Source organism: Semicossyphus pulcher, unplaced genomic scaffold (genome assembly GCF_022749685.1).
Source record: "Semicossyphus pulcher isolate SPU_LCO1_2020_fin unplaced genomic scaffold, fSemPul1.0.p SCAF_19, whole genome shotgun sequence".
Lineage (NCBI taxonomy): Eukaryota > Metazoa > Chordata > Actinopteri > Labriformes > Labridae > Semicossyphus > Semicossyphus pulcher.
The window spans coordinates 11,381,299-11,512,101 of record NW_027211692.1 but is presented as its reverse complement, the minus strand read 5'-3'; the positions used below and the strand labels follow the sequence as shown (position 1 = coordinate 11,512,101).

Here is a 130,803-nt window from a genome sequence, read left to right as displayed (position 1 = left end):
GTGACAGAGCTGACTGAGTCGTTTCAGGCAGAGGCTGTATGAGGGCCTGCACAGAGTTTTTTTTAACTGTAAATTATACTAAGCTACTCCGCAGGTATCACAGAGTGAAATATGAAGCTTGAAATTAGCACAATATAATGAAATGGAGATTTTAACAGTTAACCTGCAAGTGTTGCCGAGTTGTCTCTCTCATTTTTATTTCATAGTTACTTTGGCACCATGTGGATTGTACAATGGTGAGAGCAGACATGAGCAGAGAGCACAAGTTACAAATAAGCCAACTACAATTTGCAATTCAAAAATACATTTTAATTAAGATATACAGTAGATGTAGTTTACATTTTCACTAGAGCACCGCTGACTCGTTCTGCAGCAGCAATTAGCTCAGGTAGAAGGCTTTCCCCCTGTGTCAATAAGAAATCAATGCAGTGATCACGTTGTTATCATCAGCAGTTTGGGCTAATTATCTGCTGTGTGTTCTTTCATGACACAGCAGTTTTTCTGTTATTATTTCTGCGCCAGTTTTCATTATCTTTTTAGGATCACTGCACATCACACAGTTGACTGATAAAAAAAGGTCAAACAATGTTTCTGGTTGACTTAACTTCCTCTCTTTTTTTCTCACAGCTCTCCCAACCATAAAGACCCCTGCTGATATTATTGATTACATACTGCACGACTTTCCACTCTTAATTTAATCTTTGCTCAGTGTTCTTTTATCAATAATGAGCGGAGCAACATGCATGGATTTCCTAAGGCAGTATGGGTAGTGTAGTCCCCCAGAGTGTCTGTCTCAGTGTAGGTCTGAGCTCCCTGTTGGGGTTCTAAGGGGATTGGATATGCTCTGCTAATGCTATTAGTGCTGCAGCTGGGGATTACTGTCTCTAAAGGAAAGGGGGAAAGGCTGTGAAAAGTGAAAAATCAGTGCGTTGGGGGTGTGTGTGACAGAGATTTGCATGTTTGTACACGCATTTGTGAGGAAAAAGAAGAGATTAAAAAAGGGGATTTTCATGCAGACGATTGCACACCAACACAAAATACTAAGTCACTGGATCAAAGTGTTGTGTGAGCTGTTTTTTAATTTCATTTGGCTGTTACAGAACTCGGGGGATTTGAGGTAATTAGTCTATTAAGCTGGCCAGCACCTCTTAGAAACAGACTTATTTTCAGCCAAAGGAGCGATAGATACCATGATTGTAATTTTTTTTTTAAAGGGCCAAAGTTGAAATCTGATACAGAAGCCGAGGGTCAATCCTGTTGGGCCTGCATTGTGTCAGAAAAGCCTTTTAAAGTATTGTGTGACACGTCGACAAAGCAGAATGTGAGGTGAGAAGTTACAGTGTCATTTTAATGAACCAGCACATATGGCATGCTTCGTTGTTTCCTCCTGTGTGACACCAACAGCAGAATAAGCACATTTTTGGTGGAAAAGCCCCGATCGCTGACATTTAGCTCTCCATTAGCACTGCTATCTTGTTTGTTGTTGTTGCATGATAATTTACCGAAACCATTTTATCGGGGGGTGCTTACAAATCACGGTACTAGATCAGTGAACTGAATTGTACACTTGCCCGTACCACATGTTAGACAGCATCGGCGGCTGTACACATAGCATTGCAAAGTTGCGATTCACGCAAATACAATCTCCTCAACTTTTCCACAAATTTGACCGATTAACCTGTTCCCCCCACGGACGTCGAAGTGTGCATCACCGAATATTGATCTTCATAGTTCTGCAATGTTGTATAAACATCGCAGAGTATCGTTTACTGTGCCTATAAAATCTCCAGAACTCTGCATACTAGAAACATACTTTTTCAGCTGACCGCCGGGGTCAGCCCTGCACATGGGTTTGTATGTGACTGTCTGACTGACTCAGTGTGTGACAGCACTTTCTTAGTCAAATAAAGTAAAAAAAAAATAACAACAATGGCCCAGGAAACACTTCAAAATAAAAGCATCGTGTACAAACTAGGGGAGTCAGAATTCCAGATCAGGCTTTTACTTTGAAAAAGCATACCGGAAGTGTTGATGTACTTTACTCTCCATGCCTGTTTTACTACAGGAAGAGACGTTAATATTGCTGTCAGAGCCCGTGTCACGCCGGCATTGTAAAGACTCATCTGTTTTCATGCATTTCAAATTAAAATGAACATGTCCAACAGCTGTCACGCACACACCACTCTTCCAGTGTTGCCCACAAAAGCGCACATTGACCTGATGCGGTCAGCCACATACTAGGTTTTCATCTATACTTGTTTTTTGCTGTGAAGCCCACAGCTGCGCCGTTCAAACAAGGCTCTAATGTAATCGTCTCTCTTTAATGAGCTGCCCGATCCAGCATCGAATTACAGTGTCTTTATGGAGACTCTAAATCCAACACTCGATGTCTTTTTATGATTGTTTATCCATCTTGAAAACTGTTAGGTGCTGCATGGTGGTGCAGTGGTTAGCCCTGTCGCCTCACAGATAGAAGGTTCCTGGTTGGAATCCCAGTTTGGACATAGTGGAACTTTTCCGTGTGAAGTTTGCATGTTCTCCCTGTGCATGCGTGGGTTCTCTCCGGGTACTCCGGCTTCCTCCCACCGTCCTAAGACATGCTCGTAAGGTTCATTTGTGATTCTAAAATTACCTGTATATGTGAATATGAGAGTGAAAGGTCTCTATGTGTCTATGTGGGATAGGCTCCAGCCCCCTGCGACCCTGAACAGGATAAGCGGTACAGATAATGGAGAGGAAAGCCGTTCACTTAGCCACTTCCTGGTGCCTTTAACTTTCCACCAACCAGAGTCTCTGTTACAAATCAGGGTTGATCTCTCCCTAATTTTTCTGATAGTTGATGATGTCAGGAAAATCTCTGATAAGGACACTGTCACGAGCTAACTCAAATGATGGGAATTTTGTGTATTCTTCTTACTGGCCTCGCCAAGCGGAGATGTCTGTTTGCCGCTTATCCCACATTGTTAAAAAACTCACTTTGTGTCTGCTGTGACTTTACCTTTAGTCGTCCTCCAGTTCGTATTACTGAGCTCAGAGAAAATCTTTCTGGGTGGCAGGCATACAGCACACCGTGTACATTTCTTGGGATCAATACAGAATAAGAATCATCCTCTCCCAAAGAAGCTGCACAATACAACATTCAGAGTAACCAACCCTGACAGCGGGACAGCGTTTCAGAAGGTCAGCATCTTGTTTTCTCACAGGGAAGAAAAAGCAGAGACTCTCTCAGAGGGCCGAGCTGACGGCAGCTTCATATCTCAGCCCCGTGAAAGAACACATGGAGAACAAGCAGAGGATTACAGCATACGTGGCGCGCAGACTGGACATGATCTGCTCTGCCCGCCCAGTGTTTCCCCACAGCTTGCCCTCTGGGTTGATCTGCTCTGTGGATTGTGCTGCTGCTGGAGATGAGTGTTTGCCTTCAGGGAAAGATGCTCTGACTTTGAAATATGAAATAAGAAATGTTCTAAATCATTAAATACCACGCACCTCCATTTTGCAATAAAAGAAGAAAAAACCTTATGAATATGTAGCGTGTGTTGAGGACTCGCATTTACCACACGTAGTATTATTTCACGAGGCATTTGTTTGTCCAATCAGACAGAAAATCTCGATCTGATATTGCCTGGGGGCTGCCGCAGGTGATTTTTATGAGGTTTTCTCGCTGCAATGAAAGTAGCAGTTTGATATTCCCAGTCAAATATCTGAAGAATACAAAGTGAAGACGTCGGCCATGTACACTGTGAATCTGTATCCAAATCTTTGCTGTAAATGCAGCCCTGTTAGCTCCGAAGATTAGGGGTCGAACAAAATGTGGAGACGGTTATTTTATACATCGTTGACCTGACTGGTGCAAGGAAAATGGAAATGAATTAGCAGAAGAAGTTAATCAGATATTGTGATGTATCGTTATGATTGTCTTGCAATATATCGATTATTGTAGAATCACTGTGTCATGATAGCGTTATCGTGGGCAACGTATCGCGTACTGTATCGTGAGTTACCCTGCGATTCCCACCCCTATCGCGGAATGATGATCAGTTTGCCGATTTTCATCCTCAGTCCTATCATGCTATTATGGGATTATGAGCTAATGACATTATGGTAGAACAAAAAGGCAGTTTCCCTCTGTGCCTTTGGAGGGCGCTATCCGCTTCTCCAATGGGCCCTGGAAAACCTCCGCCAGATAACGCGTTAAACATAGTCTGGAGGAGGTTTTAGTCCGACCAGGGAGCTTGCTAAACTACACTTCCTCAATCTAGGACGCCCGCCTCCGATGTCATGTCTCGTTGAAAATCGTCAGGTTTGAAATGTAGACTGCAGACCTGAAGATTTTTTAGACGATCCACCGATATATTCTCGTATTTCGCATTCTGTACCGCTCTGAGCCGCTGCCTGCAGTGAAACGGTCGAATTTCACTCCAGCATCTCTCACTGGGCTGTTCCTGTCAGAGGGAGCGGCGCAATGCACACTGGGTGTTGTAGGAATGTAAAATGGGCGAAACCACGAGCTGTTTGTACAACTTTCTCCACAGCTATGGCGCCAATTTCAAATATTATTGCTTCTACCGATTACAGAGAACACCAGCTTTGACTGACAGTGGCTTTTTCCAGGGGCGAACTGCTCCTTTAATCTCCACAGAAAAAGTGCAGTTTTGTTTATGCATTAGTAAGCTTAGCATTAGTGAGAATGAGTTTCTAAACTACAAGCTATAGTAAAACCAATTCTTCTTTCTCCTATTATCCTTCGCACTTCTGTCTCCGTCTCAGCGTCTGTTCTGTTTCTCCAGCACTCTCTCCAATAATCATTACCTCCCTGCATCTTTCCCCTCCGTCTCACTCATTTACACATCTCACTGCTGGTTGCGATGGGTAGTGATCGTTCTTATGAATATTTACCAACACTAAGTTACCCTGGGCAATGTGCCGAGTTCATATGTATGCATGCATACATGTCTCTGGGCTTCGGGTTGCATATGCGTGTTAATTTTCTGTATTCTGACTCTCCTCCAGGCAGGGTCAGGTACTTGATTCAAACCCCATGGTGACCTTCGTTAACAGCTATGTCAACATCTCTCCCACGTACAGAGCAGGACCTGCTGTAGATTTGTATGCAAAGTGCTTCTGCTTATTATCAATAGTTTTTGAAAGGGAAATCAAGCTGCATTCTTGTTAGGTAACCGACTGTATCTCTGAAACATGCTGCTTTAGCTGTAAGCGTACAGTAGATTCTGCACCCCAGAAAGACACTGCTCCAAACACACAAGGTTGCAGCTACATTGCACCATTCTGTCTGAGTGGCGTTAAAGGAATTTCCTTCTAGCCAACACTTTCAACAGTTCGCATTATTGTCCCAACACTAGAGTGGCATTCATCTGTGGAACGCAGTCAGGGGCAGCCGGGCTGAACTGAAGCCGAGCTGACAGCCAGAGGACGGTGAGCATGTTTGATTCAACGGCTTTAATTTGGGGGTTATGATGTCTATTGAATACTTAGCTTTCTGATTGTATACTTGACCTAATATTGTTTTTGTCCAACAGTGATGTCCATATGTATACTCATGGGTCATGGATCTTTCCTGGCCCCAGAGCAGTAAAAGGATCTCCCCAGTGCAGCCATGGCGACCAGTCACTGTCCATCATCAGACGCAGGTTTGAAAACCACCTTTTCAGACGACACCTTAAAACACACGGTAAGTTCGGAGAGGGCCACAAGGGGAGAACAGCAAAAAAGACATTCCAGGCAATTCTGTCACAAAAACATGAAATATTTTCACAATAAAACCATTTTTTATTTGAAAACCAAAATAAGGCAGAGACTGTAGCTGCTCAGAATGAATATTGATTGCAAATAAGTCACAGAAGTCAATAAGGGGAATTCAGATAGTGGTTTATTACAACCACAGCTCAAAAGGCTTTGAGACACAATCTTAAACCGTTATTGTACCCTGAAGTGTCTCGAAATATTGTCAAAGCAAAGCTCATGAAAACTGAGCTGAGGCGACTTGGGAGCGATTGACAACGCTAAGGAGTTCCCAGGATTGCTAACTCACCTTGGATGCAACAAAGCAATCGTCACAACAACAAAAAATGGTGCAATCTACATTCTAGTACCGTTGCTTTTATATGCATAAAGTGTTCAAGCCTCACCGTAGGCGCCGACAATATGGCACTCTGCTTCGCTGAAAGAAAGGGAACTATTCCAAAAAAGAAAGCAGTTGGCTCGACAATTTGGACAAATAAACTCAAACTAAACAAACCATGAGGCTGAAGAAAACAAAGGGGAACAAAACAGCAGCAGGTGAACTTACAAAGTGAAACAGGAAATGATAGGGCTCCCCATTCTGCAAAAGGAAATGATCCTGTTTGCAGTCAACAAAGTATGCAGTGTAGAGGGCGGACTTTAAAGTGACGACTTTAACTACATGTTTACCTGAAACACCAAACACTACACAGACAGGGGGTACCTTATATAATCAGGCCTTGATTAGGCGAGTGGTTGGAAGAGGAGTCAGGCCTCTTTCTGCGTTAGCTAAGAAGACTGTACTTACCTGCAATACAATGTTAAATGTTACAAGTTCACTTAGCAGACGCTTTTTTCCAAGCGACGTACACCTGAGAGTTTAATAGAAGAGAATTCCTCACAAAACTAAAACCATCTTTGCATTTCACATCACGTCTTTAAAAGAGGATGTACTAGGGGTGGGCGGTACACCAGTTTCACGTTCTGCCACGACATGGATCTTGCAATACCGTCATTACTGGGATAAACACACACGTTTTGGTTTTCGTGAACACACGAGGGAGACTAAGGGCGCATTCACACCTAAAGTCCGTTTGTTTGGTCCGAATCAAATACCAAATTGTTACAAAGTTACATTTTGCCTCAAGTTTGGTTTGTCTTCACACGGCAGCTTTTACCAGCGGACCAAAAGTTTTCATGCGCGGGGAAACTGCTCTCTGTTTGGTCAGAATTTCCACGTGGGAAAACTCCCTGAAGTAAACAAAGCAAGAGAGCACACTGATCAATCACACTCTGTCACACACACAGTCTGTCCTCTGCTCATCTCGCTGCGTGTCTCTGCAAATGTCAGCACCCGTAAACATACTGCAATGCACAGTTTTATGGTTTGTTTTTTATTATTTGTTCCTACTTTAAGTCCATTTACGTTCTCACAAGAATCAAACCGGATGGGTTCGTTTGGAAATGGTCGGAGACCTGTCTTTTTTAGCGGACCATGGTCTGGTTGTTTGGGTCTGCACCAGAGTTTCATTCCCGGCGTTCACACACCACCTAAATGAACCGCACCGAGGGGACAACCGCTCCAGGTTTCGGTTTAATCGGACTAAACAAGGCTGGTATGAACACGCCCTTATTTCCCCCAGTGTTTTCCACACTCAGACTATGCCTGGGCAGGCCGGCCCGGTGTATTAATGGCTGCCTAAGTAAATTTGGCTACTACCGCAATGTAATATTGTTAAATACTGATGAAAATACTGTGATATAAATTTTAGGCCATATCACCCACCCGTAGTGCAGCACTCTTTGTCCCAACATTACTTCTTGAACTTTGGTCCTCTTGCTCAAACATCCGTCCCCGTCTGTATTGCAACATTTGATTATTGTTGATACGAATGGTCGCCTTGGAGATACAAAATGCCTTAACCAAGAATAGCGGAACGAGCATGCTGGCTTGCATGTTGCAAAATTAAACCAGAAGATAAGATACATTAGTGTTACATACAGCTGCAATCACCGTATGTACCAATACATAACTAACCTAACTGTATGATAGTGCATCAAGGGGAGTACAGCCTCTCTTTCAAACTTACATGATTAGTTACGGAAGGATGCACTCCAATTTAACAGGAGTTTTATCGTACGCACATGGAATCCACTTTGGACAAACCCCACATCGCCGTCGTCTCGTAAATGTTCTTGCTGTTTGTGTCTTTGTTGATCTTTATATTCTGACATTTGCCACACTCTGGAGAGTTGGCTGCTGTTTGCTTCAGTGACTACCAGAAGCTTGCACTTGGCATTTCACTGGTGTCCCGCTGTGGAAGTTTCACAGCCTCAAACATCAACTTTTAATTCAAGGGCGACGGCAACACTCTGGCATCCTGTTTCCTTTCAACCCTAAGCAGCAAACATTTTAGCGGATACTAAACTGTTTTATGACTTGTTAAAGTTTTCCGTCGTGTCGCATGAGCAACGAGGTGATGTAACCTTGTTCGGGGAGAAGCCTGATTCTTTAATACTGCTGTACAGCTGCCTATATTGTTCGGATGATACTGAGGGAACTGTTGATATTCCGCATGTGAGGGAATATTCGAAGGATTTCAACACTTGCCCATTCTGTTTGGTGTGAGTCTCTCGATGCAGGAACACACTGATTATAACAGAGACAGACAAGGAAGCCCCCTCCCCCACCCCTACTCCCTTCTCGGAGGGAGCAATAATAAGGGAATATCTGTTAAATGAATAAACATGAATAAATAAGTAAGTAACATTTTGCTTTGCTTGTTCAACCCAAGCTTTTAACACATCACTCCTGTTGTTTACAGATTACAGGCGGTCTTTAAATCGGGGTTTGAACTGCTTTGCTACAATAGACGCTCAATGACAGATATTTGCGATGTGGTACTCCCTTTAACAATCCTCAGATGATATTGGATAATAGGCAATCCTTCAATTTAAGCCTATCTGCAAATGTGGGATTATCAACACGAAAATAATGATATCCACTGCAGCAGAATTTATTTGTACCGTTACATACTGTACTCCTTCAACAACCCCCACAAAGTGATGCAACACTGACAGCCAGCAAATCATCCTTCACAAATGTTCTAATTGTATCTGGTCCAGCAAAGGACATCTAAATATTTCAACTCCTACTTGCCACTCTTCCTCGTCCTGATAGATGAGGATGGTAACACAATAAATATTCTTTTTTGTAAGACCCTCCATAATTTAATTTTCTTTTCTAGGGGTTTCTCAGGCAGTTAATTCGGACACGTAGCCCAAAGTTCACGTGTTGATCTTTGACCCCAAGCTGCTCTGACCTTTGCGAGTGCAGCCGATTGCTTAAGGCTACTGGTTGTGCTGTGAATAAAGATGGAGGATAAAAAGAAGAAGGAATGTTTCTGAAAGTATCTTTAAAATCATCATCATACTGAGACCAAAAGAAAAACCAAAAAAGGATATATTGGTGGTGGGACAAAATATTGATATGTATAGTTCATCGTCGATATCGATGTTTAAATTGACAAATATATGGCGCTCTAAACAGATTTGCTTTTGCGATTTTTGCGGTGGCGCTTATGACATGAATGAGGGTAACGAGAGCGGAAATGAATTGGCAAAAGAAGCAGTTAATCAGATATTGCGATGTATCATTAAATGATTGTCTTTCAATGTATCAATTATTGCAGAATCGCTGTATGGCGATTTTATCATTATCGTGGGCCACGTATCGTGTATCATAGCGTGATTTACCTTGTTTTCCCACCCCTATATATATATATATATATGTATATATATATACATATATATATATATATATAAAGGGGCGGAATGCAATCCACCATAACGTTGTCCCAGCTCCCATCGGCGGTCATCTGACAGTGATTTAGCTTTTATTAATTCATCTGTATAAACAGATATCTGCGTCTAAGTGCAGCTAACAACATGCTCTTAGACGTCATAACGCAACTCCAACTCCATTCTCGCTTCTCAAGTTGCTAGTCGAACTGTGAACAATGCAACACATGGAAAAGGAAGTCTAGGCCGGAAGCCGCGAAAAGTTGGCAATGTAGCTTGTAATGTAGCACACACACAGCAAAGTAGACTTTTAATACATTACATTAATACAATACATTTAATATAAGTATCAGTAAGAGGCACAATGCCATAAGTGAAGGTGTGATGTAAGAAACCTGAACTCAGGTGAACAAAAGTCTGAGGCCAGTAATAATTACACCAGCCTTCCACCACCATCATTATGCACAAGTCTAATCAATGGTCATTGCGCTTAAGGGGAGCTGCAATGTTGTTAATGAATAGTTTCATTGAGCAGTGAACTGTGTGTGTGTGTGTGTGTGTGTGTGTGTGTACGTGCACGAGTGGTTAGTGTTAATGTCTCTAATGAATAGACGTGGCACACGTAGCCTGTGGACACCTGCTGTTGCCATTATAGTCCCAGAGAGCAGACTAATCACCCTGGCTTTCAAATCTGAGCAGGTTATTCAACGTTCCTCAAACTCAAGGACCCTTCATTACGCCGAGCACTTCGGTGAATATGTCAGCTTATTCAGACGTATATGCTTCCTCCAAAGGCAAAAATGCTCCACACATTAACTAACTAGACTTAAATAGAGGTGTATGAAAATATTGATAGATTTGAGTATCACAATATTATGTTTGGAGATCATGTATTGATTCTTAAGAACACTGTTTTAATTCTTTAATGAAATCTATCATGCAAAGATTCTTGGCAGTGGTTTAAATATATAGTGTCTTTTTACCTCCACCTATCATGAAACAGTGCTTTTATCTATCTTCATTTATTTGACTTTTACACTCCAACATAATCTCCATTTACAGATTATACACAGAAATGTAGAAAGTAGAAAATTGACCAATCACGTGTCAGCAGGCTGCGGCGTATGCAGGAAAAACAGGAGAGCAAAAGCAGGCAGAATGCAATCCGCTGTAATGACATCCCGGCTCCCATCAGCGTGATCTGACGACGATTTAGCTTCTTATTAATCTCTATAAACAGACTTCTGCATGTAAGTTCAGCTAACAATCCGTTCTAGATCCAAAGTTTAACTTGAGACATATTCCCTTGACGCTGTGTCACGAAAGACGTTCAGCGTTCAAATTTCCCGACTTCCTCAAATGCATCAGATCGATCCAACCTCCGTGCAGCAAACGAGCATTTTAAAAGTTTTCTTCTCCTCCCGAGGACAGACCTGACAAAGCTTGAATTTTTACTTCTTACTAATCTGCATCATGATGTTGAAATTTTGGCAAAGGTAAGACCCGTTAAGTTAAGTAAATCACAAGAAAACGGTTTCTCTTTCTGTAACAATGCAGCAAGTAGAAAGGGAAGTCTTGACGGGAAGTCGATTACCGCTTACCCAGAGGCTATATCGTCTCAGACTATAGCCAATGGGATCCAAGACTGACTCCAACAGCTATGGTAACGTTGCTTGTTGTGAGGGTGGCGGCTGCAACGGCGATCATGACGGTGCATGTCCATGACGAAGCGTTAGCGAGACAAACACAAAACAGCCCCACGGCACATTGGAAATAGGAGACGTAGCGGCTCGGACCTGAGAAACAGTTAATACAGAGGTGTGACGTCACCACTAAACAACCGACAACTGTAGCAAGATTATAGCTATCGTCTGTGTAAAATACCCTAAGACAATAACATACCTCTCTCTGCATGTTATACTGGTATATTGGTCGCACTGGTGTATAGGACGCAGCCCAATTTTTAGATGAGAAAGAAAATGTATTAAAAGTGCCTCTTATACCCTGGACTTTACAGTACGTGTAGAACATGATTGCCCACCCCTCACTAAATGTAAACGAACGATTGTATATTAAAGTAGTGTTCAATAAAGTTTGAAAAAAACACTGATGGGGAAAAAATGCAAACAAGTTTATCTATAAATGAAAACAATGGTCAATCGTTGTTGTGATTCTTTACTGAACAGTTGTGTAATATTTTTAATCAAATATCTGAACAGTATTTACATTGATCGCTATTCTGACTTATATTTCACTATAAAATAAAAACACTGCAATGTACTAAACACAAATACATCCTGGAGGTGTGGCTGTTTTTCTCCGGTAACGTGATGTCATGATAGTGTGTGCCATTCCTCATTTTTATACCATCGTGAACCCTCCTGGACTCACACACTCACGCACTGTAAGTCCTTCAGGGTTTGGTGCTCAGGCTTTAGGGTGGAGACTGGGATTGGGCCAATCTAAACTAAGACAGGAAGTAGAGAGCACATATCCACATCTGAAACACAAAGAACACAGGCCAGTGAAACAGAGTAATAAAGGGCACATTATATCACCTCGAATAAGTACCGCAATATATTGAAGTGCACCCCTGTATCATGATACGTATCGTATTGCCAGATGCTTGCCAGTACACAGCCGTAGACCTATAGAATAAAGTATAAATTACATGGTCGAACTAGTGCATGTATCCTCACACTCTATCTGTTGCCTCCCACCTTCTCTATACCTTCCTCTGCTCCCTCGCTGTCCCTTTGCCAAGCTCACTGATTAAATCATGCTCGCAAGACATTCAACAATCAATGCTCAGTGAATCCCAGTTCCTGCCTGTTCCTATGGCTACTAGAAAGACAAGAGAACAGAATTGTGGGACATGTAGTTTTGGTTCTTCCTAGCTCCATTAGTTTGATCCAAATATAAACCAGACTCGGAGGATTCTTATTGGCTCAGAATGTGGAAGGTGTGATTGATAGACAGGGGAAGGGGACGAGAGAGGGATGACAGCTGTGTGAGAGAGAGAGAGAAAAACAGGAAGGCAGGATGTTGAAAGATTGAGCGTCAGGGGTTACCAGTGTGATGGTTGCACTGCAGGACTCAGCTGTGAGCCGCTGATTTACAGGAGCTGAAGGACAGCCACGGCCTTCCGCCCACTCTGTCGCCATGATAGACGGTGGATCGGTCTCCTTTTCTTCCTCAGCCTCGTCAAATTACCTCTCCTTCCATCTCTCCATCCCTCCCTCTGTCTCTCCTTTCTTTCTCTGTCCGTCAGCCAGCCTCTTTTTTTTTTGATAACCCATCGCGCTCCTATTATCATTCTGAATCATCCCACTAAATAACAGTTCAGACCTACCTCCAGGAGGGTGAATCATGAGGAAAATTGGAATAATTACAGCAGTGGGCGCAGTCGGTCTGTCTGTCTGCGTGTCCGTCTGCCTGCCTGCATGCGCGTGTGCGCACGAGTCGTTTATTTCGCTGGTCAGTCCAGCTGTACTTCCCCTTGTTGTGAATGTGTGTTATCAAAGGGCTGCAGGCCTCAGTGCACTGGCTGAAGCAGTGCTGAAAAGGGAAGAAACCACAAACAGGAAGTAAAGCCCGCTTTCAGGAACCAACAAATCAACCCACACACACATGCACACACACAAACACTCTTTTCCCTCTTTCTCCACACCACCCTGTCTTTATCTCGGTAGGCAGAAGCAACAGTTAGTGATCACATGACCACAGGATTCACGTCTGTGTTAGCTTGTTAGCTTAGCCTCAAAGTAAACGTTACATAGAGGAAGTACAGTCAAACAGAATTTATTTTTTTCACTCAGTTTTCAAATGTATTCACTGAGCGAGGGCTAAAGTAGCGAGAATAAGAGAGGAGGGTGGGGTGGAGGGATGCTGTTTCCACGGCAACCAGAGCCGCGGCGGTTGTCATCATGAGGCTTCTTCTGCATTGTGTGCATGCGTGTGTGTGTGTGTGGACGGAGCGCTTGTGAGCTCACCCTCCTCTCTCCAGACAGGAGGCGAGGACATCCCCCTCTAACACCGTGCCAACAGAGAGAGAGAGAGAGAGAGAGAGAGAGAGAGAGCGAAACCCCATAATGCACTGCACGCTGCAGGGCTGAAGTCGTGCAGATTCATCAGTTCCTGTTCGGAGGGATTGTGTGTGAGCGCACACACACACGCACACACACTCCAGACCGAGTGCGGGAGGAACACACAGACAAGCAGGCAGGTAAGACAGCTCTTCCTCTGACCGTGCGGACGGCTCTTGGCTTTACAGGATGATCTGTTTATCTGTGTGTTTGTGCCGCCTGAGAGGACGAGAAGAGGGGAGAGTTGCTCCACAGAGACGACAGGCTGTTATTAATATTTGACATGTTATGATTCCGACAACTTCCCTGCCTGTTGCTGTTGTGTTTTTTTTTCTTACTCAGAAATATCTGAGGTCGGGGGTTTGTTAGAAAGCGGGTGGATGTCTTAGAGAGATTTGAAAGAGCTGCATGTGGAGAGTGTGTTTGGAGTTTATGTCTGGGTTTGTTTTTTCCTTGCAGCTTGCAGATACTATCTGTAGCTCATTTGAATATGCTGGGAAGGTTTTGCATGCACTTATATTATGGTAGTGCTGGTGAATGCTGTGTAACTTTTAGGGAAATGATAACTTGTGTTGTCGGATTGCCCAGTATTCACTCCGTCTTTGTCCAGATGGTTGACCTTTTTGTGTACATCAGGTGATCCCCAGCCCCTTTATGTTGTGGAACATTTGAACGTAACACAACTCTTTAGTCAATAAAATAATTTAAAATTCAAAAGCACTGAAGGTTTGGTCTTAAAGGTTTAATTGCAAACAATCCAGTTAATTCTGCATTATTTAGACTCATATGCATAAAACAAATCATGTTATAAAAGATGAACGCCCAGTGTGCCCCGTCTGAAACAACCTACCCTAATGCTGCATTAGAAGTTACACTATCATGAAGAAAATCACCAATGGTGCAAGTTTCTAAAGCTCTTTCTAATCTAAATTAAATATATATGAGTAGGTCACACAATGACATAAATACTTCAATGTGCAGAGCCAGTATTTGAGGTATGTAAATGACAGTAGTGCGAGCTGATTGGAGGGTAAAAACGTGGCTTCTCCATTACTGGTCATTTTGTGGTTTAACGGCCACTGAGGCTTGTGACCGTATCTGTTGCGCCACACACACACAGACAGGCTGTGGAGCACGATTGCAGCAGCAGCAGGGCAGGGACTCTTCAACTTTATTACCCAAAGACTCGAATGGGAAATTTCAACCTTCCACTACTGGGACTCCTTCATGAAATCATGTTTCAACACTCGCATGTGGAGACACAACTGGCTGAGGGTGAGCAATAGGTCATGTATATACCGTAACATTCGGTGTATAAGACACACTTTTAATACGTTTTTCTTCATCTAAAAAGTGGGCTGCGTCCTGTATACCAGGGTGACCAATATACCAGTATAAAATGCAGAGAGGTATGTTACTGTCTTACGGTATTTTACCCAGATGATGGCGCTATAATCTAGCTAAAGTTGTTAAGTGGTGACGTCACACCTCTGCATTAAACTGTTTCCGTGTCCAAGCCGCTACAACGTCGTCTTTACAACATGCCGCAGTGCTGTTTTTTGTTTTCCTCGCTGTTTTAAGCTAACGCTTCGTCACGGACATGCACCGTCACCGTTGTAGCCGCCACCCTCACAACAATCGATGTTAGCGTAGGCTGCCAGCTACTGCTAGCTGCAGCACCGGTAGCTAGCAGGGTTGCAAACTCGGCATGATGAAAACAGATGGTCGGCTGTAATTTGTGCGTGTTGTGAATGTGTTTCAAATGAAAACAGTGTTGAAACTATACATTGTTTTTAATAAATAGCTATAGAAAACCTTTTTCCGTCTGCGATACCCCCAAAACACACTGCGTCTTATATTCCAGTGCGACTTATATTCCGTATTTTACTGTAGATCCCTGACAAAAATAAGGGAGCTTTTAAATAACACAGCTCCCTCTAGATTTATCTTTATTACCCTACATTACATGGAAATCTCATAAGAGACCGTTTTCCTTGTGTGTCTTTTAACGGCATGTATTATACGTGGACGTGGGAAGCTTTTTAAGCAAACAGACTATACAAAGAGCTTCTGCAGTTTAGGAAAATGAAAGCAAAAAAAAGCCGTAATGCAAATCAGACAAAGAAATCTTTTTGAATATTCAGCGTCCACGTGTCCATTCAGCTCTGCCTCTATCTTCTCTCTCCCCGCTGAAACCGGCCTGTCATAGCTCAAAATGGAGAGGCTCCTCTTTTTCATTATGCTACCTTTCATTAAGAGCCTCCCTTCAGTATCCGTGCTGACGCCTGATTGAATTATCCACCAGACACCTATGTGACAGTAGCATCTATATCTCTGCCTCCACTCTAATAATGCAGCGTCGGTGTTCAGGAGACACAAAGCAGCCTGATGAAAGTGTGTACATGTATGTGTGTGTGTGCTGAAAGTGTGTGTTTTAGTGAGTCCAACCTGAAGCCAAGATATACTGTAAGTAGGCAAAAGAAAAGCAGAAGGATGTTTGTCTGTCTTTAGTTATAAGTTGAAGAATAACAGTGGTCATAGCATAACATACCACAGCTATTTCAGTGGTGAGTTTCAGAGTTTCGGAGCGTTTTGAACAATGCTCATTCATATATTCCGACACAGAGCTCTGTGTTGACAGATTCCCACATTTTCCGCTGAGGTCACATCTCGAGGCCCCGGAATATGTCGGTACCAGATCTCGGAGCTGCTCAGACTAAGAAGAAAAACGCGGAGGCTCTGCAAGGTCACCGAGTTTTCAAAGCCTAAAATAGCTACTGTTGTTTGAGGTTATCTGTTTGATGATTTGATCTGAGATACTGAACAATAGATCAGAGGCCTGTTATGAATGTTGAAAAGCTCTCAGACTCACACCGGGTCGCCCTGCTGGATTTTCCATTCGGTAAGATCCTTGAGGTTCTCCAGCAGATATTCTTTTGCTCTCGGTCCAGCTCTGGCTTTGCTTAGCAGCATGGATCAAAAATGATATATGGATCCAAATCTCCTTGTCCAGCTTTAACTCGTCCTGCCTTTGTTCTTTTTCTTAGTTTTTTTCCTTCTTCATTCCTGCCTTTAATGATCCGAAACACAAGGGACACATGTTCATGGATCTGTGGCCACGTTTTGATGATCACAATGAGGGATGTGAGAGGACACAGTGCCTTAAAAGTCATTTCTGTTCTCTCCTCGGTACACAGACATCAGCAGAGCGCTGAGCAGGAACCTTAGTGTGCATTAAATTATCTGCAATTGCAGCAATTATCTGCAAGTCCAAAACCACTTTCACTGTGCCTTGTCTCTTCATCACTGCGTCTCTCCCTGCAGACTAAAAGCCTGCTGGTGGAAAGTATATGCTCAAGTACTGAACTCAGGTATAATTCTGAAGTACTTGTTATTTTATACTCCTTTGCACTTCTCCTTCACAGTGTCTCAGGGGGATCTGCTTTGCAGATTCATATTTTAAAACCTCACAACTAACATTTAAATGAAGCGTACTGTCAAATAGTGAATAAAACAACGACGCAACCATATAAACATGTTTAAATAAGCTCCAATATGACCTGTACCAATTTAAAAATCATGCTTACATGCCTTTTACTTACAAATACATTCAATGTTCTGCAGGCTTTAACTTAAAGGTACACTTATTGATGTTTCTATATTAAGCACACTTTATGTAATCTGCTGCTAGTGGTTCCTCAATCAAAACAATAACAAAAAATGTAGTTTGGTGATGTGGTGAAATAGCGTAGGATCATGGGAGTCGTTGTCTTATGTAATCCAAGCACCGTTTTTGTCACGTGACAAAAATCATGTTTGCAAATTAAATAATGTGTTAAAATTTGATTTTATATTTGATCATGTTTAGCCATGTTGTGTCATTTCATTCTGGGGAACTAGCCGCATGCTATGTTAGCTAACATAAACACTATGATGACCTTTGTCTTCGCTCTCTGAAGTATCTGGTGTTTCCCAAGTTTCCCTGGAAAACAGGGGACGTAATGAAACACACTGTTACTGTGACGGTTTTGACATAATGTTGGAACAAGACTAAGGAAACAAAATTATAAACCATAGCGCTAGTTGCTGGGAAATGCTACATGTAATAGCTTTAATATTGGGTCAAAGACTATGTGTAATGTGAAACCTGTTGCTCCAAGTGACACTCTCAGAAATGACTCAGTTCCTCTCAGCTTCCTCTCAAGTGTTTAAGCGACTTGCTCATATTTCTGTTGTTTTTTTTTAGCAAGAAACTTTAATGTTGAAGTTGACTCTCATCACTGTCACTCTTCACTTTAGCAGCCAAAAAGAACGATATTTTACTGAGGAGCTGGTGGAGACCAAAAAAGAGGTAAAAGAGAATAAAGGGAGTGAATATCAGACTTACATTTGTCGGGTCATCAAAGCTCGACTCAACCCGCAAGAGTTGTATACTATGGTTGCAATAATTAGTCAACAAAAAACGATATCTGTCGATAATAGTTACGCCATCACGCGTGTTTTTCATGCTGTGCGCGGACTTAACATCGTTTTCCGGAGCTGAGTTTGCTGAGGAGTGAGCCCTCTCGCATCCGTACTATCTCTGCTGAGAGTTGCTCCCGCAAAACAGAACATGTAAACATAAAACATTGCAAAATGGCGCCGGACGCTGCGACACTTCCGCGTCCTGAAGCTTCTAAAGTCTGCGAGCTTATTTCAGCCTCAACGCTGCGAAGAAAAGGATCGCCTGCAAGATCTGTAAAGCGGACCTTGCTTATCACGGGAGCGGAGTGTTTGAGGTGAAGGCACGCTCATGTAGACTCGCCCAGAAAAGGATGATTAGCTTCTCAGCTAGCTAACGTTAGCTATCTATAGACAGAGTTTTATTGGCTTGTAACATTAATATAACACTGTAGTGCAATATCAAGCAATCTTTTTTGTTAGATATTCTTGCAATTCATTATCCGATTAGCTGATTAATCGATTAATCATTTAATGGTTTCAATAATCGATGACTGGTCGACTGTCAACATAGTCCCAACCCCTCTGCAAACCCTTCCCATGCAGTTTAACCTTTTTTGGGCATCAGTCAGTGACTCACACGTCTAAAATCATAACTCTATATTAGCGGCGTCTGTGTCGCGTTGCTTTGTCTTTGTGAATGAATTGGTAAATATTTATAGTTTCTGACGCTAAACATGAACACTTAAAAGCACCTATGATGGATCTGTGCTGCTCTGAGGGCCGGCTGCAGGCTGCTGTTCAATCAACACCTTTCCATAACACTTTTACACACACACGTACACACACGCACACGAACGCACACGCACACATAAGCCAATACAGTGATAAATTCCAAACACCCTGATATATTGCAGCCACAAGTCAGTGATGTGGCTCTGAGTCACTTGGTAACACCCACCCGACACATACACACACACACACCTCCGCAAACACACACACACACACACACACACACACAACATGGACACACACGCACCTGACGTAGTGTTTGATGGAGTTAGACACCATGGCAACAGAGCTGTGACTCTTGCTGTCCTGCGAGTGGACTGAAGCTGTGGAGGAGGAGGGGAAAAGCTACCAGCTAGCACCGCTACTCAAGTGCGGCTATTATTATTCCCAATCTCTCCGTCTCTCTATTCTCTGCCTTCTCCAACAACTGCTTTCCACATGCTGCATTTTTTTTTTTTCTCTTTTCAAGTGCAATATTAAAGCTGTCAGATGAAACTCCAAAGAGGGGGGAGCAGAGGAGGAAGAGGAGAGGTCAGCAGGCATGTATTTTTAAAGCCATCGATTGTGCAGAACCTGACACATCATCAGAGGGAATCGCGCCCGTTCTCCCAGCAGCGGCCTCGGCGCTGTGGCGTTTTATTTGTTGACATATTATTTCTATCTCTCGCTGCATCACCCTCTTTCCATCACAAAACAAAACGATTTAACTCCTCTCCTCTTTCTGCCTCTCTTTAACCTTTTTTTATTACTTTCTTTTTTGTCTTGCAGTGTTTTTTCCCCCCCTCTTTCTGTTCCTGTCAGTCATGTTTTACAAAGGTAGAAGCACGGATAAGGAGAGCAGAGGGAGGAAGAGGAGGAGGAGGAAGGGGGGTGCAGGTGGACAGGCCTCACAAACAGCATCTGTATGAGATTTACTGCCTGCAGATACAGATGGTGAAGGAGGAAAAGAGGGAGGTGTTGGAGGAGTGCAGGTGAACTGCGTTTTCGGTCTCCGCTTGCATTTTCACGGTCTGATTGTCAGCATTTGTTAACATACACACATTTATGCAGACGCACGCACACACACAGGCGCACGTAGTGTGAAATTGTGGGAACGTGGCTGTTGACAGTAGAAGTTTGTCTGAGTTAACTCCCCCCCTCTCTGTCGCCCTCCCTCTTTTGCATACGATCCAAGCGCGAGCTGTGAAAGGTGAACTTGCAGCCTGCTGTGGGTAAATTATGTGTGACATGTTTAGCTGTGCTGCCTTTTATGGAGACGGGTGTATCTGAATACAGTAGGGCTCTGCCAAGAAGGGAAGGAGGCAAGGGAGAAGAAGCGAGGGAGGGAAGGAGGAAGAGGAGGAGGAAGGAAAAGAGGCAGGGAGAAAGCGAAGGAAAAAGGAGGGAGGGAGGGAGGAGGGGGCTGTGACGGAGGGAGTGAAAGAGAGGAGTGCCGCGAAGCAAGCATGAGGTTTTCACTTTCCATTCTCCCCTCAGCAGCAGTCAGATGAGTCCTTGCAGAGATACAGTAAGTCTTTGCTGTTTACTCTGTGTGTGTGTGTGTGTGTGTTAATGTGTGTCTCTTTAGACTGTGTTGCTTCTTTTTCTTCCATTTCGCCTTGACATTTTTTGTTTTTATCCCCCATCTGGATGTTGTGTTGACGTGTCTTTGACTGAGTTATGTGTCCCTGTCTGAGTCCGTGTGCGTCCATATGCAGACGATCACCGTGCTTCTCTGCTAATGTGCGGCAGTACGAAGCGGGACACTTTTAATGTGGAAAAGAGCTGAGCAGACAAAAAGAAACGGGTAACGTTGGTGTTTAATGTTCCGCAGAGTAGTTAGCACACACGCCCACTTGCTCATGCACAAGCACGCACACACACACACACACACACATGCACGCGCGCGCTGACACACATTTCTGGCAGACTACACTCCGCTTCCTTGGACTACACTGAAATCCCTGTTGTGTGACTCCGACTGTTCACACTAAAGCTAAATATGCTCTTAAGGATGAATGAATGAAAACACACACACACACACACACACACACACACACACACACACACACACACACACATATGAAGCGCCCCACACTCCTTCTGTATAATGACTGGGCTACTGGTGTTTACACTACAGCTGCCCTCAGGAAATGATTAAACTCCCGCGTTGCACAGGCCGTCTGCACCAGTGTGACGCACAGACACTTTGACATGAGCATGCACGAGATCATCAAAACTCATTACTCAAATATGCATGTTGAAGAAAGGCAACATAAGGGAACATAATGTGGATAGAATATTGTTATCTTTTTTAGTAAAGTTTGCATCAAGGAGCTGGTTATTTTAAATGCTGTTGTATGTCTGCCTGTCAAGAGGCTTGTATTTCTCGCTCCGTCCACCAGTCAGTTTAGAACTGAAGAGGTGAAACACCTCCAAGAACTTCAACCAAGTCCAGTTGCCTTTTGGATTAAACTTTGCATTTCTGTCAATGTTTCCCCAAAAATTTTCGAGCAATATTGTGCAATATTTTTAAAAACACGTGCACCATTTTTGCAGAGAAAGTGATCGAATAAACCGAGCAAAAACAGACTTTTGGTCACTTTTGTTTTGTTTTGCATTAAAATAGTGATACCTGAAGTTAAGGTTTGTTTAATTTGTCTTGGACATATTAACATTGAAACTGCAACATATGATCATGCACAAGCATCTTATAAATCCATCAGTGTTTTAGCAAAATGCTCATTTACAAAGCCTGTCCACAGGAAGAGGAAATGGTCTAATATCCATTCATTCAACCGTTATTTAAAGCTCCTGTGAGGAGTTTTTTGTTGGTTATGAAACAGACAGAGAAATTAATTCAGATTACTCTATATGAGCTACAAAAGCAAACCAGACCACCAGTGACGAGACTGAATATTTCTATGTAGTTATTTTAAATCCGGAAACTGCTGGCGGGGGGTAGGTGTCAGGCGAAGTGATTAACTGCACGCTGCCTTTGTTTACATTTTCCAGGGCAAACATTTAAATTGAGTGATACATATAACGATGAGATGTTTTATTAAAATCCACCACTTAAGCATGAACAGGACCAAATCAGCAAAGAGATAAGGGGTACGGCTTTGTCCACAGGGGGCGCCAAAATCAACACAAACTGAAAGTTCCTCACAGCAGCTTTAAATCTGGAGAAATCATTGAGGGCGTGCCCTCCTTTCCAGTGATGTCGAGAGTTCAACAAAACAGAATAAATATGCACAAACAGAAAAAAACACAAAGAATGGCAACAACAGAAGTGTAGAGCAGTTTGTAATCATAGTTTTAATTTGACCCGCAGGTACAAAGTGTGAATGCAGCACAGAAGCATAAAGTGTTCGTGTCCGTGGGACTTTGAGCACCAGCCAGTCGCTAGAACGTATTGAGTCTTGACGATGACACCGGTTCAATAAGGAGGTGATATGTGGTGACATTCACACTTTTCTATTAATCTGCACAACTTCCACAACATGTAACGCTTTTCCATCCACTCTATTCACCCCACCTACACTGCACTGCACTGTGAGCTGCCATACTCAGGGCTTACGATGCCAACTTTCCACCCTGCATGCAGGAAGTTATGGTGAGAGGTGTCACTTACTCTGAAGACATGTCGGAGGGCCCGGTGCCTGCAGTTCATCTTCCAAGATGAATGTGGCTCGTGACTTTTTCTTCTCTGTCATTTGCAGTTTGTTAAACTGATTCTCAAGTTCATACAGGGTGCTTTTTGTGCAGCTGCGTAGTTTATAATAAAAGCCTTGCAGTGATTTAGTGGTTAAGGATTTTTTTTGCATTAATATTACATTAAGTTGCAAACTTTGTTGGCAAACCAGAACAGACCAGAAAAGTAGTGAAATCAAAGCTCATTTTGGAATAGGAGAGGACAGCTTGCCTGAATGTTGAGGGAGATCTGTTGGGCTCCTTCGTACTAATATTTATGGTATTTTATTGACCCGTAAAATGTTTGCTATAACATGTTTTACCTCCATTTGAACTGCCCTATGTTCTTGTATTTACCAGACTGCTGCTGTTACAGACACTGCATCAGTCTGTATTTTGTTGTTGTCTTGAGTACACGCCCTCTTCTCACCCACTAATCTTAACAGCTCCATCTCTCCTTCACAGTTTCACTTCCTTTACCTCTGCAAAGTCTACATGTCTGTCTCTCTCTCTCTCTGCATCTGTCCGTCTTACTCTCTGTCTTTCTTGCCTCTCCACGGCTCTTTCTCTTTGGCTGTCTGACTCTCTGCGAGTTGAAAACGCTTCTCTGCAGATCAGAGCCGGCAGATCTACAAGGTCATTAGAGTAAAGAACAGGCGGAGCGAGGAGGCACTCAGATACATACTGAATCTCACAGCGCACTCCGCTCTGACTGAACAGCTGCATGTGAGAGGAAAAGAGTGAGAGGGAGAGGATGCATGTTTATCTGCGTTTCACTTTATTGACCAAAAAATGAGTTTTTTCTACAAATTTGTCCTCTTTTCTTTCCTCCCCCACCTCCTTCTCTCGTCCCTCAGCTAATCTGTCCTCCAGAAGTGATGTCATCTCCCTGCTGTCTTCAGCAGGCACAGGGCAGCCTGTCGAATGCAGATGAGCAGCGTGTATGTGCGTGGTGACACGGAGCACCCTGACACCCTAATTTACATTATTCAATTATGAAGCAGAAAGAAAATAGGGCGGGTGCTGTGATCAAGGTGACGGGAGGGGAGACGCAGAACGCCAGCATCAAACTGGCAGATAGACAGGCAGTCAGGCGGGCGCAGTCAGGCGGGCGGATGGTCGGGGGAGTCCTGCGAGGCCATTTGGCAAGTGGCGAAATCACAGTGAGTCAGTCAATGGTGTATGATTGCTGTTTTCCCTGCAGTCTGCAAAGCTGTCACCGGACTAATGCACACTAGTGGGAGATGTAATCTATAGTAAATACAGTTGGCTCCGCCGAGGAGCCCTCTGTGATTTCCACAGATTAAGGTGTCAAGCTGAATCACTGGTCATAGACAGCTGAAGAGTACAGATTATCCCCCTGTTTGGCCCGAACGCCGCTCTGATGACAAGTCAGAGATTCTGCACTCCACGTGTGTGATAGAGATTTTCAAGGGGAGCATCCACTCCTTTTGGAATTTCCTGATCCCGATCACAAACGCCAGACCGAAGAAGAATGCGAGGAATCCACAGACGGCGAAATCATTAGCGTTAATCATCCTCATCCATTGAGCTCCGTAATCTTTACAACAATTCTCCTATTAAGCTTTTTTTCGGCGTCTAATCAGTGATCATCGTGCTGTTACTGAACCGTCTCCTGTCGAGGATTTTCCACTGTCATAAATTATTCTTATCTCGCTGTACTTATTGTCTGTCTGAATCCTCCCTCTCTCATTACACACTGACTATCTCTGCTCTTGTCTTGCCACCTGTACCTCCCATCCGTCTACCTGTCTATCTTTTTTTTTTTTTTTTGTCTTTTCCATTCTCTGATTCACCTGTCTGCCTGCCTCTCCAGTCCCAGCAAAAGAGAGACGCAGTGAAAGGAGTCTGTCCGTTAGCCTTTTTTCATGTCTGATAAAAGCCCCCGTGCTTGAAATGCCACATGCGGAGGTGGTAAATTTACACAAGGGAGCTTTTTCAAAGTGGGCAGGCTACTTTTTCACCAGCCCGTCTCTCTCTCCCTTCCACCTATTCCGTCCATATCTCTTACATATCTCCTTTCCATCACTCACTGTCTGTTTCTCTCCCCGTCTGTCTGTGTGACTTTTCCTCTCATTCTCGCCGTTGTCTAATCTCTCTCCATCTACCCTCCCACCCACACTCCCTCACACACATACACACACACTTCCTCCTCCATTGCTATTCCTGTGAGGAGCAGACTGGTCTGGCAGTGGGTTGGTTTATGTCCATGAACCCAATGACACCCTCGCTACCACTGCATTACACCACCCTGGCACTGCCACAGCCAGGTAGCAACACTGCAGTGGAGATAAGAAGAAAAGGCAATTGTGTAGGAATACTGAACGTATATTCTCACACACCCTTATTCATATGTGTGTGTGTGTGTGTGTGTGTGTGTGTGTGTGTGTGTGTGGAGTATAACTGCCTCACCCCCTGTCTCTCTGCTCACGTCAGGCTGTTTAAACACCAGCGCTGATACCACAGTGCAGACGACAGCTTGCACACGTGCCACTTGACTGCCCTCGCCGCTCCCCTCCCCTCTGTTTGTCTTACAGCTGAAGGAGGGAGTCATAGATTTAGCGCGTGTGTGTTAGTGTGTGTGTGTGTGTGATAGAAAGAGAGGTAGTTGATGCTGTGCATATGCATACATATTACTCATGTGGCTGTGTGCTGAATTTAAATGCACCCACTGACCTTCCATTCATCTCTGTAGTTGTGTATCCTGCGTAGATGATGCAGATCTGCTGTCTCATGGTTTGTGGTCAATACTAATGTGTGTGCGTGTGCGCGTGCGTGTGTGTCAGGAACTAGGGAATGAAGTCTAAGATTACCCTGATGGTACAATCTGTGGAAACATCACGGTAATGGAGATTGGTTTCAGAATGACCAGCACTCAGCCGAAGACGGTCGGATCAGATCTCAAGCGTGTGCCCGGGTGGGAGCGGGCGTCAGGTCCACAGGGGTCACAGGGAGTGAGCTTTATAAATACCGGTGCCCCCTCGGCAAGGTATTTCAGCTCATTAACGTCAGCGAGATGTCCATCACTCAGTGTTCCTCGAGCAGTATAAGCAGGGATTAAAGAATAATATTGTGACTGAGATATGCTTTACATTTATGGAAACAGGAACTTTGGCTGAAGTAAAATGGAAACTTCTGCAGCATTCATTACTCACTGTCCTGATAATGTATATTTTCTTAATGAGCCATGTCTCCATCATTAATGAGGACGTTATGTAAATGTTAAATTTGACTTGAACTTAAAGAAAAAATACAGAAATCTCAGCCTGCTTTGATGTCAGTTACTTATATTCCCCGAGGTTGCACAAGAAGCAGGCCTCTATGCGGCTGTTATATGTTCCAGTATTAACATTTATATGTCTGACTTCAGGAAGTGAGCCAGTATTTACTTGTGTATAAAATAAATGGAAGTTAAACTACATCTTAGGCTACAAAAAGAAGTTTCCATTTAATTGTGTGAAATGTTGCAAAAAAGATACATATGGCGTTTTGTCATTGGCTGGTTTGGAGCGAAGTTGGTGGTATAGGCTAGGCTATACACATAGCTAATGTACGCTAATAAGTAGAGTAGAAGAAGAAGATGTTGTGATCGGAAAAAATCAAGTTGGTTTCGCATCCAGCCCATACAGTTAAAACAATGGAAAGATGCCTTTAGTAATCTGTTTCTGTTGGGTAACTTTCACTGGTTTTAAACTGCTTTTAGACACTCTATCGCCACCTTCTGGGTTGGAGTGTGGATCAGAACGGTTCAGCAGAAACAGCTGATTAGTCATGTGAGTTAAATGTGCGCTAAGCTGGTGCGCTGGTTTAGCTCAGTTGGTAGAGCCAGGCCGCACTGATCGCGAGCTCGACTCCCCGTCTGCTGGTCATTTGGTGCATGTTGTCACCCACTCTCTCCTCCCCACATTTCCTGTCTCTCTTCAGCTGTCCTATCTAATAAAGGCAAAATGGACAAAAAAAAAAGTGTGCTAAATCAGAAGGTATTTGGACAAGGAGTTTCCGTGTAACATTTAGAACATGAAAAACAAACCTGGGCCCTTTAGCTGTAGATCAACCCCTCCCCTCCTTCCTGTCTCTCCTCTGCTTTCTAATAATGGAAAACTCCCCTAAAAACATTCTTTAAAAACTTACTAGTAAGGACTTATGAGACCACTTTAAGGGCGTCACTGAAGATATGATTAGGTTAGCGGATGTTACACTAGCTTAACATGCTATGTTTTGTAAAGCACTCCCGTTGTCAGCTGTTTGTCAGATGTTTTGTATCCCCGTTGGCAAATTATGTCATCACTTTAATTTAAAAATAATGAAATCCTTAAATGGCAAACAACCCCTCATGGGCCCAGCCTACCTCCTGACCTGTGTCAAGTGATCATCCAGCTGATGGTGAGCACTCGGCAGCTTCCTGTTGATCGCAGCTTCTAAAAAACACAAGCTCAAAAAAGCTTTGGGCACCAGAACGTTAACTCTGTGTTTTCACATAAGCTAAAGATACTGTCATGTGTGCCCCAGTTGCTTATTATCTTAGCTTCTATAACTGACTGTCCATATTTCAAGTTACTGCAAACAGAGCATTGTTGTGGATGGCAACATTTCAGCTCCGTGTCATTTTAAGAAAGACAAAGGCAAGGCTCGGAGAATAATGAGCGGCTGGAGGAGTCTGCCTCAGAAAAAGCTGCGGTAAACGGAGAATCCAGATTTCTGCCAGAACATTTCTGGCCCGGCGTGACATTTCTGTGCATGTCTCCAGCATTTCCACCTTATTTTTGGTCATCTCTATTTTAATCCTGCACGCACTACAGCTGCCAGCCTATAAACACAAAAGTTGACTGAAGGTAACGGCAGTCAATGCTTATATGCTACACTTGATTATGTTACATTTATCATTAGTTAATCCTTCGGCAGGCCAAGCGTCAGCTCAAGTCTTCCTGATTTAGTCCACAAACCTGATGCGTCTTTCTTTCCAGGAAGCGGTGACGTCAACCCCAAATATTGGCTGAGTCATAAGAGCGTGTCAGTGGAACAGGTCATCCATGGAAGGAAACATCTGAGGATATGTAACTCACTTGTGCTTCTAATCATCCATCTGTCTTTGACATCATCCTTTAGCTTTGGTTTAGCAACACAAATATTCGTACATTGCGTCATAGCTTTTGTTTTTAAAGGTATCTTCTTACGTAGTTTTGGTCTTGTGTTTTGTATTTGTAAATGGCATCAATTGATAGTTCTTTTGGCCTTTTTTATGCCTTTTATTTTATAGAGAGGACAAGAGGAACGCGGAGGGTGGGGGTCAGACTCGGAGCTGCTGCATGGAGGAAGGACGGCAGCCACAGATTAAACCGCTAAGCTAACAGGCGCCCATTGTTAGTTCTTATCATTTTTTTGCTCACAAATTTACTGTGGGCTGATGTGACTATCCTGCAGCCATTAAAATATAAAGGTTCTGTTGACAGGCTCGCCTCACAGCTAAGAAGATTCCTGGTTCGAACTAGGTTTCGGACGTAGTGGGCCTTTCTGTGTGGAGTCTGCGTGTTCTCCCCGTGCATGCGTGGGTTCCCTCCAGCTTCCTCCCACAGTCCAAGGTCGTGCTCGTTAGGTTCATTGGTTACTCAACTGTAGGTGCGAACGTGAAAGGTTGTCTGTCTGCCCCCCTTGATTGACTGGCGATCAGTCCAGGGTGTGCCCCGCCTTTCGCCCAATGACAGCTGGGATACGCTCCAGGCCTGCTGTGACACTGAACAGGATTAGCGGTATAGTTAATGGATGGATGGAAGGGTTGCAGATCTTCCCAAAGCTGTCTGGCCTTATGGATGTGCAGATCTTGGTTTGTTGTGCATGATAGAACTCCTTTGTATTTAAGCCAGGCTTTAGATATATAGGCAAAGTGTGCAACTGCAAGTGATTTAATGACTCATTGTGTCTTGCTATTGCACCACTTTGACCGACCGCTCTAGCCTCATTATTGGAGGGTCTGCAGTACAAAGTTGTGGTGTCTTTCATACGATTTCCACCACACTGCTGACACCAGGCCGGACCTGACACCATTAACCATGCTGTCCTTGCTTTTAACATGGTTTCCATAGCTGCCTTTGCGATGATGACCTTGCAGCACATTACCGTCGTACTGCAGCAGAAGGTGTTGTGTGAACAAGGAACAAGAAGCAGGAGAAAGATCGAGGGGGCCGAGACGGTGGGCGATTAAAAAAAAAAAAAAGGAGGACGGCAACTATTAAAAGCCAAGTTGTTTATGTCACATGATACTCGGGGTGCATCTTGGCAGACGGCGAGCGGATTTCTGAGAAGAGTAAAGATTTGGGAACGGAGGAAAAGCTGAAAACGCTGAAGCATACGCGAAGAAGAAATAGAAAAGGAGATCAGGTGGGGATCAGAGAAAGATAAATGAAGAGGGATGAGAAATGTCAAGATGGTATCACCGTGGAGCCAGGAGAGCTTTGAGACAGAACAGAATTCCTCTCTTTTCCCTCTGATTCCTCCTCTTTTGTAGCTGCCAGCGCTCACCTTGTCGCCCCTCTCTCGCTACCAGACACAGACCTCTGTCTCTCACCAACTTGTACTAATTGCCCCGCTTTGCCTCCATCACTCTTCCTGTAGCCTCCATCCCTCCTCTGTCAACACCTCTGGTCTCCTTTGCTCTATTTGTCTCTCACTGCCTCCCTCCTGATGCTCCTATCAGTATAAAGGGCAGCTCAGGTCGTATACAGATGATATCCCGGTCAGCCGGTGATGCGGTGTAATACGAGGCGTCCAGCATCTGCGTTTTGCTGCTGCACTCAGCACCCTTTAACCTCTCGCATTACTGAATTTCCATCTCTCCTTCGCTTTTTCTCAGAAGGAGCCGGAGTCGCACCGTTAATCAAACATATTTCCAAACAGAGAAAGCATAAAAATCTGATTCCGATCTCGTTACAGAATTCGAAACACTTTAGGAATGTCTGACTTGCAACTTGCCGCCTAAACAAACAGCACAGCAAGCGCCCTCTAACAGATTAGAGTTTACACTGCGACTCTCTAAGGGAACTTGTTTTGAAGCAAATTGTTTTCTCTTACTCTCCAGTAAGTTTCGACCATTTTGTTTCTGCGTCTTTTGTGTTTCAAAGGTCAGCAACAGGAAATCAAACATAGAAGAACCTGCTTCATGGCTTTCCTCCTTTCACCTTACCTCGTTTTTTTCCCCAAGAGTCATTCAAGGTGAATAAATGGCTCCAATCTCTGGCCCATGTTCGCTCCATTTTTCCTCATTCCTTCTCCTCTCTCTCGCTCTCTGTTGCTGTCAGGGCTGAATGTGGCTCGTGTTAGCAGAGCGAGAGGCCTTCCTATAACAGAATATCCATATGGTTTGCACTCACATCAGTATGCACAGCTCTGTGTTCGTTTCATCAATGTAATGATGACAACCGTTACAAAAACAAGAATAAAAAGTAACCTCTTAAATGAGAACGAGGATGAAACATATTCATTGTGTTCATTAACACGAGCTAAATAATAAAAGATGCATGAATGGACAAAGTAATTACAGTTTTAATGCAAAGTCTTAATCCACACCTGCAAACAAAGGTGGAATCACATGCTGTAGAAAAGCCTTAAAGTATCTTCACAATTACATGACGTGGCACCAGGATGCACTATGGGAAGAAGGCGAGCCGGCGGGGGCGGTGTGATGCTTTGGGTGACGTCTTGCTGAGTCCTGCCATTCATGTGGATGTCACTTTGACACGTACCACCCACCTAAACATTGTAGCAGACCAAGTACACCCTTCATGGAAACGGTGTTCCTTAATTTGTGTGAGAGTGGCCTCTTTCAGCAGGATAATGCGCCCTGCCATGCTGCAAAAATGGTTCAGGAATAGGGCTGGGTATCCATAAGGAGGTGTTTCAGTTACAATATCAGAGCACCTCTAACCTGGTGCATTATCATATTACATTTAGAATTGACCCTCAAGAAGTTACATTGTGTAATTTTTATTTAAGATGACAAACACACAGCAGTCAACACAATATTTTATGAATTAGACAGCTTATGAACTGATTTTCTAATTTCAGATGTTCAGTCTGTACATCTGGCTCATGGTTTTAATTAAACAAACTGGGCTTCAACTTGAGATTTGGCCACGAGATCTCACAGCGAAAAGAACAAAACCACACGAGACTAAGAGTTATAGTTAGAGGCATATTGTTTAACAACACGCCGAAAATACACTCGTGGCCAAAGCCGCCGCTAACAGAGAGTAACATAAACATCAGCGCAAAACTAACTTGCATGTTCATGGACGCACACACGATAAAAAGAGTCTGTCGGCGATCACTGATGTCTCTGTAGTAGGTGCAGTAAACAAGTCTGGGCATGTCTCCCTCACTGCCGTGTTTCAGGGGGATGCGCTGAGTCGTGCTGCGTTCGGGAGCGCTCAGAAACGAGAGTGATCAGACACGTTTTTACACATATTTTTAAAGAGCGATCTCGGGATTTACGAATTGATATTGGGGCATTAAAATGAGAATCGATTCGAATCGGAAAAATCGATTTTTTAAACCCAGCCCTATTCAAGAATGATTTTGAGGAACACGACAAGGGGTTGACTTGGCTTCAAAATTCCCCAGATCTCAATTCAGCTGAGCCTCTGGATGTGCTGGACAAACAAGTCCGATCCATGGAGGCCCCATGTCGCAACTTACTGGACTTACAGGATCTGCTGCTAACGTCTTGGTGCTAGATACCTCAGCACACCTTCAGAGGTCTAGTGGAGTCCATGCCTGGACGGGTCAGGGGCTCTTTTGGTGGCAAAAGAGGGACCAACAATATTAGGCAGGTGGTCATAATGTTATGGCTGTTCTGTGTATATAGATGGACTAAATTAACATGAGTGCTAGATCATGCAAAAAATATACTGCCAGCTCTAAAAACTCTGACATACAGTGATAATTTCTTGTACATAACGATGGACAGAATCCTTCTTTTGCTGCCATAAATTGTAAATAATCACAACTATGTCGCCTAAAATCCAAACACATTAACCGTGTATAAAGTCGGCTCTTTACAGCCAGTAATTCAGCAGCAGTTATGTCACTGCAGGTTAAATCCGTGTGCGTTTCCTTGAGGGGTTTTCACTCATGAAATAACAGAGTTAGGCCAATCGAGCGGCACTATTTTCACAGGCGGATTAGCACGGGATCAGGCAGCTTTCTTTAAATGAGGAGATACATGAACCCCGGTGACACTCAGCTGTGTTGGGAATACGTGTCAACAGCTGAAGGTAGTCTAGAGTAAGAAATGTTTAATGTGTGTGTGTCTGTTGGGGAAGTTGGGGGTATTATGGGGCTGGGGGAGTGCGTAATATCCCCACTCTTACCTCCCTTTCCTCCCCAATTTATTACCTTGGCTAGTTGATCTGATGGTGTAATAATATCTCCTGCCTCTGGCTACGGGAAATGGCCACATGCATTATTCACACATGCTAAGATGCTTATTGATGACTCCTTTATTTATATATTTCCCCGAAGCCAGAGTCATTTCTCATCATTTTAACCCCCTGCTTTTTTAGTCTCTGTTTTGATGTGAGCCTGGTCTAATGAGCCTCTCTCTCACTCTCGGTTGTTTGATGGGAATTTAGTTCCAGCTCTTGGCACGAGATACATCGATGTGGAACCGGGTGTAATAGAACATATTAATTCTGCTTTATTTGATGTCAAAGCTCATTTTGTCATAGCGGTTTACGCTGCGGTATCACGCAAGTCAAAGAAAACACAACTCCTTTGAGGAAAGTAGCGTGACATTGCCTCAGGACTCGAGCGTAAGTTTGTCTAATCTAATATGTGTACGCACTGCAACTATTTGCTTCCCCTTTATCCATGCAGTCATTGTAAATGGGGCTTATTGTCTTTTATGTTGGTGCGTGCCAGAGTTAAGAGCTACTGGTAACCACTGGGTTTCCTCACATTTCCTTTCTGCTTAGACCCTGAGAAAAGAAACGGACAACTGTGGTGAGCTGTGGTTCTGGACAGTTTGATCACAAGGTCGTTTTTTCTTTGCGTCTGTTCGCTTCTTCTCCCTCAAATCACATTAAAATACCGGCCCTGTGGAGTGTTTTTGTTCAGTTCACTTACAATAAGTAAAGCTGGCAGGATTTTCTAAACTGCATTCCTGAGCCAATGTATAGAAGCACACAAATAAAGTTAAGTTAGCTGGCAAGTTTCCGCAAAATCCTTGAGCACTCAGAAAATCTAATGTCTGTGTTTACTTTTGGATGGGTTCGGGGACAAACATTCAAAACGGTCATAATGAGGTTTGTTTGGCAACTGTTGGGAGGCTTTTGTGCTTTCTGAAAAATATAATGCTAAGGTTGTGTTTTCCTGAGTCTCTAAAAGGCAGGCAGCAAGAGCGAAGTTACACTGTCGTCAAAGTATAGGCAGCAAAGTGAGAGCGAGCAGCGTGTCGACCCAACAAGTCGTAATGAATGTCCCTGATAGTGGACACAGGACATTTACTACACCAATAGTAATGTCTCCATCTAATTGGCAATGCATTTTTAAGTATACATTTTGCAGCATTGAAATGTGAATTAGGTTGGTTTCTACCAAATGGTTTGGAGCCAAAGAGCTCGGCTTGTAGGAGAAGTTGATGGTACTGAACTTTGCCCATGGCTGAAATCCTCCAGTAAATGGGAGATAGAAAGTTCCACGTTCTCAGGAGTTAGAGGGAATATTGGTCATTATTCTATCGTGCCAGCTAGAACTGGCCATGTTTCATGCTGTCTTGAGACAAACTGATGCAGTGATTCCAGTGTATGAAGCCAGGATCGTCTGATTTGCTATGTCAAGTCTTATTTTGCAAAGACGTTTCCTATTATCACATCATCTTTTTTATGGCTATTAATTGTTTTCCAACGGGATCGTTCAACAAAGCCTAAAGGTATTTTAACCAAATATCAGTACGGCAGATTTGATTGGTGGATCCCTTCTTAAAATATAAGCGTACTCGTCAGACATAAATGATTTGTATAAAGATGGAAAATGCAGCTGAAAATTAGTCCTTTGTAGGAAATCCTTCTGCATGACCCTTAAACAGATAAGGTCATAAGATCAATCAATAAAGTCAGGAGGTCATTTGCATTTCATATTTACACCAATCAGCCATAACATTGTGACCACTGACAGGTCTCGTTACAGTGGCCCCTGCCATTGGATGGGATATGTTAGGCGAGCAACATTTTGTCCTCTAAGTTGATGCAAGGACAAGGATGTGAGCGACTTTAACGACAGCCAAATTGGCAGATGCTCCAATCGAGCATCTGTGGGATGTGCTGGACAATCAGGTCCGATCCACGGAGGCCCCACCTCGCAACTTACAGGACTTAAAGGATCTGCTGCTAACGTCTTAGTGCCAGATACCTCAGCACACCTTCAGAGGTCTAGATTGGTCCATGCCTGGATGTGAGGGGCTGTTTTGGCGGCAAAGGGGCTCTTACACAATATTAGGCAGGTGGTCTTCCTAATTTCATATGCTTGCAAGAACTGCAGCAACTTTGAATGCTATACTTTTGAGCTGAACACTAGAAAGAAAGAGAGGAAGTGCAGTGGACCCATTTTGCCGCTCCACATTTAGCACACTGGAAATGGTAACCCTCTCTGTATTCTCGGGCCTTACCACAGTCCTCCTGCCAGATACAGTGGGCTGCCCTGGCCTTTTCTCTGTCCGCACACGCACACATACACACTGCCGAAAATATCCGCTTTGGGCTGAAAAGTAGTTCACCACAGACGTGACCGGCCCAAATATGAGAAGAGAGCATGACACATAAGCAATCAATGTTTGACCAAGAGTGTATTTTTACTTCCCTCTCTTGCCTCCCCTTTTTTTCCTTCATCATAAAAGGATCTTTTTGTGCTCCATCACAGTTAAATATAATCAATCCGGGATGTTCGGTGTTTGTGGGGCTAGTTTGTGATACTGTAAATCACTTTCATACCCTCCTTCAGTCTGGCTCGTGTTCTGGTTCAGTTTATGCTTTCTTTCAGTTCACTTGGGACAGTCCTGAATGCCTGAATTTGTAGCATCCACTAAATGTAGGTAGCGAACGTGGCTAATAAAAGTAAGCTGAAATTGAAGTACACAACTTTTATACATTTTTAGGGGCTGTTTTTGGTGTGGCGCTATCACACACTGCTATTTCAGATCGATCATCACTGTTGCGGTTTTAGTTTGTGGCTTTATTTCCTTCCCAATCTAAGATGTTGGTGTTTCCCACCCTAACATGAACAGAAAAAACAGCCGAGCTGACACAATGCAGAGCAACACCACATATTGCTAAACCTGCACATTAAAGGGTTAAACAATTGTATGAATAACAGGGCGCCTTGAGAACACTAAAAGAGGGATGACTCTAAATCAAGTTGCCCAGTACCTACTGTGTGGATTTTTTTTGTTATCATACTAATGCTTCACGTCAGCATATTCATAAAAGCCTTACACCTGAGTGTGGGGGCCCTAGAAGGCTGTAAGCACATGTGGGATGTTTGAGGGCATTTTTACTGGAAGCGCAATAATTGTTGCAAATTTGGGGGGGAAAGTTTGTTCTTGCAGCTTCGGGATGTTTTCTCTTCCTCTTTAGTCTATTCTGGCCACCTGCCAGCAGTGATGCTGATACAATCTGGCCCTCTGATTGGCCGTTACTTATGTCACCGAGGATGTGCAGATTGATACTTTATTGCTCATACTTTGATACTCAAACAGTCACTGCTTCGATACCAAAAAAGGTATTGGGTGTTCTCATCCCCAACAGGATGTTTTGTTTCTTAAGAAAGGATCAATTGCAGTTGCTCTTTAATGATAGTTTGTTTTTTACATGTAATATGGACATTAATAATTCTGTATGAAAGTGTAAAAGTAAGTTTTCTTTTCTTTAAAAATCATTTTTTGCAAAGTAATGCAGTATAAAGCTGCCAAATGTTTTTGAACAAATTGCTATTCGTATATTAGCAGTAAGACTTCCAGCATCACTTTGATTCCCTTTGAATCACTTATTTTGCACACAAACAGATGAATACACACAATTCGTCTTATATCCTTTTTGTTTCTCTTTCTCTTGATCTCTCTTTCGTCTTCACTGTCTTCCTTTGAAATAAATTGTCTGCGGCTGAATGCGAGAGCGTTACTGTTAGCGATACGCTGTTTGATTTGATTTTCCAGTCGAGAGCCTGGCAGACTCTGTGAGCGCGACTGAAAGAGCGGAAGTGCGCGAGAATGACGGGGAAACGTGTGTGATTGCAGCTTGTGTATGAATGCAGATGTGTGGCTGACGTGTAGAGTTGTGTGTTTATGTGTGTGTGTGTGTGTGTTTGCCTGCTCCACTGACACTCTTCCCTCCTTCTCCACAGAGAGAAGTGCCTTCTTTCGTTGACCCCTTTGGCTGTTTGGCTCGACTGAAGCCGCCTCTGCCTCTGTGCCTCTCCACGTCTGCCGGAGTTTCCAGCCACACCAGGAGCTGCAGGACTGCCAACACCACCCGCTGAGCCTCTGACACCTCCCTGCTTCCCTCCGTCTCCTGCTCCATCTGCCATCTATGCCCCTAAGCCCTCCTCTGTGGATGTCAACCACTCCCTCCTCCTCCTCCTGCTGAAGATCAACAACTTTTATCGCCTCCTTTGAACGGAAGAAATTGTCTTCCCGCTGTCCCCTCCATCACAGCCTTCTCCTCCCTCTCTTCCTCCTTCTTCTCCTCCTTCCTGCGTCTTTTCATCATGGGCCAGCTCGATCGATAATGTGTTTCGCCATTCGTCTCGTCTGACAGTTCAGCCGAGGAGCGGGGCGATTGAGAGAACTGGTGTGAGTGTGTTTGAGAGAGAACGACAGAGAGGAAGAGAGATTACAAAGCCAAATCTCAAAGGCCGTCACCAGCCGCGGCCCTGGGTGACAGGCACTGAAAGATCCCTATCACAGCCACAAACGGACTCTTAGGATGGGCCCCAGGTGGTAGGCGAGTCGCAGGCCTCGCAGGCTTCACCTCAGAATCACACCCTGGGGGACAAAACCTCTTAAAACCGACTTTCTCCCATGTCCTTTCCCTTTCCTTTCTCCTCATTTGCCCCAGTGTCGTTAGAAACAGACGCACACATAATTGCATTTGCTGGATATCTATTCCTCCCAATCGACCCCTCCTGCCTGGTCCGAGATGGCGGTGAATGTGACACCGATCCGGGACACAAAGTGGCTGACGCTGGAGGTTTGTCGGGAATTCCAGAGAGGGACGTGTTCGCGGCCGGACAGCGAGTGCAAGTTCGCTCACCCTGCCAAGAGCTGTCAGGTGGAAAACGGCAGAGTCATTGCCTGCTTTGACTCACTCAAGGTGAGTGTGACAAACACCTGTGATAGTCATTCATCACTGCTCGGTCTTCTTGTTTTTCTAGCTCGCAGTGTCCACAAGCATTGTCCTCGGGAAGTTTTATTTTGGGGTTTTAAGGATGCCAGTTGATAGACCAAAAGGGAAGGTCAAGCTTGTTTTCAGGGATTCTTTTGGGGTTGTAAGATGCGAGGAAACAGCCGTGAGATACTGTTTCTGTAACCATGAGGGAAAGCCATGGCAAAGGGACAAATAAATGTCTGTATAAATACTTTTTAAGGTCTTGGTAAGCCGAGATGAGGCCGTAATCACATTAACATCTGTGATCAGACTCAGAGTTTCCTTCGCTTGCAGAGAACTTTAGCGCAGGACTGCCGGTTGGCACACTGCGAAGGTTTCTGTTTGATTGTCACATCAACAGGCTAAAAAGGAAATACATAGAAGTAGGGCAGAACTGAGTATTTCATGTTTGTATGTTAGACTGCGAGTGTATGTCTGTGTGTGTTATTTTGAGGTCATGCTGCACAGCGGGGTGCTCTCGGAAGGCTCTGTAATTTACTGTCTATTTTTGCCCTGGCACTGGGACAGCACACTCCCACTATGCAGCTCCTCTCTCGCTCTCTATCTCTGAAACAGTGGGGGGAGATCAAACAGTGGGGACTTGGTTTGAGAAGTTGTGAAAGAAAATATACATTAAAGGATTTTTTACAGAACGCTGCATTTCCATTGTGGCAAGAAATGTTTACCTGATACTCAAAAGCGCAGCTGATGAGATTGTCTATATTGTCAATAGACTGTGACCAAAGTGCTTGAGTGTAGTTTGGGGAAAGCTTCGATGACAATTCAATTCAAGTGAGTCAGTTTGATTCCTGTGTCGACAGTCATTTTGTTATGGTATGTCTCAACCGACCCTGTTTCCTACAGATTCGGTTTGATTGTACAAAAATGTTGGCACTTCCTGGATGGGACATTTCCAAAGATCACAATCTTGCCAGTAATTTGTTCCCTTGAAATGCACTGAGCAAACACAGATGTCTGAAAAAAGGTCGTCATGGCTGAATGATGAGCACCAAAAGAGAAGATTCTCTGACACCAGAGATTTGGGTTTGAGTCCTGAGTCCCACTTTTCGTATGTTCTTACAATATACAAAGACTAGCTTACGAGAACTTAACTCTAAGTATAGCTAAGACCCATGGCAATGTATTGACAAATTCAAATTTTGACCAGATGGACCACCAAGATCTGTGATTGACTGGCGATCAGTCCAGGTGAAACCCCGCCTCTCGCCCAATGACAACGATAGGCTTCAGCCCCCCTGTGTCCCTGAACAGGATAAGTGGTATAGATAATTGGATGGATGGATGGACCACCAAGGTTGTTACCACACATCCTAATGGGGGCTTAAACGTGTGAGCCAAATTTCATGGAAGTTCTTCCGATTGTTGTTGAGAATCTTAACGTGGTGATGATTCTAGAAGTTAAGTCATGGAATAGAATCAGTAGGATTCATCCTCTTGGGACTTCAAAGACCTGGACCAAATCTTAGGGAATGACATATAATTGTTGAGATTCTTGACCAAATTAGTGTACTGGCCAACCCAAATTGCCATCCCTGGAACTTTGCTACAAGTAATTCATCCATCCATTACCTTTACTTTTTATCCTGTTCAGGGTCGCGGGCAAGCTGGAGCCAATCTCTGCTGTCCTTGGGCGAAAGACGGGGTACACCCTGGACAGGTCAATCACAGGGCTGACACATAGAGATAGACAACCTTTCACTCTCACACCTACTGGCAATTTAGAGTCACCTATGAACCTAACGAGTATGTCTTTGGACTGCGGGAGAAAGTCGGAATACCAAGAGGGAACCCACACATATAGAAAGGCCCAGTTCGTCCGGATCGGGAATTAGTAACCTTCTAGCTCTGAGGCAACAGTGCTAGCCACTGCACCACCGTGCAGCCCCTAAAAGTAATCAGTGTCTAATTTCTCAAGTCATTACTAACTTGTTCAATTTAGCTGTAAAATAGATCCTATCTCTGAAGACAACATCATGCTTTAGTCAGGTGTCAAGTATTGCTATACGGCCTTCATTCATAGTTATATAGTGCACAGTTCACACTTGTCGACACCCGTGCACTGTGAGTATACATCTGGTCACACTATCAATTTACCCACAACAGTGAGAGTGTGTAAAGGGTCAGCTGTGGCACCATGTGTCATGGCTGTGAGCCAGGCGTTAACACAGGCCTTCTGTAGCATACCGTAGTATATTATGTATGAAGACAAGTACATGTGTATGTACAGTATGCAGAATACAAGTTACCTACACAACATATTCGCACAGATGTCACACAAACCTCACACTGCTGTCTCTATTCCAGCTGCAGAACGGAAATGTGTTAGATACAGAGAATATCAGTCAAGTCAATCTGTGTATTTTGGCTCAAGTTCGCACAGTGATTCTGGATCATAGAGTTCTGTCTACCGTGGTGTGCACTTACCTCGTAATTTGTCTCCTATCAGATTGGCAGGCAGGGTGTTATTCAGTGTAACAGGAGACCAGAGCTGGAAGTCAGTCAAGCCAGTCCAGGCCACGGCTTACCTTGTTTATAACTTTGGGGAAGGGGGAGGGGTTTTTCCTTGTTATTACAGTTCTGGGCTGCTTGGTTGGAGCCTCGATGGCTTGGGTGGGTTTGGTTGGTACAGGTAAGACAGGAATGGATAGAGGGGGCGGCGGGGGCATTGCATGGATCATGAAAACAGACATGGAGACAGAGCCGGAGAGGGCCCAGAAGGGAATGCGCGAGGAAGCGTAGCGCTGCGCTCGGTGCCAGGGCATTCCACAGTCTACCTCCCTTCCCTGACTCTATGACAGAATGATAGATCAGCTTTATCTGTGGATGGATTTATAACGCATACCGAGGCATGGAGAGTGGGGAAAGGGGATAAGGAAGGATGGGCAGGGAGTGAAGGAAGGGATGGTGGTACGCGTGGCTTTGCACTGGACAATTTGGCCAACAAACAGCCCTCAATATCAAATTGGGTAGTCCCAAAGTGGGTAGCTTTCTAAGCTTTTCCCATTTTCCTTTTTGCATTCAATAGTCTGTTCTCCTCTAATTTAATCAAAGAAGTTCTTCTGTATCTCTGTTATTCTTAAACCACAGTTTATTGTGAGTTGCAAGGCTCGCCAGTTGGTCTGTACATGTAGATTTGTTTCTTTCTCCATTTCTATTATAAACCTTATTCGGTCATTCAGTTTTATCTCAAAAGCAGGTGTACATTGGCTATGAATGAGGTGGAAAGTTCCATTTGTTGGACTGCATAACAGGGGATGACGTGATAGAGGCAAACAGGAAATGAGTCAGAGGTATAATAGAGAAACTGAGCCTCTCAGTCTGAAAGTCAATAAGAAAGGTAACCTGGAAAAGATGTGGGGAAGCTGACTTTGTACACGGGACTACTTGATGCAATTAAATGGGTTAAGTATGCATAGGTTAACTCCTTCATTACGACAGCATTATTATAAAACTGCTTCTCTTATGCTCACCAGAACGGCAGCATTTGTTGTTTGTTCAAATGCTATGTATGCTAGCAGTCTAACTGACCTTTTATTGTGAAAACCTTAGCCTGAGAAGTCCTAAAACAGAAACACTTGACTAAATAAGAATAAGTATGACTAAATAATCCGTCAGTTTTCGAAGGCACAGACAAACAACCAATTCTCTACGTGTTGGACTGTCTATGATTAGAGAAACGGAAAGCTAAACGGGGCAATGCTTGTTCTTTTGGCTCTTGCTACAGGAATTCAGCAGCTTGTTGCTATTAGCAGCTGGACACAAAGCTGGTTCCATTGTAAGAGAATAAAAAAAGCTAATCTGGGGTATTGAGGCTGACGAAATACAATAAACTCTCGTTGTTGGGCTGTGATGGGAAACAGGTGAGAGTGAGACAAAGACCCAGGAGTGCTATTACAGTATGATGGTCTAGCTACCATGCTGGAATCGTTGGGTTGAGTTGGGTCCATTTCCTCGTAATTTCTTCTCATTAAGAATTTTATCCCGTTATGGACAATTGAATATCATTTTCCTGGTAGAAGATCTTGTCATACTTGGAATCCATTCTAACTGTACGCAGTTCATATACATAATAATAATGAAAGTATATTCCTAATAAGATTTTGGGTGGACTATTCCTCGGAGAAACATCCCTAGTACCCCTCTGGGCGACCAAAATAGTACATTGTTACAGCGTATACATAAGTACTCATTTGTTAATTCATTTTTACCATTAGGAATAAATTACATTAGAAAATAAACCAAACTTCTTCCACTCTCTAAAGATGTTTTTTTGTTGCTGCTGATTATAGTTTAGCTCTAAATAGAAACTGTCAGTGTTTACATGCAGTCTAACAAGCCCACTCAGGATTTATCAATTTACTTAGTTACTTGTTTCAAAGAACATCGCATGAAAAACTTCAAAGTGATCTTTGGTATAAATTAGGGGTGATTATGTTCTTAAGGGAAATGCTTTCTGACAACTCAGACTTTTAAAGCTATTTATACTGAGGATTTTCTTTCATTTCCTACAATCTTTGTGTCTGTTGAAGCTGCGAGGTTTGAAAGGAGAACATGTTGCATGGATCTGGATATGACTAGTAATTAGAATTCTATACATGAAGGGATATTTATGGCAATTTGCAATAGTTACCAGCACATACTTAAGAGCATATCCTGCCAAAAAAAATTAAGGAAGTAGCTTGATGTTTTAAAGTGCAATAAGAGCAGTGACGTTATTCCTCTTGGCCTCACTCATCACACTGCTCTGTGGTGTTTTTTTAGCTGGTGGAACAAGTTAGTTGTGTTGCTCTGCAGCGCAGACACAGCTTTCATGCACTCTTTGCATTTTACTTTTTTCCTGCTTAACATCACTTGCCCCGAACTAAAAACAGCTCCAAACAACCGATGGCGAGCCGTTTCGGGGGACCGGTGTTTCGGTTCAACGAGTGACTTGCTCTCTTCCTGTTTTAGCGTAACAACAAGCAGTGTTGAAAACGTGACTGAGCGTGAGTAGCCGACATGACACGTTTGCACAAACAACACTTCAAAGACGTAACATTTTTATTTTGAGCTTGTGACAAAAACAACAAAGAAGCATTCACGAGGACAGCTACGCATTCTCCCCGTTTTCAACAGCTACTGTAACTACGGCAACCACGGATGCATTCGGCTGAAAGTCACCAATTAACACGGTAACTAGTTGAACCGAAACATCTGTCTGTGTTGTTTACTCTTCCACTCTAAACTGTGTCTGCAAGGTAGGCGCTCATGACATAACATGCCAGCTCTCCCAAAAGTGAAGCCAAAGCCTCTCGATCGTCCCCCTGGAGGAGTGGCTGTTAGTTTAGGAGGCACTTGATTTGACATGCAGCTGAGTTTTCTACCAACGGAGCACATATTTTGGAGGTCAAAATCGCCATCAATCAATTATGTAACGATGAGTGATCAGGATTAATATTCCATTAATTGTGCAGCCCTATCTGACATTATAAAAGGATTTTTAATGTGCGTGTGTTTGAATTTGAACCTCCATCTGTTTGATTTTAGCAGTTTTGTTGCCTACATTTCTAATGTTCAGATAATCTATGCTGTAATTTAATTTGGAAATAATATATAATATAAAATATATAAGCCAAGTATCTAATTGAAGGAAAATAAATTGGGAAGAGATAAAACAATGCTCAAACTTCTCTTGAAGTTATTGAATACACTCAGAGGAAGTTGAGCTATACCGTCCTGAATCAGAAACCTGTTATGCAATGTGGCTTCTCATTTTACGGTTGAACAGTTGGTGCAACAGTGGTCCCAAACATATGGCTACAAGAAGTTAACTTAAGAGCAGGTTTAGGGAGCTTTTAAGGGTCGTGGGGGTCAATAGGAAAAGCGGTTTTAATTGTTTCTTTTGCGCTCCTTTTCTCACATTATTGCAGGGCAGGTAAGTTAAAGTAACACATTAGGGTGTATTAGCAATCTGTTTAAAGCTTAGTGGTTTACAATGACTTGCAAGGATTAAGGCTTATAGCATTCAGTTTGGTGTTTAGAAGCGATCATCTGGAGTAAATACAGTATGTCACACTCTGAAAGATCTGTCAGTATTAAAATGTTGCCTTTTGTTTCTGAAAGTGACACATTCATTGTTCTCTATTTTCCAACCCTTTGTATGAAGCTGGTGAATCACACAGCTACCGTAACAAAGAGCGTGTTTGATTTCGTTCGACTGGCTCATTGTCAGTGAAAGTGTTAGTTTGTCAGAACACACAAAAAAAAAAGTTCAACAAAGACCAAGGGCAACAAATACAGAGAAAAAGTTGAACAAAACACTCGAGTTCAAGTACTGAAATGTTTGTCTCCACAGTTTTCTGGCCAGTTTGGCGGCCATCGAACGTGCGGTACATTTGGCGCTCCGAGGGTGTTCCTTTCATGCTCGCTCCACCTGCAGTGGCTTACAGGTGTCATTTTATAATAGATCGGTGATGGACAGCTACATACAGACGGACAGATGCTGTTTCTAACTTCTTCACAATGTAGCAAAACACTTATCAAGTCCACTTTGTTGCGATCAGTCCGAAACAACACAGCGATGTCCTTAACTGAAAGGCTGGCCTGTAAAGGTGCTGTTATTGCCCCAGCTTTAATAACACATGCTGTTATGTATGTATATTGAAGCTGCCACACTCCTTTGGGTTTTATTTTGAAACACATTATCCTGGAGGTGAGGATTGTGCTTGTAATACCACATGTCCTTGAGAATTGGTGAACTTATTATTGCAATAACACAGGGCGCCTGGTATTGTCATTATGGTGATGCTGCTGCGTGTTATGTCCCCATAATCACTTTAAACAGCCTGTTCAAGTGTATAATGGTGGCTGTAAAGAGGAGCCAGTGGCAGTATGTTGTGAAATACCTTCTTTAAGTTGTATATGTAAGAAGGACAATGCCCCAGGGATGCCAAAAAGCACAGAAGCCAATATACATGATTCAAGGGTAGTTAGCAGCAGGGCTTTGGTCTACACCGAGGTCCACTGAGTCTCTTGTGTGTGAAGACTCATCACAAACACAAACATGCACGGGTAACTCATGATACGATACAATATGATACGTGGCCCACAATAACAATAATATCATGATACAGCAATAATTGATATATTGCAACGACTGATCTGATTAACTGAAGAACACAAAATGCAGGATTCATGTATGTATTCACTTTTATTTGGTTTGGTGTCAGTTTCACAGAATTGGACACAAACTGAGATGAAACAATGGGCGTGTTTAAATTATACAGAACTATAAAACAACTGTAGAAACAAATTAGGACTTTGAAATTAGATTAAGGTCATAAGCACCACCGTGAGGACTCATGTAGTAGTGAGGCGTAGAGTCGAAATGGCAGGGAAATCTCTTTAGAAGGCCGTATATTTGTAAATTGAAATGACAATATTTGGCACCAGCATGTGGATAATTGTACTTGCACGAGTCAGGACAACGATATATTGCCGTATCGACATTTTGTCCCGCCCTAATGCATTGTATACACAGTTAAAAAATTCCTAACACACGTTATTAGAGATAAGGTCTTTTAACCCTAATGTAAGAATTTGTCAAGTGTACCCAAAAGATAAGGTGACGCTTTTATTTTGAAATTTGAGTTCAGGGAGTTGTTTTCTATTCGCTTAGACTTTTGTTATTTGTTTCCTTTTTTTCCCTTTCTTTTCATTTATTGTTAATGTTGGAGAACTCAAAACACAAATTTGATAAAAAATTCCCAATAATCTAAATAATTAGTGTAAGATTTCGATAATTAAAGCTCCTGTGAGGAACTTTTGGTTTGTGTTGATTTTGGCGCCCCCTGTGGACAAAGCCGTAACTCTTATCTCTTTGCTGGTTTTGTCCTGTACATGCTTCAGTGGTGGATTTTAATATGTGTCATATGTATCACTTCACTTTTGCCCTGGTATGTAAACAAAGGCAGCGTGCAGTTAATCGCTTTGCTGACACCTACCCTCCGCCAGCAGTTTCAGGCATTAAAAATAACTATACAGAAATAATCAATCTTGTCACTGGTGGTCTGGTTTGCTTTTGTAGCTCATACAAAGTAATCAGAATTAATTTCAGTCTGTTTCATAAATAGCGAAAAACTCCTCACAGGAGCTTTAAACTAGAAAAAACAAGCCTATATGTTATAGAAAATCTATAATGTAGCCCCTGGAACAACAACATTGAGGTAATTAAACGCAGAGTATGTATTGCAGAGAATCAATGCAGTGTGTTCAGAAATACGTTTACCACGAGATGTTACATGTCAATCATAAGTAGCTCTTTCCGCCTTAGTAATCACAATATACTGTATAGGCTTTACTTGACCTAGCATGACTCATATTCGTACACCAATAACAAGACATATATGCATTTTTTATCATATTGCGCAGACATGGCCAATCAAACAGGAGCTGAGCAATAATGGGAACGTATGGTGACCTACATATGCGGTGTACTTACAGAGTCCTTGAAAAGACAAAAAAAAGTGGAGGGTGAGTGCGAGAGAGAGAGAGAGAGCAGAGATAACAGCAGAGTAGAATAGGTGAGGCAATATGTATTGAGATGAGAATTCAGTAGAAAACACAGGTAGGGACGTGTGTGTGAGTGTGTGTGTGTGTGTGTAGTGCACAGAGGAATGCAGTACATTGGATAAGAACTCTTTGAAAGGGAAACGTACTCCAACAGCGCTAATCTGCTCTGTATCTGTATTCTACTGTCATGCTCTCCGCTCTCATCCTCTCCTCTCATTACCTCTGTTAATCTGTCTCTACTCATCCCACCCCTCCTCCTCCTCCTCCTCCTCTTTCTGCTCTTTTTTTCTATCCCAGACACTTTCATTTCCATTTCACACACACTGATTTTCATCTCTCTTTTTTTTTGTTCATCGCTTTTCGTCCTATTTTTGAGAGACATTTGTCTTTCTCAAGCTTTGCGGTCATGTGAACATCAGGAGCAGGTGATTCATACTTCCATGTGCGTAAAGACTTTGGTCTGCAGGGGTCAGTGAGGTCTGTGTTTGGACTATTTCTGCTCTAAGCTAATCTGACAATGCTGTTTACAAGTGAAAGCGGTTTGTGTCCTCACTGGAGGGTTAGGTTGTTGTGTCTGAGCAGTCTTAACGCTCCATTGTTCTCTGAAACCTCAGTTTCCCCCGTGAGGCCGAATTCAAATTTCCACTTTTAGGACCGTTTACTATCAGCTTGGTTTTGGTGTGGAACAATGCTGACTCGGGGAGTCCCAAATCTAAGTGGTTGAAAACACAGCTATCCATGAAGACCTTGGTGGATTGGTGGAAGGTGGATTGTTGCTCATGTCTCTGTGTGGTCAGCGCATCGTCTTAAAGATACACTTTTAATCTATGTAGCAGAAGTCAAAGGTTAAAAACCCACCATAGAAACCCATATTGGTGTTATTGGTTCAAACCAAGTGTTAGCATTAGCTCTTTTTACATTGCAGTTTGCCACAGCGCCTTAACGGAGCTCCGCCGTTAGCCGCCTTTGCCATTTTACCTTGAACCAAGCAATGGCATGGGTGTTTTTTATGTAGCGTTCCGGCTTTACGTATCAAAATGTGCACAAGGTGTAAACAAACAGCGCGTGCTTCACATACGCACACATGCCGCTGTTCAGCTCAACGTTTACACAGATGCCGTTTCGCCCTCTGTTACTACCTCCGATGCCGGCTCACAGGCAGAACGACTTCGCCCTACGTCCTGCTTTGAACTGGCAGTGTGAAAGGGACGCTCAGGCTCTCAATTTTGTAGTGCACTAGCTAGCATGTCATACTGTGTAATTTATGATACCCCCTACCCTCTCCCACCCACCCCCCTTTTTCTTTAAGCCCACATAAGGTTGGCTATCAACTGTCTGTACCGTACCGGAAGCCTGTAACATGCTAATCATGCATCATGCTAACTTCTCTAGGAAAGTGGAGTCTAGTTAGCCTAGCTTGACGACATTAGCGATGAGTCTCACAAAACTTAACGCCCAAAATCAGAGTGTTAGCAGCTTCCATACTTGTGGTGATATTGAACACTTTACTTCCTTATTTATTTTGTATTGTGCCTTTAAAGCTGATGGTTGTGTGAATGTGTTCGAGTATCCTCTGAGCTGTTTTTGCAAAGTGGAGTTTTTGGTGCTCCAAAACATTAGTGCTAGCAAGTGGGTGTACTCCTTCTGACTGTTATCATCCAGCACTCTGCAGTTCCATTTATAGAATATATTTTTGGGCCCTAACTAAACCAGATATACCATATCTGATTTCTCACATGGCTCAGCCTACACAGGACATTATGAAAGGAGGCTTTTATTAGCACGTAGCCATGAAGTAAGCAGGGAGCACACGGCTAGCAGATATTAACTTTGCCTGGCTGTGTTCGCGAGCGAGTCCTCCCTCTAAGCGTCTCCTCTAAATGCCTCTCCGTCCTCAGAGAGGCCACCATTTCTACATCCATCTGTGGATGCGCTGCCTCAGCATAGACACACAAACGCACACGCACATCCATCTTTAAACACGCTGCATCAGCATGGAGACATGACACAACAACATCAGAGCCAAAATACATACAAGGGCATTCAGGAATAGCCTCCCACAACATGCAATCATCCCTCTTCCACCTTTTGGCTCCCTTCATTCTTTCCCAATCAAGTGATGTTGCCTAAAAATACAACTCGACATACAAATATATGACTGAAAGAGCACTCGAGCATGACGTATGTGTGCTTCTGCAGCTGCTTTCGTACGAGACTGTAGGCCCCGGACGTTTAGGCAGTCTGAAGGTAATATCAGCATCTCTGCGTGCTGAGTCGTGATGTCCCTTTGCTATTGCTGCTCCTGCTGCTCCGGCTGTTGTGAACAGAATAACTAATCAGTTCTGGCCCGATCCATTCCCGTTCGTCTGTCTCACCGCCCTCCCCAACCTCCCAATCTACTCCCCATCTTTCTGCGAGTACACCGATCACCTCATCTCCTCCTCCATCTTCTGTCTGGTTTTCCCTCCCTTTTATAATTCTTCAAGAGTGATGCAGTAAAACAAACCTTTTAAATTTTGAAGGTGTACAAGGTGGAGGGGGGAAGTAAATGTAGAGTGTGCGCAACGGGACGATAATTCACTCCAGGACAGCCACACGTCTGCCAATTTGTTCTCCTCTTTTGTCGTTCGGCGGCGCCGTAAGTCTGTCTCTCCTTCCTTGATCTGTCACTGACCCTCTGCTCTCCATCTGATCTCAGGACTTCTGGCGCTCTCCAGTCGCACCTCTGAAGCGTAATCCTTCACTTTCAACCCTGAACACATAAACACACACATTGACACAAACAGCAAACAAGCCCTGACTCTGCACTGCAGTTACACACACACACACACACAAACAGTGATCTCAGTAAGGCAGAGAGAGTCCTGTGAAATCATGAGTATTCACCTCAGGTAGGTAATCACGTCAGAGTGGCTTCGCTGCCTGGTTAATGGTATTGCCGGCTGCATCAGGCAGGAAGTTGAAGGCAGGCAAAGTCTCTCACCGCTCTGTTGTTGCTTGTGTTAAACTGATTATGTATGTGAGTGCAGTTTTCGAGGCCGGTGGACGGTAGCTCTTAAATCATGAAGTAATGGAAGAGCGAATTTTAAAATGGGACAGGAGAGTTTGGACGATCAAGGTGGAAACAAAAGGCAGATGCGCTATTATTTAGGATGAATCATATGGGCCGGGATGGTGATGCAGCGGGTAGTTTCAGTACTCAATTCCTAAGTGGACTGCCCAAACTGCTTCTGTAGAGTTTGAATGTAAGTGTAAGTTTAAATTTTCCACCTACAGTCCAACGACATATCGTTGTGTGTCTATGTGTTAACCCATGTGAGAGACTCGTGTCCAGTTCAGTGTGTGACCTTCCTCTCAATCAGTCAGAGCTGGGATAGGTTCCAGCAATCCAAGGGTAAGTGGGTATGCTTTATTGACGGCTGGAAATATAGTGCATTTCTGAGTAAAGTGTAATGTTAATAAGAGATATGGCTTTAAAAGTATACAAGTCACCATTTTGCAACAGAAAAAAGGTTTGTAGGGGCGCTAGTTTAGCTCAGCTGCTAAATCACGCGACCCATGTATAGAGGCTGCAGTCCTCGATGCGGCAGCTCCAGGTTCAACTCCAGCCCTCGGCCCTTCGCCGTGTGTCATCCCCCACTCTCTCCTTACCTGTTTCCGATACCACTATCCTCTCTCTTCCAATAAAGGCATAAAAGGCCAAAAAATCTTTAAACCCGAGCAGCATGATGGTAGGGATGGTACGACAACATGTCTGTGATGGTCCAGATTGAATGTACACATTGTACGATCCTTTTCCACGTCTGATATCTAACTGACCTTTGCTATTTATTGCAAAATGCATGCGTTGCCATGAAATCCATGTCCTCCACCAGACATGACTTGTCTGTCTTATCTTAAATAATCTTAAACCTAACTTCAACCAGCCCTACGTTGGGACTCTCTGCACCAGCATCAAAGTCCAGCATTTTGTACAGCAAACAAGCAGACCAACTCCCCATAGCCCCTTTTACACTGCCAGTTCAAGCAGGATCATTACGCCTCTTTTATACCTCGTAAAAAACATACGCAAGGCAGAATGGTGGGGCAAAGTCATTCTGCAGCGCTACGTAAGAACACATACTGGGCAGTGTTGATTTTGACAGGTGTTTTAGATTCAGTCTTCAGATGAAAATGCTGACTATGAGCTGATGTTTGCTTCAGGTAAAATTAAGACTTTGCATTTCAGCACATCATCCATACAGTAAATGAACAATGAAGACAACGCATCTAAAGATTACTTTTCATCATCGCATATGCATTTCACTTAGATCATTTCCTGTTTTAGTTTGTAGCCCTGTCAGTCCTGAGTTTGGTGTTCAGTGTTTCCTGTTTTATTTTGTAGTTCTTGCCTCATGTACGTCGAGCCTTGCTTAACTTCCTTCCTTTGTTCTGTTTCCCGCCTTTTAGATTGCGTGCCCCGCCCTCATAGTTTTCACCTGTGTTAATCAGTTTCACCTGTTCCTGTTTAACCACAATTTATAGCCTTTGTCTTCCCCTTTTTGTTTGCTGGTTCTTTGTCGTCCTTCCACCTGTGAATTTGTTCCTCGTGTTTCTGGACTGGATTATGTAAGCGTTTTGGAGTTTGCCCTTTTGCCCACTTGCTCTGCCATTATGGATTTTGCCTTTTGTTTTATTGAATAAATCTTTGTGATACCCGTTACCCAGTTACAGGAATGCATTGCTTGTATTTTGACAAACAGATTAGATGCACAGTGGGGGAAAATATTCATTTTGAATGTCCGACAGCCCACGTCCTGTCAACGAAAAAAACCCAGACGTGTCGTCATTTTTTAGCTCGTCAACGTCTCGCCCTTCAACATGGAAAATAGATTGCTGACAAACATTTTTCGTCATTATTTCCAAAATTACACTGATACTGTGGTGGCTTTACTCTGGTGTTGCTTGGCTCAATGTAAAAAAGGTAAATGCGACGTAACGGTGACACTTGGCGCTGTGGCAGAATTGCAATGTGAAAAGGGATTATGACGTGCATGTGGTACAAAAATGGAGCACCTTACTGACTGGAAACTATGTTACCAGTAAGAGTCTTTCTCAATCAGGCTGCAATAAAGCTTCTTTTAAAATGCAGTAATTCAGCAAAAAGAAAAGAACATAGACAGAATTTCTTGGAGAGTTGCTGTGAGAAGATTTGTGCACCTTCTGCTCCACCAAGCATAATGAAAACGACTCTCGCAGAGATGCAATTTGTTAGAAGTCCAGCTTGATTAATGCACCTTATGCAACTGAAATATTTTAATATTCACACCACATGCATACATATTTTAGATTACAGAGATAATTTGATTTTAGATTTGTAATTTGTTTAAATGACGCAAACATTTCTTTGAGCCAAACGACCCCGGCTCCCGAGGGAGCGCAGTAAACAAGGCTCAACCGAGTATTATATCAGCGTCTGCGTCTGTCATTAGCATGTTTGTTGTTTTCTTTTCCCTCCCGCAGTTCTAAACATGCATTCATGAATTTACTCATTGCCCCCATCACTCACTCCTTTAATTAGAAAATAATCAGAGTTGGATGAGAGGTTCATTAAATCTCATCCTTGAGAGCCATCAGCCACAAACACAGGAACGGGATATTTATCAGGCTTATGAAAAGAACTCAGATACCTCCCCCCGCTTTTGTTTTCTCTGCTGAGAGACGGAGTATTGGTTAGCGGGGCCCGCGTCAACAGGCTCGGACGGAATGAACAAGCGATGAAGCCAAAGAGAGACGATGTTCTTTAATGGAAGGGCGCAAATAAAGAGCAAGAGTGGGAGGGAGGCACAGAAAGCGAGGGAGTCGGGGGAAAGGAGGACGAGAGAAAAAAACGAGAGAGAGATCATTAGAGAAGTGCTAATTAACAGAAACCACAGTGTTTAGCAGCACTTTGTCTCCATGCATTATCGATCCTTCATGACCATTATGGAGCGGATGTTTTTTTGCTTGGGCTCTCTCGTTCCCTCCTCCTTTCCACACAAGTTAATACATCATGACTGAATCGCAGCAACTGTAAAATCCACTTGTTTTTCTCGACTCTGAAACATGCAAGTCATGCACGTCTGCAGCAAAAACAAAAATAGCAGTGCAATGGTCGAAGAAGTTACATTTGGTTGCTGAAATGCCTGCAGCTGCATCATCATGACATTAAATATCAGTCCGATATCGCAGCTTTTCCCTCAAGCAAATTCGGCATCATGCACCAAAATCTCTTCAAAATGATAACCCCCTTATGTCGGCAATGTCGTATAAACATCTGAGGCTGCTGCTGCTCGAGGCGTACTGTATATTCCCCTGTGAAGCAGATAGCTGCGTCCTTCTTATGAGGCTCCGGTGCGATCGTATCTCTGCCAGGAGCTTCCGAACCGTCCTCTAACTACAGGGTCTTTTTGCAGATTCTATACAGTGAATCCATCATCGTGTTTTGAAGTGTGACTTAAATTTGTCCCAGATGATGACTGACGACCACTACGGCATGTCCGGCAACAACACGATGAGACATTGTACTTCAATAGACGTGCGGTTTGAGGAGATTCAAATGAGAAGCAAAGATGTGAATCATATCAATATCACTTGAGGCCACTGTCAGCACAGAGGCGCTTACAATGAGCATTAAATTATATCTGCTATAAACACAAAGAAAGATACTGCTATCATAAACTGCAGAATAACTAACACACACTTATTTACCTATATTGTAATAACTGAACAAGCCTGGCGGGCTAATTAGCTTTGAACATCAAGGTAATGCTATGCTAGCAGAATAACTATGAGCAACATAAAACTTCCTGCAAACATTAATGAACATGTTACTTACTCTACATGCAGGAGCACATGGAACACTACATGAGCTGTGTCCCACTTCAGGCGCTGCATCCTCTGAAGGACGTATTTGAAGGCTGATTGCGTCACAGCCGTGGTCGAAGGCTGTCTCATTTTGAAGGTTCCTTCAGATGCGTCCGACAAATGCGTCCTCCTGTTCTTGGGCCACTACCAAGATTTATTGTGTGCCAATTCAAACAAGATAGCGGACTCTTAAACGGCCGAGGAATACACTTTTAAATGTAAATGTTTTTGGTTTCAACTCACTCGAATAGCTAGCGATACGTTAAAAATAGCGAAAGGGGCCTTTAAACAAATTACGTGACGTTACTTATGCTAGCTAGTTAGCCAGCTAGCTACCTGTTGCTAGGCGACAGGAGCCGCGTTTGGTGACGCAAGGTTAAGGGTGGGAACAGCTGGTGACGCAAACAGGAATTCCCAAGTAGACCAGACGTCTCTTTTCAGTTCAGCCTTAGCGATCTACGCAGGCTATGAGTGACTCGTCCTTTGTAGACCGCCTCCTTTGAAGGATGCAGCTCCTGAATTGAGACACAGCTTACATCATGAATGCCCCATCTTAAAGGTGGGTGCTAATTAGCTGTCCATAATTATGCCTGAATATAAATCTAGTCTAGTAAGGGACGCTGTGCTACGCCTCAACACAATCACAGCCTAACCATGACAAAAGCTGGCCTTTTGAACATGCTAATCACACGCTTGATTATATATATTATTTTGTTAAAAACTGTATGTCGTCTACTGGGCCATATGTGGAGGCTTTGGGGTTGAGTCTGTCCGCCAATCAGAGGCTGTGTTCCAATCAGTAGCTCTGTTACTGATGTGTTTGGTCAGCGCTGGTATCAAAGAGTGTTTGAATACCAAGAGAGTAACCCCCCTGTCTCCTGCCTCAGCAGCCAAAATTTGGTTGAGTTTGAGACAACTTTATGTATCCCAGAGGGCAATCCAGTGGTGCAGACCAGTTTAGATTTAAAAAATAACTTTGGATGGCATTATAATGCACATGTGTTAAGAGAGAATTCCACAGCTATTTCTTGTAGTTTCATCCAGTTTTTTTACATCTTTACACAGAAATTACCGGAAATGATGACAGAAACAAACTGCTTGTTCAGCCAATAGATGGCTTACAAAAGCCTCAAAACATCACAAATAAAGACACTTTGAAATCAGACATTTTAAGCTGCAACTATCACAGAAAAAATGTACGAACTCCTGTAGTGATTGAAAAAATAAGGCATAAAATGTTTCCCTCAGAGACACACAGACAGACAGACAGGAGGTTGGTGTCAACATGCACATTAAAGCCGGAGAGGAAAGGAGACAGAGCAGCGATGAAATGAAGTGGAAGAGAGTGAAAGAGTGATAGACGGGTGCGCAGACATCAAACGGTGTAACATGGACGCTGATGGACAGATGGAGAGGAGAGAGCGGCAGATAGACGGGTGGTGTGCGGATGGAGAGAGAGAGTAATAACAGAGGGCTGGAAGTGAACAGGCGAGTCGTGTCAGTCGTCGCGAGATTGAAGAATGTGTGTAATATCCCTTTATTGTTATAGTGCGTGTTGCGGGGCTCGCTGTCGGACGTTGTGATTCTTCAAAAGGCTGTAAGTGGATTACGGCGCTATCAGGCTCCGCCATCAGAGAGAGATACAGCAGCTGTGTCGTGTTGGGTCTCCCGACAGCGCGCTGTCTGTCACCTCGCTGTCTCTCACCGCAGCTTTCATGCCCACATTTGAAGTCTAGACGGGGGCTACGTATCACAGAATGTGTGATGGCAATGACATGGAGATTACAGGCAGATCCTTATTGTGCGTGCAGAGCTAATCATTTAAGCTGCGGTGTAACTTCAATTTGTTCACATTTATTTGACCTTTATGCCCTTTTAATTGGATTAGAGCTCCTGATAAACATCTCCACTATACAGTACGTGGCATCTCTGAAATCGGGGGAGTCCATTATGAGAAGAGCTTAGGGATGTTATGATCGCCCTGCTCGCTGTTGCCCCCAGCTCCCTCCTGAAGTGGTACGAGCCGACTTTGATCAATGTGGATCGATGTGGATGAGTGTGCAGCCGGAAGGCGCTACGTGGCGGAGGAAGGGGTGATGGCCCTCTGCTCTGTCGCGAAAATGTGTGTGTGCGTGCGTGGGAGGGAGGGAGGGAATTAAGTCATACCAAGTCATGCTTTTCTGCATGATGTATCGGGCTAACAAAACATATCCTTAACCTACAAAGGACTCTGTCTAGGTCCCCTTTTCTGTTCTTTTTCTCTCACTTTCATTCTCTTTGTGAGAACAGGGCACGCTGCCTGCTGAACGGCCCTCTGCAGAAGTGAAGCCAACGTCCTGAGGGAGAAAACAAAGTTATTTAACAGGGCTGAGGTTGTTCTTTTAAGCTGTGTTCTTGGACGACAAATGTGTAAACTCAGCATGAAAACGTCGACAAATTAAAAGATCGTACATCAAATAAAATGTAATGCGAGTCTCTGAGACCTAGAACATAAACCCCTTTTCATCGGTTTTTATTGTTTTCTGTGTTTTCTTTGTTTCCCCCCGACTTTGTCAGAAGTCATCGCGGCCTCAGTTTGAGGATTTTCCAGCTCTGCAGTTGTTGGCGATACAAAGGATTACTGTATTTCCTTTTGTATTCAGCTTTGACAGTTAGTCTTTAACAAGAGGAGCTGCAGCTTGAGAAAAATTCTGGCCATGCGCCTTGTCTGTCTGAGTGTGATTGTGTGTGTGTGTGTGTCTTGAGCATGCATTTTTGTGTGTGTGTGTGTGTGTGTGTGTGTGTGTGTGTGTGCGTGTGTGTGTGTGTACTTGCAGGGGGGGTATCATCACTTTATGGAGTAATGAATGCTAATCCCCTCTTATCTGCTTTCACCTCGAGGCAATGACACTCGCTGCTGATGCCAGTACAGTGACACCCTTCGTTGGAGGAGAATAGGAGTGTGTGTGTGTGTGTGTGTGTGTGTGTGCAGACTTGTACCACATTTGTGTGAAAAAAAAAAGATGTCTTCACTTGCGTCTGACAACTTTCTCCCAGTTTTTCCCTCCCTCTGTCGAAGGCTTCAGGGTGTGGCCGTGTGATTATCTGCCACGTCCCTCATGACTCATCAGAAGTAGAATAGAACATTCCGGCCCTCTGACTCGACGGCATCTGATCCTGACTTGTTAAATCAAACAAAATATTGTCATATGATGCGAAATCCTTCCTCAGATCATTGTGCAAAGAGGGCAAATTAACAACATCTCTGTGCGGCTGTTTTGTGTGCTGCAAATTGCGTTCCCCTCACACAGTTTTCACAAGCCGAGGGCAGCACCCCGCCGGCTGCCAGCAGCTTCTCTTTCCTCGTCTTTTGTTTTCACTTTGGTGCCGCTTAGCGTAGCTGCTAAAGATCACAGCACAAACCAAAGGCAGCTGCCAGTATGTGCCAGCTTTTGTTCATTCACTGGGACGACTTCATCGTCTCCTTTTCCTTTTTTTCCCCCCTCTCCTCTCCGTCTTCAAATCGAGATACACGCAGAGAAAAAAAGGATCTTTCTCGCCCAACACTTGATGAACACTTGATGGTGACGCCTGTGAAGCAATCTGAGAAGAGATTGAAAATAAGGGAAGATGGAGATATGAAAAAAAGATGGGAGATTTGGATGTCTATACTCCCAGAAGCCACTGAGGCCCATATATCAGCAGAATGAGCGTTACAAAGATGGGCAGAAAATAATTAGGCCTAAAAGCTGTTGAATCCTGTGTGCCTGTTCACCAGTCTTCCATTAAGGCTGTTTTAATGGGTCTGCTCTCCTTTGGCACGGTGAAGGGGAGATAAAACTGAATTAGACTAAACTTTAGAGATTGTGAATAGACGGTGCTTAGACCGAGGGTGACGGAGAGATGAAGGCAGAAAGAAAAGATGAGCAGGGGAGGATGGAGGAGGAGGGTTAATTGAAAGAGAAACAGAGAAGAAGGGCCACATCTCTGGGGCTGTGGGGTGGCCTCTCTCTCCCTCTCTCTGCACCACTCTCTGTGTATGTGCGTGCGCATGTGCGCTGTAAAATGTGTGTTTGTCTGTCCGAGGGGAGATAGTGTTGTAGACCTAATGAGAACAAAGCTAATTAGAGACTTCGCCTCGCACAATTCTACTATGACGTCCCCAAAGGAGCCAGGACAACACTTGCCACCTATCCAACACCCTCCATAGAAAGAGAGTGAGAGACGCTGCGCAGGCGATTTTCATTGGAACTATTTTAATCCTCCTTTTCAAGCTGATTTTACAAGTGCAGGCTACATGACTGCAGCCGGGTCAGTGAAAGGAGCACGGTGAGCAAAGATGAAACAGACGCTCCGCTGCTGACTTGGTGACTTTGACATTATATTTAATCCCTTTACGCTCCCACCCGTCTTATTTCCCACATGCTAATGCTGACTTTTGTGACCACCGGGGAGTTCACTGTCAAGAAGGTGGAGGCAGATAGGTAAGGCTGATTAATCCACCACAGAGAGGGTCTAATGATCATGAAAGGTAGGCCTTTATTCCATGTCCCAGGCCCTGTACTCACCTCAAGTCCTCAAAGATTTTTACCCTTTATTGTCCACTTTTTTGACAATCTGACATTGTGCAGACATTTCCCATAATTCAGTGCTGTGACATTAGCAGCAATGACAGTGATAGCCTAAAAGCCTTGTAGGGGGCGGCTGTGGCTCAGAGGTATAGTGGGTCGTCCTCCAATTGGAAGGTTGGTGTTTCGATCCCCAGCTTCTTCAGGCAAAACAAGTATCCGTGCGCAAGATACTGAACCCCAAATTGCTCCCCAAAGGCATCGCCTACAGTGTATGAATGTGTGCTAATGCTAGTAGCACTACATTAGAGCATATTGTATATGTGACAGGGTGAATGTGACATGTTGTGTGCAAGCACCTTGATCGGACGGAACACTAGTCCATTTACTATTTACCTTGTACCACCATCCACTGGTTGCCAGTCGAATGACTGGTCACCAGTCAATCACACAGAGACAGACAACCTTTCGCACCCACACCTATGGGTAATTTAGAGTCACCAATTAACCTTACAAGCATGTCTTTGGACTGTGGGAGGAAGCCGGAGACCCAAGAGAGAACCCACTCATACATAGGGAGAACATGCAAACACGCACAGAAAGGCCAACTTTGCCCAAACTGGGGTTTGAACCAGTGACCTTCTAGCTTCTAGCTAACCACTGCACCACCGTGCAGCCCCTATCTTGTAGTCATATCATTTAAATTGCTACTAGACAGGACATTAACCAGACTTAACCATGCTAGCTCTCTGGTACAGAGGCTGTATAATGTCTGGAAACATCTGTGAATAAATAGAATAGTAAATGCACTCTACCACTCAAAGCGGTTTTACCCCAAGGAAACTTCAACATGTGGACTGACAGTCAAGGATCAAACCACCAACCTTCCGATTGATGGCCGACCGACTCTCAGGCCACAGCCGCCCGAACAGAGCAGGTCTTGTCCAGAGAAATCACAGAGAGCAGGTTAGCGCTGCTTTTCTTCTCCTATTTTCACTGATCACCTTAACAGGAACCAACTGAGCCTTACATTAGATCATTACGTAACAGTGGGTAACAAACAAGTATCAGCTTCACTTGAGTGCTGTTGGGAGCCATATCGGCTAATGATTTTCCCCCATAATTAGCTTTCCGTGCTAACGATTTTGTACCCGCACCCACCCAAAACATGCTAACACACTCCCAGGCTAAGTAGTGCTTTTGGGGGCTATAATTGGTGTTTGGCTAATTGAGCACCATGGCTAAAAGCTTTCAGCAGACTCGGCTTCATTTGTGATGTAGAAGATCTTCACTCTCTGGAGCTGCGGCAGTGTTTTTTCCGTGAACACATCAGCCGTTTTATATCCTGTCATAGTTCCAACATACATTGTTGGGTCACCTCCGTCTCTCATTGAGATTCTTCCGTCCACGTATCTTCCCTTATCGTCTCAAAGGCTTATCCCTCTGCCCAGTTAAATGAGGTTTCAAGGCCATTAACTGATCCAGGCTATTATACTAATGCACCAGGGGTGTTCCAGATTTGATAAATGATTGGAAAGAGATAATGAGACTTATATAGACATCTAGTATTTGCGGTGGCGCACAGACGGAGGAGACGGAGGAGGAGAAGACAGAGAACACAGGATGTTTTTTGCTCTTGACTTAAAAGGAAAAACATGTTTGTCTTCAGGTTTACTTCCTAAATAGTTGCAGAATGGGCCAGTGGTTTGCAGCTGGAGCCCATTGCCTACTAAATGCACTGTGTTAATGTGTGTGTGTGTGTGCATGTTTGGCCAGTCTGGCAGCACCCTCAGTCCTCAGACAGGCCGTTCTTTGTGCTCCGTCTGATGTCATAATTTGCCTGACGTATGCTTGCCAACAGGAACCTTTGGTCAAGAAAGCACATGCCCGTCTGAGAGCGTGTGTGTGTGTGTGCTTGTGTATTCTCATCACGGCCCTCATCCAGACGACTCTTTCTTGATTGATGCTCGTCTTTGGGTGCAGGACGGAGAGGCGGTGCCATCGGGACAGAATTAATAATGCACAGGGGTTCGGGACGGCGGCTGTACAGGCTGGAGCTCTACAGTTGTCACACTGGTCACGGTGTTCAGTGTTTCAGCAGCAGCAGTCTGAGGGGAGCTCAGACACAGCGTGAGCAGGGAGAGGGAGAGAATGCGGAAAAGATCAGAGGCTGCCGGATTATGTGTGGTTAAGTCGAAATGAGGCATTCTGGATGGGCAGATTAAAAGATCATTTAGAATCAATGTGTGATTACGGGAGCGAACATGCAGAAGTATGCGCCGCAAAGCAACGTGCCATTCAACCCTTGGAGGACGTAGATATCTGCCAGCAAAAGACACTGCTGAAATCTCTCAAAGAGGCTGCTTTGATTAATATTAATAAGAAAAGAGCACCCCGCACCTGTCTCCCTCTTTCTGTTCTTCGTACCTCCCTCTGACTGTCTGCCTTCCTCTTCTTCTCTTCTTGTTTTTGTCTCTGTTGCTCGTCCGTGAGATGAATTCTGCCACGGGTTTTATTCTCTGGGACTCCACAGACACATCCTTCAGAGAGGCGCGATACTACCACAGGCAACCAATAATACTGACACTGTGAGCTTTTATCGTATAGTCCCACAGCACACGTACACACACACACACACACACACACACACACACACAGGAGTGAGTCACTGACTTCCCAAACATGTGACCAATGGGCCTTTACCCTTTTAGTTTAGCAGAGTGTGCCCAGTATATTTGGATGATTATTAACAGAACTTTTAACTTAATTTATATCATCCTGCTTTATTTGTACCGGCTCATTTTAACATCTTAGATGCTAATAGGCCTACCGGGGGGGGAAATAGGGACATAATAGATGACGAAAATGGAAAAATGGAAAAATATCTGAATGATGACCTTCATTTTTAGATTTTTAGTAAGAAGCGTTAACATTTGCCTGAACCCTATTAAGAGAAAATACTCTATTGTTCGTGGTATCTGCTTAGCTAATACCACCAAAAATACATCAAAACTGTGGTCCCCCTGATCACTCTTATACCACACGCTGTTTTGCTAGCATGGTAACACTATGCAGCGCTTTCAAAAACCACGACAAAAATGAATGTGAAAATATACAACCAATCAATCCTGGTGACTCTTAATGCAGTGCCCTGTAGTGATACTTCAGTGTACAATGCTTCACAGACTCTACAAATACCTAAAAATGTTGTGACGTGTTAGCAAACAGTTGTTTATGTAGCATGTCTAGCAGATACAGACCAATATTAGCATTTATGTATCTGGTCATGTTACAATTGTAAGAACAGTATTCAGCCTACTTTTAGCTTTGTTGTGTGTTTCTTGAAGGAAATATCTGGCTATGTAGTTGCTAACAGCTTGATAGCATTTACCAGCTAATTGCTAACGTTGTCTGTTGGCTGTGTGGTGCCGGGCATGTAGCATACAGTATGTTTTGTCATTGTTTTTTAACTCAAATAGCTGCCTTATGATGATACAACAAGGTTGATTAGTGTGTTGAAACTGAACATAAACACTAAAGCTTCTGTTTTAACTCTAAACCGATGACTAATAGATGCTAAAATGCTCAGCTGAGCTAAGGAAAACTTAGACATACCCTGTTTACGTTTTACACTATCACAGGATCACATGTTGGTATAAAAAAAATGATCAGAGCAAAAAAAATTGTGTACAGACAATGGGAATTAGAGGGTTAAAAAATATAGTCCCCTCTGTCCTGACTTGCTGTTGTTTTTGTGGACGGCCTTGTTCATGTAACCTTGTCATGGAGGATTATGTGATGCTGATTAAAATCTTGTTGTTGCTGAGGTCAGAGCCAGCCACACGTGTGACACCTGAAACTGCAGCGAAAATGCTGCAGCGGTAATTGAAGTAACTCAAGGTTAGAACATGTATGTGTGCTTCCGTGTGTGTGCACTTGCATGTATATGCAGGCGCCTTCCCTGCAGTACTGATTAATAACCATCAATAACAACCCAAACGGTTTGTCATATTATCCTCATAAGAAGTAACAGTGCGTGTGTGTGTCTGCATATGTATAGAAGTTTGCGTCTGGGAGCAGAAATATGGCTGAAAGATATCTGGTGTAATGAGGCCAAGGTGATTTATAAGAGCAGAATGCTCCATTTCCCCGGCACGAACATGCACACACATACACTTAAAGAGTGCGACTGTGACAGCTGGTTCACTTTCTTTCAATTGCTCCCCAATTAAAGGCAAGAGAAAGTGTGCTTTGCCGCAGCCAAAACCTGGTTAAAGCAAATTGGTTCAAGTTTCTGAATCTATATTTGGTGATAAGACAACTCTATGTAGAGGCTGTTTAATAAACCCTGAGAAGACGTTTTTTTAGCTTGAGTGGTGAAAGAATATAATTTGTTTTGTGCAAAGGCTGCTGGGAGCAGAAACTAGTCCAGACAATCACCTGACAGGAAGGTGGGGAAATCAGCATAGTGCGTGAGAGACAGATGCTTGTTGTCCGTTAGCATATTAGCGTCTCAGCGGAGGATGTGCAGACAGGTGAAGGCGGAACAGATTCAGCTTGAGTGAGTCTTGTAGTGGTGCACTGTAGCCAGAGGGAGCACTGCTTTGGATCAGACAGGCTCACCATTAACCTGTACTGACACTGTTTAGACAGCGGAGACAACAGCAGAGAGAAGAGGCAGGAGAGGAGCCAGGACATTAGCATCGCAGGGAGTGACGGGTGTGGAGGGACTTCAGGCTTGCGAAGGATTGTACACAGAAACAGATAATGGGGCTATTGGAGAAAACAGAGGGGTAGGACTGCCGGTGTGCTGACCTTTTTGGATGCAGCCGATAATATACACAGCAGTAAATCCTTATTGCGATAAGCATAATGATTATGATTTGACCTTCACCCGAATGATTATACCACTACACCCAGTCGTCAAATAGGTTACCCCTCTAGCTTCATTTCCATGTGGCTTTCTAGTATGTAGAGCATCGGCTTGCAGTAGTGGTTAGAGGCAATGGATGGGTCACATAAATAGTTAGTGTTGATTTCTTTGAAGACGTGGACTTTAGTAGGTAAGATAGCATACCTTAGTTATGTAACGGACAAATGTCAATACTTGTATAAACCCAATGTCAGAAACCATCGGCTATCATCTGACGATGATATATGCCTCTGGGAACAATGGCTGCAATGCGCTGCAGTGCTTACATGCCAATTAGCAACTTAAGAAGCGACCATGTGTTCAGATCAAAAGCGAAGCAAAATTCACCCCTACAGATAGGTCTGCAAAAAAAACGCAGTCACTTCTTGGTTCATTAAATCCCCCGGAGGAGCGCCTGTTCATTTTTTTCTGGTGAGTCTCAGTTTCACTGTAAATTGTAAGTTACACAGAGGCTGCACTCTGGCTAACTACTGTGGTATGAACCCCAAAAAGAAACTGTTTTTCTTGTGATTTACTTAAATTAACAGGTCTTAAGTTCGCTGAAATTACAACATCATGATTCAGATTAATAAAAAGTAAAAAAGAAGCTTTATCAGGTCTGTCCTCAAGGGGAGAAGAAAACTACTTTTAAAATGCTCGTTTGTTGAACAGAGGTCGGACTGATCATTTCTGATACATTTCGGGAAGTTGGCAAATCTAAACCCTGATTGGCTTTCACGACACAGCGCCAAGCGACTTGGCTACTTTATAGACTTTAATACATCAGATGACCACCGATGAGAGCCAGGACGTCATTACGGCGGATGCATTCCCCCTGCTTTTGCTCTACACACAGACTGTTTTTCCTGCATACACCGAAGCCTGCTGATACCTTGATCAGTCAATACTACTCGGACTACAAACTTACAACAAACCGATACGAGAGCACTTCTCATACCAAAGTTCGGTCCTGTGTGTACAGATTCTACATTTTTGGCTGAGCGCCCTACACATGGGGCTGTATATGAGTGAGGGAGTGAGGGTACTTTCAGAGCCGTAGAGAGAGAGAGTTGCAACATTGCAATGGCGGATCATGGAGCATATTGGACCTCCACTGACACAACACTCTCTCCATACGGCTCTGGATACTTTTTTTGGGGAGTAGGCGGGCTGCTTCTCCGCTGCTCGTCAGCTGTCCTTATACCTACGTCTTGTAACACATTGCCCACAAAAGCGCACATTGACCTGATTCGGTCAGCCACATACTAGGTTACACATAGCGGGGTCCATCTCATGGAACAAAATAATCATTAGTACCTCTTTCAAAAACAGTAATGATGATAAACATCAGACAGTTATCCACATTAGATTTCACTGTAAGTGATTCAAGAGCAACATATTACACCATGGCTTTCTACAAATTCAGCGTATTGAGCAGCTGGATAATCATTAAAGCTCCTGACCTTGCCCTTTAGAAACGAAGAGGACCAAATCCATCAAAAGGAAAACATTCCCTAACAAAGCTTTTTCATAATGTTTGTTTTCCTTTCGGTCTTTACTTCCCCTCCAGCTTTGCTGAAAGCAGATTTCAATGCACTAATATTCTTGAATTCAGTCGGCTGATTCAGCTGGCAAACATTTATTCATTTACCACAAAGTATTCTCTGGTTTGATGCTAATCACAGTTTCATAAGAGAAGGTCGAGGGATTTTCAAAGGATTGGAGGAGTATCTTTTTTAATGCAGACTGTGTTTGGAAAATGTAATTTCATCATATAAATATCGCAGCTGATTGTTGTTCTCAAAATAGCTTGATATATAAGAAATGTCAGAAAGGGCTAAAAACATAAAAAAGCTGCAATAACAGATTTTTGAACACATGGGGGCACCTGAAACAAGCTGTAAACACTGGTATTTTATCGATTTTTAAGTTGAGAGGGCTAATTTGTACTGAAACAGGGGCTATACATCCAGCAGACACAATTTATATATATGGATAAATTGCTGGTAGATTCATTGTCAGCAGTATTGCAGGCGTTGTACCGGACCGTCGTGCGGAAGAAGGAGCTGACTCGTAAGGCGAAGCTCTCAGTTAATTTACCAGTCGATCTATGTTCCAGCCCTCACCTATGGTCATGAGCTTTGGTCAAGTGTCCGGTTTTCCACTGGGAGGAGACCCCGGGGCAGACCATGAGTATGCTTGAGGGATTATATAATCTGTCTGGCCTGTGAACGCCTTGGGATCCCCCAAGAGGAGCTTGAAAATGTTGCTAGAGATGTTGCTAACCTTGCTTAGCCTGCTGCTACCGCAACCTGACCCGGGAAGAAAATCATTGTTATTCTGCTTTTATTCCTTGTTTTGTTTCTGCTCATCGCTTAGTAAATTATTATTGTCTCAGCTGGAAAGTACAGCACTCTTTTGCTACTGTTAGCGGCTATTAGCGACTCTAATCTCGCTGCTAAGTTTGTCTGTTGTCTGTTTTTTGCTAGGTAGTCAATGTACAGTGGATTTTTTGAAAGGTTGTCGTTGGAAAAATCTGCCTGTGTGGCAATTTTATCAGAGCAGTGGGAGTGAACAGGACAGGAAACCAAAATGGTTAGCTAAAAGAGGCTAAGAAGCTTCATGGAGCTGTGGAGAGCCGCAGAGTTTGCTAATAATTGTGCTGATGCTAATGCTGATATGTGAGTTTGTTGCTGTGAGTGAAGCCTTACATATGACACCAACTGTAGCCATTTGTTCTATTGTTAATATAAAAATCATGATTAAAGCCAACTTAACGTTGGTCTTTGCAAACCAATACAGAGATTGCCCTCAAAGTCAAGGGATTAGTTTTAATGAAAAGCTCTGTATTGTCGCAGTTAATCCCCCCACACACACACACACACACACACGCACACACGGAAACACACACCGCTGGAGTTGACATACTAGAGGCTAGTCACCCGGCGGGAATGTGTCTTGAAAATCAAAAGACATTAGCCAATTAGCGCTGATCAATAGTCACAGCCGCACAGGGAAGAGCCAGACTGGGAGCATTGTTAATGCGTGCCTCGAGGCCGATCTGCCGGCTGGGCCTACTCGCGCTCTCAGCTCTCGGCCAATGAGAACGCTGGAAGAACTCTTGACATCAAGCTGCTCTCCAATGCAGAGCACCTTTCCTGCTGTATCTAGGCAGATCAGGCTGCACGAGGAATCAGAGATGGAGAGATAGAGCGAGAGAAGGAGACGAAAAGAAAGGAGGTGGGAGGAATAAAGGAAGAGCGGGTATGTGCTAGGTTGTGAAAGCAGGTGTCATAGTGGGCCGCAGTGGGCAGCAGGTAATCGCACTGAGATAAGCACCAGCATGACAGCCAACCTCTAATTCCCCATGGGAGGTGGTAGTGTGGAGTTGCTGCAGGGTTGGTCTCCCCATCCTGTGGAAATAGATTTATATAAAGGAGTAATGGGATGAGATGGATAGAGGATGCGAGGGAAGATTGAGGTGAGAGAAGAAGAGACTTCTGTTTCTGCACGCGTACATGTTCACATACACAGATCTGCTCCGTATTCATGAAGCGGAGAGCAAGTGGCAGCATCAGGCGTTGGATGTATGGAGGAGCGAGGGAGAAGGGGAGGAAAGAAAGGGGTAAAGAAAGAGGAAGAGATATCGAAAATATTACACCCATCCAGGGGGAGTGTTCAGCCGAGCGGGCATTATGAGAGTGTAAATTGCATTCCCTCCTTCTCCCCGTGGGCTGCCGGCTGCTGGATGAATATAATCACCCACAGCACGGAGCACCAGAAACACAGCGCGCTCGCTGTCTGCGGACACCAGCAGAATGTTAGATACCGCGACGTGATGTGTGTGTGTGTTTACTGTCACAGAAGTCTCCAATCATGTTTCGATTTCGCATCAGTTCTCCGGCGTGGTTCCTTTTTTTTTTTTCATGAAATGATGTAGAGTATTGACACCAGAGTAGTTTGTCTCAATTGGGGAGGGGATCAATAGTGATTCAGTGGGTGTCGTAAACATCAAGAATCAAGCGGGTCGGACTCGAAGGTGGAGGAAAGTGTGGGTCTTTGCTAATTTTGATTCCCAGAATGATTTTTCTTTTGAGTTAGAGCAACAGTTCAGACAGCAGAAAAAAAAAAGTCAATGATTTATTAACCTTTTGGGTCATTTTTCAACTGATTTCAGATTCTAAAATGTTTGGATTTGCTGCTTTTCTTTGTCTCTTGGGTTCTGGACCGCTGCTTGGAGGAGGATTTGATTGCTGTAACATTTATAGACCTACCGGTACTTATTAATAGATTAATCAAGACAACTAATTCCCAGATTGAGTAATTGTCAGCTTGGATAACGAGCAGTATCCATATCATCATCGAGAGAGTGCATCATCCTCTCTCTCTCCTTTTCCTTCTCTGTTTAACAATCTGTTAGCAGCAGCCGATAGACATGCTAATCCTCTTTATCTCGCCTCTTGAAGCTAATTTGTCTCTCGATGGGACCTTCAGAAAATAAGTGGAAGTAGCATGCGGGGGAAGAAAAAAAAGCACAACTGATCAGTCTTCTTCACGATAAACCAAATGGCAGGCCCAGATGTCAGGGATGTAAGGTCAGCGCCCGCTAAATGAGAGGGCAGCAACTCCAGTCAAGGCTCATTACTTCTTTACATTAGGCAACAGTTCAGAGAAAACGCTCGTCTAATTTGCCTCTTTCCATCTCTCTTGTCTCCTCCTCTCAGGGCCGCTGCTCCAGGGAGAACTGTAAGTACCTGCATCCTCCTCCCCACCTAAAGACCCAGCTGGAGATCAATGGCAGGAACAACCTCATCCAGCAGAAAAACATGGCCATGCTGGCCCAGCAGATGCAGCTCGCCAACGCCATGATGCCCGGCACGCAGCTACAGCCAGTGGTGAGAGGACGCATCTACATACACATTCAAAACTGCTGACCCATAAATGACGACATAGATGAAGAACAAGAAGCCATTCTGTGCTACACACACACACAGGCCTGAAATACACACATGCACAAAACAGGACGTACTATGTATTAATGGAGAGAAGTCAGAATGAGGGGGCTGCACATGGATATGTGTCCGAGCAGTCAGATTTGGTGTCTTGCTCGACGGCACCTCTCCAGTTACCAGCCCCAATTCCACGCTTAGTCCATGCTGGGACTTAAACCAGCCACCCTCCGACTCCCAAGCCACGTCCCTACAGACTGAGCTAACGTCTACGCCAGAAAAACAAAATCAGAAAATGAAATATTATCAGTGAGTTATTTGTGATTCTGTGAGCAGCTAAAAGTTTTTGTTTCTCTCAGACTCAAAAGCTCTGCAATGGTAATGGACGTTTTCCCTTTAAAGCCAAATTGATTACTGAACTCTTGAACTCTGAAAGCTTGCAGGGAATACGTTATGCAGTTTAATCTCTGGTTGTAGAGTTCCTCTAACGTGCTTAATAACAGATTTTCATTTAATGGAATATGTTAAAGGTAACGAGGTCGCTCACGGTGATGCAGACGGTAGTTTACACTTTTTTACACTTGTTGCCAAATCAAAGAGCCAAAACCACAGATGAATCCTCTACAGGGCGTGGAAGTTTACACTGGACCAAAAAGGGAGTGCTTTGAATGCAAACCAATCCACTCAGGAAAAATGGTGAGGAAGGACCTTAAAATTTTATCTCATGGTACATGTCGTCTTGCAAATATATTCTTGATTAATGGAGTTTGGGCTATAAAACATTTAAACAGGCATTACGATTTCTCCGACCCTGAGATGACATCATTAAACATGTACATTTGTCCGACAAGTGGCAAAAAAACCCAAACTTAAAAAACGTTAAACTGTCACATTTGAGAAGCTGAAATCAATCATTTTTTACTTGAAAAATTGCTTAAATGATTAATCAATTATCAAAGTAGTTGGCAATTAATTTTCTATCAAGTGACTAATCAATCAATTGTCTAATGATTTCAGCAATTATGTCATTAATATGAAGTTAGCCTGGATGAATCGAGCAACAGGTCCCTGGTGTTTGACACTGTCTCTGAGGGACTATTTTTTACAGCGATCAATGACTGTTATATTATTATTATTGTTATGCAATCATTGACACACTCACAGATCCATGCATGCACACATGCAGTAATTTACACTGAGAGTTGCTCTGTGACTCTGCTGCCTGCTCCGCAGATCTTCAAGGTGATGTTGGGAGCTCCACTCAGCCAGTTCAAATGAATCTTTCCCCGCTCGCTCCGTCAGACCTCACAGAGTCAATGAGACCCGTCAGTCAGGCTCCGAGTCAATCCCTCCGTCTGCTCCTCCGTCCCTTTATGTCTAAGTGAGAGCGCTGGAGTGAATTTGTCCCAGACTATTCAAAAGAGCTTCAGACGCTGCACGCTCGGACACACACGCACGCACGTGCACACTTAGCTGATGGCTTATCACCCTTATCTGGGGGTGACGAGGGGCTCTGTGGAGAGGCTCATTGAGAGGAACAGAGGAAAGCATGAAAGGGTTTAAAAGTAGCAATAGATCTCCCCGGGACTGCAAAGCCTTCCCTTTCTGTTTATGTCATGGGGAGAGAGAGAGTAAAGAAGGGGAGGAGGACGGGTGACAGAGAAGGACACAGCAGAAGAAGAAAGGGAGCGCTGAGTGAGGCAGGAGGAGATAAATGGGCAGAGTAAAGACAGGTAGGTAAAGTGGAGGAGATAGGACGACAGCAGAAAGGAGAGACGGCTTTAGACCTGTGCTGCAGTTTGAGAGAAGTCTGTGTGCAAAGGGAATAAAGGTAAAACTGGGGACTAGCCTTTTTAGAAATCACACTTTCTTCCTTTATCCCTCCCTCGTGTCTGCAGCTCAGCTTCCTGCCCCCGTACACATTTTATCTCCCACCTTTTTGGTCTACGTACTCCTGCCCCCGTCCATCCATGTGTGTAGGAGAGAGCTTTCATTTCACGCATGGACCTGTGCAGAGGGTGGAGTAATTAGGGTCCATTACAGCCTGCTGTGAGTGATGCTTTTTATTACAGAGTCAACGTCAGCCGACAGGCAACATTACAATTATGCTGTTTCACTCACTCACATACAAAAAAAACTGCACAAGAGGAAACTTGGTATTCTTGTTTGATGCAGTCAGTGTGTAAAAATAAGCGAAATAAAACCATGGAAGCCACGAGGGGAGGGCTTTCCAAGTGCTGTCTCACTGCTGCAATTAGATGTATTTCCATATTTGGGTTTGAGGAAGGCTAGTGTTTAAAAGAGGTTGAACAATAACAACTAAAGCTAGAGTGTGCACCCTTTAGCCAAAGTAGCACCGACAAGATAATGCCTTCATTGTCAACAACTTTAAGAGTATTGCTACTACAGCACCTACCTGCTAGTCTAGTGTGAGATTTAGCTCAGGGTGGCTAGCAGGTTAGCTAATCCTGGCAAACTTGAGATTGATAAAGCTGTGTAATATGACACTTCTCCATTTGTGTTGATATTTCACTTTTCATATTCATCATTAACTTGTTATTGTAACTTGTGAGGGGATGTTTTACATTACATTGATATTTTGTAGAAACTGTTTACTTATTATCTTATTGTTAAGAATTTTAGTCCCAATATTGTAGTCCCAAACACTTCAGTCCCAAACATATAGTCCCAAACACTGTATTCCCAAACACTGTAGTCTCAAACATTATAGTCCCATACATTATAGTCCCAAACATTTCAGTCCAAAACCTGTCAGTCCCATTATTGTAGTCCCAAACATTGTAGTCCCAAACATTGTAGTCCCAAACATTTTAGTCCCAAACATTTCAGTCCCAACATTGTAGTCCCAACATTGTAGTCCCAAACATTTTAGTCCCAAACATTTCAGTCCAAAACCTGTCAGTACCAAACATTGTAGTCCCAAACATTGTAGTCCCAAACATTTCAGTCCCAACATTGTAGTCTCAACATTTTTGTCCTAAATATTTTAGTCCTAACATTTTTGTCCCAACCTTGTAGTCCCAAACATTTTAGTCCCAACATTTTTGTCCCCACATTTGAGACCCAACATTTTAGTCCAAAACATTTCAGACCCAACATTTTAGTCCCAACATTTTAGTCCAAAACATTTCAGACCCAACATTTTAGTCCAAAACATTTTAGACCCAACATTTTAGTCCCAACATTTTAGTTTATCCTAAACATTTTTTAATCCACTTTACTGAAAGGGATAGCTCAGGGTTTTTTTAAGGAGAATCCAGCCGGAGTGCTTACACGGAAGCTAAGCACCGCTGCAGACAGGGCCAAGAGTACCACATACTTTTGCCCCTTAAAAGTCCTACATATAAACAAACATTTCCGTTTAAGTATACACTGTATTTGTTATTTTTATCACCGCTTCACGTTCACAGTGTGTTCTCCTAACTGGGGCTGAACTATCTGATCTACTGTACCTGATAAGTACCTCACTTCCAAGACATTTTACAAAATGTCAGGTGACCTCTGATAGTGTAGGAAACTTTGAACGGAAAAGTGATAAAATACTGTAAATATTGAGGCCTTGGCAAGACATAATGTGTGAATAAGCTTGGTTCTACAAATATGACTGGCAAAAAGGATTATTATACTATTTTGTTGGGGTCAGAGGTCAAATATGTCTGAGCTAAATCATTTTTATTAGTTAAAAAAACACATTTAAACGAAGCTCTCACATTGCTTTTAATGTTTCTTTTGAATCCTTAAAGAGACAGTTGAGTTATTCAGGCTCATTTAGATGAAAAGCTCATATTGATTCTGATGTAACATTAAATAGTTAAAGAGAAAGTCATCTTTGATCTTTAATCTTCACACGTAGGACCTTATTTGAAGTACATATATTTTGTTTGTAGTTTGGATTCAGGGTATGTAAAAGGGGGGAGCTTCACAGACACGACATCACTGCTGCAACACAAACAGCCGACAGGAGGCATGCAGTGAGAATTATACTGTTCCTACTGTGTAAACTTGCTCAATTTTACATAATTGTTTTCAATCCGTTGCGACGGTGATTTATAGCTGGAATCTGCACGACCTATCATTATTGGAAACCATTCAATGCTAAGCAGAGAGACATTCCAGAAAAGGCCATTAAAGGGATCACAAACTTTTGCAGGATGACATCACTGCATTTTTACGACCTCGTGACTGTGAGTCTTTTCATGTGACATCATCCCACATTAAAACTGAGGATATCCCAAACGGATCTTTTAGCGTCTTAAAAAGAGAGACATCAAATTTTCCAGAGTAGCATGTGACAGGACGTAATCATTCTTCCAGAGGGCAGAGGAAGAATCAGAAAGTCCTCGTGATTATTCCTGATTTTTCTGAGTCATCCCAGAGCAGAGAGGAGTTTTTTTTGGGGAAGGAATGTAGCCGTCCAGCCCTGACTGCTGCCGCCGCTCTATTACTCACTGTGTCGTGTTGGCAGGGACTCAAGAGACAATCTTCAGACTGGGGCCGAGGTCAGGAACGTGCAGGGAAAACTTGCAGCGCGCTACGTCAGCTAGCATACTCCTTAGCCTGCCTCTCTCTCTCTCAGTGTGGAAGCTTTCTCTTTTAAAGCACATACACTTTTTTTTTTACAATATAGCCCCCTCTATCCTCGTCCCCTGCACACGCACAGCTTGAAGTCCCTCATCCTTATTACTCCTATATGTGTGATCTCTGGTGTGTGAAGCGTGTGATTCAATCTGCGCCGTGGGGAGTGGGTGACACCACATACAGAGTGGAGACCTCTTTTATGTGTTGTGTCAAACGAAAGACAAGCAGCCATCAAAGACATATTGTGTTTCCTCTGATGTAAGCCCCATTAATTGTGTATTTTTTGCAGCTTCTTTCCCTGAAACAGCCCCAATCCTCTTCTGATAATTGCACACATCTCTTATTTCACCATGCACTGTTGTACATCTTCAATGGGTTATTTGAGTAGGAGCGAGGATGTTTGGCGTTACACTTATTGGTAGATGTAATTAAATATTAAAATTTATATATATAGACTTTATGAGAAGTTTCTTTGACCATCTTTCTCCGTCATCTTGTGCCCACAGCCCATGTTTTCAGTCACACCCGGCCTTGCAACCAACGTCAATGCTGCTGCGGCGGCGGCTGCTGCGTTCAACCCCTACCTTGGCCCCGTGTCGCCCGGCCTGATGCCCGCTGACATCTTGCCCAGCGCCCCTGTACTGGTCACCAGCAACCCCAACGTCCCCGTACCGGCTGCTGCCGCCGCCGCTGCACAGAAACTCATGAGGACGGACAGACTGGAGGTGAGAAACACACACTTACAGATGCAGGTAAAAAAAAACAAGGACAGATCACACGGGCTGCAGGATTTGCATGATTATTTCTGAACTTTACCGTCAGACGGATAGATGAACAAAACGCTTGTAAACACTGAAACAGAGAGCGTCTTTCTCGCAGCCGTGCAAACAGATTCGGCTTTGAAATGTGAGCTCTGCCTGTTTGAATATTTAAGGCATGGGTTGGAAAGTCCTGCCTCAACCGCTTCTGTTTGTAGACTTTAATTATGTATCTGGTACACAGATTCTGTAACAGTAACTGCATCCCATTACCATATTACAGCCATTACCCTGACTTAAGCAAAGAGACAGAGATGTTAATGAGAGTATCTCTTTGCAAACAGCCCCGCCGTCGATGCTGCATCCCATCATCCGGCAGGAGACAGCATTGTTTGGCACGACTTAACTTCTACTGTATATTCAGGAAAATCTTTAACTCTTCCATGAAAGCGATCAGTCATTTGAAACCTGACGAACGCCGCTCCCCTAGCTGTGTTCAGATAATCATTAATTGGACAGTAAGTCAATCTCATCCATTATGCAGCCCCGCCCGGGAAACGCTCGCAGCGGAATAATGGGGAAATCGTTGGAGGGTATGGCGGGAGGAGTGCGGGAGCGTCAGGAAGGTTACCTTCGAAACGTAACGTCGGGTCGTTGGCTAATTAATGGAGGGCAAGAAAAGTCTCTGGGCCCTGCTGAGCGAGTGGATGACACGCAAATAGTGAGGGAGCAGGTCAATGACAGGAAAAAGAGACGGAGGGTGAGATAGGAAATCAATTTGTAGACCTGTTGTGGTCATCGGGGGAGCGGTTGGGGCGAGCGGAGGCAAAGATAACAGAAAGAAATGAGAGAGTTTTGATTGAATTTCGCGGAAGAGTCGTGACTGGTGAGAGGAAGGAGAAGAGGGAGAAGAAGAACATGCGGGTTTGACTCAGACTGACTGGCAGAGGATTGAAAGCGTTCTGCAGCAAAAGTCCAGTAAACACACGAGCAGATATGAAATATTTATTAGACAAATGCAATAATTGGCAGAAGAGGGAAAATCTCATTTTTCTCGTATGAGACATTCAGGTCCAGTGGTCACCACTGCCTGTAGCGCTCCGAGTGGACTGGTGACACTGTTTGATTGGGTTAATATACTGGCCTAATTCGTCAGGAACTAGGTTTGCTAAAAATACCTTCAAGAAAAGGGGCGGCCGTGTTTTTGTTCTCTTGTGTGTCGTTCAGAATAAACACAGCTGGAATTCAGTGGGCCGACACACATACCAGCCGTTAGATATGTTACAGGCTATTTCCTGAAGGCTGAGAGAAATTCCTATTTTAGAAGACAATCCTCCAGACTGGAAACATTCCCCCCCGCCTCTATCTCAAGCTATACTGCAGCTTTTCAGCGCGCATCATATGTTGCTTACCTGCAACCTTGGTTATGTAAGCGGCCCACAGGGACAGACGCCATAAGGGAGAGAAATATGATTAACGGGGCCTTTATTTGTTTGTCCAACTAAGCACTTTCACTGAGTTAGCTCTCTAATGCGCGGTTAAACGCTGCTAAGACAAACACACACCTGGCGCAGGGAGCGTCGCTTTGCTTCCATTAAGTCGCCGGTTTCTGTTTTAATTTATTTTCCATGCCACGCACACAAACTCCGTCCCCAAAGACTCGCTGTGTGTCTCCTTGATCCCCATCTCTGTGTCCTTTACTCTTTATTCATCAACCAGCCTTACATTTCCCTTTCTCTCCCTCCCTCCCTCTCTCCCTCCCTGCCTGCCTCTCCAACATCTGCCTGACAACAAGGCAGTCTCTCTCTCTCTCTCTTTTTTTTTTTAAACAAGACCAGTAGCGGCGGTGGTGACGGTGGCAGTGGTCGGGAATTAATGTGTGTGTAGGTGTAGGTTCATATAACTGCGTGAGAGAGGTGTGTAAGAGAGAAAGGAGGCAGAAAGAGGGAGAATCCGTCCTCTCACAGAGCAGTGATGGTGGATGATGCGCCGTCATGACAGGAAACAGAGCAGGGTTAGTTTGGAGATAACAGCGACGGTGGCCTTTTGTCTGGCAGCCGTTCCACCGCAAATCAAATCCTTTCTGCATGCAGACAGTGAGACCGGTAAACAGGCATTTGGCAAATGGCTTGTTCTATCACAATAACTGATAGATCGATACAACGCACCATGAAATTACATTTCATTTGCAGCAGGATGAGACTGTGCGGCGGCTGACTGCGCTCAAACGGAGATCTTAAGTTATTGCGCAGCTCTTTAAGTGTCAAAATTTAATCCTGCCTGGGAAAAAAAATGCTGCCTCATAATTTAAAAGTGCATCCACCTTGTGTTTGTGTGCGTGTGTGTTTATGTGTGGGCTTGTGATTACGTCAGCCGCAGCCTCCCTCGAGGGTAACCAGCCTCATATTTCCCTCGAGCCTCATTGAGCCCTCACATTCAGGCTGAGGCAATCAGTTTCCCAGCTGCTCGCGCAGATGCTGCCCCCTTCTGCCTCCTCTGAGGAACAACAACAACACAGCTCATTTGAATAATGGATAAATGTGTTGTGATTGATGAGTCTGTAAACGCTGGTTACGGCCTGTTCTGCTTATCAATCAGCAGTAATGGCCGAAGCTGTCATTAAGATTGGTTAGCTGCGTCTGGTGAAGTGATTGTCAAATGGCTGAGCAGATTGATTTCTTCATCAAATGTGAAGTAAAGTGAACTGTAGCTTCATAATGAGCATATAGGGGTCTGGTGTGTGTGTGTGTTTTAGGTCTTGATGTCATATACGCAAAATAAAAGTGTCTGTGTGTTTTCGTGCACCAGGTATGTCGGGAATACCAGCGAGGGAACTGCACGCGCGGGGAGAACGACTGCCGCTTCGCCCACCCTGCAGACAGCACTATGATTGACACCAACGACAACACAGTCACTGTGTGTATGGACTACATAAAGGGCCGCTGCTCGAGGGAGAAGTGCAAGTACTTTCACCCTCCGGCTCACCTGCAGGCCAAGATCAAAGCCGCCCAACACCAAGTCAACCAGGCTGCGGCTGCTGCAGCCATGGTAGGTTTCTGAACACAGATTGCAGGATGAAGATTACGTCGTGTTTAAAGCGTCATCTGCCAGACAAACCGAACAACAATAAACCTAAAATCAAAACATTCTTATTTTGATAATTATTATCAGCATCTTGTTCCCAGCACACATTCCAGTCTCGTCTGTCCCCGCTCTCCTCAGCTCTGACCCAATACACACTGTCCATGTGTGCTTTCTTAGCAGCAGGCTGTATGTGACCGGGCCTTCTACTCCCCTCCTCCTGCTCCTCCTTGTTTTGCCGCTTTCTTAGTATATGTAATATGTATATATTTTGCTGTTGTTGACAAGTCGATGGGTGTTTTTTTCCCCTTGCAATGCAGTGAAAATTATCTATAAGGGGGCAAAGTGAGGTTTCTTTACACAAGTACTGTAGATGAAATTATGCAGAAGTTAAAGCCAAATTAGAAATGTATGATCAGAGTGGCCTCCACATGCAGCCAAGTGTTATATCTGCCCTCTTTTATCTTGTGTCAGAAGCTGAATTATTCCTTCTAATTACATGAACATAGAAAAATAAGGGAGCAAATTTGTTGTATTTTAAAGCTCACGCTGAAGTGTTTCCATTCAGGCTCGTGCTTGGATATCCTATTGATCGCTTATCTAATGTATTATAAGCTGCCCCTTATTATTACAGCACTTTTTCACAAGCTGGAAATCTTGATCTTATAATTTACAGATTATATCTATTTCAATCAGAGCAACTTTACAAAGCAAATGACTAATTCTGACTCATGTATAATGAAATTAAGGCGTGCAGAGGCAGAAGTTGATCCGCAGTCTTTAGATTATGGAAATCATTTACCGTAAAATCCAGAATATAAGTCGCACCTTAATATAAGACGCAGTCTGTTTTATATCCCAAAAGGAAAAAAAGGTTTTCTATCGCTATTTATTAATAAAAACGTGTATACAAGTTTTTTCAACACTCTTTCAATGTATGTTCATTTAAATTACAGCCTACCATCTGTTTTCACCATGTCGAGTTTGCAGTCCTGCTAGCTACTGGTGCGGTAGTTGAGCTCAGCATACAGTAACACTGATTGTTGTGAGGGGTGGCAGCTACACTAGCGATCATGAAGTCGACATACCGTAACACAATGAAATACCTCTCTGCATTTTATACTGGTATATTAGTCGCTCTGGTATAAAGAGCGCAGCCCACTTTTTAGTTAAACAAATGTATTAAAAGTGCATCTTACTCACCGAATTTTACAGTAAGAGGATCAAGGGGTCAAGATCAAGTTGCCATTATAGTAGCTTCATATCAGGGCAACAGCTGCCAAAGCCCAGTTTACTGATTTTTGTAAGTGAGTGTTTCTATGCAGTACAATAATCCTGAAATGTGAATGCAATCTGTCATTGGGTAATCCTTGTGTCTGGACCTTAACAACATTGCACTCAGAGTAACTAAACAGAAAGAGGGCCGTAGCTCTCTCCAGTAACCCTACAGCCATTAATGTGCATGCTCTAGTCTTGTTATTGTTGTATATTGCATTCCAAATGATTTGTTTTTATTTATTTGTTTGTTTGTTTGTTTTTTTTGTTTTTTTTCCTCACCAACCCACACTGCACTGCTGCCCCCATGATGCACCTCCGCTTGCTGGTTTATGTTAATGCGCTTGAACCCCCATTGGCCCATTGCCATCATGTGCTCGCTGCCTGCTAATTAAGACTCAGTCGGCTGTCAAATCACTGAAGCGACCCCTCGACGCAACTTATGACCTGGTACTATGACCTTTCACCTTTTAGCTTGGCATGTAGCTGTGATGTCGTAGTTAGCCTTATATTTAATGATCTGAAGTGAGGAGACGCTGAGGGGTGATGAACTGATCGTAGCCGTCTTCTAATGATGATTGAAAAAACATCGGTTTCAATCTTTGTTTAAAACATCAGAGCAAAAATTAAAGGACTTTTTGTTCACTGTCAATGGTCAGTTCATCGCCGTAAGTGAATCTCCAATAATCTGTGGCATGAAAATGTAATATTTTAAAATCTAATATGGTGCTGTAGTCTTTGCATGATGTTGTCACTTCCCATATTGCATGTGTAATTGTAAAACATGGCTTCTAGTGTATTATTCTCATGGAGCTGGCAGTGCAGCTTGCCCTAACTACATCATCATGGTCCAACGATCAATACTATAATTTGTAATGTAGTCATCTCTGCTGATAGATGTATTAATGTAGTCTGCAAAATCAATATCTTACGTACTGTATTATTCAAACTCAGTTTGTAAGGTTGATGAAATTGTGCGTAGGGACTATTTTTTGTCACGTATTATCAGCTCTCACCGCGCTGTCTTGTTCTGCTTGCTTGTTTGTAATAACTGTTTAAACTTTATCCTCTAATGAAATTCTTCCTTCTCTCTGTCCTGAATGTCACCGCCCGCCATCCTCTTCATTCCCCCTCACTCCCCCCTCCCTTTATCCCCCGTGTCGTCCCCTCATCAGGGGCTCCCTCCCGTCTTGCCTCCTTTACCAAAGAGACCTGCACTTGAAAAAGCCAACGGTGCCACCACTATGTTTAATGCTGGCGTATTCCAGTACCATCAGGCCCTGGCCAACATGCAGTTTCAGCAGCAGGCGGCCTTCATACCATCAGGTAAGGCCTGAGCCTGCTTTAACATACGTTTGTGCCAGTTTTCCCATCACTGTTGACTGTCAAATTACGTGTTGCTGTTTTTTCTCGCCAAACTCCATGTTTATGTTTTGGCATCAATAGTGAATGCATGAATTATTGTGTGATTTCATTGGTGGGGACAATGTTCAATTCTTGCATGGATTTAATTGCAAACATATGTTCAGCATTGGTGACGGTTTTGTTGCCAGAAGTTGTTTTGTTGTTGTTATTTTTAAGATACTATGACTGCATTTCTCAAACATTAACATGTATAGTGTAACTAATTAGTGGTTAAAAAAGCCTTTGTTTCGTCTATATCTTATTAATATCAAGTTATAGCATAACTCGGGTGAAACAAGATTCAAAGACACAAACCTGAAAACATATTTGCTTTTTAACTTGGCTTCTTGACTGCTTAGCTTTTTATCAGGTAGCATTCAACCCACTTTATAGCCTGGACAGCCTAACCCTTTTCCCACATGCACTCCTGACAATTTCCAGGAAGTTTCAAGACAGTCTGCCCCTGAAATTTCCAGAGTTGCCCTTTCACACAAGTCCCTCACAGGGGGGACATTTTCCCTGTCGGACAGGAGGTAAATGACGTAAAAACTAAGCTGCTGTCCCCGCGTCGGCCCTCACAGCCAGAAGCTTCCAAATCTCTTCATCCCTCAAATATGCGGACATGTTTGCTGTTGCCGTCTTGTAAACGATCCTTCTTTCTTTAACCTCGGATGTTTTTAATCATCCTGTAATCTGCCGCTTTTCTGGTTTCGCACCAGTCGCATCATATAAACATCATCGCCCGGCCAACTCGCTCACTACTGCATTCACACCTCGGCTCACCCCGACTTCTTGCAGACATTTTACGATGACGTTGGCAGGAAAAAAGTCTGCATTAAGTAGGGGTGACAAATTTAGTGGACAATGTGGGGAGATTTTCAGGAGTGCAGTGCATGTGTGAAACTCAACTTGTAAAGCTTATTATCGTGAACAAAGTGTAAGAAGTTAATCCAGACGATCAATCAATATTCATCATATTCTGTCATCTGGACTTTGTTGGACAGTAAGATAACAAAGTTGAGAGAGGTTTAAACAGGTGAAAAGTTAGGAGGACATGTTTCCCGTCCGTCCCCAGTACACTATTTGTGCATATAAAGTTCACACACACGCGCGCGCGCGCGCACACACAGCTTATTTGAACCGCGCTCCTCTGGCCCCAGCATAGTCATCTTACACTGTGTCCCATATTCTCATCTGACAGCCTAAGAATAGCCTGCCATCGATTCCCCTCAGTGAGAGTTTCAGACCCTCAGATCTGCACACGTCCCACACTACTGCTCTGTCAGGTCACTGAGACACACTTTGAGGAAAGCAGGTCGTTCCAAACTACCGAGGTGCAAGCGGCTAATTCACTGCTGACAGGAAAATAAGGACCGCTCGCGTTTAATCTGCTGGTTATTTTATAGACAGGGAACGCAGCAGAGTGGAAAGACGCAGCTTTTTATCTCATGCTTCTTATGTGGTGCAGTTTGTGTTTGCAGCAACTGTGATGTGTGCAGATGATCATTATTTTGTGTCATTAATATTGTTTCAGAGCACAGTATGTAACACCCATGTCTGAATCTATAACACTTGTAATGGGTTTTCTCGATTTCTTTCCTCCCTATTCACTCCACTCCCTGTTGCAATGCATGATGGGCAGGCTCGATATTGTGCATGACACCTGCAACAAGTGTTGGTAGGTGCCAGCTTTCCTTACTGATTACCTTTGAGCACATTTAAATCACTCACCATCATTGAACTCACCACATAATGTGATCTGCATTTTACGAATATAGTATTAAATCCAAAATGGTGTATGCAATATATCTCTTAAAGCAGCCAAGACGTGGCTGATGAACTTAATTGTGTAATTTCAATTGGAAGTCATGTACTTTATTATATCCTGTGATACATCTTTGTGGTTTGGAATTATCCCTTTTTGCTGTGTCTGTCACCTAATGCTTGTTGCAGTTCAAACCCACCCCTGACCCCAGCTTTATTATCCCTCCATCCCAGGCTCTCTAACCTCTAGAGCACCTCGTTATCTGCTAATACATGCCATGTAATCGGAAGAGGAAGTAGTTGTAGATGTGTTATATAAATGTTTGCATTTTTGTAGAAGTAATAGCTGTTTATGTTATGATTTTTCTTTAAGTATGAATGCCAAAAATTGATTTTGCCAATTAGCCTCCTTGCAACCTAAAACATGTCTCATACAGTAGTTCTGTTTCTTCCTCCACAGCATGTTTTTCTCTCTTCCTGTATTATCAGCATTTTATACACAGACATACAAAAGTGTGAAGTGTGAATATAAGAAGCTGTAAATCTGCTCTGGTTCAACTGCTTGTGTGATCTTTCCCCCTTAAGTACCCATGATGCACGGTGCTACTCCAGCCACTGTGTCTGCAGCCACCACATCTGCCACAAGTGTTCCCTTTGCAACCGCAACAGCCAATCAGGTTTGCTCCTCTCCCGCCTCCTCTCTCTCTGTCTCTCTTTTCACTCCTGGTTTCAACTTTGACTTTTCAGTAACTGTTAGTTTAGTTATTTATTAGTTCATTATTTTGTATTATTTATTAGTTATTTAATAGTATGATTCAATGACTGTATATATAGATGGACAACACAACTCCATCTGCTCTCATTGTACGAAATCAAAGCCAAAATACCCCCCGTGATAGGCGCTGCCATCTTGAGCTGGTGACGTAATTTGGAGTCAGAGCTGCGCTGTAGAGATCGGCGGGTGGAGCCGGTGTAGCCACTTCTGCTCACCAAAACACACACGTAAATTACCTGAAAATAACAGCAAAGATCCCACACGTCAGCGTATTTAACAGCAGAACAGCTTCTTGTGTTGGTCTGAAGCAGACGTTCACAGATATGTAAAATTCAATGACTGCAGTGATTGTTTTTGTTACGTTTCCTCTCGCCGTTCCTCCTCTACTCTGCTAACCCGGAACAGATCGGCTGCAGGAGCCGTATTTGTCAACAGAGCTGTGAATCATCCTTTTTACAGCATCAAATAACTAATTAAAAAAGAAATTGTCTGAAAAATGACACTCGGACGTGAATCAGCATGATAAGAACTAACTATAATGACAGAAACAATGTTTGAGAAACATTTATTTAACGTCTATTTTGATTTTATAGTTTGACTCATGTCCCATCTGTTAACATGGAGGAGGCAGGCTTTATGACCTATACTGCAGCCAGTCAGCAGGGGGCGCTCGAAATGTTTTGGCTTCACTTTTAGGGAGCTGTCATGTCGTCCATCTTTTTATACAGTCTCTGGTATGATTCCCATGTGCCATGTGATAAAAGATACATGATGCACAAGGCAAATTAGACAGCTACAATGCTTTACTTGTTGTGTTGTTAATCGCTGTTTTTAACTGATGCCTGTCTCCCTCCTCTGTCCCTCTCTTTAATGATTTATGTCTCTCTATCTGCCCTCCCCTTCTTCCCTCTCTCAATCAGATTCCAATAATATCTGCAGACCATCTGACTAGTCACAAGTATGTGACCCAGATGTAGGAGACTCAACCAGAACAGTATGTACTGCACCTCTTTCTGACATCTCTCACACTGGACACGTTGCTTTTCAGCCAAACAGCTTTGAAACTGTTATTTTCCACAGCTACACCACCCACTTCATTCAAGTAACAGCGTCCTGACAGGATAATGTTTTAGGAAATACACTTGTTTACTTCCTTGCCGAGAGTAATGCGAGGGTATTGATCTCATGTTCTGAATGTGAAACTGCTTTACAGAGAGGCAGCTTAGTATAAAGAAGACTTATTACTCTTAGTTGTATAATAATGTTTTAGAATTATTTCATTCATATTTATTTTATGTTTCTGGTACAATTTATATGGAAATTATCCAGTGCAAACATGCGAGGTGATAGTTATAATGAATCAAAAGTTTGTAGCACTATAAATGCAACATCAGAAATACACCCATCAGCCATTACATTATGACCACTGACAGGTGAACGTTGATTACCTCCTTACAATGGCACCTGTCAGTGGGTAGCAAGTGAACATTTTGTACTCGAAGTTGATGTGTTGAAAGCAGGAAAAATGGGGGCAAGAGTAAGGATGTGAGCGACTTTGACAAGGGCCAAATTGTAATGACTGGACGACTGGGTCAGAGCATCTCCAAAACTGCAGTGTTCCTGGTCTGCAGCGGTCAGTACTTACTAAAAGTGGTCCAAGGAAGGACAAACAGGTGAACCAGCAACAGGGCCCTGGCAACAATCGCTTTTGGTGTTGACTTGGCCTCCAAATTCCCCAGATCTCAATCCCATCGAGCGTCTGTGGGATGTGCTGGACAAACAAGTCCAATCCATGGAGGCCCCGCGTCGCAACTTACAGGACTTAAAGGATCTGCTGCTAACGTCTTGGCGCCAGATACCTCAGCACACCTTCAGAGGTCTGGTGGAGTCCATGCCTCGACGGGTCAGGGCTGTTTTGGCGTCAAAAGGGGAACATACACAGTATAAGGTCATAATATTATGGCTGATTGGTGTACATGATTCCCTTGTTAAACCCAACTGAATATCACAAGAAATTCCAGTGAATTTTGCACCTCTCAAATACCAGTCTTAAATGCAAACACAATGAATACTGTGCTTTTTTGGCACATTTGTTTCCTCAATCTTTCCTTCATAAAGTGTTTATGAAGCCAATAAACCTTATTTAGGGTTTTAAGACTCGTCCGAAATCGGCATCTTCTCTGGTGACATCATTCAAGATTGTGATGTGAAATCGGAGTCAGATTTTGTCGACAGTAAGAAATGCCTAAGCTGCACAATGTCACACCTGCCTGCTCCTTTCACATTTAATTTGCTGTGTTGTTTCTTCCAGGTGGAACTGGAGCGTGCTGGAGTCGAGTCCAAGATCAGCGATCACCCTTCACGCCTGTTACATCAAGGGCATAAACGGAGAACCAAACCTGAAGCGGTTTGGATTAAATCTGCATGTTAACATAGGAGGCACAGTTTGTTAGGATTGTTTTCATCATGCACACTCTTACACAACAACAGAAAAAGAAACGTCATTAGCATCAAAGACTGCCTTTCGCTCTGTAGAGGCAACTTACCTTTATTCACCGGACACACTTTGAATGTTAACATGAAGTAAATGTGCGTCAAAAAAAAAGCGACTGGATTGGTACGTCCATCGACCGAGAGTCATGACTTGAGTTTGTGTTTGTCCATCGGCTGTCGGTCTTTGACCTACATGTGTTCATTTGTTTACACAAAGGTGCACCTTGTACTTCGGCAGAAGAGACGGAAATCTGACTGAACCACATATGCATGCACGGTTTTTGTTTCTGCTTTTATTTTGTAAAACCAATAATAAGGGAAATTACACACAGTGCACTCAGAGGCAACTGAATGTCTGTGAGGTGTCTTTGAAACCTTTGTAGCCTACCTTTCTATCTCTTAAGCACATGTCTTTAACCATGCAGGCGTCCCTGTGAAGTGCCATACATCTCAAAAGACGTGAATGGTATTTAAGCAGTGTTACAAAGCGTCAAAATAAAAGTCCCTTTAATGTGTCTATTTTCTCTCTTGGACAGCACGTATAGCGTCCAAACGTCCCCAGATCGTCTGCTTTACTTTCGTCTTTAGACGCTCTTCTTCTTGATTATTTAGTAAAAGTCAGATAAGTCGCGTGTGGGGTCTCGGCCTCGACCCCTCTAATGATGACTAGCTTTGAAACAACAGGGCTGTCAGTTGGTATCCAAACTGCTGTGAGACAGAAGTCGAAATCGACGGTGCAATTTGTTTTTCATTTGTATGGTTATGCATATTTTAAGGCGGATTGTCAAAGTGTGGTGTATATATAGTCTGACATATTTAAGAATATTTGTTTATTACCTGAGAACTGTTTGAAAATAGTCAGCCAAAGTCTTTTTGTGTCACTGTTAACTAGATATTGTGGGTAGAGTAGGGGGGAGAAGTGTGTAAGACGGGGCGTTTAAAGAGTAGATCTCTAGAACTGTTTGTGTTCGTTGTGTTCTGGGCGTTCTTCAGGCATATTTAAACGGTGGATAGTACAGGGAAAGAATGGCGAGAATAAAAAACGATTGTATTACTCATCCAAAGCCTTAGAATGTACCATCGGGTCAGCACAATGCAACATGCCATTTTGAACCATCCAGTTGCCTAATCCACGCCATATTAACACACACACACACACACACACACACGCACACACACACACGGAGCACTATGTATACGTCACTTTTCTGTCAGTGTTTTCTTAACCTTCTTGTAGTTTTTCTTTTAGATGAGGACTTTTTTTTCTCCCGTTTGGACATTTTGATATTTAGTTCAGCTTATTCTATTTATCTTTCTTAAACTGAATATAAGAGAAAAGAGTGTGTTTGTCGTGTGTTCCTCATGCACAGTCTCCTGAAATTCCATGTTTCGTTGATTTGATTATGATTGTAAACTCAATATTTTCTACGTTATGCATATTGTTGAACTGTATGCATATTGTTCATTTCTCTAGTCTCTTTTTTGTGTTCTTTGAACAAAGATGTTTTATATGAGTATCTAACAGTGATGAAATAATAGAACAGAGAGGCTAAGTTGTCACTGTGGCAACCGTGGCCGATAACGAGTAATATTTTAATGATTGTAAGGTTTGTAACTAGTCATATAAGAAAAAAAAAGACTATTATAAAAAATCTTAGATGTTTAGAGTAAAGATGTTATTTTCTACTGTATCCATTTCAAATAGTAACTATTGTTTGAATATTTTTACTCTCCCTGGAAATTGGGCCATGTTGGAAAACAAGCTGCATATTTGATCACTTTTCGGGGGCGTTGCTGGCGGGGTCAGGTGAACGTGGCGAGCAGGGAGCTGAGCACGCGCGCTCGTCTCTTACTCAGCCGACTGCAAACACAAAAAGGGGGTGGGGCTGGGGAAACTCGAGGCGATAAAAGGTGATAAAGGTTGACTTTTTTGCACTTCTGTACATAGTCAAAAAAGAGAGAATCATGTATATTGAGATCTTATTTTGAATAAAAAAATAATGTCTATAACGACAAGGAATTTTGCTAGGATAACAAAAAAAATCTTACGAAAGGCTGAACAAAATTGCTTGCATCAAAAAGGGCACTGAGTTCTCACTCTCCGACCCCTTTCAGAAAAAGGCCAAGTGTTGCTCTTCTTTTTCGTCAGCAGCTTGTAGTTTGCCAGGTAACCTTCCGGAGGAGGCGTTCACTGACCTCCAAGCGAGAGGGCCTGACTGGGTTTGTCTGGTCCCCTAACCTGCCTCTACTCGCAGGTCTGTGTGTCATGGCCACGCCCTCCCAGGCCCGACCAATCACAACACGTCCTGTCTCTTTACTTTACTCAGAGAGGAATGCATGTTAAAGGAAATACATATACCGTTTTAAAAAAAAGATCACCACAGTAATACTGAATAAGAAAACATGTTACACAGAAAGATGTATTTACAGTATACAATATTCTATCAATGTAATGGAATAAAATATATATAAAAAATACAAAAATAGAATAGTGGTTTATTTAAGAAAAAAGATTCCTGAAAATATACTCACTGAAGTTTTACCACTTGGGGAGTTAAAACACATGCAACACAAACACCATAGCTATAAGTATGTTCTTTATGTTCATGTAAGCTGTGCTTCTAGTAGATGAATCTGACCAAACAGGAGTGTAGTTCAACACCAGGCCGATTGTGTGGAAGAGGAGTCTCAGATTAAAACACTGTTTGGGTCATTAAGTCGTTAGTTTGAAATCTTGTCCTGATCATGTTCGTCACCTCTCATCTCCTACAAGCACGCATGCTTACGCTTTATAATATAATGTAAACTGAACTTTTTTTTCTTTCCTTGTTTGTTTTCTCTGCTTGTAGTGCTGATATGATGTATTCTGTCTTCTGCTGCAGTTTGTTTCTGCTTGTTTTACCGCTGCAGGCCCCCTGAAAGGATGTGTCATGTTTGCACGCCGGCCCACCTCCTCTGCAAAGCACCTGTAGAGAAAAACACGTCTGACTGTCACTGTCTAAAGCCATAAAATATAATCTCATCAGAAATGTGTGAGGAGAAAGCAGGGATGAAGTAGAGGTGGGTAACTGGAGCTCCTGAAGCTGTAGGAATGTGCTTGCTGGGGTTTTATTAACTACAACATCATGAATGTGGTTATATAACCTGTGAGGACTTTGATGGATGTGTGTGGTTCAGAGAAAAAAAAGATAATGACACATGTTTTCATGGGGCCTGCATTGCTATATTTGATTCTTGCTGTTATGAATAAAAAATGTAATAAAAATTTACAAACGAAATGAAGTAAAGAAAACTGTGTCCAAGACGGGTTATTTAATATAACGTGTTATTTCACATGGGGATTGTAGCATTTTGGGCAACACTCACATTTGCTCTTGAGTTTGGTGCAGCCAGCAGCCAGTTAGCTTAGCACAAACACTGGAGACAGCTAGCCTGTCCTTAACTCCTTAATGGAGCAGTTCGCCCCTGTAAAAAGCCGCGGTCAGTCAAAGCTGGTGTTCTCTATAATCGATAGAAACAATAATATTTGAAATTGGCGCCATAGCTGTGGAGAAAGTTGTACAAACAGCTCGTGGTTTCACCCATCCTACATTCCTACAACACCCAGCGTGCATTGCGCCCCTCCCACTGAAAGGAACGGCGAAATACGACCGTTTCGCTGCAGGCAATGGCTCAGAGCAGTACAGAATCCGAAATACGACAAGAATATACCGGTGGATCATCTAAAAAATCTTCAGGTCTGCAGTCTACATTTCAAACCTGACGATTTTGAATGAGACATGACATCGGAGGCGGGCGTCCTAGATTGAGGAAGTGTAGTTTAGCGAGCTCCCTGGCCTTTGCCAGAGGACGCGTTTTACGTAGTCTGGCGGATAGCGTCCTCCAAATGCACAGAGTGAAAAAGCTTTTTTTTTTCTCTCATAATGGCATTAGCTCCCCATAATAGCATGATAGGACTGAGGTTAAAAGTCTGATTGGCCAGCTCTCCAAAGCTAGCTGAGACTGCACTTTGTGACGTTTTCACGTCACTTTGTGACGTCACAAAGTGCAGTGTGTAGAAAAAAAACTGTGTGAAACCTGGCGTTCACAGCAGCCTTCAGACTGAGCTGAGAAGCCTGGGGATTACTCCAACATACTTTCACCTACAGATTTTAAACTTCATCCACGTTTAGTCTGGACATCCAACATAATAACATTATATATATATGTCTTAAAATGTGAAACAGCAGAATACCCCCCCCCCCCTCTTTAAAGTAATCCAAATGCAACAATTTCACAACTATGGTTTTGGTCTAATATATCAATGTTTCCTCCTGGTTTCACATGGACTACGAACAGCAGCCTCCTGGTTGAAAGAGCCAGAGCAAGACGCACATGTGCAGGAGTTTTTGCCAATCTAGAATAACAACATAGACACAGCCCTTTCTTTGGCCTGCACAGTCACGTCTCATAGTTATGTCATCACCTTGAGGTTGCACGGCAAATACCGGATACACTAAGAAGTCTCAATGTCTGGCAAACACACAGTTCAGGACTCATTCAAGAAAGTGAATAAGCATTTCATTCGCTTTCAAATGTGGAACCATGTCGTTCAGTAAAGCCAATGTTTCACTGCTGGCCATTGATTGGTTATCAGAATGTCATTGATAACCAATTACAGATAAGCAGGGAAACAGGAGGAGTGATGTCACTTATCACTGAGGCAGTATGCTAATTAAACCATCACATAAAAGTATAATACTACACTACTATCTATTATTATTATATTGAAAAATGACATACAATGATACTTGTTACCCTATTTTATTAAGAACAATAGTGACTAAGTAAAGTTAGTATTACTGCCGAGGCCAATGAGTTAAACAGGACATCTGCCATTTACAGTACAGAGTATATATTTGTCTAATTTCTAGTCAAAATATCTCATTACTCTTAATTTAAGACACAATCACCTAACACGTAACATGTCAGTGAGATACAGGGACTTGTTTTCAGACAAGCTTTGCATCTTAAATATCTTTTTGAGTCAAAAGTCAAACATTTTTTGTGTTTGGAGTCATACCAAAGATGAAACAAGCTTTTTTGACACTTCATAAGGTTTTTAAGATGCTGTGTTGTCGATGGATAATCTTGTTTCAAGAAACAGACTTACTCAATTTAAGAGAATAATTCTGCTTTATTTGAAAACTAAATCAGATTCATTAAATAACTGATCAGAAACTTGGCGAAAAGAGTCAAACATTATTAATTTCAGCTGCTTTTATGTTTTTTTCAAACCGTGATTATTCATGTTCTTTTTAATAATGTGCTTGCAATCTCAGCTGCAATCCATCTTGATAAAAGCTCTGAGTTATTCAGTATAAAATCATCTCTTTCAACAGATAACCTACAGCTGTATCTTCCATCTGATTACTGTGTATTAAATACACCTTAATTATCATCCTTACACACATTCAGCGAGGATAACGCCACCGTTGGTCCGACTTATCGCAGACATATTTTAAACGTTTTCATTTACCCGCTGACTCCAAATCAATCTGCTCTTCATTAAAATCCTATTCGAGTTATCTCTGCGCGCGATGCATCAATTTGTCCGACCCACTGGAGCTTCTAATTAGGAGCAAAGATTTTAATTGAGATAGAGAGAAGGGGCCTCATTTCTTTGAGAAAAGCGCGCGCTGATAGACTTGATAAAACTTCATTTAGTTTTTTTTTAAGCAGCAAATTAAGCCAGCGGGGCGAAAAATACCTTGAAACACATGAAGGAGACAAGTTCGTGAAGTATGGGAATAATACAAACTCTATGTAAGTGTGTAAAGTCAAGCCCCCTTCCCTTTGACACAGGTGTTTTCAATTAACGTGACTGATTAGACCTTAATTAGGCCCACACAGTCCTGAAAGCACGTCTAATTAGTTAATTAAAAACACCTGTGCATGTCCTCACTGTTAAGGCTTCCTTCCCTTGTTTAAAGGGTGTAATGCACAGTACCGCCACCAGGTAGCACCATCTCTTTGTTAATTGGTGCTCACATTTCAGCAGCTCCAGCTCACTGAAGGAATCTGCAAACACTTGTTAGTGCGTCTTTGGAGTTTGGTGTATGATTAAATATTTGGATACGGATTCTTTAATTATAAAAGTATTTAAATTGGCGGAGATTTGTTCCAGCTAGAGTCTAATCCAGTAATATTATAGCCACAGTTCTCAGGGAGAAGGAGACTGACAGATTGTTGGAAATTAACCTCTGTATCTTGGATGCTGTGAGCCACCGTAGGAGTTGCCAACTCAGTCTGGTGCCTGAGCCTTTGTGGAAATGTTGACTAAGCCAGAATTAACAGGAAGCTGCCGGCTATTACCCCTAATGCATTGTTTCCTTACTCGCCGACTTTTGCATCACATTATCCCCCTTTAAAAAAAAAAATCACTACCTTAAATAAGAGAATATTTTTTGCATTAAATCTCATCTTTCCTCTCTTTCCCTTTTTTCTCTCTTTGTTATCAGCTTCATTCTCTCTTTCCCTCCTAGCTTTCATCTCTCCCTCCCTCCTCTCTGTCCACAGGCGTTAGCGGCAGACTGGGTCGTGTTGGGACTTAATGAAGCAATGCTGATCCAATAATGGCAGCTTCTGTCGCCCGCCTCACAAAGTATGATGTACGACTTCGTGTCGGTAACGCGTCATGAATCTCACTTACCACCGGCCCCCTCGACATGTCTAGTTTTTCAATTAGGGTCTTTCTTATATAAACAATTTGATACTTTATCTGAAATAAAGGCCTGTCCTGTATAGACGTCTGTACTGATTACAGACTCATGAAGCCAGAGCTTTACAGGATGCACACTTCACTGTTTTTATTTAATCTATATTTTCATTACAATGGTGAACTAACCCCCACCCTTCATCCCCCCCTAACCCAACCTTTCCTCTTCACCGCCCCTTTATGAGAGTTTGTCTCATGCAACAGCTTTAATCCATGTCTCTGCAATACGTCTCTGGTGACACCTGCAGAGTGATGCACCTGCACACATGCAGCCTCATTTGCTTTTGTTTAGTGATCATTTCCTGGAGGTTAGTGTTTCCTGTTTTATTTAGTTGTTCTCGCTCAATGTGTGCCATGTCTTCCTGCATTTGTGTGTTTTCCCTCCTCTCTGATTGTGTGCCCCGCCCTCATGACCTGACACCTGTGCTAATTAGTTTCACCTGTCCCTGTTTACACCCAGTGAATATAGCTTGCTGTGTTTGAAATGCCATACTATACTAGCAGTACGTACTGATTTGGCCAAAATGTAGTATGTAGTATGCAAACAAAAGCAAAATGTGCAGTTTGCCAAAAATACTCAGATGTCGTTATGATTCAGAGAAAATCTCCAGTATGCATCGGACCTACCTCGCCTACTGTATCCCAAAATGCAAAACGCTGGAACGTCACAGCAGCAGTTGAAATGACGGACAGCAGCAGCATTCCAGCAGAAGGGGGCGCTATAGCTGAAGAAGCAGCGGTTATTGTTTACTTCCGCCTGGTGTAGCATCCTGCAAAATTAATGTGAAAAGCTCCTCCATACAACATACTACCGTCGAACACAGTATGCAGTATATAGTACGCAATATATTGTGTGTAGTATGTAGTATATAATATGGCATCGAACACAGCCATCATCTTCCCCTGTTAGTTTGCTAGTTCGTTCTGTCACAGTTGTAGTTAAAACAAAAAGGGAGAGGACCCAGATGCAGACTAAGAAATCAAAAGTTTAATTAACAAAAGGCAAAATCCAAAATGCCTACTGAGAAATCCAGGGAATCAATTATCCAACATAAAGTCAAACAAAAAAGGTACAACCAAAAATCCATTGGGAAAAATTGGGAAACACCGGGAACCACAGGAAAGTCCACACTGGAAACAAGGAACAAAGCTTCAGGAGGAAGGACGACAATGAACTAGCAAACTAACAGGGGAAGACAGTTCGAAATGCTGTACTACATACTACATATTATTTTTCTATTTGTAATGTAAATGTTCTTTATTTATACAGCCCTTTACAACAACCCTTTCGGTGGACCAAAGTGTCAGGTCCTGAGTTTTGTCTGTACTTCCTGTTTTATTTTTTTAATCTCTCCACTTCCCGTTTGCATTCCTTTGCGGTTTCTTTACTCCCTGTGTGTGTGATTGCTTATTGTTTTCACCTGTGTCTCGTTGTCTCCTCCCCTCTTGTGTATATTAGCCTGTCTTCCCCAGTGTGTCTTTGTCAGATTGTCTGCATCCTTTGTGAGTAGTTTTCCGGCGTTTATTCCTTGTGTTTGTTTCCCAGTGTATGATCAGTTTTCCTAGTGTTCTCCTTTTGTCCAGCGCTTTTGTACTTCTGCCTGTCTAGTTTGCCGCCTTGGTTTTGATAATAAAAACAATAAAAGCAATAAAATCCAATAAAATACAATGAAATAATATAAAATAAAAATAACAGTAAAAGTGTCACCACACTACTGGGTATTAAAAGCCATCCTAAATACATAGGTTTTCAATCTAGATTTGAAGAGGCCCAGGTCAGAAATAAGATGCATTTCGGCGGGGAGCTTATTCCAGAGCCTGGGAGCAGCAACAGAAAAGGCTTGGTCACCCCAGTGTTTGTATTTTGACCTGGGCACTTCCAACAGAAGTTGGTTAGACGACCTCAAAGCTCTACCTGGCTCACGAACGGTTAAAAGCTCAGATAAATAAGATGGGGCAAGGCCATTAAGAGCTTTAAAGACAAACATTAAAAGTTAAATTCTATAATGGACAGGAAGCCAATGAAGGGAGTTAAGAACAGGAGTGATGTGCTCTCGTCTGTTAGTGTTGGTTAAGAGACGGGCAGCAGCGTTTTGCACAAGTTGAAGGCAACTAAGAGAAGACTGGGAGATGCCAACATAAAGTGCATTGCAGTAGTCTAATCTTGAACTGATTAGAGCATGGATGGCTTTCTCAAGGTCGTGACGGCTTAAAAACATTTTAACTTTGGCTAGGAGACGTAGCTGGAAAAAACTAGTCCTGACAACATTGTCGATTTGTTTGTTAAACTTCAGTTGACTGTCGAAAACCACTCCCAGATTTCTGGTAGTGTGTAGTATGGAGGAGCTTTTCAGATTAATTTTGCAGGATGCTACACCAGGCAGAAGTAAACAATAACCACTGCTTCTTCAGCTATAGCGCCCCCTTCTGCTGGAATGATGCTGCTGTCCGTCACTTCAGTTGCCGCTGTGACTTTCCAGTGCTTTGCATTTTGGGATACAGTAGGCCAGGTAGACTGGTCCGATGCATACTGGAGATTTTTTCTGAATCAGTACAACATCCAGGTATTGTTGGCATACTGCACATTTTGCTTTTGTTTGCATACTACATACTACATATTGGCCAAATCACTACCTACTGCTAGTATAGTATGGCATTTCAAACACAGCAAGAGACTGTAGATGCTGTGTTTGAAATACCATACTATACTAGCAGTACATACTACCGCTGAACACAGTATATAGCATGTAGTGTATAGTATGTAGTATGTAGTATGTAGTATATAGCATGGCATTTTGAACACAGCAATACACTGGGGATGTAAACAGGGACAGGTGAAACTAATTAACACAGGTGGCAGGTCATGAGGGCGGGGCACATAATCAGAAAGGAGGGAAAACACAGTAAGTATAACAGGACATGACACACATGGGGCGAGACCTACAAAATAAAACAGGAAACACTAAAAACCAAACTGTGACCGTGAACTCAGGAAATGATCTCTAAACAATGAAACACAAATGAATTACATAACTAAACAAGACTAAATTGAGACAGGAACACGATACATTAAATACAAAACTAAACAATAGAACTCAGAATTAAGTGTTTGACACCTGCTGTACCCCCGCCAGCAGTTTCAGGCATTTAAAATAACTACATAGAAATAATCAGTCTTGTAGCTGATGGTTTGGTTTGCTTTTGTAGCTCATGTACAGTAATCAGAATTAATTTCAGTCTGTTTCATAACCAGGGAAAAACTCCTCTCAGGAGCTTTAATAGATGACGTTTACACATGAAAATAAATGCTTCTTGTGCATTAAAATAGAGACAAAACAGTGCTGCAAGGTGTCTAATCAACTGAAGTGTGAGATAAAAACTGGCCCCGTGATGGACTAATGATCTGATCCCATTAGAGGCGATAATTAGAAAAAGGTCAGGAGATGAAGAGAGTGAAACCAAGCGAAAGACAAGAAGAGAGGAAAAACACAAGAGAGAGGCCGAGATGAAGAAGAGAGACAATGGTGGAAGAAGCGAGTCTTTAAATCCTCTGATGTTGCAGGCGAGATGCGAGCGCATAAAGAAATAATGATGATGCGTTTCCTGTGAGATCAGAGATGAACAGCAGATCAGAGACAACAGGCATCATGAGGCGTTTCATGTGCAAACAGAAAGAGACGGGCAGGTGATTCCAGGGTTGATGCATGATGATCAAAGAGACAGAGAAATTATTGTCTTCCTCTCTCTCTTGCTCCCTTATTTATTCCAAACCAATAATTTCTTTACTTTTGTGCACTGTTCTTAAACCCTGTTTCTCTCTGCTCTCTGTTATCTGTCTGCTGAGTCACTGCTTGACTTTCTGCTTGGAGCAAAGCTTAAACATCCCATTTTCTCCAGGGTGCTCGTGATAGTGTGTGTGTGTGTGCGTGTGTTTCCAGGTGCATGTGGTTACAGTAAGTGTGTTTGTGTGTGTTTACACTAAGTGTCTGTGAGTGTTTCCCTCTGCTGATGGAAAAAGAAAGTGGGAGTAGCAGCGGCAGGTTAGTCTAATCACATCTCCTCCTGGAAGAGGAGAGCTATCGATCCGGCCGGCTGAAGTCCATCACAGAATTTAACACCAACCATCTGCTGAGCTGCCAATAACAGGCCTGAGATTTGGTTGTGTTTTAATGGAGTCATGAAACTGAATCCTGCACAAAGAAGCTAGGCCTTTGTGTGTTCGATTTAAGCTCGGTTACTCTTTTTATAGTTCTCCTTTCATGTAGAAAGTCTGACTGTTTGAGCGAGCCTTTAAAGTTCGAATCATCTGTCCAACGTCCTGTAAGCTTTGCTGACAAGTTCAGGGTCACTCCCCCTGGTGGTTAATTTGCAGATTTTAACTTCATAGGAGTGAATACCTGAATAGTTTTGGTCATTGTGAGGCCAGTCCAGATTCCAGAAGTTCAGTAAAGATATATAGCAGTCCTCAAGAGCTACACGTTTAGAGTTCTCCAAAAGATCAGCCTTCTTACTCTGGGACACAGTATCCAGCATGTCAGAGTGAAAACAGTGCACGTCTGTAGCTCAAACAAACAGACATGTGGCATCACAATGTAACTTAATTCACTTGGCACATATGCGCAACACATGCATGCCAACCTAAGTTTGTGTTAGTTTCACAGTTTGCCAAAAAGTAAGCATCACCTCCATAAATATAGAAAGCTGACATACATCTGCGACCGAGTTCACGTCTTTTTGACGTTTTATTGGTCGACTGTTATTTTTGACTCGACACTCCCGCCTATTTTTGGGTGACCGCCGGGGTCAGCCCTACACACAGGTCTGTATGTGACTGACTGACTGACTGACTGACTGAGTGAGTGACGGTACTTTCAGAGCCGTAGAGAGAGAGAGTTGCGACATCGCATTGTCCTCCGCTGCTCGTCCGCTGTCCTCACCTACGTCCGCAGCGTGCACCTGCTTTCAAACACGTTGTCATCGGCCTCATAAGGACAGTCCTTGAAACACATTGCCCATAAAAGCGCACATTGATGCGGTCAGCCACATACAAGTTTTTGTCCTAGTCTTGTTTTTACAACTACTACAGAAAAAGTTTAAAGCAGCCTTTGCCAATTTTAAACCTTTCTCACTCATCAGATATTTACTCCCTGTTTTTGTTGATTATACTAGAACACTTCATCAACTGCAACTGTGAGGGGGCTGCTGTCTGTTTTCAATCCGTCATTCACCCTCTAATGGGCTCTATGTCTTCTGGTCTTCATCAATCCAATGTTCAAGAATCAGTTCAATCATTTTTCATTTTTCAACACTTGATTATCTTGTGACTGTTATCCGTCTTCCAACACCACATTCTCAGCCCTACATAAGTGATCTAAAGCTCTATTGGGGCGTGTCAGACTACCTTTTGCTAGTTAAAGGGCCAGTTCGCAGATTTTCAATCTTAGTCCTATCATGCTATAATGGGGATCTAATGACATTATGGTAGGAAAAAAAATGTAAATTCACTCTGTGCCTTTGGAGGACGCTATCCACTTCTCCAATGGGCCCTGCAAAACCTCGGTCAGACTACGTAAAATGTGTCATCTGGGGGAGGCCAGGGAGCTCGCTTAACAACACTTCCTCAATCTAGGACGCCCGCCTCCGATGTCGTGTGTCGTTCAAAATCGTCAGGTTTGAAATGTAGACTGCAGACCTGAAGACTTTTTAGACCATCCACCGGTATATTCTCGTCGTATTTCAGATTCTGTACTGCTCTGAGTCATTGCCTGCAGCAATACGGTTGTATTTCACTCCAGCGTCTCTCACTGGGCCTTTAAGAGGTAGGGGTGCAATGCACGCTGGGTGTTGTAGGAATGTAGATTGGGCGAAACCACGAGCTGTTTGTACAACTTTCTCCACAGCTATGGCGCCAATTTCAAATATTATTGTTTCTATCGATTTCAGAGAACACCAGCTTTGACTGGACGGGGCGAACTGCTCCTTTAAGTGGCGCAGAATCTGAGTGCTAACAGAGGTGCAGGGCGTAAAGGGGTTGTATTAAGTCCCTTGATTGTTCGTAGATGTTTTCTGGGTATAACATGAATCAAACCTTTCAGAGGGTCATCTCTCATTCCCTTAAAGAGTCAGGTGCGCTTGCAGGCAGGCGTGTTGTTATTTACAAAGCGGATTACAGCCTTCCTATTAAATTGAGCGGTCTCTGGCCTGCTCATGTAACAGCTCTCCTTCCATTGTGCCCTGAAGCAGAATACACACAGGCCGCTGTGTGACATATGTTGACGCTCAAATTGAAATTATATCCGCTGAAGCAATCCCACACGTCAGAAATGATAAGTGCCCTTCCCCACTAAGAGCGACGCCGTGTACATTTACACACGAGGCAAAGCAGCGTAACACACCTCAGGATTAAGATTAGCATGCCCATGGGCGCTAACGTGGCCTCAGGTTAATTTGCAAACAACAAAGTTTGAGAGGACTCGGCATGTCCGATCTGTGGGGGTTTAATAAAGCAGACAACAATGAGACCACAAGTCCTCTTTAGGCGTATGGTAAAGAATTCACAGTCTACTGAATATCTTTTGGATAGAAGAACAAGTCAGAGGGTGGCTACATAACAACTGTCAGGGCATTTTGCTAACAGAATATGGGTCACACAGAGAGGGTACTGAGGGCACAGCTGTACCCAGAGATGAACAGTGGCTATTCACATGGTGACAGGATGTCCCTCGGCGCTACATGTAGCGCACAAAGACGAGAATAAAAGAAAGAGAGAGGAGGTCAGAGAAGGCACAATGTACATCCTATTAGCATAGTGTGCGATATCTTTTATTGTGAGTTAATTAGCCAGACGTTTGTCTTCATAGGACCGGGGAGCTATTTGAGGACGAATGAAGCAGCAGTGAGGGAGCTTGAGCCGTACAGAGAGAGACAAAGCCCAAAGAAAGATCCCACTGTGACACCAGAGCCCACAGGAAGAAAGAGGGAGAAAATCTGTTGCAACAGCTGTGGTGTAAGCTAAACTTCATCTTCGTGACAGCACTCTGTGGACAGCTAGGAGGACGAAGTGAGGAGTCGCATGAGTGAGGAGCCAAGATGGATTGGAATCAACTCTGTCACAGCGTCAGCCTCGAGCTTGTGAAGGTTGGGAGGGCAGGAGGGCAGGAGGAGAGAGGGTGGTTCGGGATCGCCCTCTCAGTCCAAAGACAAACTAAAGCTTATCAAAAATCTGCATCTCGGGATCATAAATCAGTATGCCGCTCCTGTATGTGCAATATACCCTTAATCCATCTCTCTCATTAATGAGTTTCCACAACAGCTCCTTCTCTCTTTTTCTCCCTGGCTCTTCCATATCTCGTCCATCTCTGCCCACCATGTTTAGCTCATAAAGCAGTCTGTTCACTGAGGCTATCACCAAGCTATCGGCTCCTAAATCACCGGTGTTGTAATTAATTCCCTGTGATTTAGGAAGAGTGAGAGGGGCCTTTTGCTTAGAGAGGCAGTTTGGCTTATAGGTCCTCCTATACCAGCTCTCTCTTTTTCTCAGAATCCTGTTTCAGACGTTTTTACTCAACGTTTTTACTGCTATTACATCGCTAACGGTTGCTGTATTACATTAGTTTCATAGTAACTCTTCTATTAGTGCATCTAAAGCTGCTTCTTGGTGGTCAGTTGGACATTTACGCTCATTAACTTTCTTTCTGTGAGTTTGATATGATGGGTAAGCTTAGCTTAGCAAAATAGGGAAAACACCTAGCCTAGCAAGGACCATAGGGACAGATTAAGGCTGTACAAATGAAGCTAATTCTAAGTAAACAGATGCTGGTTGGTGTATTGTTTCACCTACATTTGGAAGCTATATGGAAGCTAGCTATTTTCCAGTTTGTAAGCTAAGCTAACCTACTGCTTACTGTAGTTGCTATAGTAGCTTTGAGCTACTTTTTGATCCATCCATCCATCCATATATCCAGCCATTCATCCATCCATCCATATATCCATCCATCCATCCAGCCATTCATTCATCCATCCATCCATTCATACATTTATCCATCCATCCATCATCTTCTGCTGATCCAGGGCCGGGTCGCCGTGGCAGCAAGCTAAACAAGGTGACCCAGGCGTCCCTGTCCCCAGCAATATTTTCTAGCTCCTCCTGGGGGACAATCCGTGGCATTCCCAGGCCAGACGGGATATATACTCCCTCCAGCGAACTCAGGGTCTGCCCGGGGGCTCCTCCCAGTTGGACGTGCCTGGAAAACCTCCACAGGGAGGCGCCCAGGAGGCATCCTATCAGATGACCCAACGTACCACCTCAACTGGCTCCTTTCAAAGTGAAGGAGTAGCGGCTCTACTCCGAGCTCCCTCCAGATGTCTGAGCTCCTAACCCTATCTCTAAGGCTGAGCCCAGATACCCTTCAAAGAAACTAATTTCGGCCGCTTGTTTCCGCGACATCATTCTTTCATTCACTACCCAGAGCTCATGACCATAGGTGAGAGTTGGAACGTAGACCGACTGGTAAATCGAAAGCTTTGCCTTCAGGCTCAGCTCCCTCTTCACGATGATGGTCCGGTATAACGTCGGCATTACTGCTGATGATGCATTGATCCATCTGTCAATCTCACAATCCATTTTACCCTCACTCGTGAACAAGACCCAAACTTTTTGAACTCGTCTTTGAACAACATAGTGTATCCATCCATCCATCATCCTTACTGCTTATCCTGTTGAGGGTGGTGGTGGGGCTGGAGCCCATCCCAGCTGTCATTGGACGGGGGGCGGAGTACACCCTGGACTGATCGCCACTCAGTCACAGAGCTGACATATAGAGCTACATTCACAACTATTCATGCTCACATTCACATCTATGGGCAATTTTAGAATAACCAATTAAACTAATGAGCATGTCTTTGGACCGCGGGAGGAAGCCAGAGTACCCGGGGTTAACCGAGAACCCACTCAAACACTGGGAGAACGACCTTCCAACCCTCTCGCTTTGGCACCACCATGCTGCCAGTACAGCGTGGTTTGTGAATACTGTAACCATAGTGTATTATACAAGTAGACACAAAAAGGTAAGGATGAGTTGTGCACGGCCTAAAAAATATCAGTGCTGTCAAGCAGTAGATGCAACGGCAACTGTTTGAAAGCTTTATACTGATCACATGATAGGACCATCTCATCCTACTCTTGGCAAGCAGTTTCCCAGAGAGTCTAAAGATCACTTGTAAAATGTTTTCTCTCACGAATTTATTATACAACACTTGCTTCCTTGAGTGTTGGTCATCCTGACATTGAACTATTTATAAACAGGAAACAGGAAATGCTTGTACAAGAGATAGCGATCACCACACAGATTTACTTTGCCCCGGACTACTTAACTTAAAATTGTATGTTTTATGCCTTCTCAGGCTTCACACAGTATCCTACAAGCAATGTTTCTTCCTCAAACTACAGGCTTGTGTATATGTTTATGTATTTTGTTTAAGATCCTGCTAGGGGTTAAAGTGCGGCAAAGATAAAGCTTGACTTACTGTTTTATTTAGAGCCAGTCAGTCTAATTTCTCTGCTATTTCCTGCTCCATGTGCCCAACCCGCCACCGTGCTCCTCGATGTGACCTTCAGTTTGATTGTATTCATGAAGGCAGCCAAACCTGACGCGGGCAGTTTCTCAGGAACCCGTGTGTGAATAATTCTCAATTGCACGGTGAATCAGACGGACACTTTATCACACCAGAATAAACAGCTGCTCAGGAGTTTCTGTGTTTTTTTCTCTGAGCCACTGTTGAATTGAGGTTGCGCCAAATCGTATTTTAAATCAATCTTGTTTAGACTAATCTGTGTCTGCTACACGAATGTTAATAAGCCAATAATAACAGGCCATGGATTGAATGAAAGCAGAGAAGCAGAGCACATGAAGTTGCACTGACTTCTTCTTGTACTCCTTCCTGTCACCTTATTAGGCTTGGAAAGTGGTGCTCGCCAGACCATACAGCGATCTAATGTGAAGTTAAAAAAGCAGCATATCTGCTCTTTGGTTTAATGTGGCTGAGACAGAGGGAGGGGGTAAAGACTAATGAATTTTCAAAGGAGGAAACTAAGACATTAATGGCTTAAAAATTAAAGGACATTAGTGGCAGTGGCAGAAAACAGTTGTTCAGGAACAAGCAATGTTTGAGCTAACGTGTGGTTGCACCTAGCTGCCAAAACTACAACAGGTTCACTGATATGTCCACTATGACACCTACTGCTAGAAGTTGAAATGACAAACAATGCGTTAGCATTCTAAACTGTAAAAGTCTTGGGCTTTTGGGAAATAAGTTTGATTATATGCAAGCTAAAACTAGTACTTAAACAACTACCATCAACAGCCTTGCTAGCAGCTATGTGAGGCTAGTGCGTTCAATCTGACACTCTTCTCTTGAATGAGAGCGTTGCTGTTCAAAGAAGAAGTGCGTGCTCTTGCTCTGTGAAGTAAAGAAAGGGTTGTTAGTAGCATAGGTTACTTTAAAGTTAATATTAACAACGTTAGCGGGTAACACCACATTAGCCAAAATCTTCACCGTTCCGTTATCTGTAACGTTAACCTACACCTCAACAATTAGCTTAATCTGCCTAATTTACCATGAGCTAAATAACATTAACATATTAACACAATAGGCCTGTGTCAGTCCATTGCTACTACATTTATCTAGCACTTTGATGTTAATGAAACACTGGCTGCTCTTAGCTTTACCAATCTGAGAGGAGTTTGGAGCAGCTACATCTCATCTAAGCTAGCTAGCATGCTGTCTTGCTCTCATCATATCTCTCAATCTTAACGGCTTATGATGGCCAGAAAAGTATCATTCACTTTGTGTAGAGCTAAAAAGAAAGGTCAGTCAAGTCAGGTGCACTCTTTAGTTTTATGAACGGCCCAGTTTGTGCTGGAGTGTGCTCTGGATATCGGAGTGGAACAAACCCTTTAGCACAACAGTGCTTTAGGCTAAATGCTGATGCTGCCATAACATCCTTACGATGAAATTCCTTCGTCCGGATGTTTAGTCACTTTATCATAGTTTAGTGTGTTTGCCAAAACCAAAGTATTTCAAAAAATGTAATTTAGAAGGGATGATGACATTGAGGGAAACTATTGTCACCAAAGTTAATGCAATTCAACCTCAGGGGTACACAGATGTCTGGATAACAATACATCTAATTGTTGCTGAGGTATTTCAGTCTGGACCAGAGTTGGACAGATACATTTCCATCCTTATCAAGACATTCTCACCATCCTTATCAAGACACTCCATTCAATCACCATTCTTATGAAGACATACAGAGTAACCACACAAGTTACTCTTGCAGCAGGGGCATGTTCCAAGGCTGGTTTCGACTTATTCGGATCAGCTTTGTGATTCCGAAAGTGGCTTTTCTCGCTTCTGTAACGGAATTTGAAAGTTCCTGTTTCACATCGCGAGTTTTAAACGGCAGATTCGGTTGAAAGTTCATCCCACAAATCGAATTTATTTCTTCAAGTGCAGCTCAGTTTGAACCTGGCTCTTAGCCTTCTTCTCTTCATCTCCAATTAAATGCCTCAGAACTCCCATGGTGCCCTGCTGCCTTCCTGTCCGTTTCTTTGCCTCCAATAACAAGAAAGGATGGATTGTCTCATTCTTGGCGCTCCCTTCTCTCCCAGATGTAACACACTGTTGCTTCCTGTCTCTATTCATATCTGTCAGCTTTCCCTCTGTTTTCAGCTCTATACTCACACTCTCCTCCCTCGCCCTCTCTCTGCTCCTCTTTTATTCATTCACTCTTTGGTCCCTCTCTCTTTCGCGAACGCTTCCCGTTGTTACATCTCTCTTCTCTCTGTGTGCTCTCCCTTCATCTGCCTTTAAAGTCTCCCTCCCTCCTGCGCTCCATCTATCTCTCACCCGCTCCTGTCATGGTGCAGAATATTGATAAAAAGAAACCACCCCGACATCTAATGATTTCCTTTTATTTCTCAAGCTTTGACTCAGGACTTGTTTGAATTGGCACGTTGCTTTTGTGACTCCTAGTAAGCATGTCATTTTATAATAACAGTTTTTGTGTGTGCAGCCACAGCCATGTACTCTCTCTCTTTCTCTGTGTCATAGCGGCGTTGTGCTTTGGAATGTGGTTAATCTGCTGTTTGCATTTCATGTCGGCATGCATGCATAAAGAGAAACACTAAAAGAGAAGAGAGCGTAAGTGTGTAAACTTGTTGCATCATGCCATTTCAACGCCAGCCTGTCACTTGCTCGTGTTTTTCTCCCTCCCTCCCTCTCTTTCTTTTTCTTGTGTAACGTCGTTGCTAAATGCGCAGCATGTTCAAACACGCCGGTTTACACGGCATACAGTAAATCCCTGAAACAATTTACCGCTCACGTTCAGCGCGTACCGTGCTTCTCTTTTTTTCTCACCTCGTCAAATCGCTCATGAGATGCACAACCTCGTTCGCTTTCCACTCTGAATGTTCAGCAATTTTCTGGTGGCTTGGTCGCCTAATGGGAAAAGTTTGACAAAGTCATTTTATCCTCTCTTTTTCTCCCTTCCTTTCCATTTATCAACACCGTCTTTCATCTTCTGTTCCATTAAGGATGTAGTGATTCAAAGCCACTCTGATTGGGGTTCACAGACAGGCCGGTAATGTTAATTCTTTAAGGTATTATGCATTCAGATGGGGCATTTACTCATCAATGCTTTCACCATTTCACCAAAGCACTCGTACGAATACAAACACAATTACAGCCCCTTTCCGCTTAGAATACCGCAGGCGTGCACCGCAGTTATTTGGGGTAAAAATGGAACTCACCCAGGAAATATTTGATTAAAATCTAATTTAGTTCAGCTGGGATTCTGTCAGAGTGTCGATCGATGCGCGGCTCTTCTGGAAACATGGTAATGTACATCCTGCATGTCCCTGTGAGTCAGCATTAGCCTGACTATATGGCCGCATAAAGAGCTTTACGCTAAAGTGCACCATTAGCCCTCGTTCTTTCAACCCTATTTTGCTCGGAGCATCTCAACATTTCCGCGTCCTCGTTTTCCAGCTGCTGAGCAACAAATAATTGAGCAAGAGAAGAGTCCCCCTCTCCATTAGATAACCTCTCTACCTTGCAATCCTCCACATCCATCCCTCCACATTCCCTCACATTAGACGCTTAGAAAGTCTCCACTTTGGAAATGTTTACGTCATGTAACCCCGCTCCTCTCATAAATCAGGTTAAGTGCATACTTTCAGTGTTTTTTTACAGCTTTGTTGTGCCAAATTACGTTTAGGAATGGGCTTGTTTGTCATCTGAGTTGAAAGTGTTGTCAGTCTGAGTAAACAGATTAAACAAATTGGAAATTGGATTAAGTGACAATCTGGTGGTTGAAAACCCAGAGGCTGTTTGATGTAGTGTTTGACATACTGATTGGATGAATAAAAAGCATAGGGATGTTGTTGTTGGCCTGAACAATATCAATTCACTACATTCAGTCCCTTTTTTATACATTTATTAGAGAGAGAGGACAGTGGATAGTGTCGGAAACGGGGGAAGAGAGAGTGGGGATGACGCGGCAAAGAGTTGAACCTGGGGCCGCCGCATCGAGGACTGTAGCCTCTGTATATGGGACTAGCAATTTAACCGCTGAGCGAAACCGGTGCATTTTTAGTGTAAAGCTCCATGAACAATAAATATCTCAAACATTCATAGTGTGCAGACGCCATCAAACACACCCTGCCACTGTCAACATGAACTCCCAGGCTGCCGTAGTGACACAAGTGGAAGGATAGACGTACTTTCTATTTGTCTTCTACGCATCTTGCCTTGATACAAAAGGTTGCTGTTTTTACAGTTTACCAATCTGTATGAAACAGGTTAGACAAGAGGAACAACAAACACAATAAAGTATGACAATTAGCATGTACCTCAGTATTGTCATTGGATAAATAGGGTATGTGTAATACCACAAATTATGAGCATGTATAACTCTGTTACTACATTTCAGTCAGACAACTCACGTTTGTGGTAGTTTCAAACATTTATCGCAGCAGTAGAACATAGCTTGTGTTATTTATTTTACATGCCGAAATTTAAGCAGTGATGAGATGAAATCCTAAATAATATCCCCCTATAGCCGGAGCCTGCAGGTGGATGCTGGGTAGGTGGTGGGGCTGAAAGTATGAGCGCGGCGCTGGTGCTGGGCTGCAGTGGCAATGACATAAATAGAGCGCCAAATTGGGAGGAAGTGTGTGTCAGGTGATTGTGTCGAATGACGCACGCGAAGTGTGAAATCAGTGCTGTTCCAGTCGCCTGACTGAACTAGCTGATATTATCACAGACGTGTTGTCACACTATTTGATGTCTATCCATCCATCCATCCATCCATTTTCTTCCACTAATCTGGGGTCAGTTGGCAGTGGCAGCACGCTAAGCAAGTTAGCCCAGACGTCCCTCTGCCTCCAGCTCCTCCTGATGGGCCACATGTAATATGGATCGGTGTGTTGACTTGCTGACATAAACATGAACTTTGTGGTCTGGTTGTATGAGGTTGAGTGAGTGGAGAGGAACGATGCAGGAAAACTTTTGTCTCATCCCACTTCAGCTCCTTTCCAGATTCACATCATGATTTCTTTCCCAAAATGCACAAATATCAGACTTTGCTTCAGTCCAGCGTAATGACCGGGCAGGATGGCGGTCGGGAACTACGTTACTGTGGTATTTACACAGAACGGACACACTGACCTTCTCTCTGCTTGATAGAAAGGTTCTGTGACATTCAGCTGCATTGATCAGATTATAGAAAAGTCAGTCGCTCAAAAGTAAATGATAGCTTGCCATTTGTAAAGATAGACAGATAATGTTGACAAATAAAGATAGAGTGATAGGAAGGATGGGAGAAGGATTTAATAACAGAAACGAAGGAAAAAAAGATGCTACATGTGGGTTGGTGGTCATTCGGTTTAGCCTGTTGATCACAGTGGCAGTCAGAGGAGCCCTGGGGAGCACCTGACCTTTGTGTGTGTGCGTGTGTGTGTGTGGGAACACACACAAGCTGTTTACTCAAAACTAAAGAGTGCACCTGACTTGACTGACCTTTCTTTTAAGCTCCATCCAAAGTGAATGCTAGTTTTCTGGCAATCATAACAGAGCAGAAGAGCATGCTAGCTAGCTTGGACAAGCTGTTTGTCAACAAAAACTTCCAAACATTACTTTCTGTGTTATTTACCAACAAGGTTTTTCCTGTAAAGTATATATTTTGTAAACTTTTTGACCACCTAGGACAGAAGAAACAAGTTGTGAACACTACGGTGGCATTTAATCACGTTTTAAGTTGATGTGATGTTAGCAAACATTAGCATGAGCTGGGCAACATTAGCATTGATTTGGAGTCATCTTTCTAGCCCAGGGTAAAAGTCCAACATTTGCTTCTCTGGTTTTTAGTCTTGTTCAATACAGCACGATGTTCATATTCTAAACCGCTTCTATTTCAAGCAAAACACACAAGAAGCAGGGTGTGCTTCAGAGGTTAGCTACCGTGTGATTGAAAAGTCCACAGTGACCTGTCAATCAGGATAGAGGCATTCAAGCTTCACCCCGGTCACTTCTGGTTCGACAAGAAAAAAAATAAAAATACACAAACAAAAAAACAGCAACGTGTTAAAAATGTTACACTTGAGGCTTAAAACAGTAGCACACAAACCAATGGGTGATGTTAAGCTAGCTACGTCTACCTCCTTTAGCCTTTACAGATTAGCAGCTAATGTCATGAGCTACTCTTGTTTAGTTTTGTATATTCAAATTTTCTTGTTTTACTTTGTCACTTTGTCTCCTGTGATGTTCTACTTCCTGCTTTTGTGTGTGATTCCAGCTTGTTTAAGTATGTGCCCCGTCCTTATTGTTTTCACCTGCTGCTTGATTGTCTCACCTGTGCCTGATTATTCTCACCTCCCCAGTGTATAGAGTCTTCCTCTGTCTCTGGGGCAGTTTGTACTGTCATGTTTGGGGTTTTAACAAAGAGGGAGAGGACCCAGATGCAGACTAAGAGATTTATTAGAACACAAAAGACAAAAACAAGGTAAAAAAAGAAGGCTTACTTTTAAGGAGTACAAGTTACAAAAGTCCAACACAAGGTCCAACTTAAAGTGAGAAAACACACAGAGCCATGAGAAGAATCCAAAAGAGTCCACAGAGAAACCACGGGGTACTTGACAAAAGGTTAGACAAACATTTCACAAAGATATACATTTGTCAACTTACGTCAACATCCTCTATCTTTGTGGGAAAGTAACACAGAAAATCTGAACAATGAAATACATAACTAAACAAGATGACAGCTAAATGCTCCACTGTGTTTTAAGCTAGTTACAAGCTGATTGGTGCTGGACAGTTAGCATGAAAGTTGGTTCTTACAGCATTTTTGCTGAAAACAGCTGCGGCTAGGAACACTGCTAATGTAAGGAAGCCCTTAGTGGACATGCATCCGTACATTTTATTTACTCAATTTTCCCGTTATAATGAGTTATGTCTTGTTGTCGACCTATTTTTCCAGTGATCTCGGGAAAACAAAGCTAGTTTTCCCATTATAACAGATAAATGTTGCCCATTATCTCGAAATAACAAAGCTTGTGTTCTCATGATAACGGGATAATTTTCTGACTCGTGATAATGAAATAAATAAGTCAAGCTCTCGAGAAAACGACCAGAAATAGGTCGTTACCACGGGAAAACAAGCTTTTTTTAACATAAAATGTATGGGTGTATGTCTGCTAAGGGCTTCCGTACTAATGAGAGTGCCTGGAGTTAACCAAAACAATGAGCTGAAAGGTGCTGAAATGTTCAGGAAAGTTGAGAGGAACTGCAGAGCCAAGTGAGTTCATCACTACAAACAACTCCTTTTGGAGTGTATCAGCTTTAAGTAAACTGTTCCTACTATGATTACATAATATTCCTCATCTCTCTTACAGAGTAAACACAATGCCCAACCCACACAGTAAGAATAATGATAGTTCTCATTCAGTTTTACAGTGAACACCTGTTAATAAAAGATTTTACTTAAAGTTTGAGTTTATGTTCATGTGGATGAAACAGTCCATCACTGTAAGGCCTGTGTTAAATGTTTATTCGTCCTGCAAATGTACAGACTATTTTCAGCCAACTTTCTAATGTCAGATTCCCTGTAAGGCTAACATAAGCTTACAAGAGATTCATATCATAAATAATATGCTTTAAAATCCAAGATTTAAACATGTCAGCACTGGAATCTCAGCCCCGCTGCTCTACTAAAAACACAAGATTAACATTTCTGACAGCTGACACAGTGTGATCACTCTGTGCTTAGGACCATGTTTGTGACCAAGCGAGCCATGCAGTGTCATTACAGCAAGAGTCCCACGGGGACAGAGCCAGCCAGGCTATCAGACATGCTATTACTGGAAATGCGGCTAAATGTTTCGTTCTCCCAGGCCCTCAGTAGGCAACGCCAGAAGTAATGGGTGTTTAGGCTGGAAACACAGAAGAAGCACAGGAAAATACAGGCTTCTGAAGCGTTTCCATGTGAGGAAAACCGCTCTGCAAGTCAGTGAGGATGCTCATCTGAAGCAGGATGAATGGAAGAGGGACATTAAAGAGGAATTGCAAAAGGAAACGGAGGGGTGGAGTGATGCAGAGTGACAGAAAAAGAAGAGCAAAAGAAAAATTCATTATTTTGCTGCCTCGTCTGTTGAAAGCTGATAAGAGAGTTCAATAGCAGCGGCGATGCGCATCAAAATCCTGCGTTTGTTGTGCGTGGTGGTCGTCTTATGGGAATTTGATGAGCCTGGAATTGGAGGAAGAAAAAATATAAATAACAATGAATTCAATTAAAAAAAACTACATATAGAGTGGGCGGACAAAAAGATGATTGAAGGGACAGAAAACATACCGATGAATAAAATAACAGGAGATTAAATGAGGTGCACGCTCTGCAAAGAGGAAACTCATTTTGTAGCACATGCACTCATTTGTACAATTAGATTTCCGTAATGAGACAGATGCACGCTGGTCTTAGCATGCTAATGCAGCCTCGGATATGATTTTATCGGCCGGTTTTCTTGCAGAAGCCCACTTACTCCGAACACGAGCAGGAAACACCATTAGCCGCTCCGATTCTGATGCTGATTGGGCTGTCAGAGGAGCCGTTGAAGCGGGATGTAAAGAAATGCAGGTCAGAGATGGAGACAAATACAATTTGCCTTCTGTGCTTCACACTCGTCCTCCTGATTACATCTGGGACGTGAAAAGAAGCGTTATTACACCCAATCAGTCCTGAGACTGGAGGCAATGGGAATAAATCCACGGGCCCAGCTGAGAAACAACAGGACCCGACGGGCTTGTTAAAGTTAAGAATGTGCTCCAAAGTATTCCAGCCGTATCTCTCCAGTAATGACCTGTTTTAAAGCGTCTGCAATAATGTCACGCTTCCCGGTGCATTATTTTTTTTTTTGCTTTTTACACACTTGAGACCAAATGGAGCGGCGGTTAGGATGTTTTGGACTGGAAGTCAGCGATCCATAACTCCACAGCGAGGCAGTGCGGGGATTGGAGCTGCAGAGGGTAATTCTAACTTTGTCCTTATCTCGCTTCACACCTGGAAGCATGTGCAGCACGACGCCGCTCCATCTGACACAGATTTGTTCCAACTGGGGAACGCCTGACTCAGCAAAATATGACCGTGTGAGCTGACTAGGTGAAAGACAAAGTCAACCCGAGCAGTGATACATGGTGTTTTAGTTTTAATATAAACATCGCTTAATCCTTTTAGGTCTTTATTTTCACTTCAAACTTAATAGTGACGCATAATGACTGCATTCTGCTAGCATGCATCGCTGTTGGATCATTGACCATCATTTGATCAGATGTGTATTTAGGGGTCAAAGGTTGTGACGTAAACTTACTGAAAACCGAAAATATTAAGGTCTTCAATTTCCTTTTAAAAATGGTGAGAGAGCTCGCCATTTTGATGTTGAGAGGCAGTTTAGGAGCATAAAAACAGAAAGCTCTCTCACTGGTGCTTGAGTGGGACACATGACGAACATTTAAAAGAGAAGCATTGGAGGACCTCACTGATCTGCCTGGAACATAAAGCGAAAGAAGATCTGTGACGTATGGAGGAGCAAGGTCATTAAAACGCTTTAGAAACAAGTAAAAGAACTTTAAAATCATTTCTAAAAGAGACAGGTAGCCAGTGCAGCCTCTTAAGCAGATGGGTTATGTGATTCTTTTTTCCTGGCAGCAACGTTCTGAACGAGCTGTAGTTTTCTCAAGCCATTTTCCCACTGGTCAAAAACCCCACAAACACCTGGTTTTTTTGCTTAGTCCCTTTCCGGCGCGATGCTATGACATACACAGCTAAAAAACGCCCGTCTCCGTCCGAGCAGCGCTCGAACATCGTTCCAAATTTGTCTGCGCCGAGTTTAATAAATAGACTGAATGAGTAATAGATACAATAAAGACCTAACCACCGTGACATCTTCACTGTCCTCCATGCTGCTTACCGAAGAGTATAATGGTGAATGATGGCGGTGATGCAGCAGAAAAGAGACTGAGAGCAGTATGCTCCACTGGCAATGGGAAAAGAGATATCAGAGTCTTTTTGGGAAATCCAGTAAAAAGGGAGTTTCAATCGTCTTTAACATTTCAGCAACTGTGATTTAGATGTTTAAAAAACTGTACAATCATTTTTATTTCTATTTTCTCAAGAAAAAACAAACTTGTTCTTGCACTCACCTGCTGCATGCAAGCAGTTACTTCATTTCTACGTGCGTCTGTAACCTGAAAGGAATAATAAATAGGATGTTTCCTTGCATTTTGTCAACAACACATTCAAACTGGGCCCCTGCTCCCGGGCTCTTTGTCACCAGAAGCTCACTCTCACTCTCTCGTGCGAGAACACGTCCACCCCGCCGAGCTAACACCGTCAGCATCACGGTTACCTTTGCGCTAGCATGTTAACCGCGGGTTAGCTTGTCCTACCCGACTTGAGGCACCTACCTGTCCAACAGAAAGAGGGCCAACTCTGCATCGCTCTTTCGCCATGTTCACCGGTCTGAATGGGGTTGCTAGTTGCTAATTTGAACCACTCCCACCCTCACCTATACAATGTGATTGGCTCAGGGAACCACAACAGCGCTCCTCCTGAAAGCGCCCCGTGCAGAGCAAAACAACAGAATAGATGCAGAGGGAAGGGTCTCACAAGGGTCTGCACACACACTCACCAACACATGTGTACAGAGGCCCTCAAGTGATGATTTATTTGTAAAAGTCCATTTCATTTTTCCAGGAAATTCCTACTTACTTCTTTCACCTTTTACATAACTGGTTTGAGGGTTACCCTCTGGTTGGCGGTAAGCGCTAAAACAATATTTTACAGCGGCTTAAGTCAAAAGTAGGAAAACAATCATAAAGTCAACAAACTCACTCAGTCAACATGAGTATTTATGTGAAGTGAACCTACATTTGCAGAAGCTCCAGGTCACACGGTTGTAGCAGAAACCCCCTAAAGCCAGATTTACTCTCTTATTTGCATGCAGAACCAAACCTGCCCCTCAGACATTTCCTGCTGCTTGCAACCTGTCAGTCTGGTAGTTTGTGTCTTGTATTATTGCATGCTGAGAGTCAAGATGCCTGAATCTACACTGATCTGTGCCATGTCTGCACCCACTCCGCTGTGACACATAGCAGCACTAGAACATAATTATTCCTATTTTTTATCCCTTTTAAAAATGTGATGAACACATTAACATCACAATGCAGCTCCCACAGTAGGTTGAGGTACACTGACCTCACAAATGTCGCTGCTTAATACATTCAAATTAATTTTACTGCGTGTGTATGCAGGCGTGCCCAATTCGTCTCTGTCCCTGCAGCCTCTGGGGCAGAAAATGGAGGTCAGAGCCAAACCAGAGCGGGTCCTTGGCAGGGAATGTGACGGCAGGTGCAGTGAGCATTTCCTATCTTAGCTCAGCCTGCCTTGAGACTTTGTTTATTACATCCTTGCTTTTCATTTCACTCGTGTCCTACAGGGAAATTTGACAAGGCTTTAAAAGCAGACGGTGTCAGCAGACGCACCGTAAACGTCACATGTCAAACTTCCTCGTCAGACGAGTTTCAGGATTGAGTTTACTCACTCAAAATGGAGAAGCAGAATCCTGCGTGGTATAAAGTGTGCGCCTCTGTGCCAACAGCTGCACGCTCGCTTTGTTGGCACGGAACAGAGAGGATAAATCACAAGGTGCGTACTCCATCACGCTCAGTGTTTTGGCAGACGTACAATGTTAGATATCTTGAAGTGATTATGTAACAGCACAGTGGGTTGTCATGCTGCAAGTTTCCAACACAGAGACTTGAGGAGAAGCCTTTACAACGATTTAAACGTCCACAAGTGTTGTGCAAATTAGCCTGGAAGACGCATAATTGGGGTTAAATGTGCCCAAATGTTGATCCATTTTGACTTCATTTCCCTAACATATTCTGTCTCTAACACATTCACATGCAAATTTAATCAATCTCTAATTGGGACTTCTTTGGCTGTTCTTCGTATCTAATACTTTCCCAATATAGTGACACAGAATATCTTACACGTGACAGGTCCCATTACAGTTAACACTGTTGTTAAATACTTAATGTGAGCTGAATATTTAATTAAAAGTTTTACATCAAAATGATCATAAATATTATCCAATGTGATGCAACGACACTTAGATCCACTCGGTGTGCAAAGTCATTGAAGTTTACATATCTGTGAACGTCAGACCAACACGAGAAGCTGTTCTGCTGTTAAACATGTGCGGGATCTTTTTTTCAGTAATTTAAGTGTGGTTAGCGGAAGTGGCTGCAGCGGCTCCACCTGCCGAACTCTACTGCGCATCTCTGGCTTCAAATGACGTCACCGTCGCAAGATGGCAGCGCCTATCACAGGTGGTATTTTGGCTTCAATTTCGTACAATGAGAGCAGATGGAAACGCCTACAGTCATCGGTTGTGATGAACAGCCGTTGTAGTATCTGTTTAATTCAACAAGGCTAATCCCCACACAATTCTGAAATTCTAACAAAGCATGGCCAATTTAGTGAAAGGCCTGCCAGGTAAACAGAAGGCTGACAATGAATCCGCACCAAAAGACTGTCGAGTCATATCTCGGTTATAACAGTTCATTGATGTCGCCTGATTCAACAATGAGGCTGCAGTTCAAGTCTGAGACATGGGCTCCACTTTGGACTGGAAGTTAAAAGGAGAGATATGAGATAGATGATGTGAGATAGGTTATTCTGCAGTTGCTTCAATCAAGACTAAATACAGATCAAAACTGGACATTGTAGATGAACTAAGAGTGGATGTCTCACAGCTGCATCCCAGACTTGAGAAGATCTGGAGCACAAAGCACGCAAACACCAGTCATTGAAATTATTGCAGGACTAGTAAATCTTCATCAAGTTGTTTATTCTAAGGAGTTGGTCAACTTGAATGCTGTGACACATTAAAGATTTGGAAGTTGCATGTTGCAGTGTCACTTTTCATTGCTTCCCCTGTAAAAGTTAGTTGGGTTTTTTTGGCAATGTTTCAAATAAATTCTAAAGATATAAGAGTTTGTTAGTAAAGGACGTGTCTGATAGTGTGTTTTAGTGTATATGGATGCATGTTTATTGTTGTTGTGTATGGTGAGGGGGGGTTGTACAAGGGGGGGCCTGCAGAAAAAGGAACCACTGGTTTAGTTCAACTTTCTTTTTCTTAAGAATTTCCCAAGACAATTCCCTAGAACTTTAATTAAAGGAAAAACAGATGCTGTTCTGAGACAGCACACTTACACGTACCAGCTCATTTATTGAGTCTTTTAAGGAGGAACAGAGGGATTTTAAAGTAGAGTAGTAGTAAGTAGTAGAGTTTGTTCACTCATTTCCGATGGGAATCCTCGAAAACAACACCTTAAAAACTATCAATGTTATGCTACAATTAATTTTAATGAATGGTTGAAAGTCCTGCTTTATAACAAAGTTCCCATTTTCTGTATTATTAGTAAAACTGCACATTTCCCTTTCTGAAGTATTAGGACGCTACAAGGCCTGGGAAATAGTTAGTGTTCGAGTGTCACCGTTTGATTTTGCCTGGTTTCTACATACTTTATTTGTGATGTGTATATGTTTCTTCCTTATTATTCATTTTGTTTAAATAAACTGTGGCAGAGTTTAACAGCTAGACAAAAAGGCCGCTTAACTATACATCTGATATCCTCTGATGGACCTGGACATCCACCAAAGCTTCCATCCAACATTTTGTCTCCGTTTTACTTAAAAACCCTCCATTAGATCATTGCCTCGGTCTCGACTGACTCCTCTTTCCAATATTTTTAGGATGTTTGCCATCACGGGCATAATTACCTTAACCTTTGTCTCCCTTTTCTCCACAGCTGATCCCTTCACTACTTCACTATTCTCCACCACCCTCTCGCTCCGTCTGCCGTCCCTGCCGCTCTGCGCTCTGTCCTTGGCTCTGCCCCACACGTCTGTCTCAGCGTTTTTAGGAGACACTAAATGACCATCTTGATGTGGGAAACAATAATTTATTGTTTTATGTGCTTGTGCCCTTCCTAGCAACCTCCCATTTTGGTAATCAAAGGCTCCTTACGTTTTATGATTGACAGTCATTGTGGGGGAATTTTGAATGACAATGAGAGACCAATTACTGTGAGTTATCACTGAAGTCCATTATAGCACTGACAGTGCATGATTTTCCTCTTCACACTCAGCTGTCGCACTTTGGTTTGGGGGGTAATATTGAAACATCAGTAATGCAATGTTCTTACTTCACCGTCTGCCATGATAAATATGTGCATATATAGTGCTTAAATTATTACTGTCTGGCACAAATCTGCAAAACCTACGTTTTAAATGTTTATTAGCTTAGACAGGGTTTCCAGAATATGTTTTAAATCCTCTTTACTCTTGATAAAACACCAAAATTGGACTATAAATGTGAGTATCCATGTTTCTTAAGCCATATAGCTCCCGTGCCTGCAGGTCAGATCTGATCAGGGTCCAGTGGGAGGAGGGAGGAACAGACAAGAGCGCGTTTGGAGTCGGGAAGCAGCTCGGTGGTTTTGTGCTGCGCGCACCTCCCCTCTCCATAGCGCAGAGAGCCTCCTCTCGCCTGCTTGCAATTCCTGCACTTCGTGCCAGAGCCTGCAGCTGTCTCCTTCGCGTCCCACCGCCGCTGTTGTGGGAAACCGTCGCCCCTGCATGACGAACCGACGGCGGACCCGTTTCCCCTTGAAGTGTCAACGCGAACCTGAAGGATATCGCAACTTTTAAAACAATTTCCAACACTGTTCAGAGACTGAATGAAGACACCTGACAGCTCGTAACGCCCCATCCGCGTGTTACCAGAAATCTTTGACTCTGTGAAGGCTACAGGAATGTGGAATACAAGTCAGTCTCAGCGGTGAGTGTTGTAATAATTATTCCTCTCAGTGTGTGTTTGGTGCGTGTGAATCACTCAAGTGTTTGTTGCATGGCACGTAGGCGTTACGCAAATTAAGTTTGGAGCAAAAATGCGAGTCTGTGCATGACTGGTCTTGAATGCAAACAGCCAAAGATCACAAACCTTTAAATTTAGTGTTAAAGACAGCGTTTAAATACCAACATTTAAGCTTAATATGTCCTCCTGTGTGAACCCTTCTCATGCAGTAAAAGGACCTGCTTCCACCCCTGACACCATGACCACAGACCTGAACTTGACCTCCCTCCTGAATGTAACTGATCTCCACAACCAAACGAGAGGATGTTCCCTCACCAAGACCGGTTTCCAGTTCTACTACCTGCCCACCGTCTACATCATGGTCTTCATCACGGGGCTGGTGGGCAACAGCCTGGCCATCTGGATGTTCGTGTGCCACATGAGACCGTGGAGCAGCATCTCCGTCTACATGTTCAACCTGGCTCTGGCTGACTTCTGCTACGTGCTCTCGCTTCCCTTTCTTATCTTCTACTACTTCAACAAAACGGACTGGATATTCGGGGACGTTCTGTGCCGGCTGCAGCGTTTTATATTCCATGTGAATCTGTACGGGAGTATTCTGTTTCTGACCTGCATCAGCGTGCACAGGTACACCGGGGTCGTGCACCCGCTGAAGTCTCTGGGCCGACTGAAGAAGAAAAACGCGGTCATTACAAGCGCGTTGGTGTGGGTGGTGGTTGTTATAGGCATCTCCCCCATCCTTTATTACTCCAGGACCGGCTTAAAGCGTAACGCAACCACTTGTTACGACACCACAACAGAGGATGAACTGCCCGGTTATTTTATCTACAGCATGACTTTGACTGTATTTGGGTTCTGCATCCCGTTCATCATCATATTCTGTTGCTATGGCATGATCGTGAAAGCGTTAATCTACAATGACATGAACAATGCGCCCCTGCGGCAGAAATCCATCCACCTTGTTATCATCGTCCTGGCGGTCTTCGCCGTCTCCTACCTGCCTTTCCACGTCATGAAGAACCTGAACATGCGTGCAAGGCTGTACTTCCAGGGCCCTGACATGTGCGACTTTAACAACCGCGTGTACGCCACCTACCAGGTGACGCGCGGATTGGCCAGCCTCAACAGCTGCGTGGATCCGGTTCTTTACTTCCTGGCTGGAGACACGTTCAGGAGGAAGCTGTCACGCGCCACAAAAAAGCCCTCCAAGAAGGGGGACCACGTCCAGCAGTCGAAGAGCGAGGAGACCGCTCTGAACAGCCTGGCCGAGTACGTGGAGAACGGAGACCGGAGGCTGTGACAAAGTCATGGGTGTGGATCTTTGTTAGCTTAAGAAAAGCATGATGGACTTTGTATTGAATAAATAACTGCACTGCAGGGTCTGAAGGCTGTGTGTTAAACAGGATGGACGATGGTTTATTGAACTGTAGGATAAATACTTCATATTTAACCCTGTGATACCATCGCTCGCTTTGCAGCCTGTCGATGTTAATAAGCTATCGTACTGTATTGTCCTGTACGCGTGTTGTACTCTAAATGTTAGAGCCATCACTTTTCATCATGAGTGCGAAAGTGGTGCTCACACTCTGGACGCATTATGAGCAGGAAAGCTGGGGGTAAACGGTTTCCCTCCAAGCTTCCTGTTCATCAATTAGTCGTGGAAAAATAGGTGAGAATGGATTAAAATCTACCCCAGCCACTGCTCTGATGCGTAATCAATAGCTATTAAGCAGGTGAGAGCTTGTGCTTAAGGAAGAGTACCTGAGGTGGAAGAGGAAAAAAAAGTAAATGCACTGAACCTGAGATTGCTGCATGGATGTGCCGTGCAGACACCGTAATGCACTATGACCGGCGACTCTCCACGCAGAGGGCCACCCATCACTCCTCATTTCTTCCTCCATCTGTAACTGACGGCGGGAGGAATGTGGTCGACTAGTTTTTCATTTTGACAGCTCTGAGGTTGAGGTCTGCAACGGCTCTGTTACCGCAATCTTTCTCTGCTTGTTAACCTACAGAAAAAAAGAGAAGATCATACTTACAGTATTCTTTGTGTATATGAAACTACGATGAATGTTTTTTGAGGTGTTATGTACAGGATGTTGTGACGTTCCAGATTAGTTTGTGATGTAACTGTTTTTATTCAAGTCAGTATCACTAACCTTTTAGTGCATGAGTCCAGTATCAAAAGCCACAAGTGACACACTGACTAACCACAGCGGTACTTATGTGATAAATAACAGCTTTTAAATGAGCATTTCACACACACACACACACACACACACACACACACACACACACTCTATCACCTGCACAGCGACTCCATCAACATATTGAAGACTTGTTCGTATGAGATACCTCAAAGTAAATTCTGCACTGTGTCCGTGTTTTGGCAGATAATCATTTCTCTTTTGTATCATATCGTCATCACTCCGGAGAACTGATTGTGCAACCCTCTCTGTATATATTTTACCCTGGACTGAGTAGATGTTTGATGTCTGTACTAATGCCTTTGTAAATCTGTGATGTGGTCAGCTACTGTCGAGAAAAGGATGTGAATCACCTGTACAGGATATTTGGGGCCACATGTATCTTTGTCAATAAATTTTTATATTTAAAACATGCCGGATGATGTAATGAGAGTCGCATAATTCTTAGAAGATGTTCAGTGATTTTAAGGCCTGAATCCACAATTGCCTTCTGAGTTTGTAAATAGATGGCTAGTTAGCATCTTAAAATTATAAGAAATTAGTTTGTTGTTTAAGTTTCTGTTGCTGTTACTGATATTGGGTTTGAATTTGGCGTGGTTAAGCTTTGGAATTTATTACAAAATTCTGTGAACTATTCATAAGAAAAACGTCACACAGCATCTATTCGGCTACTTACACTTAGCATTAGCCTCCTCCTTGGGCCAAGAACTGATGGCCGTGAATGTTACGTCTTAACTGCTTTTGTCTATTTTTGGCAGTTTCTGTAAATTTTATTGACACTGGGTTTGAATTTGTCGTGGTAAAGCTTTGGTATTTGTTACGAAATTAATTCTGTGAATCAATCACAGGAAAAAGTCACACAGCCTCTACTTGGCTACTTACACATAGCGTTAGCATCCTCCTTGGGCCTAGAACTGACAGCCATGAATGTTTTCTGAAGTTTCTGTAAGTTTTACTGATATTGGGTTTGAATTTGTCATGGTTAAGCTTAGGTATTTGTAACGAAATTAATTCTGCAAACCAGTCACAGGAAATAGTCACATAGTAGCTATTCGGCCACTTACACCTCGTGTTTGCATCCTCTTTGGACCAAAAATTGACTCCCATAAATATCAAGTCTTGACTGCTATTTTTAGATGAAGTTTCTGTAAATTCTACTGATATTGGGTTTTAATTTGTCATGGTTACGCTGAGGTATATGTTACGAAATTAATTCTACAAACCAATCACAGAAAAAAAGTCACACAGCAGCTATTTGGCTACTTACACCTAGCGTTAGCATCCTCCTTGGGCCAAGAATTGATGGCAGTGAATGTTAAGTCCAAACTGCTGTTGTCAATTTTTGGCTCAAGGAGTTTAGTTCCGTTTGTTGAGGATCGATTTTTGTTAGCTACGTGTATCTTGTATAGCACTAGCTAACACTACATTGCCATTAGCATTAAATGTATGGCATTGAGAATAAATAGGGACATTTTAGCTAGTGCTGCAAGTGTATGCTAGCTCCTAACTATGATAAAGATAGCAAAGCATTTTGTTACTCACATTTAGGGACCAAGAAATGAAAAGTGTTCAGTGAGCAGTCCTTCTGCTTCCTCCTCTGAGTCTGACAACTCAAACATAATGTTTAGGGCTGCACCAGCTTATTGTCACATGCACCATTGTTGCCTGCAGAGCAATGGAGATGTCAATCAAAACGTGAATGGCCATGCCTACACAGTCTTGAGAATTGTCTTGACAGCAAAATGAGCTGTTAACTGTTTTCTTAAAGTTGAGAACGTTTAATTTCACTCAGATTTTTGTTGATGCATAAGGAAACTCACTGTTGTATTATAAATGTATTTTTTCTATTTACGCCTTATATTCAAGGGCTTTAAGTAATTTATAGCTATTATATCCTTTGTTCACAACAGCAGCTGCGCGTGTTCTTAGTTAAAAGTGTGCCCCGTTACGAGTGAACAAACACTTGGTCTTTTAGACATTCGTGCAGAGTTCTGCCCTCTCCTCCTCTTCCTCCGTGCTGCTGTTGACTTTACTTTTCAACCAAGCCAGGAGGAAGCGATGGGGACGTGGCAGGAATAAAGAGTGGCACCTTTTTTTCTCCTGGCATATCCTGAGACAGCTTTTGTGTCCGTCACAATGGTGCGGGTTTATTGATGCAGACAGGGGTGTGAGGCTGTCGCCAGGACCCCAGGGCTGCACGCTGTTGTGGGCACAGGAAACCAACCGACCCTCTTCCTCCAAACAGCCCCCGCGAATACAAACGCCTTTTGATTTCCTGCCTTTGAGGTGCCAACTGCATAGCTGGCCTTGGCAAACGTGTGCGTGTGTATCTATGTGTATCTGTGTTAGAGAGCCTGAAGGCTATTGAGGCCTCATTCGAGTAGGTGGCTGATTGAGCCACTATTTCTGTTTGTTGGCTTTTGTTTTATCTTCAAAAGGAGCCACTTTGGCATGTCAATGGCACATAGGAATATTAATGTGCATGCATATCTGTTTTTGGTGCACTATACTGTATAGCTCTGTGCTTTGTGGGTTAGATTCAGCCAGCGTCAAATCTCAAGCCAACATCGGCTCTTTTGAGCCCGAGTGTCAAATCTTAACTTGCAGTTGAGTTGGGACGCCTGCCAGTATCTCCTCCCTCCTTACTCAGCCACCTTTCACCTCTTTTCTCTTGCATCCTCCTCGCTTGAATTAGAAAAAGGCTTTTTTTTCCTTCTCTGCTTCGGGGGAGCAGGTTTGAGTAAGTGCTGAAGAAAAACAGAAGGAAGAGTCCAGCGCGGAGAGTAATGGCAGCTGTGGAGAGCAAACTCTCTGTGTGTGTGTTTTTCCCGAGGACACTCGGTGGCAAGAGAAGGGCCCAGAGGGTAATCACGGTCAGGACAGCTAAACTAAAAACACTGAGCTTTGTTGTTGGAGATTTACACTGGTAGCCAGTACAAGCACATCCATCACGGGGGCACCGTCTTGTTCGGGCCCAAAAAACTACCACTAACTGCACAAATGCCAAACGTAGTGAAACACTAGTGTGTGGTCCTCTTAGAGTAACCCGTGATCACAGCGATGCACGATGGAATGGATGCTGCAAAACCACAAGACGTAATATAAACTCCCATACATATAAGTGCAGACATTAAGGTGAGTCGTGCAACGTCCTGCAGCATTGTAAACCATGGTTTTCAGCACATGCAGGAGAGTAGTTTGCACTGTTTTGGCTGTGCAGGTCTGTGTACAAGGGACTTTCACTGTTTGTAGACAAAAACACGATGCACGATTTCCGAAGAAGTCGCACAACCAGTTAAGTGTTTCCAAGCGTTGCAGTTAAGTAAACATGTTGGAAAAATATTTGTCTTCGTGTCTCTTGGCTACAACTACGGTTTGGTATTAACATGTGTTTACTCGCTCCGATCGGGCATCAATCTACCACCCAACCCAACGCCAGGGCACTCAGGGGAGCGTTGTTGCACTTATATGGTAATGTCGGACTGCAATGATATATTTTGGACTTTATTGTGAAGGGCTAAATAAAGATTATTTTCCATTAGTCACACCTGCACCATGATCAAACACTGCTGGTCAGGTAAGGATAGCTCACACCTCACTGACAGTCATAATACTTGCAGAGGATTCAGGCTGTTGATGCATGCCCGACTGCAAACAACTGTGCCTGTGTGTGTGTGTCTATGTGTGTGTGTATGTGTGTGTGTGTCTGGAGTTTGTCATCACACATCACAGATAAGACTCTGCTTAGAAAGTTATCGACTTGCCAACAAAGAGTCAAAGTAAAATACGAGTGCAAACAGAAGGGATCGAATCCAGCTGCACACAAATACATAAATAATAGTAACATCATTTTACAGGTCTGATAAAAGATTTCACAAGCAAATATTTCACTTTTTACTCTACGTCATTTATTTTGAAGCTAAAGTGTGAAATAGGATGCATTGATTCACAGGATATTAATCCACTTAACTCAGCTGCTGCTGTGGACCTGCTCGACTGCAACAACTACTAACATCAGCCTTCCCCATAGTATCATTATTGTTGCTGCTAATGCTAATAGTAGACCTGTTGACTTCAACTGTTACAATTACGATTACCTCAGCCTTTATCATTACTCTGCTTCTCTCGCTAATTTATTTATTTATTTATTTATTTTGCTAATCTTCACCCTAGTCTACCACTATTATTGGCATTGTAACCATAAGTATGTGTCTGTTGTTGTTCATGTAACAAGAACATATGTTGTTGTTGCTCTCTCTGCCTGTATCTATCCTGCATCTCCTTCTATCCCATTTTCGGCCCATCCAGTCGAGGCAGATGGCTGTTCAACATGAGTCTGGTTCTGCTCGAGGTTTCTGCCTGTTAAAAGGAAGTTTTTCCTTGCCAATGTGCCGAATTGCTAAGTGCTACTCATGGTGGATTCATGTTGGGTCTCTCTTTAAATAACTTCGGTCTAGACCTGCTCTTTCTGTAAAGTGTCTCGAGATAACCCTGGTTATGATTTGGCGCTATACGAATAAAATTTGATTGATTTGATTTGATTGAACAGTATAGGTAAAAATAGCTCCTCTGCAGCCAGGTACATAATGAAAATGCTTTTTACATGATGATGCATTAGTAATAATAATCACATGGTATGATATATTATAATAAGCTGATGAAAAAGCACTTTTGTCTGCATAGTGGGTACTTTTACTTTTATACTCGAAGTACATTTAAAACTGACAGTGACATTTTTAAAGCATTATTTGATGCAGGGCTACTCTGGCTTCCTCCCACAGTCCAAAGACAGGCTCGTTAGGTGACTCTTAATTGGCCGTAAGTTTAAATGTGAGCGTGAAAGGTAGTCGGTCTCTATGTGTCAGCCCTGTGATTGACTGGCGATCAGTCCAGGGTGTACCTCGCCTCTCGCCCAATGACAGCTGGGATAGGCTCCGGCCCCCCGCGACCCTGAACAGGATAAGCAGTATAGATAATGGATGGATGGATGAATGACTATTTCATATTGTGGTATTGATGTGAACATACACTGTAAGAAAGAGAAAAAATATAATTATGTAACACTTTTCAAAACAAAGCACTTTTCACAATAAAAGCATGTCGAACATGAATAACATCAACAAAATAATTAAACATGTATGTTCAGAAATTCAGTTGCATGTGTTTGTCTGTACCTGCAGCTCCTCTGTCCACAGCAATGCTGCCAAGATGAAAGCTATATATATCAGTGCAGCATGATTGATAGCCTATCAAAACTACAGATGACCCGGGGTGTGGCTGCTTTCAACGGTAAAAGCCATCTGAAATGAGACTGAGTGCCTTGTCTGGCAATATGTTCTCTGGCGCCTCTGGTGCTGGCCTACTTTGACCGTGTGAAATGACTTCATGTTCATCATGTTGTCAGAGGTAAAAAAACATGTTCAGGAGTTAAAGACAAATATAAAACTTGATGTAACACGTGTATGGACACGTTTGAAACTAAGCGACTGTGGTACTGTAAGGAAAAAAAAATGACATGACACCTGTAATTATTAACTCTGTGGGTTGCTTGGACCAATGCCAGTAGCTACTATGAGACTGGTGTTGTGTATAAGACGCGACAAGGATTAGACAGGACTGGAAACACGAGTGGAAGAGGGCGTGTGAGAGAGAGCAAGGGGTTGTCATATTTCGGCTGTCATAAGGTTCATGATCAATATCTCTGCAGCCACTCCCGTCTGGCTTCTTGTTGATTTTCTGCTGCTTCTCGGCGTCGTGATCGATCATCTTGAACGATCGCCTCACAGGCCGACATCCACCACCCTGCGTCTACAACCGTGTCGCACAATGATACGATCAAGCCCGATGAAGAGGAAGACGTCTGACGGTCTAAAAGTGGTTGGTGTTTGGTGAAAATTCGAATAATTTCTCATATTCCTCCTGCCGGTTCCACACAGTACGCTGTATATGCATTCAATAAAGGTTAAAGTGACGCTGTTTCCCCTTTAACAGATAACAGAAGGCACCGAGAGCGATGTCAGACGAGCTGGCCTGTCTGATAAGAGTTATGAGATTGGGGGTACGGCTCTTAAATGAACTGAGGTGAAATAGAAGTGTGCCCGCTGCTTGGAAAAATAAGGACAAATAGCAGATAAGGAAAGGTGTGAGAACAAGAAGCTGGGAACTACGGCGATACCGAATGTGCTGGAGGCATATGAAAAAAGCTGCAGGAGTAAGATATAAGACGCGCTAAGCCAGAAAGAAAGGGAAGAGCTAAAAATAAAAGGGCACATGAAGGTACTTGTTGGGTTACTGGAGGATGAGGCATGGAGAGGGTATAAATGGATCATAAAATAAAGAGAAAAATAAAGGCACAAACAGACGGTTGCTTAATATAGCAGGTAAGGTGAATCACATCAATGGCTGCACAGGCCTCTGCATGTTCTGCTGCTGTGGCTTTTATTGCATATCATCTCCTTATTGTTGAACATCTGGAACTCTTTTCTCTGCAACTGAAAGGCAGAAAATCTTTGTTTATGTGCCTTAATTCACTCTGAAATCAAAGTCAAATATAATAAGAGTCAACCATCGGGATGCAAAATAAGAGTTTAAAGGGCCAGTTTCGCCGATTTTCAACCTCAGTCCTATCATGCTATTATAGGGAGCTAATGTCGTTTTGGTAGGAATAAAATGCTACGTTAAATGCGTCATCTAACGGAGGCCAGGGAGCTCGCTCGCTAAAGTACACTTCCTCAATCTAGGACGCCCGCCTCCAATGTCATGTCTTGTTCAAAAATTGTCAGGTTTGAATCCACCAGGATAATCTCGTCCTATTTTGGATTCTGCACCGCTCTGAGCTGTTGCCTGCAGCGAAACGGTAGTATTTTACTCCAGTGTCTCTCGCTGGGCCATTCCTTTCAGAGCGAGGAGACCAGTTTTGACTCTCCTGGGGCGAATTGCTTCTTTAAGTGATGAGATTCTGGTGAATACTTTCAGCAAATCCTGAAACAAGAGCCACAAAAAACTTGGGAAGACAACTGCAACAAGAAAAGGGGACATTTTTCAAACAGTACAAAACAAGATCCTCTGTTTGGAGCTTCCTCTCAGCCTGCAGCCTGTCTGCAACTTCTGAAAGTGGTGTAAAGGGTGATGAGCTATGCACTCCTCTGAGAGTCCAATGCTTTTATTAGCTGGCAACCCGTCAGTCTGCCCGCTGCCCCGCTGCAGGCTGGATGATAAATGTCTTAAGAGCAAAGTTTATGTACCAGCAGATTACGTCCACTGCTCCACGGCGTGTGTGTTACAGAGAGCGGGAATAGGCCTGTGTGAGTGAGTGAAAGGACACAAGCTCTCTGCATCATGCAACGTGTAGGAATATCTTTATATGTACAGCGGGTGAGTAATGAAAGTATTGTACATATATATCTTAGTAAAGAGAAGGGTCATCTTTCACCCACGCATGCAGGCTCACTCCTCCTCACTGCTTTGGGTTCATGCAGGTCCTGAGCTGTGTGTAGTGGGAGACACATAAGCCTTTGTTTTTTATAAGGGATTAGCAGATGCACCTCTACACACCCTCTGTTACTACAACCTCCCATGAAGATTTATGCTTGTTTTCATTTGGCTTGAGATGTGCTCAAGAGTGAAACCACTCTTAAGTTTGTTCAGCAGTTTAATGGCTCTCTATTATCTTAAAGAAACCACTAAAGGTTGGCCTTTAGTTTGAGTATCACAACAAAGGTGTATGTCTTGACTCACCTACTGCCTTGAGATTCTGATTCAAATGTTGCCAAACCCTGATTGGTTCACAGAGGTGCATGACATCACTAAGGCCTGCCCACTTCAAACCATTGAGAAGAGCCCGGGGTGAAAAAAAGGAATCCAGATGTCCCTCATGTGGAGCAACTTGGTCACCAATTGGTTGCAGCGAATGGCTTAAAGTCACCTTGGTTGAGGGGTCAGTCTCGGAAACATCTTCCTGCTCTCTGACTGTAGAGTGAATAAAGTGCAGCACTAATATCCACCAATAAATGTACAATAAGAGTTTATTTGACTCTCAAACAAGCAGCTGTGCAGCCACAAACAAGTCTAAACACATTTCAATTCAAGTGAAATTCTCTTTCAATGTGTTTTTAGACCTAATTGATCAATTTCTTATCCTAAAGTGAGTCATTTCGCGGGTTTGTGGTGCTTGTTTTCCCACGATTGTGTGCGAAAAAAAAGTGCTTTTTGTGCCCTGCCGTGTCTGGAGAGCAGGTACTGAGTGAGTGAGTGATTAAGCGAGTCTGACCTTCAGGTCAGGGCAGGGAGCGAGCTCCAAGCGCCGGACTGTGTGTGTGCGAGTACTGAGTTGTTGTTCTTCTCACAGGGCGAGGCTTTTACGGTGGTCTCGCCTCAAATCTTCAGTTTGCAGTGGCTAGTAGTGGGTAGGAGGGGTGCGTCAGTGATGAGTAAGTGGAGGTGGAGGACTTGTGACTCCCAAGTCAGTAAAAAGAGTTGTTCATTTCGAACAATTGACTCATGACTCGCACATCAGGGGTGTGTTCAGACTTTTTTGGGGTGGCCAAACTAGGGCTCTGATTAATTACATTTTTAGTTAAGGTATCATTTAGATGTAACGTTCCTTTCCTTTCCTATTTTAAAAATGACATAACAGAGAGGCACCATAAATATCTTCCATACTTTATTCCTTAGGGACTCAAAAATAAGATGTACCTCCAAAAAGTCAAAGTATTAAGTATCGACACTGCTAGCAACAAGCTGCTAGTTACTTAAGTTGCTAGCAGCCTGTTGCTGCACTGTCCAATAAGTTGATTTGAACTTAAATCCCACCTCTGACCAGGCGGATAGACAATCATAGTTTAGGATTATGGGGTGGCATTTGGGGTGGCCAATCAGATTTCAGAGGGGGCCCATACCACCCACTAGAAATGCCCCTGTCGCACATGACTAATAAGAAGTAGGCTTAAGTACTTTTCTTAGATAACACAATTGCCGCATATTTGTTCAGGAAATGAGTGAAGTAGATTGTAATAATTTGCAGCGGTTTAATGTAATGTAATTACATTTACTCAACTAATGTCACTGCAGAGTTTCACCCCACTTGCACTCCAGTATTTCCTTTTTATGCTTCTTTATACGTCTGCTTCGCTGCATTTTGAAAGCCGATATTGTCCTTCCTGCTTAAGTACATTTATATGATAATTTCAGTTCTCTGCAGAAATATCTATACCAGACACGAATGAACCGAACTATACTATATAATGATGATTGAGCTTTCAGCAGTATAAAGTCAATGAAATCAGCCCCACCTTAACCAGCTGCAGCATTCGCCTAATGATGCTTAAACACTAATGTGTCACTAATTATAAGCCAGTAATATTATTTATAATTCTGTAAAGAGCCATTGATTGAACACTTTGGTACATAAAGTATCCCTATTGAAATACTTCTGTAGTAGGTAACATTATTAATACTTTTTGTCATATTTGTTCAAACTGTCACTTTAAACATGCAGTAGTACATGAGAGAGATAATCTGGAAAAAAATCATGTTCCTCTGGCTCCTCCTACTGCTCCTAATGGCATTTGTAAGAATCCAACGCTCCCGAAACACGCAACCAATCAGAGCCGAGCAGTCTCTCAGGCTGCTGTCAATCACACGCTGCGCAGCGCCACTACTCTGCGCATGCTCACACGGTCGAGCTCAATTTCTTCGTGTCACTCTTCGTCTGCGCAGCGTCAGCCGGTTTGTGTCCACAAAGGCTTAAAAACAACCACCAGAAATGAAAAAACTGCCCACTCCTCCATTGCCAACTAGGCTTATACTACAAAGACCGTTAAACCGAAGAAGACAAATGAGGAAAAGCAAGCTAAAAAGAAAGAGTTGGGCCATGACAGGAGAGTAAACACTGGAGCGGCATTTCCGAAGTGGAGAGAGCTGCAAGACCTGAAATGATTAAAAAGCGATGCTAGACAGTTCTGCTCGACAGGTAATTACCCTAGCTTAATTTCTGCTGCTTTTGTTCCACATTGCTAAGATGTCTGTGGTTACTGTGATGTTGTGTTACGTTGGTGTTGCAGTCAGGCTAATGTTAGCTTGCTCGGCTGGTGTTCAGCGTTGTTTCATGGCGGTGTGGCTGAAAATATCTTAATGAAGTGCCCAGGCAGTGTTACCATTTCTGACTTTCTCCTGATAGTTCTGTGTGTCTGTGCTCTCACGGCTAAATGTTCTCAACTTCAGTGTGTTACTGCTTGGTTGGCGCTGATTTTTCCACAGTCTCTGTTAGCAAACTAAGTGCTGGTGGTTTTGCTAAATAGAATTAGCTGTAGGTTACCGTTCACAGCAAAAACACTGATTTCCGCTGGTTTGATGTGTATCTGCTTCGATAGTGTTGGTGGTGTACACACAACCGCTGTGGTTGTTGTCATTTCACGTTTTTACATAGTGTATATCTGGCTCCTTCAGTTGCTGTGGTTACTAGCCTGCGCGCGCATGGCAGCCTCCTCTGCGGGGAGGGCTTTGGAGGCAGGACTGAGCGCCGCGGAGAGAGAGGGTTGTAGGTTGTAATCTTTCAAATTTTGAAGCAAAGTCTGCTCTCTTCTCCATCTCACCTACTGCAGCTTCAAAACTGCTACTTTTATTTGTCTGGAGGACCTCAATTGTTTTTCCTCCACTGCCAATTTGGCAGATTGCATCATGCTGCACAGAGGGTGACACTCTGGAGCCAGGGTCTGTTGAACTGTTGATGACACTGGGCGATAAATACGTGTCCAGGTCACAGTGACTTTGAAAACACATATGGAATGGGAAATAGTAACTTTGCGTGCATCATGCCCTTTTTTGTGTCAGTCTTCACCATGGATTTGAAAAGGCCACGCTGAAGAGGCTACACTAAAAGCTTTGTTACATCCAGGAAGAGTCAAATGTTGTCATCACTTAGACGTAAAAAGCAAACTTACTTTACACATTAGCAAACTGAGTCCTAAACTGAGTCCCAAAATTCTAATGAAGTGCTGAAAAAAATCCTTTACAATCTAATGAACAGCTGCAGCTTTGAAAGCTCTAGTGAAAAGCAGTGATAGCAAATCTCCTTCAAAGCCGACACATGGTGCTAATTGGCATTTAACTTTCCCTTTGAAAACAGTGATTTAACTACTTCAAAGTTAATCACTTCAAAGTTCTTTTTAATTCTTCCCCACCATTATTTTGTCACTTCCCCCCTCCCCTGACCGCATGTGTGTGTGTGTCTGTGTGTGTGTGCTGCGGATTCCTGCACACTGACACATTGCACTCTGTAACCTCATGTGTTGTGCTTCCTATTCTTGTGAGTGTTAATGATCCACCAGAGATAAAGCCGCGTTATCAGGAATCTAGCCTCCTGTTGGAGCCGTATTACCCTTGTTCATTAGACAGAGATACAGCGTGCATGCTTAGCAGGTGACTCTCAGGTGTTGAGACGTTTTATTGCTGCTGCGTTGTAAGTTGAGTGTGTTCAAAGGGCAGGATGTACCACGGGAAGGTGTCTATCCCTCATTAAACCCAACTGAAGATTTGTCAGCTTGCTAGTACTGCCTGATGTGTTCCATGTTATTTGACGTACAGCGAAAGATTTGCTTACATTTCTTCCTGCACTTTCTTTCCTCTTTGTGATCCATACTTTCTTTTAATTGCACACATGCACACGCTCCTCCACGCCCATTAGCAGAAAGAGATAATCAGCAGCAGAGTGCACTCTCCTCCCAAGAAAACAGCTGACCAATCGTTCTGCCCTCGGAAAAACTGCTGCACTCACATCTCCACACATCCAGCCGCTGAGCGTTAATCAAAGAAAGACACAAAAACAGCCTGACAAAAAGAAAATTTGTATCTTCTACATCCAACACCTACTAAATGTTACCAATTTCACCTCTGACCTTTCCCTCGTGACGATAAATCCACCTCCCCTACTCCGACCTCCATGTGATTAAATGCTCCCTCTCCCGACGCCTCTCCTTCCCATTTCTCCTTTCCTCTTTTCTCTTCCCCTCCAGCCTTGTTGTTTAGATTCTATTATCCTGCGCTGCTTGGCTGCCTCACCCTATTAATCCTGGCAGTTCAGTGTGTGCATGTGTGTGCGTTTCTATATGTCTGTGTAGGCTATAAGTGGAGCCAGCAGTGTGCGAGTGTATTGGCTACTGAATGGCTGCAAATGATTTATGGTTTGGGGAAGGTGAGGTGAAAAATGGCAGCAGACACATGCACCCAAACACATTTACACACACACGGTTACCATGCGCAGGTGCACAATAATATCTTGTCCGGTGCGGTTTAACCGTCTGGACTCGAAGCGAGGTTGTGTCAACGGGCTGCGTCAGCGAGAGAGAGAAGTGAAATAGGGATGTACTTAAAATGAACAGGAAGTGAAGCTGTAAAAAGAGTTATGGATCATTTAAGAGGAATATACTGCAATTGTGAAACTGCTGTTGTGAAAGTAACTGCTTTAAAATGAGGCGGAAAAATCCTCCTGAAGCACCAGTTTGATAGATCAGAAAACGACTGCATCAATTGAAAGTTTTTGCACGCAGCTTTTGTTCCCTCTGTCTGGGAATCCCCTCTGGGCTAATATATGTGTGTATGCTTATGTATGAGTGTGTGTAAGCCGATCCACTTGTCCTGGATTCCCTGCTAAACTTAGCCAAGTGGCTGCGGTCATGATTGAGCGGTCATGACTGGGTCTTAGCCCGTGGACTCACACTCTTCGTCAGTACCTGTTGCTTCAGCCTGCTGATCTCACCCGACATGATCTAACCGATCAAAATTATTATTGATCCAGCCGGGGACAGGCGTAGGTGTCGGCGCTGTGAGTCATAGAGGCGGGACACCAAGGTGGAGTTAAGGTCGTGGTCACGCTGATATATTTTCAATGGAGTCAATTTTGGCCCTTTGTCCTCTTTTTGTCTGTGTTAGTGACAGTAGAGACTGATTTGTTTTTTAAAAGCTCTGTAGAATTGATTGTCTTAATGGGAAAAACTGAATGTCATTATGATTACTACATGATCGACCTTTGACCTCTCCCTGTGATCACTTATCTTGTGTTTCCAATCACACAGTGCAGGTGTTGTAACTGGCACGTGTTTCCCTTTCAGTGCCAGTTTTCCACAGAAGACAGTTTGACATTTCACAGTAGGTGTAAATCATGACTGCCCTACGTAAGTGGCTTGATTTGACCCCGGAAATGCAGTTTGCTTTGGTGATTATTACAGTGTTTATGAATGATAATCAGATCACAAGATTATACTCATACTTTTTATGTCGTTGAAACACCTTATCTACCTTCCCTTTATTATTATCACAAACAACAAGGTCGTCACAGGTGATACCGTCAAAGTTTTACAAGATTAAATCCATTCATTCCAATCTTTCGTTCTCCACTTTCACACAGGCGTCCATAAAGACTGCCTGCTAAGTGGAAATTGAGTTTGGATTACTTTTTCAAACTGCTATTTCCGATATCAAAAAAGGAACTTTCATGAATAACTATTAAGTCAGTGTGGACGAGGAGTCCAGAAAGTGCGAGGAATAAAGTGAGAACAGTGATAAGATTGATACCTTTCTCGTGTCTCTCTCATTTGCCACCACATCTTGAACATTCCGGCGCAACTGGAAAGTAGCATTTATATTTTTATATCATCTTATTTTATTCTATTTCCCGATGTTAAAACCACCAAGACTTTCTTTCTTGAACACGTCTGCACTTTCATCATGATGATGATGATGACGACTATATTGACCCTTGACCCCTGTGCGCCTCCTGACGCCACCAGTGTCCGCTCGCACTTGAAGCTGTTTGTTAGCACTTACTTATTCTGTCCCCTCCTGTCTTGATCGTTGCTTGTGTTGTATTAACTCTCAGATGTACGTCGCTTTGGACAAAAGCGTCTGAAACTGTAACATTGTAAGACATATTCCTTGTATGTGTTAACCTACTTGGTAATAAACCTGATTCTGATGTCTGTGCATTCGGGCTGAAGCCAGTCTGCTAAGCTAACGGTTTTAGCTTAGCATAGCATAAAGACTGGAAACAAGGGGAGAGCTCTGGTTGCCTGTCAAATTCAAGGCAATGACAATATCCCAGGAAGTCATGACAAATCATCCATCATATGATCACCTGTTACACTGCAGCTCTTGTTTTTACACTTCAGGAATCAGTACGGATTAAACATACAAGATATAGGATGCTAATTAGCAAGCTTTAGATGTGCTGGTCTTTTCCACAGTGATCAATAGTTAGCTTTTCCTCTGCTTTGGGTCATTGTTTGTAGCTTGTAGCTTCATATTAAGTGAACAGAAATGAGAGTGATGCCGATCTGACTTTTAGCGAGAAAGCTAATTAGCATATTTTATTAAGCTAAAA

The 130,803-nt window shown here is 43.2% G+C and overlaps 2 protein-coding genes across 6 annotated transcripts; both read left to right on the top strand.

The window, feature by feature from the left end:
- Nucleotides 1-13,712: 13,712 nt before the first annotated feature.
- Nucleotides 13,713-86,251, top strand: LOC138596709 (muscleblind-like protein 1). Of its 5 annotated transcripts, none has more exons than XM_069668010.1 (11): nucleotides 13,723-13,768; nucleotides 35,940-36,907; nucleotides 66,601-66,771; nucleotides 71,931-72,149; nucleotides 74,991-75,230; nucleotides 76,935-76,988; nucleotides 77,714-77,864; nucleotides 79,585-79,620; nucleotides 80,292-80,383; nucleotides 81,402-81,475; nucleotides 82,793-86,251. In XM_069668010.1, the coding sequence occupies exons 2-10, from the start codon at nucleotides 36,734-36,736 to the stop codon at nucleotides 81,456-81,458; spliced, it is 1,194 nt and encodes a 397-aa protein (XP_069524111.1). In that variant the 5' UTR covers nucleotides 13,723-13,768; nucleotides 35,940-36,733; the 3' UTR covers nucleotides 81,459-81,475; nucleotides 82,793-86,251. The 5 variants fall into 5 exon arrangements, with proteins under 5 accessions (XP_069524116.1, XP_069524111.1, XP_069524115.1 ...); XM_069668011.1 differs by lacking the exon at nucleotides 13,723-13,768 and adding an exon at nucleotides 20,332-20,367; XM_069668015.1 differs by lacking the exon at nucleotides 35,940-36,907 and having other exon boundaries at nucleotides 13,713-13,768.
- A 27,555-nt stretch (nucleotides 86,252-113,806) lies between these two features.
- On the top strand, nucleotides 113,807-116,843 carry p2ry1 (purinergic receptor P2Y1). Its single transcript, XM_069668476.1, has 2 exons — nucleotides 113,807-114,186; nucleotides 114,432-116,843. The coding sequence occupies exon 2, from the start codon at nucleotides 114,461-114,463 to the stop codon at nucleotides 115,520-115,522; it is 1,062 nt and encodes a 353-aa protein (XP_069524577.1). The 5' UTR covers nucleotides 113,807-114,186; nucleotides 114,432-114,460; the 3' UTR covers nucleotides 115,523-116,843.
- Nucleotides 116,844-130,803: the final 13,960 nt, after the last annotated feature.

Excerpts from the sequence above, each read along its gene's own strand:
- LOC138596709 (XM_069668010.1), top strand. The coding sequence starts at position 36,734 with ATGGCGGTGAATGTGACACCGATCCGGGACACAAAGTGGCTGACGCTG. Across the intron at positions 75,231-76,934 it reads CTGCGGCTGCTGCAGCCATG|ACTCAGTCGGCTGTCAAATC; the intron begins GTAGGTTTCTGA and ends CTGCTAATTAAG. Across the intron at positions 76,989-77,713 it reads TCGACGCAACTTATGACCTG|GGGCTCCCTCCCGTCTTGCC; the intron begins GTACTATGACCT and ends TCCCCTCATCAG.
- p2ry1 (XM_069668476.1), top strand. The coding sequence starts at position 114,461 with ATGACCACAGACCTGAACTTGACCTCCCTCCTGAATGTAACTGATCTC.